Source organism: Sceloporus occidentalis, unplaced genomic scaffold, assembly GCF_023333645.1.
Source record: "Sceloporus occidentalis isolate IW3139 unplaced genomic scaffold, rSceOcc1.0.p SCAF_5, whole genome shotgun sequence".
Taxonomy (NCBI): Eukaryota; Metazoa; Chordata; class Lepidosauria; order Squamata; family Phrynosomatidae; genus Sceloporus; species Sceloporus occidentalis.
Window position 1 is genome coordinate 14,510,857 of NW_028316985.1, and position 144,179 is coordinate 14,655,035.

Sequence of the window (144,179 nt, forward strand, 5' to 3'; positions counted from 1 at the left end):
GATGAAAAGGAAATGGAATGGAGGAAGCCTGTGCATCAATCATCCTTTGTTTAGGTACCAGATGTCATTTTTTGTAAATAAATAAATATAAATTTTTATATATTAATAAATACATTTTATACACACACACACACTATATATATATATATATATATATATAATTATTACCCCACCCTTCCATCTGGAGCTAGGCAGCTCATAGCCATGGTAATACATACAATGCAATACAAAATAAACCTCTACATCCCCTCCCTCCCTCTTCTTCAACAAATAATATCAACATAATAATAATTAAAATAACTAAGATACCATACAGACATGAAAACCAATATTTAAGACACATTAGAGACCGAAGTCAGGACAACAGGAATATATATTTATTAATATATAATAATAATAATTATATATATATATATATATATATATATATATATATATATGTATATGTGTATATGTATATATGCAATACAAATAATTTCAAGCATGCATTGATGTTTCAGGCCCTGGCTGGAGCCGGAGATGATGCGTGGGAAGAAGGGGAAGGGTTGCCGGGGCAACCAGGTGCTCTGTGACGTCAGCCGGGATGCAGGGGCTCTCTGTTGGCCCAGAGGGGAGTCCCCGCCCCAGGGGCGATTGTGACGTCAGGGAGACCCCAGTCCCGGGGCGCCACCGGCGGGAAGGCCCTGGGAGGCCCTGGCCTCTCGCCCCGCGGACCTTGGGGAGGGCGGGCGCATCAGAGGGCAGGGCAGGGCAGGGGAGGGAGGGAGGGAAGCTGGGGGGCGGGAGGGCCGGGGGCCATGCCGCTGTGGGAGCTGCTGAGACCATCGCAGTGAGGAACACGCGGAGGAGACCACCAGGGCAAGATGGAGAATAAATATCCTTTCCCCCAAAGGAAGGGGGGACCTATACCCACACACCCCTTTCATGCATCCCTGCCCAAAAGACCCTCCAACCCACCCCCGTCCCTGCCCAAAGCATCCTCTTCTGATCCCACCCCCATCCATGCCCAAGGACCCTCATAAAAATGTCTTAGACATGAAGCCCCATCCCTGCCAAAAAAATAAATAAATAAGAACCAGCTAAAAAGGTTACATGATGACCCCCACCGACCCACCCCCATCCCTGCCCAAAGCATCCTGCTAAAAATGGGTTGCATGATCATCCAACCCACCCCCATCCCAGGCTAAAAGGTTTTATTAAAAAGGGGTTATATGACCCCCCAACTCACCCCCATCCCTTCCTAAAAGATCCTGGTAAAAATAGGTTGCATGATCCCACCCCCAATCCCTGGCCAAAAGACCTTGTTAAAAATGGGTTTCATGACCCCCAGCCACCTCCCATTCCTTGGGGGGAAAAACACCTGTTAAAAATGGAGCCCACAATCCCCCACCCACCCCTGCCCAAAACAGTTAAAAATCAGTGGCATGACTCCCCCCCCCCCCCCCCGCAACCCATTCCCATCCCTGCCCAAAAGGTCCCTTTTTAAATGGGTTGCAGGAGGAGAAGGGGTGGCATTTCCTCACCAGATTCAAATCCTGGACAGGAGGATGAGCATCACTGTTGTTGTGGGCCTTCAAGTCATTTCATGGGGTTTTCTCAGCAAGGTTTCTTCAGAAGGCCATTGCCATTGCCATTGCTCTGAGAGGCTGAGAGTGTGTAACCTACTCAATGAGTTTACGTGGCTGAGCCAGGATTCGAACCCTACTCTCCAGAGTCCAGTACTCAAACCACTATGCCAACCTGGCTCCCTGGGCATCAGTATCCACACCCAAGAATGGTCTCTTGCTTCCTGTGTGTCCTAGAGGTGTATCAAGAGCAAAATGCAATTCTTCATTTTAAAAAACAAAAGTCAATCAGTGTAAAAGTCCCATTGGGCTGCATCCACACTGCAGAAATAATCCAGTTTGATGCCTATTTAACTGCCAGGGCTCAGTGGTATAGTGGGACCTTTAGCTTTCTCAGTCAGAGAGCTCTGTTGCCACAACAAAGTATAATTCGCAGGATCCCATAACAATGAGCCATGGCAGTTAAAGTAGTATGAAAAATGGATTATTCCTGCTGTGTAGAAGCAGTCTTTATTTTTAACAGGTAACCTTAGAGGTAGCCGGTTAGAAGTAGCCCTTTGAGGGGTAGAAGTAAGCTTACCTCTCACCCCCTAAAAAAAACATACTTTGGGTTTAAAGCTTAGAGAATGGGACTCATCCCCCCCCATCACCACCACTGAAGGAGACTGGCAGTTTATTTGGCCATGTGCCAGTGTATCATAGTAGTTTGAATGTTGGATATAACTCTGGAGACCAGAGTTTGATTCCCAACTCAGCCATGAAACCCACTAGGTGAACTTGGGCAAATCACACTCTCTCAGCCCCAGGAGAAGGCAATGGCAAACCTCTGAACAAATCTTGCCAAGAAAACCCCATGATAGGTTCGCGTTAGGATCATCATAAGTTGGAAAGGATTTGAAGGCACACAACAACAACAACAGAAAGGAAGGCCATTGTCAAAATGTAGCTGCCCATCATCATTTCTGCCTCCCCTCCATCTTGAACCCGTAGAACACAACTTAATTCTGTCTGCGATAATTAGAAAAGCTTATGTAGGTATATAAGGAGCAAAAAGGCAATATGAAATGAAGAACCTTATCAGTTTCTGTCATCACCTTGCTTCCATGGCAATTTTCCTTCTTTTGCAAAAAAAGGAAATTATCCAAATCTAAAGAAATGTGCCCTTTTCAGTCCAGGGAACAGTTCTTCTAGTGTACTTCCAATTTTGTTTAAATGCAGGACAACTGCTATTGCATCTAGAAATGATCATACTGGGAGAAAAAATAATAAAACAGCACTCATTTCTCCATGTGAAAAAATAATTTCTTTTGCACTGTCTCTATGGGCTGCATCTGCAAAAACAATCCAGTTTGACACTACTTTAACTGCTATGGCTCAATGCTATCGGATGCTGGGAATTGTAGTTTGTTGTGGCACCAGAGCTATCCGACAGAGAAGGCTAAATATCTCACAGAACTACCGTTCCCAGAATTCCATAGCACTGAGCCAGAGCAGTTAAAGTGGGGTCAAACTGGGTTATTTCTGCAGTGCAGATGCAGCCACAGAGAGACTTTTGTTTCTAACAAGATTTCAAAACAATATGGCTGCGATGAAAAAAACAACACCTTCAGTCATTAGATCACCTTTTATGGCCAATACTTTTTGAATGAAGAAAACTGCCACGCTGCCTTGAGAGTTTCCTTAATTTGCTTTTCTTTACGTGGTTCATGGACATCATCTTTGATGAATTTAGGGATGGCAAGATTAACATAGATAAGACCTTGAAACTGTTCAATAAGATGGAAGTCAGCTACGACTACGTTCATGTGAAAAAAGTGTTTAAGGTGAGGAAAAAAGTACTTTTATTCCTACTAAAGATGGAGTAGATTTGAAATCAAGATAAAATATATTGCATATCAAATATATAGGGCCTCTGGAATAATCCTTTTCATTTCTTTCAGTGTGGAGGCTTGTCCCTCAGAGCAAAAATGCATAAGCAAAAAAGAGGAAGACAAAAATACAAAACACACATTTATGGGTTCCAGATGCCATAACTTTAATTTTTGATCCTAGGAATTTTGCCTTCACATGGGGCACAGATCCAAATCATTGACTGACCCATTTGCCAACCATTTTACTGTCTAGTTTTCCCTTCTTACAGGGTGACCAGATGTGATTACCACAACGGAGGACAAGGGGCCTCTAAATGTAGGACATTCAAGAAAAATGCAGGACATTACAACATATAAAAGCTAAAAACCCTAATATAAATATAAATTCATTTCATATTGTTTATGTACAGCTATATTTTGTATATTTTATTATGTAAGCTGAATTTTCTGATGAACTCATCTTCATTAAAACGCCTGGTTGGCTTGCAAGATACTTATAGAACTCTGAGAAAGACAAATGCTTAAAATTGTACTTTACCAGCGACAAACACTTGACAGAATCTCCTGTGAAATTATTCCTCTCATTGATCCGTTGTGCTGAAATTAAGGGAGGTGGGGAAACCCCTTTCAACATTTGCATTGCGCTTCTTAGTCATGCTCCAAATGGGGGACATTTTGGAATTCCTCCTAGACAGAAGGTTGAAATGTAGGACATGTCCTGGAAAAGAGGGGAACATCTGGTCCCCTTGCCTTTTCAGGAACTTCTGTGTGGTTTCCCAACACTATCTGGGAATGTGAATTGTGGCAACACCTCAAGGGCCCTTAAGGGGAGCCTCCATAACTGGAAACAAGTAAATCCTGCTCCACAACAAAGAGATCTGACTTGTCAAACACTGTAACAAATAAAGTTGCAAACAGGACATGCACATGCACCTCACAGTCACAACAGCTTGCAATTTATTTCTTAATGAAAGCTATGCTGCTGAGCAGCTCTGTTGAAGTGTTACTATAAATGATCATATAGCCTTTATCTAGACTCATTGCAAATTCTTTCTTTCCATCTAGAAAAATGACAAACAGAAGTCGGGATTCATCACCATGGAAGATTTTAGGGCAATTTACCGAACGATTTTGCACAGGCCTGAACTTAGCGAACTCTTCAGCAGCTACGCACCAAACAAAAAAGTTCTGACAGCAGCAAATCTCGCTGACTTTCTGAGAAAGGAACAGTTTGAACTTAATGCCGATGACCGAAGAGCTATTTCTCTCATTAATAGATACGAACCCATTGAAGAAGGTACACTGATGCTTTAAGAGTATAAGTAATTTAATTTGGTACCATGGCTTTGTATTTTCATCGAAATAATGAGTAATGAATTGTGAATAGTTCTGAATCTATAGGTTGTGGTAATATAATGGGTATTTGAAAGAAAAATGCTATACTGTGTAAAACGCGATTACAGTGATCCCATAGTATCTGGTGGAATTTGGTTCAAGCGTCAAAATCTGTAAGTGCTCAAGTCCTGTTAAATAGAATAACATAGTAAAATGGGGTCCCTTATATAAATGGAATTCATATATATATATATATATATATATCCCTGCAATATAGAATTCATGGATAAATAATCTGTGGATACGGAGAGCTGACTGCATAAATTTTCTCAATTTCTAAATGTGCAGTTGGTTAGCAACTTGATCTAGCGAGGATGAAAGCAAAGAAATATTTTTTTTAAAAAAAATGCCTTGCGTTCTGTATCCAGATTTGTATGTCTTGTTATCATGTAAACACATCTAATAGAATATCAGCACTATAATAAAAATGCATTGCAGTGATAACTTTATTAGACTTTATTATTCTGCAGTCGGTCTCCTATGGTGGGAGGAAAATGGGCAGCAGTTGCTGGTCTTGTAGACCCTTCTCACCCCCAGTTAAGTGGCCTGTGCTGTTTTGTATTGGTTACATCATAAATGAAACTGGTGCGGACTTCATGAGCACTACTTGCTATGCCTTTGATTCTATGGGTTGTGGCTACTCTATGTAAAGATTGTAAAACATTTTTGTAATTTTGAAGCAGCACCTGCTCTGTAGCATTTACTCTGCATGTCTGTATAAAATCAAATTGTGTGCATTTGTCAAATTATTGTTATTTTTAACATTAAAGGAATGCACTGCCTACAGAAATAAATAAGAAAAGACATTTTATATTTCTTTGTTGAAAGATTATTGCAATTTGTACTGGATAAGATGGAAATGTGCTCTCTCTTTGAATGTATTAAGATGTGGATTTGTTGGTTTGTGCTTACATTATATTATCACTATTATGATACAGAAAATGAATTATAAATTGTATAAACAACTAATGTGTGGCCAAATAATAATTTGTATGGATCATGTAAGTAAATGTTCAACATAGATAACAAATGCAACCATGTATGTTTCAAATAATAATAAATGATGGCAATCTTATTTGGACTGTATTTCTGTATAAAACTGCTGAATGCTGACTGTAATGTTACTGTCTGGAGTAATGAATTTATACAACATTGTAAGCAATAGGACAAAGCACCTACATGTTGATTAACAGCAGTTGTTAATCCCAGTCTGTTGAACTCAGTGGGATTTAACACTGAGTGAACATGTAGAGGATTGTACTATATATTAAAATGAGTATCATTGTTATCCTGTATGAAGTACAATGTAGGTCTTAACTAAGAAAGGGTATGTTAAATGTAGTAATGATCATCATTTTCATCCTGATGTTTAGTTAAAGCGTAATAAGGTATTCTCATTGTTTAAAAAACATACTGTACATGAAGATAGAATGTTTTAATGCTCTGATATTCCCATAAACAATAACTTTTTTGTAGCAGCCTCATTCATTTGAATGACATTTGTGTTTTTTCAGCACTTTGAGAAATCAAAGGCTTTCATGGCCGGAATCCATAGTTTTTTTGTGGGTTTTTTGGGCTATGTGGCCCTGTTCTAGAAGAGTTACTTCCTGACGTTTCACCAGCATCTGTGGCTGGCATCTTCAGAGAAGGCTGACAAAACGTCAGGAAGAAACTCTTCTAGAACATGGACACATAGCCCGAAAAACCCACAAAAAACTTTGAGAAATGGTGGCCATGTTTATTTTTGCAAAACAGCCCTAAGAAATATTGCACTGAGTGCTACTCTGAGAAAACCTTTCCTTTTTTAAAAAAAAAGCCTTATTCCTCATTCCCAATTTGAGACATGAAATTCCATTTTTAAACTAATCATACATCAGCACCACTAATAAACACTCTATCGGCCTTGTGATTTAGCACATGCACAGCGTCACTACCTTCCAGGACTACTTTAACTCAAAACTGTTCAAGAGTAGTAAGAACATGGTGTATTTCTCTGAAGCCCACTATAATTAGAATTGGGATGGAGTATCTTTGACTTTGAGCTTTGGAGAATTATAGGCCACTATTTTATGACATTTGCTTTAGTCTAATAAAGATACTATCCTAATATGGATTCTGGGATTTTTATAATGGGAAAGCACAGTTGTCTTTGCTTTTAAAAGGGTATGCCATGTGGTTTTTCATGTGACATATAAATATATAGGTATCAATTAAAATCACCATCAAATAACATTATTTTGAATATGGACACCCTGAACTTTGTGACTTGAACTCACTGAATCCCCTATACTTTTTTGTAGGTTCTTGTAATATCAGACATTTAGTAACTAAAAGGTTGTGCCTATTTCATTCTGAATTATCCTGTTCCTTACACAAGTTACAGTGTACAAAATATCTTAATTATGTTTTATTTCTATTCTCTTCTAAATTAGCAAATTTCTTTATTTCTTTCTGTTATAATGGGCCTGGTGGTGGTGGTGGTGGTGGTGGTTGCTTTTAAATTCTGTCTTTATGTTTTTAAATTATTGCTACCCTGTTTTCTCTGCCCAATTTTTCTTGTTACACTGAGTGTTATATTAGAGATCTCCATGCTCAGTCATGGTTTCTCAATTCAAGAGCTAACTTGAAAGAAAACAGTAAGGCAAAGTAGGAAAGAAAACTGAAGGACAACATGATTTTCAAATTGTGGCCCAGATTGCTGTAAGTGTTTGGTTTCCGACCATTGTGATAACACTGGGATGTGACTTTCTTTTTTTAACAATAGTTTTATTACTACATAAAATGTTTTTAAAAAGCAAATACCAAATATTCAAAACACAACATCCATTATAACCAGAAAAAAGGGGAAAATACATTTGTACATATACCACATAGAATATAAACTAATGACTCTCCTTTTCCATCAAAAATAGGTTGTTCCTTTAATCTTCTTTGGTTCTTCTGTAAACTTATTTCTTATCTCCAATTCAATACCTCTGCCCCTTTCCATTATCTTATGATGAGTGATCTGGTAATCTACATCTTCAAATCATTGTTAATATATCTTACTTCACCTAGTCTTATTCGAATTTATTTCTTATACCTACAGTGCAATTTATTATTTGAAACGTATTCTTGCAATTTTCTCACATTTCCCTTCCCAAAGGGATAAAACAGTTCCAATCCTCTCTATGTTGTTTTGTTGTCTTAACACTGAGCAAAGTTCTTAGTTTCGGATGTGAGAGGTAAATTTCAGATGTACTATAGATTGTCACAGGAACAGCTTTGCAACCAGATGGTTTGTGATAAAATCTGTTTTCTCACATAGTTAGCTCTGACTATACTTTAGTGTTGTTGTTGCTGTTGTTGTTGTTGTTGTGTGCCTTCAAGTTATTTGTGACTTGTGGTGGCCCTAAGGCAAACCAATTATAGCCGTTTTCTTGGGAGGTTTCTTCAGAAGGGGCTTGCCATTGCTATCATCTGAGGCTGAGAGGATGTGACCTAACCAGGGTCATTCTGGGATTTTAGGCTGAAGCAGGGATTCAAGCCCTGGTCTCCAGAGCTGTAGTCCCCACTGGCTCAGTGACCAGCTTTCCAGCTTTCAATTCACAAACTGTCTGCTACTCAAATGAGCAGCTTTCTGTATGAATTAAATATTATACCACCACAATCCAGTCAGTTAAAAAAAAAAAACCAAAGGCCAAGTACTTGCTACTTTCATAGCTCAATGTTATTTGAGATATACAGTGGAGCCTCGGGTTACGAAATTAATTCGTTCCGCGGCCGCTTTCGTAACCCGAACGGCTTTCGCAAGCCGAATCCCCATAGCCGCTAATGGGGAAAAGCCGCGATTTGGTGTAAAATCGCGCCGAAAAGCACCAAAAGTTTTTTCGGGACCCGAAAAAACTTTCGTAACCCGGATCAATAATTTCCTATGGGTTTTTTTCGGGTCCCGAAAAATTCGTAACCCGGGTATTTCGTATCCCGAGGTTCCACTGTATATCATAAAATTAGTTAACCTTATTGTTGTTCTTATGTGTCTTGAAGTCATTTTTTGACTTACAGTGACCCAAAGGCAAACCTATCACAGGGTTTTCTAGGGCTGAGGGTGTATGACTCACCCAAGGTTTCCATGGCCAAGCAAGGAATCAAACCTTGGTCTCCAGAGTTGTAGTGACACCACTAGTATATTGTGGGGACTCAGACCACCTAATACAAAGTGTTTAAAGGCATGTTACAGAGCGTCGAAAAGTGGTGCTCTGCCTGCGCTGTCATTAGCTGCGCCGAGAAGCCCCAGCGGCCAAACCGCGAGGCTTCCCGGCACAGCTAAAAAGAAGCTTGGCGCTTCTCTTTCCGTCGTGGCTATGACACCACAAGGCGCCAATGGCGCACTCGCAGCGTCATATGTGCCGTGTGATGTGTGGACGCAGTGCGTCTGCTACATCAAGATGTTGCTCCCCGTTTGTATAGGGCGCCACCATTTTCTATGCGCAGAGCGCGTATTAGGGTTGGGGACATCTGGAAAGGATGCCCCTTTCTAACCCTAGTATGCGCTCATCGTGTACTAGGGTGCCCATTTGTAATGGGCCATTGCCAAGTTTAGAGCTACACCAGAAATTTTAGAGTTATACATTGCATCCTATAACTTAGAGGATTGCTATTTTTCCTCCCTTGCATTTACACTTTGGGTAGTGCTCCAGGTAGCAGGCAGCAATCACAGTGTACAGATGATGTACAGCTGCTAAAATAAATACTCTCCCAATGATTATGGAGTATATTGCAATTACATTTGATGTTACTCACTGGTCTGTAACTGCAGTCTGCAACTAACTGTGGACTGGATGAAGACGAACAAATTGATGCCTAATCCAGACAAGCTGGGTGTGTTCCTAGTGGGTCAAAAACGGAGAGAAGGGAATAGGGACTCAGCCTGTGTTGGATTGTTTTATACTCACCTTTACTGCTCAGGGGATCTGATGTCTAATAGTTAGCAGTAATGAATTTTTCATCAGTGTCTAACACTGGATACATAATGTTTTGTGCCTTCAAGTGGTTTCTAATTTATGGCGACCCTAAGAGGGACCTATCATGGGGTTTTCTGGGGCAGAGTGTGTCTGCCACACCCAAGGTCAGGGTTTCCTTGGTTGAGCAGGGAACTGAATCTTGTTCTCCAGAGTCATAGTCTGACTCTCAAACCATTACACCATACTAGCTTTCTGGATACAGTAGGCCCTTGGTATCCACTTGGTTCCAGGACCTCCAAGGATACCAAAATCCATGGATGCTCAAGTCCCATTATATACAATGGCATAGTAAAATGGTGCCCCTTATACAAATCAAGGTTTGCTTTTTGGACTTTATATATATATTCAAACATTTTCACTCTGTGGATGCTTGATTTCATGGATAAAGAATCTGTGGATACAGAGGACTGACTCTATGTAAGTATTAAATACTATTAAATACATATAGTCATTTGCAAGAAAATAGATGTTATTAGCTCCCCTGCCCCCAAACAGCAGTCCCATTTCTATAGAATGCTGATTCCTGTCAGACATATTCACCCAATATACCATGTTTAGTCTATAATAATAATAATAAAGATTTATTTATAGCCCGCCCAATCACGAAGAATCCGGGTGGGTTACAACAATAAAATACATCAATTACAATAGAGTTAAAAATCAAACCCTAGACCTACTGCTCCCCCATACCCAGTACTAAAACAGAATTAAACAATAATAGTATAAAAAACATTAAAAGCATTTTAAAAAAGGCAGAAACATAGGTGGGGAAGAATAGACAAATGAGGGGACAATATCTCTGTATCTGGGGAGGGTAACTAAGTTGGAAAGGCCTGCCGGAAGAGATCCGTCTTGAGTGCTTTCTTAAAAGCTGTCAGAGTGGAAATGTGACGGATCTCCTCTGACAGGTCGTTCCATAGTTTAGGAGCAGTAGTAGAGAAGGTCCTCTGGGAAACTGATGTTAACCTAGATTTTTTTGGCTGTAGTAGATTTCTTCCAGAGGACCTTAGTGTGCGGGGTGGACAATAGGGAAGAAGGCATTCCCTCAAGTACTCTGGGGGCCCATGTCATGTAGGGCTTTAAAGGTAATCACCAACACCTTGTACTTTGCCCAGAAACTAATAGGCAGCCAGTGCAGGGACTTCAAGACCGGTGTTATATGGTCATTCCTAGAAGTTCCTGTGATCAATCTGGCTGCCATAATGTAAGTCTTACTATGGCGTGGGACACACTGCGGTGTCCTAGCGGCGATAGTAGGGCTTGGGAGTGCACACCAACTACAGGTTCCTGAGCCCTATGACGTGCAGGTGGTGGCATTATTGAGTGGCACTGCCCACACAGGCATGTAGATGACGTGTGGGCATCTGAGTGCCCACACATCTCTTACAGGAAGCAGCACCATAGGACTGCATTGCAGCCCTTAGGATGGCACAAAAAAGAAGCCACTCTAGGCGGATTCTTTTTTGCTGTGCAGCTTTGTCCCATGGTTTGGTTGCTGTGGCAATGCTGCGTAGCAAAGAGGGCCGACGTTTTGTTGCCAGAGTGTACCAGCCCTATATACCAGAGGGTTTGGACTGTCCAGTCCAGAGGTATTTGACTTCAGCCTAAAATAAGATTGACAGCACAATCCTAAACATATTGTATATACTTGACTATACGTTAAGCTTATGTATAAGTCAAGAGCAGGTTTTGAGGCCAACATTTATGGATTTGGATATGACCCATGGATGAATCCAGGGCAAAATTTAGAGGCATGTAACAAAGGAGCTAAAGGATGAGATGGAGCTTTTACACTATTTGTTAAATAACCAAGAGCTAAAGGATGAAACAAAGGAAAACTATGCCGAAGAACTTACAAAATTCTAATAGGCACAACTTTTGTGTTCACCCTAAATGCTGGATGGATGAGAAACTAGAGAGTCAATGCTTCCAGGACAGATTACCTTTCACCGGGGATGGTTCCTTTTTAAAATAAGAATTAAAGTATAGTACTTATATTGACCCATGGATAAGTTGACTTAGATTTTTGGGGTCAAATTTTTTGACCAAAATTTCTAGACTAACACATGAATATATACAGTAATTACTTTGAAACCCATCCTATGATGTTCAACAGGGGCTATTTCCAGAAATCGCATACAGCACTATCCTTAGTAGTTTTATTCAGCAATTAATCTCACTGAATATAACAAAGTTTATGGTAAATTGAGTATATGTTGGAGTTTCCTTAGGTTTCAATTGTATGCCTATTTACAGGGAATAATTTCCACTAAATGTAGAATTGGGCTGTAAGAGGCTTGTACACCATCACAGACTCTGAGCTTAAAACTTTGTTCACTTGGCACATTTGATGTTTCTGTCAAAATATGTAAGGTCTAAACCACTCTGTGGGGTTCAAGTGCACGATTATGTTCTCCTCCTCTAAAGCAGGTAGGGAAGGAATGTTATTTACCAATATGACTGGCTGGTAATATTACTGATCTAATTTAATAAAGGGAAAAACAATAACGTTCCTAAAAAGGGAAGCAGAAGTATTTGGTGTAATGTCCCATCTATATCATACTAGCACAATATTAACTGTTTCTTTTTAGCAAGAAGAATCATCCATGTGCAGGAAGGTTGCATGAGTGATAGTGCAGGTTCAGAGGTCAGAATCATTATTACCTCAGGGTTTAAGAGACAGCTACTTTTCACCTTATATTAAAAAGGTAGTTATTTCTCCTATCTCCAGATCAGCTGGATAACTGCAACACACCAAAGGGTAAGAATGTCTCTAAAGTGCAAAGAAGCCTATGTGGAATTCATAGGTTGCTGACCTTAAATGTTCAAAAAGCCTAATGAGACTGACTTGGAAAGTCTTTTTTCTTTCCTTTAAAAGAATATCTTTTGGGCCTTTGTAATATTGGATACCTTCTGGTGAGCTGCACTGATGTTTTCAAGATTTCTCAGCATGTAGGGTAATAAAGGGCCATAGTGTTTACTACTGCTTGTCATAAAAGCGGTGCAACTTTTATTATCTTCCATGCTGAGCAAACTTGAAATTGTCCTTCAAGAACAAAGTCTTCTTTTTCTTCCGCCCCTTTCCATTTTTCTCTTCTTTTCCCTCCCTCCTTCCATCAGTGTACATTGCATTTTAAGAGAATGAGAGGACAGATCCAGGCTCCACACAGTTTACAGAATAAAGCAAGAGAAGTGAGTGAGGATTACTAGGAAAATATGTAATTGTTTCAGTTGCTTATGCATAGACAGATACGGTGGGTGGGTGGTGGTAAAATCATGCTCTCGTCTCCACTCCCACATCCTCTACAACTGGAATGCAGGACCATCAATATCCCTCCTCACACTGTTCAAGAGATGTAGGATAAGAAAAAAAGCAAACAACCCAATCCAGTATGTTTCTGTTCATTTAAATAACATAAATTCAGCAAGACTGAAGTTTTTTTTATGAAGTCCCAAGAGAAGGGAGTCTTGAGCCCTTCATAACATTTTGAACTGCACTTCTTATCAACAGTAGACTAGAGAATGGTAAGAGATACTGTGAATTACAATCTATCCACATGTGGAGGGCCCCACATGTCTGATCCTTGATGCACACAATACAGTTCTATAGCAGTTTTAAATAGCCAGGAGCAAGGTGGATCCAAAACACTGGGAGTTGGGTTCTAACATACTTTATTTTACTGTGTTTCTATGTGGTTTTATTCATTTGTTTAAAGTTTTTGGAGCGTGTTCACACTGTAAAGCAATAGCAATAATAACAATAACACATTAGTAGGTTTCAATACTTTAAAATCTTTTCTCTCTCTTTGTCTCCAATTCTGCTGTCCCCCAGAAGTGCCACATTTATAATCCAAACTTTTTTCTTCTCAACCACAGTTATGTCTGATACATTAAATTCCAATTGTTTATCAGTTTGAAATCACAGAGTCTCATAAAAATTTTACTTCAACATTTCCAACTATTTTTTCAGGCTTATGTTCCTACTTGTTCTTTGCAGATGGCAAATCATATTTTTGCATAAATTCCAATGTATTACTGGAGCCACCTTATCATGGCATTTCTTATAGCCAGTCTGTGAAACCTTCCCGCATGAACGAATTCCAAATAAACTGACAAAACATGTAAACTGAAATTGCTACAGCACAACAGCGCAATCACAAAAAGAGACATAGTTTATGCATATATATACCACAAATCCCCAAAACTGGGACTCAATAAAGCTTATGAAAATTAAAACAGAGAATAAAATACACACAAAGCCAGATCAAGGGGTGGGTTCAAGCAGGGACTTAGCCAGGATTTTAGGAAGGGGGGAGGGGGTCCAGACTAAGTGCCACCATTATATTGGGGCTTGGGTGTGGCGGCGCAGCAGCACGCACCATTCATTTTTCTAACAGAAGGGGAGGTCCTGACCCCAAGACCCCCCCTTGGCTATGTTCCTGGTTCAAGTTTTTTTAATCTCTGTTGACACAGCCTTATACTACAGCAAAAGTTTGAGCCATCCTGTCTCTGAGGGGGTCAGCAATAGGAAAGTGGTAGTGTTTCAAGGCAATACCTTCTCCCCAGTCCAATTGCTGGCCACCAGCAAGAAGTATTATACTCTATGAATGGACAAATTTTTAGGTTTGTATTTCCCCTGGATGAAAATTATTTTAAACCTCCATAGTTGTTCTGTTACAAATATGAAATGATCTGTAAATTACAGTTAATTCTTCCACTGAACGGAACTGCAAATGAAATTCTTTTCCACTTGTGCTGGCCATTTGTATTTGTTTGGCTTTTTCCAGCATGGAGTGAACCTTCCTGCACTTGCCTGTGGTTTAAAGGATTTAAAGATCAGTCTTTCACAGAAAAAAGAAAATAAAAGTAGCAACACTAATTCAGCACGATGGCTGAATATGTAGAGAGTCAAAGCCAGACTTTCAAGAGTTACTCACTTAAAGCTCTGAACCTTGATGAATACATCTGTTAGTTATTGTTTCTCTCACAACTGATTTTTACATTTAAAAAAAAAAATCACATGGTTTCTCATCTCATTCTGAGTATGAAGTAAATTGTCAGTTGTGATCAATTCTTTTCAGTGATGAGTTGAAATGAAATGTTCTCTCATTCTCATTTTCCAGTAGCAGAATATCTCTGGACATAGAAGATTCTTTTAGATGTAATAGCTAGTAACCTATGTGGTTCTAATATATAATGAGTATGTTGAATATACAGTAGTTCCTTTTCAAATCAGTCTAACGCTGGTGAGAAACAGGAAGGTGGATGAAATTCCAGATCATGGAAATGTTGCTTTGTTGAAGAATCTTTTGCCCATTATGGCCACAGGCGGGATAATTTCTGTGAGTTGCCTGCTTGCTCAGGCCTATGGCCTCCCTGATTAAGTCTACCAGAGGTTTGTTGTTGTTGTTGGTTGCTGTCAAGTCATTGATAACTTAAAGCAACCCTGAGGCAAACCTCTCCTGGGGTTTTCTCGGCAAGATTTGTTCAGAGAAGGTTTGCCATTGCCATCCTCTGAGGCTGAAAATGTGTATTTTGCCCACAGTTACCCAGTGGGTTTCATGGCCAAGCTGGGAATTAAACCCTAGCCTCTCACTGGAATTTTGGGCCATCAGTGATTTGGATTCTATCCAAGAAGTTAGGAATTCCAGGTAGTGTTATTGTGCTATTGTGATCTATCGAGATTTCATTCAGATGTTTTGTCCCTCTGTTTGGAATTCCTACAAGAGTATCTATAATTGCTAGAGCCACAGTTGTTTTCCCAAAGGCACTGAATCTCCATTTGTGGGTTTCAATATTTCATTATCTTTTCCCACTCTTTGTCCTCAGTTCTGCTATCCCAGGGATTTTCACATCTATTATTTAAACTTTCTTTTTCTCAACCACAGTTATGTTCTAATTTAAAAAAAAAAAAACCCTTGAATTTTAAAGTTCCATAACATTTTTACTTTTCCCCTTTCAACATTTTTTCAGGCTTATGTTTCCACCAGTTCTTTGCAGATGGTAAATTATACTTTTTGTATAGATTCCAAGATATAATTGCAACCACTTTACCATGGCATTTCTTTTATTCAGTTTGTGTGATCTTGTTGCATGAACTTATGGTATGATTAAAAAAAATTTTTTTTTGTATTGGTGACACTACCCTAAGTTATTTTTTCAATATTTGTCTTAATGTTATTTGTCCAAAGAGCCTATTTTTGAGCCTCAAATACAAATCCTTCAATTTGTCTTTTCATTTTTTCAACTCCCCTCCCCATTTTCTTTTCAATTCTGTAACGATGTCTAGATGTTCCCCTTTTCAGTTTTTCCTTCTGTGCTTTTAGTGGGCTGACTATGTCATGGTTTATTTTACCAGGTGATTTTTCATAATTTTCATAGTCATACAGGCATTTTATGCGTCTGGTGTTCAGTAGATTCTCTTTGTGTACATTTATTGGCATTTCATCTTTGCATTCTTTGATATATTTTCTCATATTTATTTTCTTCCACAGTTAGTTTCACTTGTAATAATCCCTGGCCACCAATATTATGTGGTTGATACAGCCAATCAATATCACTTTAGAGATGTAAAGCATGGTTTGCTGTCATAATGTTCTGGTCCTCCCCCCTTTCTTTCTAGTGCATCAAGTTTTGCTTTAGTCCAACCAACAGTTCCAGTAGTATACTGAACAACTGGCACAGCCCAGGAATTTTTAGCACAGATTATAACAGCTAATTCAATGAGAATGGTGCAAAACCAAATAAGAATAGCTTTACTTTTGCACCATTCTTTTTGATTCATTCTGTATTTCTGCCTTTAAGTTTTCAATTTAAAAGTCTGAGTACTCTTTATATACGCAATACTAATATTCTCTTTTACTCTCATATATTGAATATCCTCAATTTACACGATTCCCAAATAATGGTAATTTCCATCCTGGTTAAGAGTGCTAACTAGGGCTAGTTACAGGGATCTTGCAACCACTAACTCCACTGGTTGCTGAGTTATTTCTAGATGCAATTAAAAATGCTGATCATGACCTATAAAGCCCTTTATGAGATAGGTCTAGGCTATCTGGTGGACTATATCTCCCCATATGCAATGGTTTCATTCATCTGGTTTGCCAGTTGTTAAAACCATTAAAAGAGACAGAGGCTGGACAGGTTAAAAGGGGAGCCAAGTGAAGTGAAATCAGTTTTCAAAAAGCCCTGTCAAAACATAAATGTTTTCAGCTATGTATGGCAAGAAAGTAGATACCTCTCTGGGAATGGTATTCTATAGCCTTGGGTCAGCCACTGAGAAGGCCCTCTCCTGTGTTCCCAGCAGAGTGTGGTGAGGCAGTGGCATCATTAGGGGTGTGTGGGGGATGCGATCACACTGTGGGGTGGTACACCCAGCATGACTGCACTGTGAGGAGAAAGGATGTTGCATCCGTTTCTTGCTTGTCCAGAAACCATGACAGTCCCCTCTGTTTGGGCTTCTGCATGGCTGCAGCCATGTCATACCCCAAACGGACCTCTGGGGGCCTGGCACAGCCCACTCCAGTAGCAGTGGCTGCTTGAGGGGCATTTGGTTCTGTTTGGGCTTTGGCGTGGTTGCAGCCACACCAGGGCCCAATCAGACTCCAGGGCTGAGACAGTCTGCCCTCCCACTGCTCTCCCACACGGGGTGACACCAACTCCTGGTATGTCACTATGGTTAGAGTGGCAGGGCAAAGAGGAGATTCTTCTCAGCAGATCTCAAAACATGGCCAAGTTCATAAGAGAAACTGTGGTTATATCAACATGTACTGTAGAAGAATATCACCCATGTATACTCCTTGAACATCACTCACCATCCATAAGAGAGCTCTATTTGATACATAACGGGGATCAGTAGATATGCTCTCTGAAGGGAAAAAAGTCTCATTTTATACACCTTGGTACAGCTACATCAACTTTTTATATCCAGACCTTAGTGTGCCTTCCAAGCTGTAGGTATTACTTTCCAAGTGGCTAATGGTATTAGAAACAATTCTGCTTTCTCAGTGCTTGAACGATATGTATAGATTAAACAAATCATCACAATAGGTATAATGGGTGGAACCCTGGATAACAGTCTTGAATGGCTGAGTGTTTAATATGACATATGGTATTTTTTTATTACTGCGTACTTATACAGCACCAGAAATATACTAAGCTCTTTACAAAAGGGTCAGAGAAGCATGTTTCTCTCTAAAGCAGCTTAAATAGGCATGAGGAAAGGAATTGCCAGTGGGGGTGTAGTGGAAAATCATGGAAATAATATTACACTTAGATTTAAAATGGGAGGGACACATTTTGGTTTACAGAAAGTAGTCTGATGAAGCTTCACAATAAAAGCAAGCAACAAAAAGTAATATAGGAAAATATACACAGGTAAACTTGCCAATCCAAGTTGTATTTACATGGAGTACAGTGGGTCTTAAAAATATGTTTGGCACTTCAGACTTAGGTAGCAAGGTTTTGAATGTTAGCATACACCATATATACAGACCTATATGGGAATTACAGCACTGGAATAGCAAATACATTTCTATACCACTTATTAGTGATTTAATACTCTCTAAGCAGTTTACAATGTGTAAGCCAATTGCCCCCAACAAGCTGAGTATAGTGGACCCTTGTTATACGCTGGGGTTTGGTTCCAAGATCCCCCGTGTATAACAAAACCTGCGTATGCTCAAGTCCCATTACATATAATGACATAGCAAAATGGTGTCCCTTATAAAAAATGGAAAATCAAGGTAAATTTATACTTTTTTGGAACATTTTCAAACCATGTATACTTAAATCCGTGTATAAAAAATCCGTGTATAAGAAGGGCCAACTGTACTCATTTTACTGATCTACGAAAGGATGGAGGGCTGAGTGGACCCTGGAGCCCTGTCTGGGATTGTACTCACAACCTTGTGGCTGTGAGTGGCTGTAGTACTGGCATTTAACCACTGTGCCACTCGGGCTCCTGAAAGTTAATCCCAATTAAGCAGAATCTATGGACTACGGCTGTTACAAATAAATAAATGCATATTTCAGTTACCAGAACTTCTGATGAAGTTTTTAAAATATACTTTTTCATCTTCCCAGCCCTTTCCTCCTCATTCTCTCTCTAGCTGGATGCTTTTAGCAAAATCAGCTTTAGGAAGATGGTGAGGGAAAGCTGGAGAAACAACAAGTTTTCAGTGTCCGGTTCAGCTGTGTAGCTGCAGTAAACAGTGCAATAAAATGTGATGTCGAAGGCTTTCATGGCTGGCATCCATAGTTTTTTGTGGGTTTTTTGGGCTATGTGGCCATGTTCTGGAAGACTTTTCCTGATGTTTCGCCAGCATCTGTGGATGGCATCTTCAGAGAAGACGCCAGCCACAGATGCTGGCGAAATATCAGGAATAACTCTTCCTGAACACATAGGCCAACACCCCCCCCCCCCAAAAAAAACAACAATGCAATAAAAATGTCAGCTGGAAAAAAGTAAGATTCTGTTTTGTCCAATTTACGGTAAATTAGCCTTGAACAAGCAAAGTCAATAGCAGCTATCTGTAGAAAACCTTTTTGGGCATGTATGATTAACAGAAGGGGAAGGCAAATACGCCTGCCTCACCAGCTACCTCTGACATGATTGAAAAATATATATGTAAGTCAGGACACCAACATGGAAATCATAAGAAAAGTGGAGACAGGTGAGAGAAAACAAAAAATAAGGTTTGGAAGGTTCAAAGCACTTTTTGTTTTTCGTCGTGGTCTCTGTGAATCACACAAATGGGTTTTCTTTGAAAAGGAGTTCTGGTCTCAGAGAGCCGTACATGCCAATCCTAATCAGATTTATATGGGAATCAGGATGCAAAAGAATAAATTCTGAACACATGTCAATAAAGGAAGAAGTGCCAAATAGTTTAGAAACAGGTAGTTTTAGCACACCCCACACAGTATTTTGACCCATATTTTCATATCTCATATCATGTTTTTGAGAGATCAGTGACCTTTCAGGAACACTGGGTCAGGATACCAAGAGAAAAGAAGCATGTCCTGAGACATATGCACATCTAAGTAAAAATGACAATCAAATTCAGCTGGGTATATTAAGTGCTTCTTCCTTCCCCCAAGTCATATGCATTTCCTATTTCAACTTGAGACAAAGGATCTCCTTGCACCCAAAGCAGTAAGCCAGTTTCTCTGCCTACTCCTTGTTGTGTTCTCAGCCCAACCTCCCTGTCCATCCATCTTGGGGATATCCTGATCCAATCACTGTTTTTGTCACACTAAAATTAAGGTCATCAACAAGTCCAGAATCCCACTGTCAATTCCTGGGAAGGTACATCCAGTTTTTGTTACCTGACAAAATAGCCCACCACTTGAGGCTATATTTTAGGTATAAGCATTGGTTCTGAAACTTCGCCTCTACGCACACATCTGGCACACAGATGCTATACACCTGCACACTCTGTGTATGTTCTGTGTCACCTTAAGGTCACCAGTCTGAACCACTCTAGCTTTCCAAGGTCTACTCATTGGACAGGTAATTATCACTCACCTAAATCCCCAAAACTCAATTATCACCTCTCTGTATTTCCATTTCAGTTAGCTCTGAATGCTGTGTCTTTGTGAATTGCTGTCTTATGTGTGTGATTTCACTTTGCATATTTTCTGAACAAAACTCTCTTAATTCAACCCAAACCTGGAGTTCTCCTCAGCTAGTACTGGTATAAACAGGTACAAATGGTCCTGAAGGTTACCCAGCCTCTTGCAAAGTTAATTTCCCCAACAATTAAAGTAACATTATCATAATTGGTGGATACTCCCCCAGTAACAGTAGATACAGGTCAAATAAAGGAAAGACTGGAACTTAACAAGATATCACCTGTAACATAAAAGAAAGAGCCAGAAATATGGAGACACTTAAAAGTAAGTGTGGAAAAAAATTAATGTGGACTAAACTGAAATTTTGGATAGAGAATTTTACAGAAAAGAAACTCAACTGTAATGATTAGCATGATATCTAGCAGTAGAGTTATTATCCAGATAGATAAAAGAACTTTACAATTATATTGTAAAGTTCTTGCTATTATGTCACTCATTCATAGTGGCATTCTTTTAAGGGGGGGAATCAGGGAGGCCTAAGACCAAATATTAATAAGTAAATAATCTTTTTGTGTGCTGGAAATTAAATAGAAATGGGGAGAGAACAGTAATATCTGATAAGGAGAACAGAACAATGTTAAAGCAACAAAAATGATCTTGTGGGGACCCAAAATTTTTACATTACAATAGCAGTGGTTTTCAAATATTCTACTGTATAAATTTTGTCACATTTGGTTTGTGGCAATATGCCACAAGGCCAGGCCTGTATGGACTTTCTCATAATAGAGGTTAGAAAATTGGTTTTTCTGAAGTGTAACTTCCAGAATCCCTCCCCCAGAATAGCCAGTACTAGACATGCAATTTTAATTCAGCAAAAAATAAGTCAGTAAGATGGTGGGGGCAAGAGATTTTATTGTTGTTCCTGTTCTTATACAAACAAACAAACAAAATCAAAAGTCTTTGCTAATCCTCTGCAATTGGCCCAGTGATCTAACTGTAGCTTCCAAACAAATATCCCATCTGTCTCCAAGAACACAAGGGATGGAAAAAATATTCAAAAATATTTTTTTAAATGGTCAAAAACATGTTTTTCAAGTATGAAGAAATCCTGTTGAGAAGAATCCTAGACTGACAGGAATCTTTGTAGTTTAGGTTTTGCTCAGAAAAAAAGCATTTTTCTGCACAGAAAGCATTCTGCATTGAAACATTATTTTCCATACTGAAAATGTTTCCTGCACAGAAAATGCTGCTTTCTGCATGAAACAATCACATGTAAATTTTGTGAAAAATTAACCCCAAACTGCAAATAGCCTATAAAAATTGTGTTGTTTTTGAAGACTTTTTTTGCAGTGAGGGAATAAAATTTCCTGAAATTACTTACTGTTACCTTCAAGAAGAAGCTTAAGGAAGAATTACATCCCTGTAGAACATACTGCAACACTTGGCTCGACATTGCAGAGGAATGTTGACCACTGGTGGAAAAGCGAGGTTATCCACTGCTGACCTTGTCACTTGATGAATCTAGTAACAAGGTCCTGAGGAACCCCAGAATGAAAACCACTGCTTTTGTTGTGTGCCTTCAAGTCATTCCCAACTTATGCTGACCCTAAGGCAAATCTATCATGGGGTTCTCGTGGCAAGTTTTGTTCAGAGGTTTGCCACTGCTTTCCGCTGGGGCTGAGAGCGTGTGATTTGCTCAAAGTCACACAGTGGGTTTCATGGCCGAGCTGGGAATCAAACTCTGGTCTCCAGAGTCATAGTCCAACACACAAACCACTACGCCATACTGGCTCTCCATTTGAGATGTCTAGTCAATGAAATATGTCCAGTTGACAAATATAGGCCAAACTCAAAGTGAATTTAATGACACACATCTGTAGTGGAATATTTCAAAAGTCTTTAATTACAGCCCTCTCCCCAAAGAAAGAAAGTGGTTTATCTCAAATGTAGAGTGTTATAAGTCCTTTTAAAAATTTCTCTGTTTTAGCAAAAAAACAAAAGCAGATGACCTTTGAAGGCTTCATACGATACATGCTTTCAGAAGAGTGCAACATCTTCAAAGTACAGAACAAGGCTATTTACCAAGATATGAGCTATCCACTGTGTGATTATTTCATATCATCGTCACACAATACCTACCTGATACAAGACCAGCTAATAGGGCCAAGTCACCTTTGGGGCTATGCCAAGTATGTATATCTCTTTGGGATGTGGGATGGTCAGACAGTGCCAAGTGGCTTCTGTTGTTTGAAATATTAAAAGAAAATGAGTATTTGCTCAAAACCAATAGATAAACCAGACCTGGAATATGAATGTCAGTGGTAGGATTCCTTCCCTACATCTCATTAAATGTATACTGTTATACTTTTCTTGATTGCCAACAAAGGTGGGCAAAATTAATTTTGGAGGGCATTAATAGCACCTAGATGTCCCCAGCCACTATGGCCAGTGGGCACTTTGATTGAGAGATTGTAAGACTTGAAATCCAAAATAGTAACATTGGCCTGGTACAGACTGCCTGAAAGCAGCAGTCTGGGGTCGATTTTAGGGCTTGGGAATACGGAGTGTCCGCATGCTCCCGAACCCTGGTGGTACCATCATAGCATGTCCTTGTCCCCATCATTTGTATCATATCCTCCAACTGTCCTAATCTGGCAGGGGCAGCCCTAATTAATCCCCTGTTGTCCCACTTTTTAAACTTCTTTTTAAAAGGCCCAGTTTCTCTCGCCTCCTCTATTTTCCACCTTTGTCCTCAGATTGCTTGAGTTGCTGCAAACTGAGTTCAAAATGCAAAGGTAGTTTGCCCATATGGCCACTTTACAAAAAGCTCTAGTGCTAATAGAGAAAACACAGACTCTTTACATTAAAGTAGTAGTAGTAACGGTAATGGTAATAGTAGTCGTAGTACTAAATTCCTTTATTATTTTTTTTATAAATGTAATATTTATTTTATGGAATGTTTGGGATATCTATTTATCTATCTATCCATCTTATACTAAATAATTAATACAAAACCATTAGTGCTAACATATAGCTATCAGGTTAACTAACCCAATAACCTATATATTAACGTTCCTTCTACTATAACATTTCCCTCCCTCCCACTCTCACCCCTCTAGTGAACAAAGTTATCATTTATTCAAAATCCCTTTCCTTTGATGTGGAGAATCATATTAATTGTATCTTTTATAATTTTGTACCTCTCCTCTTCTTTAGCCATGTCTATTGGTTTATTCCAGTTCCTCATCTATTCACTTGCTTTTAATTTGCCCATCTACCTCATTCTTGTTTCTAATTTTGAAATATAATATTTCTTTCTTTCCACCTTCCATTTTTGTTCAGCCTACAACAGCATGAGCTGCCTTCAACATTTGTTTCAGCAAATACTCATCTCTATCCAATCCCAGATTCTTTCCATCAGAAATCATACATTTTTCTTTATTTAATTGCAAAGTGTCCACTATAATTCAATTTATTTCATTAATTATTTGCTGCCAAAATTTCTGCACCTCACAACATTCCCAACATAACTCCCATTCCCACATGCATGCCAACACGTCAACAGCATATCTTTTATTATATAAGATAACTGCTGTGGTGCTCTACTAATTAATTTTAAAAGCAAATTCCCTTTTTTCCCCTTTAAAAGTTCCCTGAAGAGGGGATGCCGCTGTGTAGAAATTGACTGCTGGGATGGGCCGGATGGTGAGCCTGTTGTTTATCATGGGCATACTTTGACAAGCAAAATCACCTTCCAGAATGTCATCAACGTGGTCCACAAGCATGCCTTCGAGGTAGGTGTGAGCACTTTGAGGTCTTTTTGTAAGGGCAGGTTGTACATCTTCATCACCACTTCCACCATTGTGAAATAGGTGCTTGCAATTGTTAAAAGCTGAGGACAATGTTTGTATGACACAACGCGTTGCAGTCACCTAGGTGCTTACTTGGCATACAGAAACATCAGGTAGCCATCTGTCCAACAATATCATTATAGAATGGACTTGGCTAACCTACATAACTGTCAAGCAGTTATATTATGTATATGATCATAGCACATCTACCAACTGTTCTGATTTGGAAGAGACAGTCCAGATTAATTCTCTGCTGCCCCACTATTACAGCTACTTTAAAAATATCTTACTTTTCCCTCTTCCTCCATTAGTACATTTGCTGCAAACTGAGTTCAAAGGGGGAGAGAAGACAAGAGGAAGTAGAAATTTACCCTTTTCTGCAGGCAAAGGCAAACTGCTGCATCCTCTCCTAATTTTTGCCATCTTGATCACACTCTGATATCACTTGTCCACACACATCTCAGTTTGATGTGGGAAATATTGGAGGATATGTTATAGAGTAAGGCAGGTCCAGATGAAAAGATTATAGAAAAAAACATGTCTGTTCAAACCCTGTTTTGGTCCTGTCAGCAACGCCAACTCTGGATGTTACATTTAAGTCTTCAGCAGAAGGGTAGAAGCAGAAGCCATTGCTATCTAACCATTCTGAGACTCTGCTATTTAGAAGCTCTGAGGGTCTCCATTGTTCAACAGCCTTAAGAACAGGCAAGGTTACAGTATGTCTGAGAATAATTTAATATATGGCAGAATTCAAAGGCATAGCTGTGTTTGCATCTGAAGCTCAAGTCTATGAACACTCATGCTCCTCTGCTTCACTTAGTCTCAAAGGTGCTACAAGATCCCTTTGCTTAATGTTTGGTGATGAACCTGGCTATACCATCTCACCATTCATGAAACCATGGCCCAGTCTTGCTTTGTCATAACAGAAATTTGAACAAACCACAGTTTCTGGCATCATATATGATAGGAAACCATGATTTGTTCCAAGCCACAAACAGAAATATCAACCTCAATGAAGAACAAAGCAGAGAAGGTTAAAGGAAAGCAAGTGAGCTCCAGTCTTGCCATGGCCCTTTCTTTTCACTGGAAAAGATAGTTCCCTTTCATGTCTGAACTGAGCCTGAGTCTCAAGTCTTGTGGTGATAGTTAACAGTATAAGTTCCCTTTTTATTTGACACTGGGTTAACAGTATACAGTTGCTTTTTTGCTTGACTCTGGGATGTCAGCTGGCTTTTTAAAATCAAAAATTAAAAGTAGGTCTGAAATGGGGGGATGCTGGAAAGTGAATGTATTGTAAATGTTGTAGGATCATGTAATGTAGTAGAGCCACATTAAAGGGAACAGTGTGCTTAGATACAGAAAATGTTATTAAGTTCCCAGTGATTTAAAATTAGGTGAAACATACAGAACATTCTGAGCCATGCTCTAAAACATATTAACATGTTCTGCTGATAAGGTAGCAGCTCGAACACCAGAATAAGATACAGGGAACAAGTCTGATGCACATACTTTGGAAATAGTGCTTGCATCTTATAAGTGAGCTTGTATGTATGTCATAGCCTTTTGTTGCTCAATGCTTCCTTTGCACATTTTCGTAAGAATGCCATATAAAGTTGGTTTCATTACTTGGTGAGCATTCCATTTGGGCTTCCAATCAGAGCCAATCCAGCAGTCTGTTTTTAAATAAGCTTGTGTACTTATTTATTCACACCATTCATTGGTATCTCTATAAAAGATATCATTTTAGTACATGGTATCACACAAGTAAAAATCCAGTGAGAACTGAGCTGTTTTTCAGTTGGTCAGTGTCACATGTATGTATATATGCAGCAGAGTGAATACCAGTGCTCTTTATGTTATATTTTAACTTTCAGGTATCCGATTATCCCATTATTTTATCTTTGGAGAACCACTGCAGTCCTCCCCAGCAGGAGAGAATGGCAGCTCATATGCTAGACATCTTCAGAGATACACTCTGTGTTTCAACACTTGATGATTCTATGCCATCTCAGCTACCCTCCCCAGAGGTACTTTCTCTCTGCCTTTTTCTTGGGACAAATGGTCCCTGTGTATAGCTGTATGGGGCAAATTCTTAGGAAATTTTATGGGTAATGATAAGAATTTGGGACATCTTTGTTCTACAAACTGAGGTGGTGGAAAGGGTAAGGGAACATGACATTCATTTCCCTTCCTTCTTATATATGCATGGTCAATGCCTGGTGACATAAAAACAGCCAGTGGCTTAGATACTGATACCTGAATGGTCTTTGGAATGTGAAAGAGTAGGCCTAAATCCTATACTCAGTCCTTATTTGAGCAGACCCAATTAATTAACTGGATTTATTTGTGTCTTGACTCACCATTCAACAATTGATTCAGTGGCTGTATCTGCACTGCAGAAATAATGCAGTTTCACACCACTTTAACTGGCATGGATCAAAGCTACGGAATTCTGGGATTTGTAATTTTGTGAGATATTTAGTCTTCCCTGTCAAAGAGTTCTGGAGCTACAACAAACTACAAATCCCATAATTCCATAGCATTGATGGAGCCATGGCAATTAAAGTGATGTCAAACTGCATTATCTCTGCACTGCAGATGCAGCCAGCATGTCTTCCCTGTGACTAACCAACAAAATTCAAGGTGCAATATTCTTTGTCTCCTTGTCATGAAGTATACTGGTATAATTTGCATGTAAAATATTTGCGGGGGTGGAAGTTGAATACAATGACCTTGAGGGGAAGAGAGAGGTCTTGCCCTGTGGTTCACCATGCTGAATGCTCCCACATTTCCTTATCTCTGCAGGAACTGAAATATAAGATATTGATAAAGAACAAGAAAGTTGGCAGCCTAGAAGACACCCTTCGAAGGAGAGGTGAGAGATGCCGGGGTCAGATCGGAGAAACGGAAGAAACTGAAGTATCAGACGAGGAGGAGGAGGATGCTACTGGACATTTGCTGAAGAAAATTCCTCATAGGACACCATCCAAAAAGGGCAAGAAGGAAAAGGTAAGCAGAGCTCCAAAGCATCTGCTGTTTGTGAGGGCAAGACCTGTGCCACTCTATATTGTTTTCTGTTGAATGCAATGTGCTATGTCAAAAAACAGAATAGTAAGTCTTTCCAACACTTGTTGTTATTTGATTTGTATCCCACATTTTTGTCAGCTCTGGGATTTGAGATGGCTTCCAACCCCAACCCCCCCCCACCCAAAAAAACAAAAAGCAAAAACCCAGATACACAAAAATGATCACAGTACTAAAAAGTTTGTCATTGTTGTTGTTCTTATTGTTGTTATTGTTGTGTGCCTTCAAGTTATTTCTGACTTATGACAACCCTAAGGTGAACCTATCATGGGATTTTCTTGGCAAGATTTGTTCAGAGGAGGTTTGCCATTGGTTTCCCCTGAGGTTGAGAGCATGTGACTTGCCCAAGGTCAACCTGTGGATCTCATGGCTAAGCTGGGAATTGAATCCTGGTCTCCAGAGTTATACTCAAACACTAAAACCACTGTGTCACTCTGGCTCTCCACTAAAAAGATACAAATGATAAAATATAATTGAGCTATCAATTTAAAAAAAATCCCTAAAAGCAAAACCATTAAAAAGCATGAGATACAGATAATGCAACACATTATTAAAATTCCTGTCCAAACCATCAGTTCCCAAAGGCCTGTCAAGGCAAATAAAGTCTTCAACGGCTGCCAAAAGGACACCATGCAAGAGGGAACGGTCTAGCTTTTCTAGGAAGGAGATTGTATAGCATGGGAGCAGCCACCAAAACAGCCCTCTCTTATGTTTCCAGCAGTTGTACTTGTGAAGCTGGTGGGGTGGGGAGAAGGGCCTCCTCTAAAAATCTCAATTTATTTTAAAACTCTCAATGCAGAGGCGGGGAATTCTTTGGCTAGTGTCCCACAAACAAAGATCTTTAGCTTATTCTTTTGTATAAAATGCTGGGGGAAAGTCCCCTTGCCTTTTTCATTTTGCAAGGCTGTAACTTCCTCACCTTTCTTTGCAGGGCCATAAGGTTAAGGTAGCCATGTTGCTGTCAGAACTTGTCATTTACACTGCTTCTCGGAAGTTTGCCAGCTTTGAAGACTCAAGGGAGAAACAAAAGTTTTACCAAAATAATTCCATCGGAGAGGTGAAAGGCCAAAAGCTCATTAAAAGGAAAGGTAATTTAAACAATTTCATATCTTTAGATGTACAGTTGCAGTTTTTATTGTGTATCAGAAAACTTGACCATTTGAACCTGGCCCCCAACATCTGCAGGAGAGCTAAGCTCTCATTGGCCATAATCTCAACACATATCACACTTATTTTCAATCTGTGCATGTACATATTGCCCTTGCCCAAGATATTTTACTACCTGAATCAAAGGTAGGGTTGCCAGGTCAGAATTATGCAAGGCTCTGAAATTCCAAGACCCAAACCTGAGACCTTGTGATGAATGCCCCCTGTTGATCCCACAGGGCTGGCCCTGATGAGGTCACTGAGCATGATACCTTAAGGATTGGCCACAACTGCACAGAGCATGCAATTCAAACCAAAGCAGAAACAGAGCAGAAGAGTAGTAGCTTTCTCCTTGCCTCTCCACATGTTGCTGAGCACTGCCATTCTCTTCCTGAGGGTGATGATCATAAAAGTGTGCCTTTTGCCAAATTTATTTTTCCAGCATGACAAATGATATGCTTTTATGACCTTCTCCCTATGGAAAAGAATGGAAGTGCTATGATGGTGTGTGGAGAGGCACAGAAGAAGTCACTACTCTCCTGCTTCATTTTGGCTTTCTTTTCTCATGGGCTAAGATTTTTTGTTCCACCTCCCAGTCCATAAACAAAGCCTACTGAACACGCAGTAGAATCCACTAAAACTGAGGGCAGCAGGTTACCTTAGGGGGAACAGGGCAGTACACAGGGCACACAGTTGTCTCCTTCAATTACTTGGACCACCTTCCATTATCTTCTGCTTGAGGCAGCTGCCTCGTTGCCTGATGGCCATGGCAGCCCTTTGTTCATCTTCATCCATAGACTGGTTATAAAACTGAGGGAAAGAGAACTCTGTAGTTATTCCTGGTAAGCTATCTGTTTGTATTGTTCAACCACAAATTTGTATGTCTACTCTATGGCAGACATTGCAAAGCCTGGCTGTAAAAGTGGTGTCAAATTGCATTATTTCCACAGTGCAGCTGCACCCTCTGAGTCACAGTGAGGCTGGCCCTCTCATGAATGCATATGAAATTATCTCATTTTTAGAAAATATTAACAACTTAATGTTGGGAAAAGCATAATATGCAGCATTACCATGCCGCCCTCACAGATATGATTTTGAAAATGTCCCTTTTCAGCCCCTGATTTTGTCTCGCACACCGTCCGCTTCCTCACACGAATCTACCCCAAAGGAACCAGGACAGACTCTTCAAATTACGACCCACAAGAATTCTGGAATGTTGGATGCCAACTGGGTAAGCTTCCTTTGTATCATATTGTATCCTGTGTTTGCATATATGGAGCAGTAAGACTTAAATGTAATAAATCCTCATATGGGATCAATGGATAAAAATGAGTGTCAGAAAGTCAGTGTATATGCTGAGCAGAGGATTTGTCTCATGATATCCTTGGATGTCAATTTTACTTTGATGCCATAAGATAGTACAGTCATACCTCAATTAACAAGCCTCTGACAAAGAAGCTCCTTCTGTCATTTTTGACCCCCACTTTCCTCCTCATCCTTAAACCATGTTCTACAGGATATTAGATCTAGAATCATAAAATTGGCCACCAACATTATTATGGAAATCATAATAAAAGTGGAGGATGGTGGAGGAAAAAAATCATCCTTGGATGCATTTTAGAAGCTTTCAGGTGGTCTGTAGAAGACTCAAAATGTTTTTGTTTCCTTATCCCAGGCTTACCTGACTTTAATTTTGCATATGCTATCTTTGGATTTTTTTTTTAAATCCTGAAACATGTTTAAGTGCTCTTCTTTTTGTGGTATAGGAACCTATTGCTATTTTTCCATGTTATTTTCCATGTTATTTCTGCCTCTGGTACCAAGGTTTCTATTAAAGAAGTTGTGCATCTATTTTGTTAACTGAGGTATACCCGTAAGGCACTTACGAAGGAAAAAATCCATTCAGTAAAAGACGTACTTTGATGACCCTCTCCCTTCAGGAAGAAAGTGGAAGTGTTACAACATCATGCGGAGCCACACAGGAAAAGCCACTACTCTCCCGATCCATTTCACCTTTCTTTTCTCATGCGAAAAAATCCCAAGATGCCGAATCATTTTGGGGTTCAGCACCTTTAAAGATCACAGAAGAACCTGGTGCAGATTCACTGCTCCCAAGAGTGGTCAGCTGCCATTGAATATATTGCTGCTTATCTTTCTGAAAACAAATGTGCAACAAAGTTAAATTTTACTTTGACGCTAGAAGACAGTACAGGCATACCTCAGTTAACAAAGCCTCTGACAAAGAAGCTCCTTTTGACATTTTTGACCCCCACTTTCCTCCTTGTCCTTAAACCATATATTTTATTGCTTCCACATACCTTACCAAAGCATAAGGCAATGTTTTAGCTGGTTCCCTCTGGTTCAGGGTGGGCAAAGTTCACCCTGTGGGCCAGATGAAGTCCCTAGACTCCACTTTTAAGGTGGTCTGAAGCTACAAAAACCTCTTCCCCCTTATTCAAAGGAAAAAAACCAGCATGAATTTTATATAATATGTGACCCTAAACCATGCAGAGTCTCCAAAATGCAGAAAAATACACAGAAATACTCCACTCACACAATGATCCCGTAAAACCTGAACTACCTCCCATTAGCTCCATTTTCATTGTCAACATTTTGGAAGAGAGTGCAGTGGAAAATACAGGCATTTAGCCTTGGTGTGTGTGTGTGTGGGTGTGTCTGGAGGGAATATCATACAGGGAAAAACTAGCCCCTGCCCCACGTTTATGGGGTGGGGTAGCATCCCAATAGATTTCTGTTCCTCTTTCTTTCACACATCATCTAATAGTCCCTTCCTGTGTTGGTACTAATGGCAATAGGAAAAATAGTAACAGGTACAGGTACATGGAATTGTGTAATTTCAGAATCATAGAATCATAGAATCGTAGAGTTGGAAGAGACCACTAGGGCCATCCAGTCCAACCCCCTGCCATGTAGGAAATCCAAATCAAAGCACCCCTGACAGATGGCCATCCAGCCTCTGTTTAAAGACCTCCAAGGAAGGAGACTCTATCACCTTCCGAGGAAGTGCATTCCACTGTCGAACAGCCCTTACTGTCAGGAAGTTCCTCCTAATGTTCAGGTGGAATCTCTTTTCCTGTAGCTTGCATCCATTGTTCCGGGTCCTGTTCTCTGGAGCAGCAGAAAACAAGCTTGCTCCCTCCTCAATATGACATCCTTTCAAATATTTAAACAGGGCTATCATATCACCTCTTAACCTTCTTTTCTCCAGGCTAAACATCCCCAGCTCCCTAAGTCGTTCCTCATAGGGCATGGTTTCCAGACCCTTCACCATTTTTGTCGCCCTCCTTTGGACACGCTCCAGTTTCTCAATGTCCTTTCTGAATTGTGGCGCCCAGAACTGGACACAATATTCTAGGTGGGGCCTGACCAAAGCAGAATACAGTGGCACTATTACTTCTCTTGATCTAGACACTATACTTCTATTGATGCAGCCTAAAATAGCATTGGCCTTTTTAGCTGCCGCATCACACTGTTCACTCATGCTCAACTTGTGGTCTACTTGGACTCCTAGATCCCTTTCACACGTAGTTTCATTCACCCATCCTATATCTGTGCATTTTATTTTTCCGCCCTAAGTGCAATACCTTACATTTCTCTGTGTTGAAGTTCATTTTGTTAGCTGTGGCCCAGCTTTCTAGTCTATTCAGGTCATTTTGAATCTTGATCCTGTCCTCTGGAGTATTAGCTATTCCCCCTAATTTGGTGTCATCTGCAAATTTGATAAGTATGCTCCCAATTCTGTCATCCAGGTCATTGATAAAGATGTTGAATAGCACTGGGCCCAGGACAGAGCCCTGTGGGACCCCACTGGTCACTTCTCTCCAGGATGAAAAGGAGCCATTGTTGAGCACCCTTTGGGTTCGGCCGGTCAACCAATTACAGATCCATTTAACAGTTCCTTTGTCTAGCCCACATTTTACAAGCTTGTTTGCAAGAATGTCATGAGAAACCTTGTCAAAGGCCTTACTGAAATCAAGATATACTATATCCACAGCATTCCCTTCATCTACCAAGCTGGTAATTTTATCAAAGAAAGAGATTAGATTTGTCTGGCATGACTTGTTTCTCTGAAACCCATGTTGACTTTTTGTGATTATGGCATTGCCTTCTAGATGTTCACAGACTCTCTGTTTAATGATCTGCTCCAGAATCTTTCCTAGAACTGATGTCAGACTAACTGGACGATAATTGTTGGGATCCTCTTTTTTCCCCTTTTTGAAGATGGGGACAACGTTTGCCCTTCGCCAGTCTGCTGGGATCTCTCCTGTTCGCCAGGAGTTTTCAAATATGATTGCCAATGGCTCCGATATTACTTTTGCCAGTTCTTTTAATACCCTTGGATGGAGTTCATCTGGTCCCGGAGACTTAAATTCATTTAGATTAACAAGGTGTTCCTCTACTATCTCTTTACTTATTCTGTGCTGAATTTGTTTCATCTTCCAGGAGCAAGGCTGATGGTATGCTGAAAGGGGTGAAAAAGAAGAAAAACAATTGTGTTCTCTTCCTACTGTGTGCAACAGTCACTGTTTTTATATCCTGTCTTCCATAAAAGCATCTGCATAATGTGTAACAAAAGACAAATTGATCTATTTTATGATATTAACTCACTGGCACCACCAAGTTTTGTCTGGATGTGTCGTCGTTGGCACTGGACATCTCCCTAGAATGAAAGGTTCATTAATTGAGTGCCACTCTGGGCTCGCACAGCCTTCATGGCAGAAAATTGGATGCTTTATAAATGTCACTACAGGAGCCAGAATTGAATAGGTGACGTGTGGAAGCAGTAACTTTATTTCTATGTTTTTTTTTCTCCTTTTAAAAATGGTTCTCAGCCAGAGCCTCTTTCCTTTTGAGATATAAATAGCTAAATCACTATACATGTTGTCAGTCCCTGAACTTGTCTTAGAGGAGCTACAAGAAAGCCACTTCTTCAATGTGATTAAAGATATCTCATCCCTCATTAAACTCAGTGGCACCTGGTGGCTTCCATGAATTTAGGATGGTGAATCCATCAGGGTTTTAGTTTGAACTTGCAAGGAACCATCCTAGACTGCTGCCACACTGCAGAATTAATACAGTTTGACACCACTTTAACTGTCGGTGGAAGCTTGGGACATGTAGTTTGTTGTGGCACCAGAGCTGTCAGAAAGAGAAGGCTAAATATCTCACAGAGCGACAAATTCCAGAATTCCATAGCACTGAGCCATGGCAGTTAAAGCAGTGTAAAACTGCATTAATTCTGCAGTGTAGATGAAGCCCGAATTGAACCCTGTGCTCCAATAGGTTTGATAGCTTGGATAGTTCCTTTACAGTTTAGACCAGGGGTAGGCAACCTTTTTGAGCCAGGGGCCGGGTTGCTGTCCCTCAGACAACTGGTGGGCCGAAACCAAAAAATAAATAATTAAATGAGGGAGGAGGCCACTGGTGATCGCGGCGATCGCTGGCGGCCCCGCACACTCCTTCTCGGCCTCTGCGGAGGCTTTGACCTCCACAGAGGCCGAGACGGAGGGAGGAGGCCGCCGGCAGTGGTCCCCCGTGCTCCTTCTTGGCTTCTGCGGAGGCTTTGGCCTCCGCAGAGGCCGAGAGGGAGGGGGGAGGCTGCCGGCGGTGGCCCCGCGGGCCCCTTCTCAGCCTCTGCGGAGGCTTCGGCCTCCACAGAGGCCAAGAGGGAGGGGGAGGCCGCGGGGAGGCGGGGAGGGTGGCGTGACTGAGAGAAGCACCTCCCTTGAAAACCTTAAAGCCTGAGCAGGGTTGTATATGCATATCCTATATGCAGCATATTTTACTCTGAGGTACTCTGCACTGATTTCAGTGTAACGTAGCCCCAGGTAAGGCTGAACAGGTGTCCAGTCTGTGTGCTTCTTTACCAAGCCATCAGCTATATTTCTTTTAAATCTCTCTTCCATTTAATATCTCTGAGGGAGCCCTGGTGGTGCAGTGGTTAAATGCTGGTACTGCACCCACAACAATGCGAGTTTGATCACAGGGCTCCAAGGTTTACTCAGCCTTCCATCCTTTCATAGGTCAGTAACATGAGTACCCAGCTTGTTGGGAGCAATTGGCTTACAGATTGTAAACCGCTTAGAGAGTGCTATTAAGCAGTATAGAAATGTAAACTCTATTGCTATTGCTATTGGATTAGTGCCTTAGGATGCAGGGCCAAATTTATTGGGTGGGGGTCCCTTTTAATGTCTTTTTCAAGGAAAATGGCAGCTGGCAGCTTCTATGTCAGTTGGGTAGTTAATTTGCACAAAGCGTTACTTTGAACCTTAGAGAAACTGTCCAAGGGGCTGAATCTATCTGGATAATAGGGTTCGGCACCTTGGAAAGTACCACTGAAGTCTGGACTAAACACAATGAGGATTTGTAGATTTTTGTGGAGTTTTCAGCCTATGTGGCCATGTTCTAGAAGAGTTCATTCCTGACAATAAGGATTTGCTGCCCTACTGATAAGGGAGCCACTGGCTGCCTTTATTATTTATTTATTTATTGCACTTACATCCCATATTTCTCCCAAAATGTGATCCAAGGTAGCTTACAATAGTTTTAAAAGGATCCCACTAAAACATTAATTTACAAAAGCTGAAACAAACATCAACATAATCAAAAACACGATTAAAACAGCTAAAACACTAAACATACTTGAAACATATTTAAAACAGAGTTTCAATAAAAGATACACACAGAGAGAGAAGCACATCACTTCACACACTGCAACTCCATAGCTAAAATGTAAAAACCTACCTAACCAACAATGTCTTTACGTGCTGGTGGAAGACAGAAGGAAAGGAACCAATCAGACCACCTAGGAGCAGCTGTGGAGAAGGCTTTCTCCGACTTCTCACCCACTGTGTCTGTGAGGATGGTGGGACTGTGAGAAATCCCTCCCCTTCAGATATCAATGCATGCCCTGTTTCAAGCCTATTAGCACCTTGCTGGGTCAAGGCCCCAAATTTGTCAGGCAGCTGTCTCCGCAATCTAGGAACCTCTTATGAAAATGCCCTCTTTGCAGTACTCGCCAGTCAACAGATGATGGAACCAATCAGAAGCTTTGCAGATGAGATTTTAAGAATTTTAGATATAGTTTAGGAACATAACTCAGGAATATCAACACAGAGAAGATTTCAAACAAGAGACCACTTGTTTTTAAGGAATCATCTTAAGTCAAAAGAGAGAGTTCAGATGATGCCACTGCACACTGAAAGAATGCATGGGAGATGAAAGGGCTGCAAGCGTCAAGCTGACACCTTCCCTTGCTTAGTAGCTATGGAGTTTATCTGACAAGGGAAATTGGAAGTATAATCCAATGGCAATCTGAACACAATCATGGTTCGGGCAATGGGAAGTCAGTCCAAGCGCAATCATGGGCTTTCACGTTATTGCGTGATAATAAACTACCACACGCAAATTCGGGCAATGGCAAGCTATTTTCAGGCAATGGGAAGCCAGTTCGAAAGTAATTCACATTCACGTTTGCTGAACTAGCAAATTTATGTAAATGCATTCTGGCCTCACTTTCTTTTCATTCGAAATTAAGAGAAATTTCTCACATGTGATAAACTCCTATGCCTCTATTGCCCACATATTTGGCTGGAGTGTAAAGGTGGGATATACCTACACTGATGTGTGCATGTGGAGCTCTTCCGAACTACCATGTGAAGGGTTCTGAGTTGGACTTTTTCAAAATACGATATGAATATGGATACTATAAGCTTGGGAGGGTTACTTTTTCAAACTAGAAGTCCCTGAGTTCTGGAAGCTGTTATGCCAAAGTAAGATTTCCAGGCTTTGGGGTGGTAGCACTGCTCCTTTCAGTGGTGGTGGGTCATAACTGCTGTATCCACCCCTATCTTTGCTCTTCCAACACATGGGTCAGGTGGAATTTGAAGTATCCATGGTGAGGAGAGAGTTCTGAAACCAATATTTGGTTTACATCTATGTATTTATTAGCTGAATTTTAGTTTCTGAATTTCGGAAACTTAATCTTTTCCCTAAAGGCTCACATTGATCCAAGAATGCTATGGCTCTTGTCCAGATATACAAACCAAAGAGCCCAAAAAGATCTACAAGGAAAAAGAGATGGAGTGGGTTGGGGCAGAGAAAACCAGCCATTATTTCTGTTGCCGGATGCTTCCCCTGCCCATGTAAAATACTTCTCTTCAAACTGAAAATGTGTTGTTTTTTCCCCCCACACCTTCCAGTGGCCTTGAATTTCCAGACACCTGGAGTACAGATGGACCTGCTAATTGGAAAGTTTTTGGACAATGGTGGCACTGGTTATATCTTAAAGCCAGAATTCTTGAGAAGGAGAGACACAGGTTATGATCCATTCAATGTTGCTGGGAAATACAATCCAATTTCACTGTCAATAAAGGTAAAATGGTTTTGTTAAAAATTTTACTGGTTATTTATGGAACGATTATTATGAATTGTTGTTTTGTTACATGCCTTCAAGTTGTCATCAACCTATGAAAACTCTATTGTGGAGTTTTCTTGGCAAAATTTATTCAGAACAGATTTGCCATTGCATTCCTCTGAGGCTGGGAGAGTATGACTTGCCCTAAGGAGTTGTGGGCCTAAATCCTATTGTTAATCCTGACTATAGCCATAGAATGAATTGCATTTCTCCTTATGTTGACTCACCTTTAAATAAGTGATTCAATGGGACTACTTTGGTTGGGAGTAACTATCAGGATTCCAGCCTTTGTTGGTCTGTTTGGCCAGTTTATTAAATTGGAATCTTTTTAAACAGTTCAGGGAAAGAATTTTAGGTTTAGATCCAGATTACTGGGAGGACTGTATCTCCATACATGAGCTTGCCTGTATCATGAGATCTTCTGAGGGGCCCTTCTCTCTGTAGGAATACAGGAGAAGGCCTTTTCAGTGGTTGCCCCGAGGTTTTGGAATTCCCTTCTTAGAGGGGTTAGACTAGTGCCTTTCTTGTTATCTTTATGTTTTAGCAGGCTCTGAGGGTCAACTACTGAGGAGGAAAGTGCCTTTCATGGGAGTGTTCCAGTTGTCATTCCAGGAATGGTGCCACCATTCCTTCCCACTTCACCTTCACCTAGCTTGATCACTTCTGTCCAAGATGGTGCCACTCTTGCCAGGACAACATCTTGGCCTGAAGAAACGGATTGGGGGGGGGGGGGGGATTTCATCAGCACTGTTCTTGAATTTTCTCCTGACCTTTTTACTGCATTCCTAGCAGATGAATGACAAAAGCAGGCTCTTGACAATGCCTCATAAGGAAGGTTTCACAAGAAATTTATTTTGCTCATTCAATTAAGAAAGACTCTTCATTTGTTATGAATGTATTGGAAAGATCATATTTGTTTAGTTGCAGTTCATTAGACCCACATTTATTTCAATATTTCCATTCATCCTCATGTGGAGGGCGAGGAAGGTCACCTTTCTCCAATAACAGCAACAGCTATTTTGTTTGTTCTCCTCATACTTTTGCCAGTCATTTGTGGTTGTTGGGTCAAGGCAAGACATTTTGTTGCCTGAGGCCGAGTGGCAAATGGTGCTCTCCCCTCTCTCTCACGTCAAGAGGCATAGTACTGAACCAGCCACATTATTTTTGGCACAGAGTGCACAACATCCCACAAGTGCCTATTCTCATCCTGAGCAGTAAAATAAAATAAAACAACAAAAAATGTGTGTTCTTTCGTGATACAAAATCTGCTGCCTGAGATGATCAGTTCACTCTGCCTAGCAGTAGGGTCAGCATTCCCTGCTGGTTTCCATTTCTTTTCCCCCCAATAAAGAAGAGTTCCAGTGGCTCCTCATTTGTTTTGTGCCATTTTTAGAAAAACATAAAAAGGAACTTCCACTGCTGAATGACATCAATGGTTGGTGCCCAGTGTTTTCCTCAGCATACCTTGGAAAACAAAATGGTGGCTTCCAGGAGAAGATGAATCAGCTGCACACCCACTACTTCGTATGTGGTGTGTGTGAATGTGTGAATGAAATGGTTCTTCTGTACATTAGAAGAAAATGTATGTGTGTGGGACCTCAGCCTGCAAGGGGCTAATTACAAGTTCTATGCAGTGCTGCAGAGTTTAGAATATAGACTATAGGGTGGATTTACAATTCTACTGATCCAGAATTAAGTTTTTTTTATATATTTTTAAATTTCATAAACATGCCAAATCATTCAGTTTTATACAGTATATATAGATTGCTGAATAGAGATTCAAACTTGGTCTCCAGGACCCTAATCTAATGCCCAAACCATTACACTATGTTGGGATGAACACTCATATAAAATGTCTAAGAGCTAACCCAAATTTCCCAGAGTTGTCATGTACAAAACAGCTAATGCTGCTATTAATGTGGATTTCATTCTCAGCACACCTAGGTCATTCTTCAGCTACAATTTGGAACATTTACAGTGAGTGTGTAAAAAAAAATGGCAAATTGAATTAAACCTTTCAGGGCAAGCTTGATGTTCATGTATAGAGATGGTCCTGGAAAATTGCCTGTTAGAACAAAAATAAATCATACAGCTTTGATTTATTATCTGTAATATTTCCTGGTTGTTTCCGATGCTTGCTGTTGAAAAATACCTTGAATACTATAAATTCTATGGCCAGCTAGCTGCAAATAGTTATCAAAGACATTTGACAGGTTATTAAATAGGAGTTCTATACAATGAGGCTTTTGGGATTTTTTTTTTCCTATTCTGCTCCTTTTCATTTTGGTGTAGTCACAAAATCTCTCCCAATGTGTGTATCAACCTTTTAGCTAATAGTTTGCTCACCATTTTGCGGATTTGGTTCCACCCCTCCCTCCAATGGATAACAAAATCCATGGATGCTCAAGACCAATTAAATACTATGCATAGTAAAATGGTGTCCCTTATATAAAATTATCCATATAAGGTTTGCTTTTTGGAATATATATATATTAATATTTTCAAGCTGTGGATGGTTGAAATGTGGATAAAGAATCTGTGGGTGTGCAGGGCTGACTGTTGTCTTGCAATGCCTGCATTCACCTAGCTGCCCCCATGACATTATAATATACAGACAGCCATTGCACAATGATAGCCAGTTAGTGAGTAATGCACCATGGCTCTGATATCCAATTGGTACTGAGGTGCATTGTGGCATTCTTGATGTATATCCAGAAACTAGCTAGGAAGTGCTAGAGTGCAACAGGAGTGCCCACTATGCATCAGGAGTGCCAATGCACAACAGAAGTGCTTAATGTACCTGATGCTCATCAGGAACATCTCATGAACATTGGAAGCACCCAGTGTTCATCAGAACACTCTTGGTGGTGCCCGGATGTGTATCTTCACAATTCACTAACAGATTTTATTGCACTAGTGCAATGTAATACTCAATTGCAAAATTACAAAACATACATGACGATACAGAATACCACCCATCATTTATAGTTCATCTTTCCTTCTCAAGCATATGACTTTCCTCCCCCACTGCATTTTACTTTCACAAAAACCTTCAGCCTTTGATCACCCCGTAGTTTCATGTTTCAGTGGGAACTAGACTCTTGTTCTCTCAATACGCTGGCTCCCAGTAAACTCAGTGAGACTTCAGTTCCATAAAACATGATGATGTATCATATCTTAGACAGCTTTGAATGTGGATTAGATTAGTTCAAGCAGTATTGTTTCTCTATGGGTATTCCCTACCTGTTTGGAGGTGGTATAATACTTGTGTATGGGACATTGCAGATTAGAAAACTATCATCTTCATGTTGTACTTGTAGGCCTGCCAGATGTCCATTTGACAGTGTTTGGATGCTGCTGTAGTTGGATTCCAGGTTTCATCCACAAGAGGTGTTCTCATCCCCAATGAGCTGGATCTAGATTTAATTAGTATAATGCCATTTAAATTCCTGAGACCTAAATCCTAAATCCTATTGTTAGTTCCAGCTAATACAGATGCACTGAATTAATGGAAACCTGGTAAGTTAACACTGAGTCAGCATGGCAGAGTGGTTTGAGTGTTCAATTGTAACTCTGGAAACCAGGTTTGATTCTCAACTTGGCCATGAAACCCAGTTCAGCCATGAAACCTAGGGCACGTCACACACTCATCCTTAGGGGAAAGCAATGGCAAACTTCCCCTGAACAATTTTTCCCAAGAAAACACCATGATATGACACCAGAAATGACTTGGAAGCACACAATAACAACAACAACAACAACAACAAGAACAAAATTTATGTAAAGCCTATTGATTCAAAAGCTCTGACCTACATTGGACTAACAGTCACCTTGGGTCCTGTACAAGGAGAAAGACAGGATTTAAAATAAAATAAAATATAAGATTCAGACCCATGTTTGTAATGGCTTTACTTGTTGCAATGACTAGTTTGGGTCACTGTAAGTCAGAAACTACTTGTGGGCACACAACAACAACAACAATTTTATTTAGCACAGTTGAAAATGTTCCAGAGGGAGGACTTACTGATGATTGCATCATTTCAACAATAACAAAGAGATCAGAGCTTGGAAAAGCCCCTCCTTTTGTGTGTGTGTCTGTAGTTCACAGAATACCCCAGAAAGAGGATTTTAGTTTTAAAAAAAAGTAACTTTTCCAAGCTCTGGGATATTCTGTTTGGGCAGCAGGTGCCATCCAGTCACTATGGTTTCAAATGCAGTTTCATGTTTATCCATTTTACACCATACATTATTGACCCTAAATGTTTCCATATTGCATCGATTTTATATCATTTCAGTTTTATGGTTGTGGTAAAGTGAGTTCTTTTTAAAAGCATGTATGAATCATATACCATTACAGATGGCTTTCTCCTTTCTATGGCAGTTAGTGGAGAACTCCTGTTGTTGAGATTAAGACTGAACTCTATAGGAGTCAATGTTATAGCAATCTTCTTAGTAAAGCTAATGGTTATAATGCTGAAAGTATTAGGAGATTTAAAGATTACAGTGCCACAGAGCACTGTGTTATATGCAGCATTTAAAAAGAAAAAAAATCTGGGCTCATTTGTCCTGTGGGGGGAAATCATTTGCTGTATTATATGAAACTGGAAATGAGATGTCAAGTTTCATAAATACAAGCAATAAATTCATAGTGATATGTGGTTTTCTATATGCAGATTATTAGTGGTCATCAGCTGCCTCCAAGTAACCTCTCCAAGAGCAATAAGGCTGATCCTGTTGTCAAAATTGAAATTCATGGTGTTCCCGGAGATATGGCCAAACAGCAGACTTCTGTAATAAAGAATAATGGTAAGTTCAACTGGAAAACAGATTCCATAACTCAGTGAACTGGTTGACATGCTCAGTGGTTCACTTTGATAATTTACAAATCCTATCAAAGTTGGTCTCTTGTTGCATGTATGCAGATCTGTATGTATATTTTCAGATGCATGCCCCACAATCCCCCCCCCCCCCCCCAAAGTCTGGATAAGAAAACAATAATCTGTACTACGGAAGTTTCTTTATATTGCCTAGGGATGGCTGAGAAATCCATTCACTTTACACTTCAGTGTGAATGTACACATTTCACACATGCTGAATCTTAGATTGAACCAGAAGACACTTATGGCTTGAAATCTATACTTTTCTGAATTTTGCAATATAGGAAATATGCATCCAGAAAGGCATGCATTTAGGAAGAAATGAGTTCAGAATGTATAGATCCAAAAATGTATACACAAATTAATATCTTGTGATTTTTTTGTATGCCTCTATTATGAACTTTATACAGACCAACCCTTCCTCCCCAACAATTCACAAGCCAGAGAGAAAATGGGACAGAATAATCTTAACAATGGAAAATATTAGAACCAGAGCATTACTGAGTTTGGTAGATTTGCTTTCCCTCACTACTGCAGTTAGGGTCAAAATTATATTTTCACCCCTCTATTTTAAAAAAAATACTCCTCTGGTTCATTCTATGCTGTTTTATATTCCTCCTATATTCTGTTTCACCCAGAATAAATTCTAAACTCAGTTCTTGATGTGTAGCATGCATATGTCGCCTTCTTCCATTCATTTGCATCTCTTTTCAATCAGTGTGTATGTGTTCCATGAAAAAATACAAAGTTCCCCAAAGCAGTTGTATGATTGGCACTGTCCCATATCTTGCAGAAGCTGGAAAAATAGGAGAGAAAAATAATCTTGATACAAGCATAAATGTTGGAACCCAATGTGCTTTTCATTTGGCTGGTGCTTTATCAGTCCACCCAAGTGCATTTGTGCATTGGTACATTAACATAACATTTTGGAAATAAAAAAGAGAACAGAGCAGACTTTCAAATGTGTTGATTCTGCTCGGGAAACTAGTTAAACAGAAGCATCACTGACGATCCCATTATCTGAAATTTTCATTTCTATAAACTTCCTCCTTGCTTGTGTTCACTCAGTTGAGTTTAGGAAGGTGCTGTTCTGTACAATCCACATTGGAACACATGAGAGTTGTACATGAGAACTTCTTGCTGGATTGTGCACACTGTATATGAACATATCAAAAAGGCTTCTGCCCTTTTTGAATCACATTTTTAAAGAGCAAGATGTGGTTGAAGAAACACTCTATCAAAATTCATAGTAACCATTTTTTGCATGTTCTCATTTAGTAATCAGGGGTGTAAATCATCATAAATTTCACTCTCACAGACAAGCATGAATAATTTCACATTTTGCTCCTTGTTGTGAGAGAGTAATTGAAAATGGCACAGATTTTAAAGATTATTTGCATTTTGAGATTTATTCTGCTCACAGAAATGCCTGCGGCTGTTTTGCTTGGACATTGATGCTCTTCCTAGCATCGCTGCTCAGAAAACAGCATTTTCAGTGCAGAAATAGGTGTTTTCCGTGCTAGAAACTTGTTTTCTATACAGAAATTCTATTTTCTGTGTAGAAAATGCCATCTTCTGTACAAAAAGTATGCATTTTTTCATACAGAATGGCTTCCAAATTGCAAATATTCTCATCCTTCCAGGATTCTCATCAGAATTTTCTGACACTTGAGAAACTCATTTTTGAGCATTTTCTGAATATTTTTCGATATTCTTTCCATATCTAAGTGAGATTTGGATTCCCATAGATTGAATTGTGATGAAACTCTATTACCACTTGTGATAGATCCACTTTCCAGGCTGGCTTTGCAGTTCTAACCTTTGGGGTCCTGTCATTCACCTTGCCCTCATTCCCCACAAGATCCCTCCCTGGATTGGGTACATGGGTCTCAAGGTGATCCCTACATGGACCAGTGGATGTGTTATGCAGTGGGTGAGCATAACCAGACCCGCTATCAAAACTTAACAAGAATAAATAAGTAGAAGTTTATTAATACACAATTAGATTAAACGTTAACCCTTAATCATTCACAGCTCCCTCAAACCCTATTGAGTTCTTCCTCCTGGACGACTCTCTTAACTCTACTACAGCTTTTTTTTATTGTATACCATAGCATAGTAGTTCTGAGTATGTAATTATATTAAAGCCATTCACTGACCCTCATCCTTCTGTAGAGTCTCTGTAGTAATCCTCTTCATTCTGTTCCTGGTGGCAGTAGTGAGGATTGGAGAAGCATTTGGCTATGTCCCAGTAACTAGACAGAAAATAATTACAACCTCTGCTGAATTTCATTGTGGTCTTCCAGAGGTCTTAGCAGACGATGTAATAATTTTGCATCTGGCTACAGGACATAGCTAGATGCTTCTCTGATGCCCAATGCTCTCAGTAGGCACAGAATGGCCAGCAGCTACAGTAGGTCTAGGCAGAGACTTTGGTCAGCAGCATGGAGGGAAGAAGGAAAACCATCTTCTGCATCAATTAAAAAGAGACAGACACGGGGCGAATTTTAGGTGGATTTACTGTTGACAGGCAACTTGAAGGCACACATATATGTCCCTACACATTCCACTAATAGGTGCCATCCCCAGTGTGTGTGTGTGTGTTTAAAAATGAAATTCTGACATTTGCAGCCTCTTAACCTGCAGTGACAACAGGACATTTCTTTCCAGAAAAGCACATTTTGACTTGGAAAAGTATTCTTTGTCTTCCTTACATGTAACTCATGGTTACATGGAAAACTGCTAAAAATATACATCAGACAAGAATTTCTCCCCTTTCTATTTCAGCTTTGAATCCTAGATGGAATGAATCATTCACATTTAACGTCCAGGTTCCAGATCTTGCCTTGATACGCTTTGTTGTAGAAGATCAGATGGCATTAACTGCCAATGACTTCCTTGGTCAATATACTTTGCCAGTTCTTAGCATGAATAAAGGTAAGAGCAACATTGCAGCAACCATGTACAGCAGGAATTGGTAACTGTAGGACACAAGTCCAGATATCTCACTCCACTATGGTTGACACTGAAAAAACAGAAGGAACGTGGAGGATTAGTATCTATAACACCAAAATTTGGTAGCTGGTGGTACATGAATAGTGGACTTCCCATCCACTCCTCCTTCATGTCTATTTATATTTTCCTACTAAAAATATTAATTGCTGCTCAAAGATGCATGTTATACACACATATATTTGAAGCCTCTTAACCTGAAGTGACTTCTTTTTGGGTAAAAATGACCTGGAAAAACCTTCTTTGTATTCCTTATCTTATTCATTTCTAAGTGTCTTTCAAGCAAACACAGGCTTTATTCTCACTGCACACTTCTAGCAGTCTGATACCACTTTAACTGTCATGGCTTAATCTTTTGGAATCCTGGGATTTATAGTTGGGCAAGGTACTTAGCATTCTCTCTGCTAGAGAGCTCACTTCTTTGTAAACTACTGACCTGGAGATTTCTAATAGGGAATTCTAAATACCTCACAAAGTCTCAGGATTCCATAGGATGGAGCCATGGCAGTTAAATTGGCACCAGACTGCGATAAATTGTGCATGGTGAATATAGCCACAAATTCTAGAAACTGGATGTTTCTGAGGACATCCTGGTGTGAACCTAATACTAGTGAGCGGCACTTTGGAACTGTGTATGCCTAGGCCTAGAATTCCTGGCTCACAGACAGGAAAATAGCAGAGGTGAGCAAGGATAAAACCAAGAGGGCACAGGATCGCCAGTTCTCTAGTCTCTACATCCTGACAAGGGAATTCTTCCATATATAGTTTCTCTGTCACCACACCATTGTAACATGGCAGGACAAAGGGAGGAAGTGAGAGGAGGGGAGAGAACCTAAGAGCTGCTGAAAAAGTGGGATGAAAGAGGATTAATTCAAATTGTCCTTGCCAAATTGGAGGGTATGCTCCTCATGTAGAATTCAGGCTTCCTTGCTTGCAGAGAGGAATGTCCTATGCCCTGCAGTACATTTAGAAATATACTGTTCTGAAAGAATTTATTCCTGATGTTTTGCCTGTATCTGTGGCTGGCATCTTCAGCAAATAAATCAGTCCAGAGTTTGTTTATTTGCATGTGGATTGGCTGATTTCCACTGTTACGTTTAATGTGCACTTTCGATCTGTTTGCAGTTTAGATCATCTAATTAAGCAGACTGATATAAATAAGTGCCCAGATGGTATACCTCTTGGTATCTCAACAGGAATGAAGCAGGAAATAGGCATGTAGGAAATTCTATAAATTACGAGTGATCAATAAGGTATATGGGGGAAAACAGATTGCACTACAACCTACAGTTTGGAAGACAATATGGCTATGCATTTAACTCCCAATTCATCTGTATGAACAGCGCAGGAAAGCCTCTTCCAACATCTTTTAAGGGTGTTGAGGGAACATGCATAGTAGAAGTTGTTTTAATAATTTTACTATGTACAGCACTTTGATCACTGCGGAAAAGCAGTATAGAAATAATAATAATAATAATAATAATAATAATAATAATAATAATTTACATGTATACTCAACTAGGTGTCTATAAGGAGCGTATAAAATAATTCAACTATACATTTTTGGCTTTGTACAGCTATTCCATTGAATTGTGAAGGGAGGCCTGTGAAGCTAAGAGCCTGTTCTTGCCCCGTCATACATTCACTCATCATACAATTGTCATCAAAAGAGTGCTGTATTTAGGTGTATGCTTTCGATATGATCAGACCTATTCATATAACCACATTCACACTACAGAAATATCACTGAATGATTCCAATTTAACTGTCATGGATACATCCCATGGACTCCTGGAATTTGCAGCTTAGGGAGGGATACTTTCTGCCACAGGGTTCTAGTGCCTCACCAAACTACAAATCCCAGGATTACATAGCTGGTGCATGGTAGCTAAATTGGAATCATAGTGCAGTAACCATGCAGCATAAAATGATTCCATAAACCCACAACATAAATGCACATACAGTATGGGTTTTGCTAAGAACTATTGACTGATTGTTTGCCATTCTGTGAATTAGGTAGCACCGTCATGTCCCAAATATACAGTAAATAAAAGGGTGTTAGATGCTCTCTAAGGCAGCTATTATTCCAGTTCAACACTTCTCAGCATTTGACCCACAGATGTTTGGGACGTCAGCTCCCTAAATCCCTGACTATTGACCATGTTGGTTGAGGTTCCAGGAGATGAGGCACAGAACATCTGCAGGGCAAATAACTGTCGACCACTGCTAAATATATTTCTCTTTGGAACAATGGAAGAGGAAGCTTTTCTGAGTGACAATCATGACTCCAATCCTTAGAATGGCACACATACTGAAGGTACTTGATGAAGTGACATACTGTATGTCTGAACTGAGGCAGTGACTAGTGGTGGTTGGTACCCTATATATTTGTAGGGTAGACAGATTTCAGCCAAGGTGTTAAAATTTTCATAGAGGAAGAGTTCAGCACCATGGATAGCTGTCACCATCCATGCCTTGCAACCCCATATAAGCTCTCTTGAGTTCAGTACTGGAGACTAGCGTTTGAATTCCAATTTGGGTATGTAAATCCATTGGGTGACCTTGGGGCAGTCACACTCTCTTAACCTTAGAGGATGACAATGGGAAACCCTCTCTGAAGCAACTTGTCAAGAAAACTCCATGATAGGTTAGCCTTAGGATCACCATAAATTGGAAACAACTTGAAGGCACACAACAACAACAACAATAACAACAACAACATGAAATATATTTTATAAACTGTATATGTGCAAATGTTTTGATGAGCCAAAAGATTTCTTCTGCATTTATTCACTATTCACACTGGAGTGGAAGACAAAGTTTTGTACATTTATTCAGGTACTGCCTGTGTACACAGAAAGCTGCCTTTCAGTTGCAATGGATGCTCATTTGGAGATCACTGGAGGAGCTGCCATTCTATGAATAGGGCTAAATCAGAGCCTGGAAAGGTCCCCATTTTGGACTAAAACTTCCAGAATCCTCTAGTCAACATAGTTACTGGCCATGCTGTGTGAGAAATTCCAGAAGCTATAGAAGTCGCATAGCCCTGGGACGGACATTAACTAGATGCCACCATACCATTGTGAATCCACTACACCTTGTCTGCTTTTAAAAGCTTAGTAGGTTTTGGCTGGGTTAGTACTTGGATATATATCTAGATGCATATCTAGGGAGGGCAAGGAAATAACTTTCCTTGGAACTCCGGAAATCCACTGCCAGGCAGATCTGGCAATATTTGGTTACATTTGAATTCAATGGCTAATATGCTATATTGTCAAGTGTAGCATAAGAGTTCCACACGTGGCACTAAGGCATGGCTCTAGTGTCATCAGCCCCAGGACTCATTGTTTTGCCTACTTCCATGGCCATTCCATTGGTGGAGAGCAGGGTGGGATTGGAGAAGCAGCTGGCTATGTTACTGAGGTGGGCACCCTAAGATTTTAGCAGGTGGTATCATCGATTTGCATCTGGTTGTGGGAACATAGTCAGTCCATGGTCCATTGGTCCTTTCGTCTCCTACTCTCCACCAGTAATGAAATGCCCATGGGAAGGAGGCTATCACAGTGAAATGTTGAGTCCTAGGGGCTTTTTGGGTTGCAGAATGAAAAAGAGAATACCAACCCCTACAAATACCCTTCCTCAAACAAATGAACCATGGTCAAGTATTTGTGGTCATAATCCAACTAGCCAGTAAATTGTAGCTTTCCCATGTCCTTGAACAAATACCTTTATTGTTCTGAGGAATTAGGATAGCAAAAAAGTTAAATTAGACAAAATCAAGATTTTAATTAATAAGAGTCATTCTGAGAGACTGCAATAGCTTATGTGAAATAAATGATTCAAGTTGTGTATGCGGGTATTTTTGTGTGCATGGTTATAAACTTATAAAAGCATAAAACTCAGCTTATAAAATATTACTACGAGTTTAATATTACATACACAACACAATAAAATATCCATAGAATTTATTAAGTTGTATTTCACACCACATGAACCACTATGAAATATTTAGAAATAGAAATATTTAGCCCATAATGAGACAGGAAAGCCTATGTATTGTCATGCTACATCTGACAATATTATTATGAAAGGGAAAGCTCTCTATTCATCAATATCTGTACAGCTGCAAATAAAAATACATTCAGATTTAGCAGTAGGAAGTTAGCAATCCAACTAAATGGCAGGCAAGCATGATTTCCCAGAAGGGCTAAATCAAATTAATCTCTCCTCTGTTTGTCAAAGCACTAAAAGAAGTTTCATCTCGTTATGCACATCTAAATCAAACTTTGCTCCTATGAACAGTCATCTGTTGCCTTATCAGTGAAATGTATTGTGAACTTAAGTAGAATTACTCAAGCTGCTGAACCATATTCCCTAGACTGGGTCCATATAGGCTCTTTTAAAGTTTGGATTAAAACCCAGAATGGATTCATGGATTCACCAGGCTGACCATCACCACTGCCACTGCTTCTATAGAATACCTCATGTGTATTGTGGGCTGTAATGTTCACATATACCAGAATCCAACTGACATTTGAGTATTCTTTCAGTTCATCAATTGCAACTGTCTTAAACATTCTCACATTCTGTTGGACTATGACCACAGAATTTCTGCTTGTACAAATAACCCATTCACTCAAGCAGAGAGGCAGCCTAATGCTTGCCAAAAATAAATAAATAAATAAAAAATACCCATCAGATACACCAGGAGTAGGCAACTTTGTGGTGGCTGGGGGCAATTGTTCTACCCAAGATTTCACTAATGTTGCATCCCTCACAGCTAAACCAAATACCTCTGTTTTCCTCTATAGACCCTCTCAGAATGGACTGTCATTGTTTAGAGAAGATTTGTAGAGGAAAACAGAGGTATTAGGAATGATGCGGGATCCTAGAGTGCTTGTGGGGTGAGGGGGTTGCTGTGTGTGTGTTTGTGTTTTCACGTATTTTTTTTTTTTAGTTTTCTTGGGGCAAATACTGTCCCAAAGTTGTGACATCTTTTAAAACAAAATTTGGTGAATTGGGAAACTTTCAAAGACTGGTGGAGAGCTTCTCAATATCTCTCCCTAAACTGCAAATCCCAGGATTCCATAGGATGAGACAAGTTAAAGAGAATGCATAGTGCTATAACTGTGCAGTGTGAAAGGGCCTCTAAAGATCTACTATACAGTATTGCAGTAGTTAAGAACACAACTTTGTTGTTTGTTTGTTGATTGGCAAATTTCTTCAGAGGGGGTTTGAGGCTCTGAGGTGGAGAGAGTATGACTTGCCCAAGGTCACTGAGTGAGTTTCCATAGAATCATAGAGTTGGAAGAGACCACAAGGACCATCCAGTCCAACCCCCTGCCATGCACGAACTCATAATCAAAGCATCCCCGACAGATGGCCATCCAGACATGTTTCCGTGGAACATGACTGCAGTTCCAAAGAACAGGAACTACGGGGTCAAAAATTCCCCTTGAAGCTTACTTGCAAAGCAGTTATTGAAAATGAACATAGTATGCACAGTTCTGTCTCAGAATTTGGAAAAGTTACTTTTTTTGGATTACATATCTTGAAATCCACTGGCCAATCTGACCAGTGGCCAGGTTGACAGGAAGAGTCTAGGGACTATAGCCGCCCAAAGTAACTATTTCAAGCCTAGATCTGTTTTGAAAAACCAAAACCCCACAGAACCATAGAAGAGAAGGACAGGGCATAGCAGCAGCTTTGATTTGGAACAAGGAACAAGAGGGTGGATGAAGGGTTAAGACCTCCCTTTCCCTTCACTTCTCTGCTCTCACTTGCTTCCAAATGAAGCACCTTCTCCTCATTTACAGAGGTTTGATGGGTGACTGTTCCATGCAATTATGTGCAAGGTTTAGTTGGGGCCTTTAAAGGCATCTCATTCCGCTTCTATGAGAATGAGCCATTTTCTAAGGCACAATTTGTAATAGGTGTTCTGAACACCATGACTTGTTAATGCATGAAGAATACCTCCACAGCTAATCTAAATTAGAATCACCACTCCATTCTAAGGGTGCTTTGTGAAGATTGTCAACTTACTGTCCCTTTGCATCCCTGACTTTTTGTTCAGAGAATCATAATGAGCTAAGCAGTATCACAGCAATTTTCTCTGCATTTCAGGTATTCTTGCCACTCTCAGTGGATCTGTCTGTCCCCAGTTTATTGCTGTGGAATTTTCTCAGAGTGACTTCTGTGAATTTGCACATTTTGGATGCACATTATCTACAGCCACAGCTTGGAATAAATGGTTCCTCTCCTTCTCTATAGCTCCCAAATGCCCCTTCTCCATGCCCACTTGTTAAATTGACATAGAAAGTTTGGGAATTGTAGTAAAAGAACCCCATAAATTTCTCTAGCATACAATGATCTGAAGTCTATTGGTTAGAGTAGATCTATTAATAGTTGAATTGTCAGGTATATACCACTGATTCATTGGGTATGCCCTAGCTGGGAGCCAGCATGGTGTAGTGGTTTGAGTATTGGGAAGGACTCCAGGAAACTGGAGTTTGAATCCTTGCTCAGCTGTGGAAGCCTATTGGATGACTTTAGTCAAGTCAGCCTTTGATAGAAGGGAATGACAAACTCCTTTGAAGATATCTTCTCAAGAATATCTCAAGAGAAGTCTACCATAAGTTGAACGTAGTTTGAAAGCACATAGCAACAACGACAACAACCTTAGCTGGGACTAACAATAAAAGTTAGGTTACTAAAAATACACTCTACTAATGTTCTTTATTCCTTCCTACCTTGGTATAATAATTATGGGACAAGTTCCTGAAAAAAGATAGGACTGTGGCAGACAGGAACCACTTTATGTTCATGGCATACCCTCCAACTGTCCTGATTTGTTAGGGACAGTCCCAATTAATCCTCTGTCATCCCACTTTTTCAGCTGCTTTTAAAACGTCCCAGTTTCTCTCCCCTGTTGCCACTTTCCCCCTTTATCCCCAGTTTGATTTATTTGTTACAAACTGAATTCAAAGTGCAAAAGTAGTTTCCTCTCAGTTAATTCAGCAACGGGGAGAGGAGAGAAGAGGGCAGAATCTTCCCCTTCCCAGTAGGCACAGACAACAGCAATCTGTGGTAGCCTCTCCTAGCTCTTGTGTTCGTCCACAATAATTTTCCTAGCTTAACCACACTGTGATATTCCTTTCATATGCCACATGTGTCCTGTTGTTCATTTGTAAAATGTTAGACTGTAGCATGTATGCCAAAGGTCTGCTGTAGCATGTATGCCAAAGGATGATTCTGTTGACAAAAATGGTTCTCCCAGTGGAACTGGGATGGAGTTATCTTCCTGTATTCCTTGCAGCTGTATTTCACTCCTTCTGCTCAGAGAAACTTTTTATTGAGAGCTTTAGCAAAGTCAAGAAGAGGAGAAGAAAGTTGTGCAGTGTTAGTGAAGGGTGGACAAAATGTGGCCCGTGAAACCTATATGACTCCCTCCCCCAAGTCCCTGCAGGGGTGAAATATGTTTTGGGGAAAAAAGTATGTGTGTGTGTACATGCACTGCAAAGGGAGTTGTAAAGGGCATTTCCACCACAATTGGAGCCCCTCCTGGATCTCCCATGGATCAATATGAAATTTTGCAAAAAATTCCAATTTTTTAAAAAAACAAAACCTAACAACCTGTATTAATGGTTGGATGTCAGTATGATGGCTATGTTTGGCCTATGAAGTCTACTTTTATATCAGTGTATCATCTCTAATTTTACACCACTGGTTTCACTTTGTTTTCTTTAAATGGGCTTTTGACTTTTATTTGGCTGGGGGAGAAGGATGGTTAATGTGTGTGCTTCATCTTTTACTATGTTTTGAATGTGCTGGTAATTCTTCTCAATTAATGTTTAAATTGGATTAGCTGTTAAATGAATTTTAAACTGTTGTACAATCTATACTTTTAGCATTTTTTAAAAAAAAAAACGATTGTAAGTTGCTTTCGGTCCCACAGTGGGAAAAAGTTGGGATATGAAGGAATGAATGAAAGAAATTTCATTATTTGGTGTTTAGGATGTTTTCATTCCCATATCCAGAAAACGTGGTTATGGAAATGTAGAAAACAGAATGTCTCATTGGAAAGAGTACTTGCTGGTAAATTAGCTGGCTATAAAAGCGGAAAAAAAGCTTAGTAAATAGCAGTAGAAATAATCACCCATCATCATCTCCAGCATTTTCACTTAATGGGGGATAATTATTGGAGCAATATAAAGGACTGAATGCTATTAGTTCCAACTAGAGTATACCCATTGAATCAACTGAATTTGTTCTTATTTTTGTGTGCCTTCAAGTGAGTGTGACTTGCCCAAGGTCACCCAGTGGGTTTTCATGGTGGGGATTCAACCCCTGATCTCCAGAATTATAGTCCAATGCCCAAACCAGTACACTTGCTGGCTCTCTCTTGGTTGGATTCACCTATGTGTTAGCTCAACAATTGATTGAATGGGTCTACTTTAGTTAGGACTGTCCTATCAGATTCAGGTCAAAAGCTTCAGAATCCTTTAGTTTCCAGTAGAAAAATGTATATTGGAGCCCAAGCCTGAATTACAAAAACTATTTTCAGTTCTTACCTTTGCAACCCATTGGAGTCTGCTAAAAGAAAGTCACGAGGAAGCTCCCATAGGAATGCATACATATCTTCTCATTACTTAGTACCTGAAACCCCAAGGAATTTGCAATTCAAAAAACCCAAGCAGAGCCCTCAGATCAACCTCAAATTCACCAAGCTGAAATAAATTACAAAACTATTTCCAAGTTTAAGGATGGAAAGCAATGTTGTTGGACTCAACAGTTGTGTTGAAAGTTTCATTACCACAGTTCCCATGAACTGTTATGACAAAATGTGTACCTTGCCTTTAGAATCATAGAATTGTAGAGTTGGAAGAGACCTCAAGAGCCATCCAGTCCAATCCCCTGCCATGCAGGAACTCTCAATCAAAGCATCCCCAACAGATGGCCATCCAGCCTCTGCTTAAAGATCTCTAAGGAAGGAGACTCCACCATTCTCTGAGGGAGTTTGTTCCACTGTCGAACAGCCCTTACTGTCAGGAAGTTCTTCCTAATGTTGAGGTGGAATCTCTGTTCCTGGAGCTTGCATCCATTGCTCGGAGTCCTAGTCTCTGGAGCAGCTGAAAACAAGCTTGCTCCCTCCTCAATATGACATCCCTTCAAATATTTAAGCAAGACTATTATATCACCTCTTAACCTTCTCTTCTCCAGGCTAAACATCCCCAGCTCCCTAAGGTATTCCACACATTTGCAAGTTTTAATGGCATTTTTGAGAAATAAAGTATACACAGAGTAAAGTGTGTATTTCAAAATACAACCAGTTTAAATGTGCAGGAATAAAACTTCAGTTAATGGGTGGGAAGTTGGATCGATTAGGTAAACTGAGTAAATAAATGTGCAAGTAAAATGGAAAGTATTTTTCCCCAAAATTTTATTAATTTCAGTGCATGAAGATAACATACACAAATAACCCACAAATTACTTTATCAGGCATCAGATGCATGGTGAAAAGGAGGTCTAGTCTACCAGTGATTGGAAATTGGGTGATATGGGATTCTGGCCTATATTTTTTTAAAACAAGAACTATTATTACTTCTACCATCTATTACTTGTGAAAAGATGGTTTCTTGAATGTTGTCACACTCCGCCATTATAGTAGTTTTATAGTCCCTTGAGCTGTATGGCTCCATCCTATGACATCCTGGCATTTGGGGTTTGGTGGAGTACTTAGTAGTTAGTATTCACTTCTAGAGACTTCTTCTGGTGTGCACTTTTAGTATCCTAGGGTTTTGTTTAAAGGGAAACAAAAATATGCAAGTTTGAAAGTTAAACTTGTTAGAGTTCAGCTTTCATCAGCAGTACAATGGAAATGTGGGTCAGACTATCATTTTAAAACTGTCTTTCTAAAGAATAAAGATTTACTCCAATAATAATAATAATTATGACTTTAATAAATAATTACATAACAAAAACTAAATACTAATCTAACTAAAGACAGTATGTATATAAAAGAAAGATTGAGAGAAATATATAAGACTAGCAGCCACGCTAGAGACACATACTAACTGTAAGATTAACAGTTTATAATCTAGAGATAAGAGACTGTCTTGAACACAGAGGGAACTAAATAGGAAACCCTATCTATTTAATGAGAGGAAAGAGAATGCATAAGTTTCTTCCAACAGTTCTACTCTGCTTCCTTTTAACTCCACTACTAGCACTCACTAGCAGAGAATTTTAATGAACTCATCAAAATACAAATGCTAGAACTCCTTGAGGGGAGTCATGAGACTTAAATTCGAATCAAATTGCTGTAGGTATGTTGTGGAAGGTGGCTTCACACACAGTTTGTTGTCTGGATCAAAGATTAGCTACAAATCTGCAAATCACTCCAGAAATCTCTCTGTAAATATAAATGCTGGAATTTTTTTTATTTACTATAACTCCCAGTGATCATACTGACTGGGGAATTCTGGTAGTTGCTTTCACCCAAATAAAACTTTTTAATGCTCTGATTCTGATCCACATTCTGCCTACCCCTGGTTTATGCTGTTACATTCAATTCATTTTAACTTTTTCTCTCCTGTTGATTTGCTTTCAGGTTATCGCCATGTTCCACTAGTCTCCAAACTTGGGGTCTCCCTCAAGCCCGCATCACTCTTTGTGTACATCTGGTATTTTCAACAACAGTAATGTCACAACCGCTGCCCCCAGCTGCATTTTTCAATAAAGCAACCATCATCAAAATGGAAGAGAGACTGGAGGGCTTCTCCTTTGAAGGGCTAAATGTTTGCATTGTTTCACAGATATTTATGGGACAAGCTGCATGAGTTACTGAAGCATATATAGGGATCCAGTATAGTGTGGTGGTTTGAGTTTTGGGACTAGGACTGTGGGAGATCGGGGTTCAAATCTCTCTTCAGTCACGGAAACCCCTTAGGTGACCTTGGGCAGGTCATATTCAGCCTCAGAGGAAGACAAGGGAAGTTTTATTCTGATAAAATCTTGCAAGTAAGTCCTCAGACAGGCTTGCTATAAGATGGAGCTGACTTGAATATACATGACAATAACAATGTGTGAGCCAATCCTTTTTCTTAGGTAATCATAAGTAAATATTGTGAAAGAAGAAGGAAAATTTTGCAGGGCACTGTGCTCACCCCTTTCCACTGGCTACTTCCATATTCCATTCTCTTGCATTTGCAAGATTCCATTCTATATCCCAAGGAAATGTCTTTTCTGGTTCTCAAAATAATGACATGTTAAAAGACTTGGAACAATTAAAGAAGGCCAAAGAAGAAAGTACAAAGGCAGGCTTAATCCTGAACATAAAATAATGACCACAGAGGACCTACATACTTTCAACCTAGATGACGAGGAAATCAAAGTAGTAAAAGAGTTCCTGTACCTTGGATCAAACATCAGTCAGAATGGAGACTGCAGTCAAGAAATTAGAAGATGACTAGGAATGGGAAGGGAAGCCACAAAAGATTCTAAAGTACGTATATAAGGATATACAACTGAGTCCTAAACTTAGAATAGTCCAACCCATTGTTTCCTCATCACCATGTATGGATGTGAGAGATGGACAGCAAAAGGAAAAAAAAGTAGTGAAGAAAAAAATCAGCTTATTTGGTGAAGAGTGCTGAGGATACTGTGGATGCCCAAGAAGACAATCAAATGAGTCCTTGAACAGATTAAACCTGAACTCTTCCTGGAAGCCAAGATGAGGCTGTCATACTTTGGCAACATCATATGAAGCCATGATGACTCATTAGAAAATACAATAATGCAAGGAAAAGTGGAGGGACGCAGAAAAAGAGCAAGGCTGTAAGTTAGATGGATAGACTCAATTGAAGAGGTCACAAGTATGAATTTACAGGACCTAAGCAGAGCAGTAGGAGACAAGGGGTCTTGAAGATGTTTTATCCACAGGGTCACCATGAATTGAGGTTTGTTTGAGGGCAGTTAACAACAACAACAAATGCAGTGACTGCTGCTCTGTATTTCTTTTTGACAAAAAGAGCTAGTGAGAATAACTAGTTGCAGGATATATTCACACTCTATAATGTGAGTGCTCCAGTTCCAGGTACCAGGTTCCAGCCAGCCAGCCAGCCAGCCATAACTTTCAGTGTACTAAAGGCCAAGAGTGGGGGACTCTCTTTCAGCCAAGGGCCAAACTCAGTTGAAGAGAGGAGCCACATTTAATGGAAGTAGAGCCAATGGCAAAAGGGTGGGACCAAAACTGCCAGCATATTTTAGCTTAGAGCACTTCCTTCCAATGAATTAGAAAAAAATAAATCGGTTTTTGGAATGGTACTCCTCTAAAAAAACAAAAACAAAAACCAACCCCAAACCACATAGAAAAGTTCAGAAACATTCAAACACTGATGTAATAAGAAAGGGGAGAAAGCCGCCTAGTGAAACACAGTAGTTTACATTTGGCTTCAGGCTGTAAAATAACAAATCTCTTACAGATTTATAACAAATCTGGCTGAGGGGAAAAAACACCATGAGATCATATAGCTTTAAAAGGCCTAAAAATGTGAAAGAATTTTTTTTCCTGTTATGAAAATGACATCAAAGTAGGTAACAGGCAACCCTCCCTGGAGACCGGAGCTTGAAATGTTACCATTATATTAACTACAAACCCAAAATTTTCTCAGCCAGCATGGTCACCCTTCTGGTAAAGCAGAAAAATGAGGCTGTGCTTCTACAGCTAGAAGATGGAACGCAGGTAGATGATGGAACAGTAGTTGTGTGACAGTACTTTGTTCGTGAACTGAAACGTTGCACAATTAAACATGCAATACAATGCTTATTGCATCTCAATAAACAATGCTAAATGGCTGCATCTAAACTGTAGAATTGATGCAGTTTGACACTACTTTAACTGCAATGGCTCAATCCTATGGAATTCTGGAATGTGTAGTTTTGTGAGATATTTGGCCTTCTCTGTTGGACACCACTGGTGTCACAACAAATTACACATCCCAGGATTCCATTGGATGTGTATGGGACTATCTTCTTCTGTACAATCCACCCCATGCATTCAGGTCCTCTGGGAAGAATCTACTATGGCTTTTAAAAACTGGTTGACTGCAACTACCCAGAGGACCTTCTCTTCTACTGCTCCTAGATTATGGAATGGCCTGCCGGAGGAGATCCGTCATATTACCAGCTTGGACAGCTAAAAAAAAAAAAGGCTGTCCAGACAGATCTCTTCTGGCAGGCCTTTCCTGAATAGTAAACCCAGCCACCAATTGAATCCACCATCTTATTGAGCATTCTGTAGCCCCATTTGCCAATCTCTGATCATTTTAATGGATTATTTTAATTGTTAATGTGTTTTAGGGGAGGGAGGGAATAATTGGAATGTTACGTATTGCATGCATTCTTTGAAATGTAAGCCACCACGATTGTCTTTTTGAAAGAGAGGTGGGGTAAAAATAAAGCTATTATTATTATTATTATTATTATTATTATTATTATTGAGCCATGGCAATTAAAATGGTGTCAAACTGCATTAATTCTACAGTGTGGCAGTAGCCAATGATGCACAGGGTGTAAGAATGCACACTGGACACATGCTTTTTATGCACAATGTTTGACCATGTACAATGACACGACACATGCAATACCACTTCTACAACCTTGAAGTGAATATGGGCATTCCATATTGGATAAAAATACCCAACCACTTACATAGGTGAACGAAGGCATGTGTAAGATGCCACTGGGATTTTGGCCTAATTCCTGTCTTCAAACAAGCTTTATCCTTGAAAAGGTTCTTCAGTGGAAGCTGGTAGAATTGATGATAGTGAGCTGGTGAATTCACTCTAGGTTTTAATCCATGTGGTGCTATCTAAGGCGGGGTACAGAATGCCCAAAAAGGGCGGTCTGCCTATGCCTTGTTTTGCTGCGCGAAGAAGCTGCAGTGGACAAACTGCGCGGCTTCTTCACGCAGCAAAAAGAACCCGCAAAAAGTGGGTTCTTTTTGCAGCACCATAATGACGCACTCATGATGTCATTATGGAGACGTGACATGCGGACGCTAAGTGTCTGTTGCTTCAAAATGGCAGTGCCCATTTGTACAGGGTGCTGCCATTTTGACACTCTCGTCACGTGCAAGGGGTGAGGAGCATCTGGAAGTGTTGCCCCTCGCATGTGATGAGGGTGCCCTATAGTGCCCATCTGTCCCGCGCCTTTGGTAGTAAATGTAGTCCTCCAACTAGATTCAGCACCTCAGACACATCCTTTAAAGTTCAGACTGGATTCATCACTGAGTCACCCATCCATATCAACCCACTGTTCCTTAGATACTTCTAGAATGTATCTATAAAGCTTTGATGTGCTTCACATGGAGTATAATTAATTTATGGATTGGTGAGTTAATTTAACATGAAAGGAAACCTTAAAACTTAGTTCATGGTCCCTTGCTGTAGAGGAAAAACTGACACAAGAGGTTGGCAACTCAAGAAATGAACTTCCTGACGATTCCTTTATTATGGATTAGTTCAATTTATTTCTTTTATTAATGGAAACAGTGATCATCTTGACCTACCTGGTTCTCCTGTCAGTCTTTGGAAGGACATCATAATCTGAAGGCTCAAAAAACAAATATGTGTATTTATACATGTTTTGCTAAGGAATGCTGTCAGTTTGTACATTTATTTTGTTCTGTTGAATTGTGTAAATGTATATTACTTTTAATAATAATAATTCATAAATAAAGGAAACCATGGCTTGAATCCTATTGCAACTCCAAATTAGACACACTGACTTAATGGGATTTACTTATGTGTTGACTCACAATTGAACTGTTGATTGAATGGGTCTATTCTCATTGGGGAGGGTCTAAATACCTCAAGGGCACCCGATCCTGTCTTATTTTGGAAGCTAAGCAAGCCAGCCCTAGTTAGTACTTGGATGGGAAACCACATACACATGCACTCTTTTTGAGACTAGCAAATAGGATTTATGATACCAATTCAACATTATAGAGATGGGTTGCATGCAGTATGGTATGTTTGATACCATTTGTATTTTTCTTTTGATAGTTAAAACATCGACTTAAAGCCAAATTTAGTTTTTCTTACTGTTGATCCATAGAAATCAAAGTGACTTAAGTTAGGCCAGCTTATAAAGTAGATAGAGATGGTAATTCAGATAGCTTTTAAGCTATTATTGGAAAGGAAAGAGGAGTGATTTACCATATATATAACAGACTCTTTACAAGGGCAATATATTTGAGCACTTTACCTCCTTACCTCATAGAAATAAAATTGCTGCTTTTTATTTATTTGGTTATTTTATTTTTGGTTTGGAATGGCTATTCAGTTTCACCAGAGCAGTAACACCACAAAACTGTGATGGGTCACAGCGCTATTAGAAAGCAAATGTCTACATCTATCTCCAGTAAACATTAAGGCAACAATTTAAAGAGAAAAAACACTGAGTATACAGAGAAGCATCCAAAATCAATATTTATTGAGCGTTAAGGACAGGAGGTTTGAAAAACAGCCAAAGTGGGATGCCAAGAGCACTTTATTTTTAAGAGGGGAAAGTAATTTGCTTTTTTCATTCTCCCAAACCCATAATCAACATTTTGGCCCTGATGATCTTATTCTACAGCCAAGATCTTTTTTAAAAAAATTAAAATCACAAAGATGGCATGGTGTTCTCAGAACTCTGGAGGAATATGAAGGCTTTTGCTCAAGTAGATTCTTATTACTTCTGTCGCTAACTGAGAGGTTAATTTCCCCTGGCTGTATGGCAACTTTGCCTTCTGAGCCAAGGAGGTAGAGAATGCCAGTAATTCTGTTAGTGCAAAGACCTCAGCTTGATCTGAGCTCTGTTTCTTTTCTAAACCATGTTTTATTTCATAGTGCCACCAACTTTGCACAATACAAACCAGCAGAGCTTTGCTTATGTGTCTTAAGACATCAGCCTTTTAGAAATTCTTTAGATAGTCCCAAAAAGTCAGCCAACTCATAGCAAACATAATGGTCTGGGATTGACAGTAGAGGGACATCCAGAGGTCAGGTAAGACTTCTGCAGGTGCAGGCAGGGCTAAGAAAACATGCACATGTCAAAAAAGGATATAAAGGCAAGAGTTGAAGTACAGTATTAACTCTTATCAAAAAGGGAACTATCCCCTTCTCTGAGAAAAGTGGTGAAAGGCCAGAGTCTGTCTTGGGAGAACCTAAAAGAAGCACCAACCCTCTCTCTACTCTCTTGTCGCTCCTTTGAAGGAAAGCACCAAAGAACCACCACGTCCATTTTTCCAACCAGGCATAAAAAAAAAAAGCCAGAACACCACCACAGCAGATAGAGTAGAGGGGGTTGGTGCATCTTTTAGATTCTCCCAGCATGGATTAAGCTCTCATCTTTCATGACTCTACTCAGAAAAGGCTGTGTGTGTGTGTGTGTATGTATATATATATATATGTATGGATAAGTCGATCCAGGTTTCTTGGGCTTATTTTTTTCCACTAAAATTTCTAGATGTACACATGAGTATACACAATAAATAGTGCATGCAGAATTTGGCCCCAAAATTTGTAATCTGTGTGTGGCCCTTCATTTCTGCTTCAATTGCATACTGCAAAATATATACATAACCTAGGCCTTTTGTGCAATCATGCTAATGGGAACATTGTGCAAATGGAGGGTAGTAATTCCATGAAGATGACTAAATGGCAATGGACCATGAAAAAAATCATTACAATTTCTTTGTGATTAGCAGCTTATTATATGCAGTTACCACCCTCCTTTATGCTTATATTCTCCAACAAAAATGCTCCAGTTAATGTGGTAGAAGAGCTCATGAGGAAAAAAAAGAGGAGAAAGATGTTCTAATGGACAAATAATTCAATTGCCTATGACAATGTTCAAATCACAGTATTCCCCAGTGGGCAGCCTTTCATGCATTTAACTGGACAGTGTTTAGTTGAATGATAATAGCATCACCACCACCATTCAGATTTTTTTGATTTTCATAATCAAAGGAAGAACAGATCCCTGGAGCTTATGGACTAGAAGCACATACATCTGCTAAATGTGATCTGTAATACATGGTGAAAAGCACAAAAAGAAGTCCAGTCCTGCTAATAAAAGGTTTCATCTTTCTAATAGTAATAATATATTTATTTATTTATTTGTACCCAACCGCTCCCTTTTGAGGATCTTTGTACACCAAGTGCATACATGATAGAGTTTCTCAAGTACAGCTGTTGCTTATGTAGTATCTCTTGATTTGGATCAGGGCTAAGTTTCTGGCTCTTGTGGAATTGGGGAGAAATTGGGGCACAAATGGCAAAAGTCTTCAAAAACTAGAAGGGCTATGCATTTTGATATGGAAGCAAAAGATTTCTACTGTCCATTTGTATCTATCTGTGATCATGATCCCATAAAACAGGGTATTATCCTGCTTTTATGCTGCAACAGAATGCAGAGTGCAAAAAGTGCAGTAGATGAAGGAACACGCAGTGTCTGGGATCAGGAGTTGTAGATCAAAGCAGAGCCCATATAGGAGTTGCAAGATATCTGGGTCAAGAAACAGTCCAGGGTCATAAATCACAGGGTCATATCTCACAGTAGATGCAGGTTGAGATAGAAACCAAATTTGTGTCCAGCAACCTAAATAGTGAAAGGCCTCTGACTTATAAAACTACCCAACTAAGCCCCACTGAACCTGCAGACCATATTTCCATAGTGCATTTCTCCCCCACATGTGCACAGCAACTCACTTTGCCTCTGGAGAAAAGAATGGGGTTTTGCCAAATGCTGAAGCCTTCCCCTTTCCCACAGGCTTGGAGCTTTCTCTCCTACTTTCTGCTCTTCAGGAGAACTCAAGTGGCTATCACACTGAGCTGGAGGAGGACATAGCTGTGGCAGGTCTGTTTCATCTTCTGAAGCATGACAAATTTCATATAAATGTTCCACAGGTAAAACTATGCTACAGGTTTCCTATCACCTTTCAATTAACCCTTTAGTTGCCTTAGCCCCCACCCCAACCATTCAATGGCTGGAGGAAAGCATGAGGGCACTGAAGAAGCATCTGGCTACATCCCCATAGATAGACCCAGGTGGATTACATCTTCTGGTCAGATCCACCAGTGTCCTCTGGAAGTCTCAGAAAATGAAGGAATATTTCTGGATGTGGTTATTGGGACATAGTCAGATGCTTCCCTCTACCAGCCACTGAATGGCTATGGAGGGGGTTGAAGCAGCCAAACAATGAGTTGAGGGGACAGGTTTTTGTTTGTTGCAGAAGGAGGAAGAGAATACCAATTTCTGCAACAACCCCACTCAAAAGACATACACATGCATACACTGGAATTAAACATGCCAATATCATGGATAGCATGTAAGCTAAAACCCACATGTGTCTTTGGAAATAGTTTTATGTACAAAAACCCATGGCTGGAAATAGTTTTATGTGCAAAAACCCATGGCTTGAATACTGTTGGTTAATTCCAACCAGAGAAGACCTATTGAAACAGTTGTTGAATGGTGAGTAAGCACATAAGTAAGTTCAGTTAATTCAATGGCACTACTCTAGTCTAGACAAACAATAGGATTTAGGCCACTGTGAAATGGTTACACTTATGAAATAAAAGTGACTATTAATTGAATATGTCTGTTGAGCAAAGGACAAGAAAGTACAACCAAATAATAATAATAATAATAATAATAATAATAATAAATTTTATTTGTATACCGCTTTTCCAAAGATCAAAGCGGTTTACAGTCAATAAAACCAAGTACATAAAACCAAGTACAACATATCTCATAAAAATCCATATTACAAATATACAATATATAACACTAAAAACTCCAACACAATCATTCAAAGGGTAAAGCAGAGAATCAATGGCAACAGAATACACAGCTTCATTCTTCAGGGGGGAAGGTTTGACAAAAGAGAAGGGTTTTCAATCTCTTTTTAAATGTTTCTAGGGGGGGTCGTCAGATGGAGCTCCTCAGGAATATTATTCCACATTTGCAGGGCCGCCACTGAAAAGGCCCTTTGGGAAGTGGAGACATATTTGGATGAAGGGACTTCCAACAGATTCTTCCCGGATGTTCTGAGTGTGCGGGGCGGATTATACGGGGGGGATGTGGCCGCTCAAGTAACTCAGGCCCAAGCCACATAGGGCTTTATAGGTAATAACCAACACCTTGTATTGCGCTCGGAAGGAAATGGGCAGCCAATGGGTGTTATATGATCAAACCTAGATGCCCCAGTGACCAGTCTGGCTGCCATATTTTGTACTAATTGTAGTTTCTGAGCTTGGTACAAGGGTAGCCCCATGTAGAGCGCATTACAGAAATCTAAGCGAGAGGTTACCAGAGCATGTACCACAGTTTCAAGGTCCCTTTGGCCCAGGTAGGGTCGCAGTTGGCGTATCAACCGAAGCTGATAGCAAGCACTTCTGACCGTCATATCTACCTGAGATGTCAACTGCAGGGACGAGTCCAGAAGTACTCCTAAACTGCGAACTTCATCCATCAGGGGAAGTGTGACCCCATTCAGGACAGGTGGATAAATTTCCTTCCCCGGGCCTGGGGAACCTATCACCAGTACTTCCGTTTTTTCTGGATTTAGACTGAGTTTGTTTTCCCTCATCCAGCCCATTACCAACTCCAGGCAGGCATTCAGAGGAGAGATGCCATCCTTAGTCACTGCGTTAGTCAGAGACACAGAGAAACATATTTAGGTGTCATCAGTGTACTGATAACACTGCGCCCCATGTCTCCAGATGATCTCTCCCAGCGGTTTCATGTAAATGTTAAACAAAATGGGGGACAGAATCACTCCCTGAGGGATACCAGATGTCAGTTCCCTCTTAGAGGAGCAAGTGTCCCCCAGCTGCACCATCTGGAATCTGCCAGAGATGTAGGAACGGAACCACTGGAGCGCAGTTCCCCCGATGTCCAACTCTCTCAGGCGTTCCAGGAGGATACCGTGGTCAATGGTATCGAAAGCTGCTGAGATGTCCAAAAGCACCAACAAGGTCACACTTCCCCTGTCGATGCCCAGACGGAGATCATCAACTAAGGCAACCATGGCAGTCTCAACTCCATATCCCGCTCTGAAGCCAGTTTGAAATGGGTCCAGATAATCGGTTTCATCCAAAACTGCTTGGAGTTGGAAGGCGACCGCCCTCTCGATCACCTTACCTAAAAATGGCAACAATGAGACCGGTCTGTAGTTATTCCTTACCAGGGGGTCCAGGGAGGGTTTTTTGAGCAATGGTTTAACTGTTACTAGTTTTAAACTTGATGGAAATTTTCCCTCCCTGAATGATGCATTGATTATACATTGTAATAATGATGTTACTGCATCACCACTCTGGGTGGTCAGCCAAGAAGGACAGGCATCGAGAGAGCATGTCATCTTCCTAACACTTCCAAGAAGCTTGTCCACTTCATCGGTATGAACAAACTCAAAGTGATCCAGTTTAATAGAGTCCATGGAAGCTCTGGACACCTCTTCTATTGTTTCTGTTGAAATGCCAGCGTCGAGATCAGCCCTTATCCAAGAGATTTTATATGGAAAGAAGTTGTTGAAATCATCACAGCAGGCCTTGGTTGGTTCTAAAATAGGGTTCAGAGTGGGAGGAAGCTGAGTCAGCTCCCTGACCACCCTGAACAGCTCTGCTGGACGTGACTCTGCAGATGCAATATGTGCAGCATAGCAGGGATGTAGCTAGGATTTTAGGAAGGGGGGGGGGGGTCCAGATTAAGTGCCACCATTATAATGTGGCTTGGGTGCGGCGGCGCAGCAGCACACACCATTCATTTTTCTAATGGAAGGGGGGGGGATCAGGACCCCAAGAACCCCCCCTTGGCTATGTCCTTGAGCATAGAAAGAGTTCTTTGCTGTGCCTATTGCCACTCCATAAGACTTCAAAAGAGCCTGATGGAGTATCTTGTCAGATAAGCTCTGGTGTCTCCACCAGCTGCGCTCTAGTTGTTGCATGGCCCACTTCATTTCCTGGAGCTCTTCTGTATACCAGGGTTTCTTATTGGAAGCGGGCTGGAAAGGACGCTTAGGAGCGATACTGTATGTAGCCCTGGAAAGGTCATTATCCCAGATGTTGGTCAGGGCATCAACAGAGTCGCCGTCAGATCCAACCATAAACCCCTTTAAGGCTTCTTGGAACCTTTTGGGTTCCATCAGCCTTCGAGGGTGGACCATCCTAATAGGTCCTCCACCCCCGGGGGGGGATTTGGGTAGTTGCCTTAAGTCGGACCTCAACCAGGAAATGATCTGTCCATGACAGAGCAGAGGTACTACATACCTCTGCCCACAGATTATCCAAATCCGTACTAAAGATGACATAGAGCGTATTACCTGTGCAATACGTTGGACCTGAGACTAGTTGCGACAGGCCCATGGCCATCACGGAAGCCATGAACTCCCGAGCTGCACCTGTCAGGTCTTGTGTGCCGGCCTCGAAAGGGATGTTGAGGTCCCCCAGAACAAGAAGTCTGGGAGACTCCAGCACCAGTTCCGAGACCAGCTGTGTCAGCTTGGCTAGGGAGTCTGTTAGCCCACGGGGTGGACGATAGACATGGCATTAACAGGATTCTGACCACCGTGATTATTTGGGGATGGGGGGATTATCCTGACTATGTTGGATACTCATATATGAAGAACCTTCTAGCTTTGGGGTCATGGCTTGGACTCCAGCCCAACTGAAATGTGCTATTATAATTTCATAGAAATGTAAAGTGTCCATATTTTGTTAATCAGGAAGGAATAGTATCCTCACTATTCTTTCCATTGTACAAGAATAAGGAAGATTTTGTATAGCCTTTGAATCTTCTTCTGGAACATAGAGTTACCCATGATGGTCGAAACACTAGAGATGTAAATCCTGGGCTCTTTCATTCTCATTTGAGAATATGAATAATCATGGTACTTTTCTCCCTGCTATGGGAGAAAATGAATATTCCTCTTCAATGTTCACCTTTTTTAAAATGTCCTGAACTGTTGTTGAGGAATTATTCTCTGGAGAAAATAGTTGCTTGCACAAAAAACAGTGCACAAAGCAGTATTGTTTTACATAAAAACCTCATATGGGATGCTGAATTTTTTTTTGGCTGGCATGCATTCATTCCAATGGGGTTTCCCAATTGTCAACAAACCCAATTTTTGACCCAGGAACAAATAATTATGAATGTTATTTTTAGTCCTAGGAAACACAATGTTTCTTGCCCAGAAAGTCAATAAAATATGAATATGCTTTCCAATCTGTGATTTAATGATCTGGACCATTACCCAATTCTTCCTAGCAAAAAATAACAGTGACAGAATAAAATGCGTACTGGTTTATAACAAAGTGTCATTCTTACTCCTTTCACTCCTGTTATCTTTATATATTTATATACACATATTATGTTAGATACTATGGGATCAGCAAAAGACAAAGAAGCAGTAGCCTGACCAGACATCTCCTAAGATAAGGGATTTTTTAAAAAATCACATTCTTTCAACTCTCCTCCATTCCTGTAAAGTCATAGGATGCTAAAGATGGGTTCAGCACATTGGGTTTCATCTAGTTTCAGTTCTGGGTCAAGTCCATCTGACCCAGCCTCAACTCTAGATCAGTTACATTTACCAAGTGCATCTCCTTCTCCCCATAGGTCAGCCCTGGGGCTTAACAGGAAAAAGTTAAGAAGTACTGGCCTGAATTTCAAATACTGAAGAGTTGTGGTCCAGAAGGAGAATTGTAATACTCTTTCTGAGAAGGTCAGAGCAGGGTGATAGAGAAAAAGAATGCAGACAATCTTGTGGATGTCTGTGAGTTTGTTGACATAACAGCATTGTTTTTGATGGCCAGCAAGTGGGGAAAATATGGCTCTGAGTTTGACGATGCAAAGCTTACACATTCCTCTTCCCTCCACACCTTTCTTCAAATCTTTAATTTGAACATCCAACAACTTCAGTCAGATGGTTGAAAAGGAAAACTGAGCTCCATCCAACTTTGGCTTTCTTGTGATTTTGAATTCCAAATTAGAGACTTCTTGGGGATCATGGGAGCTGTAGTCCAAAAATCTGAAGGGTTTGGCCATTTGCTGTTGTTGCTCCTCCCCCTCCTTTCGCTTCTTGCTCCACCATCACCACCAATGCCACTGCCACTGCCATAAGCTTGTGTTTCTACTGATGTTCTGTCAGGGATGGGCAGTCGCCTGAGATGACCAGCATCCAGGTACCAGGAGCAAAGTGGCAAACTGAGGAGCCAGGGCTTCAGTCAAAAGTAAAGGATAAATGATGAGGCAAGGTCAAAGAATGAGTCACAGGTCAGGACAGAAGAACAGGTAGAGGGTACAGGAATAAACGTGAGCCCAAGAAGACTGTGTTACTCAAGCACAGTGTATGTTTAACTGAAAGCTCTCTAATAGTCCATCTTGTCTAAGAGGATCCAATTGGGGAGGGGGTGTCTCTATGAAAAACTGCCACTTTTTGGTGTAGTGGTTAAATGCCTATACTGCAGCCACTCACTCACAAACTAATTTGTGAGTTCAAATTTGCTGCCTAAATACAGCCTGGATCTATCCCTGCTTCCAGGAGTGCTCCAGTGGCCATTTTGCTCATTCAGAAAACTCCCAAATCTGAAAAGTGCTGGGAGGAGCAGCTCTGGAAGTGGGAATGGCTCTGGAAGTGGGCTGTATTCGGGTGGCAAATTTGGTGGCAAAAATCTTCTGATAACATTGGGAACATTAGTAAGCCATGAAATAAGTTCCTAATATTGGGACTCAAGACAGCATACAAAAACAACCATGCTCAGTGGAATCATAGAATCTTAGAATCATAGAATCGTAGAGTTGGAAGAGAACACAAGGGCCATCCAGTCCAACCCCCTGCCATGCGGGAAATCCAAATCAAAGCATCCCCGACAGATGGCCATCCAGCCTCTGTTTATAGACCTGCAAGGAAAGAGACACCACTATTCTCCAAGGCAACTTATTGCACTGTTGAACAGCCCTTACTGTCAGGAAGTTCCTCCTAATGTTGAGGTGGAATCTCTTTTCCTGGATCTTGCATCCATTGTTCCTGGTCCTATTCTCTGGAGCAGCAGAAAACAAGCTTGTTCCCTCCTCACCCCTTCAAATATTTAAACAGGGCTATCATATCACCTCGTAACCTTCTTTTCTTCAGGCTAAACATCTCCAGCTCCCTAAGGCGTTCCTCATAGGGCATGGTTTCCAGACCCTTCACCATTTTAGTTGCCCTCCTTTGGACACACTCCAGTTTCTCAATGTCCTTTTTGAATGGTGGTGCCCAGAACTGGACACAATATTCCAGGTGGGGAAGATACTGGCTTAGATTCTGTAGAAAGCAGATGGAGTGCAATACTCTACTGACATGGCTCCATGTCTTCTCCCCACTCCAGAAAGTGCCAAGCCCCTGGAGAGGCCACTACTAGTCATGAATTGGTAATTCAGATGAAGCAGCAGCAGGTCTCAGCCTGGAGGGAGAAAGAAATTAGAATGCATTCACAGATGGGATGAATCCTACTTTTTATGCTGCTTTGAGCCCAGAGCAGCTGCATTTTCATCATCTGAATCCCTCCTCCCTCCATCTTCTCCTGCTGTTAAGCAGAAGCACCAGAAGCCCCTCTGGAGGTTTGATATCTGTGGGGCAAATTTTTGGATGGGGCACAAAAGGTGAGCAATAGCCTCCTGTGCCCTGGCCAGAAAGAGACATGCATGCACTATGCCACACTTAGAGGTTTGTATGTCACTAGTAGTACACCATCCTGTGGGAGCTGTAGTCCAAAGGAGCAACTTTTTAAAGCTGCGGGTACGTGCTTCTCACAGTTAACAGCTTCCATATGACAGTCTATTTTCCCTCTATGGAGCCCTAGTAATAGCTGTCCTGGGAAAAGTTGCCTAGCTTATCAATTTTACTGACAATTTTCTGTAGGAATATCCTCATTAGGAACACTCTAAAAAAATAATTCTCAGATTGCCAGGTTCTTTCAGGACAAGCCCTTAGAGCTGGGAGAGATTGATAGCTTTTTCAGAAAAAGAGTTTTAAAAACCTTCCAATATTTGGATACCAGACATTTTACATAATAAATTTAAATGAATTCTGAATTTAGGATCTAAGACTTAGTGACAAATGTGATGTAAAATATTGATGTCCCATCCCTACTGTATTTCTCCCTTGTTATAAGCAGGAAAAAGAGAAAGACTGATTATGAATTCAGTGCATCCCTGACCATGCTGTCGTACTCTTCTTAGCTCTCTACAGATTTTTAAATTTGGGAATACAGAGCTAACATTTCATAATTAACCGTAGTTATGTTCTTCAAGCATCAAAAGTTATTTCAAGGAGAGAGCAAAAACTGCCAGTTAGCAGATTTTGTGATTGCATTGGGTTAAAGAGGCAGTTTCCCTGCTAGGAGTGTTCAACACCTGTACATAAAAGTGCATACACATGCATGCATACACACACTCTCTTTCACACACCCCCACACACCCCTACCAAGTTGATTCTACTTGAAACTTGAACTATTCCGTCACCTCACCTCATCCCACCCCATCATTTAGCAATTGAATACCATGTCCTGATTTGGCAGGGAGAGTCTCAGTTAATCCTCTATCATCTCATCTTTTCAGCTACAATAAAAACTTCCCTCTTTCTCCTCTTTTCATTTTCCCTTTTGTCTTCAGCTTTTTTAAACTACTGCACATTGAGTTGAAAGTGAAAAAGTAGTTTGCTCTCAATTAATCCAGCAGGGAGAAGAAGAAAGAAGGAGCCGTAATCTTGCTTTTCCTAACAGGCTTGGGCAAAAGGGAACTGCTGCAGCGTCTCCTATCTTGTCCATTCTTCTCAATTAACAATTTCTGCAGTCTTGATCACACTCTGATGCTACTTGGCCATATATAACCCAGTTTCACTTGTGAAATATTGGAGGATTTGCTGTTGTGTGCTTTCAAGTCATTTTTAACTTATGGTGACTCAAGAGAAACCTGTCATGGGGTTGTCTTGGCAAGATTTGTTCAGAGGAGGTTTGCCATCACCTTCCCCAGAGGCTGAGAGTGTGTGCCATGCCCAAGGTCATCCAGTGTGTTTCCTTGGCCAAGCAGGGAATTGAACTTGATCTCCAGAGTCTCAGTCCAACACTTAAACCATTATGCCATGTTGACTCACATTGGAGGGTATGGTAGTATTTTCAGTAGAACCATTAAAACAACAGAGATGTGGTTAGCTCTTTGGAACTCTTACTGAAAAGGCTTTATCTTGGGTCTTCACCAAGCCAAGACTGTGATGGTGGTGGGACCAACAGAAAGCCTCCCCCAGTAGGTCTTAGGCCTCTGGCAGATTTGTATGGGGAGATACAATCTTTCAGAAAGTCGGGAGCTAAGCTGTATAGGGCTTTATAGGTAATCATGACCAGCACTTTGAAATCTGCCCAGAAATGAACTAGTATCCAGTGAAACTATTTTTTCAAGGAATTATGTAAGTAACACTACAGCATCTCCTAGTATGTCTGTTACTTCAGTTGCTGCAAAATGAGTTCAGAGTGCAACTCAGATAAGTTTGTTCCCAACTCTGAAGAATGGAAAGGAAATATGTGGGTGGAATCTTGTCCTTCCCAGTAAACTCAAGCAAAAACAAACTGCTGTAGCATCCCCTAGTTTGTCTGTTTTTCCTCATTAATAAATTTGCCATCTTATCTATACTCTGGTGTTTCTTGGTCACATGTGTCCTGCTTTTCATTTGTGAACTATTGGATGGTATGCAACCTATCTCTAACTCTACTACTGTTGCCTGCAGTGCTGTGTACAGTGGGTCCTTGTTATCCACTGGGGTTTGGTTCCAGGACCCCCTGTGCATAACAAAATCCGTAGATGCTTGAATCCCATTGAATACAATGGCATGGCAAAATGGTGTCCCTTATATAAAATGGAAAATCAAGGTTTGCTATTTGGAATTTATACTTTTAAAAAATATATTTTCAAGCCGTGGATGCTTGAATCCATGGATGAAAAATCCGTGGATAAGGAGGGCTAACTGTACATCTGAAGGATGATTGCTTGTTTCTCCATTTTATCATCAACAACAACAACAACAACAAAAACATGACTGGGAGGGGGAGAAAAAAAGAGAGAAAAGGAGAGAGTTCATGCAGGCAGCCTTACAGATGCTGCCATGGTTTCGCTCACAGTGAGCTTTCTCAGCAGGGCAGAGTGTTTTATCTTGGGCTGCTAAGAAAAACAATTAAAGTTGCTCTAGTGCTGGCTTTAGTCAGAAATGGGAAAAGTACTCCACACTTATTTTGCCCCAAGGTTGTGTGATGTGTGGAGGTGAAATACAACACAATAATGTAAAATTGCTTTGCGTGGTTTTAGAGCACCACTATGATGCATTAACACAAGCATAAAACATGAGTGGGAAATGGGAGTAAAATGCTCCTTCAGCAGTTCTTCCCTGTGAATCTTTTCAAATGGAAATGTTGTTTTCATTGCATTAAGATTCTACGATTATTTTGAGTATCATATTGAATTTTTCCTGGATGAGGCAGGGGTTGTGGGTATTCTGTGACCATACAAAACAGTATACTCATTAACACAACCAGAATGCCAACACAAATTCTACAAGCAGAAAATGTGCCTGATTTCTTGCCCATCCAGCTCCAGAAAACCAAAGACAACAGCTCACCGAAGTTGAATTTTTACAGCAGGAAGTGAGGGCATGGGGAGAATCCTTTGGGAAGCCCCACCGGTGATATAATAGTGAATGGGTGGGTAGGTTTATGGGAGATTTTATTGTATTATATTTATATTTTTATGTTGTAAGTCGCCTCATTCTCATCAGAGAGGTGAGGTGGTGATGATGATGATGATGATGATAATAATATATGGGAGCAGAATATTGAACCACTGGCACTTTTTAATTAGGAGGGCTTATCTGTCATCATCTTCCCTGTTCTCTCTAAGCTTAGCTGCAGTACTCACAACTCTGTTCTCTTTCCTGATCTCTCATTTTGTTGGGATATCATATTAACATCTGAAGTGAAGGCATTCTATAGCAAGGAGCCATGACAGTTTGAATTAAACTACACCTTGCTATAGAATCCTGAAATGTGTAGTTTGGTGAGGGACTTTCTCTGCTACAGAGCTCTAGCACTCCCGAGTGTACTGGATTTCCCGGTCCAAGTGCCACAGAAGACTACAGATTGCATAGGATTTGAACAGGATTTGCACAGATTGCACAAGATGGAGCCATGGCAGTCAAAGCGATATCAGACTGCTATATGTCTGCCATGTGATTGTATCTCCAAGTTTGTGTGCATGTGTTTTCTAAAAGAGAAGGTAATTTTGAGAGCAATCTTGTCACAATGAAATGCATGGGGGAGTGGCTTGGCCTTGAATGGGCCATTGAGACCCATTATCTTTAGTGAAGAGCTCCCTGGTTGAAAGTCTAGAATCTGGATCAGTACAGCTGCCCACATTTGGGGTTCTTTGTGGGAGTGTGGCTATCATGGAGGCTGTCGTAATGACCACGTTTACTTCATAATCTATAAGTACTGGAGGACCCTGAATCACAAGAGAACCTCTCTGGGAATACTTTCCACAGGAATAATTCTGTTCACACTCCAGAGACACAGCTGTGTTAGTCTGGACTGTCAGTATACAAAGGAATCTTGTAGCACCTTTGAGGCTGTGTGAAAGAAGTAGCATAAGCTTTTGTACACTTGATCTACTTTTCAAGGAGGTATGCTACAACTTCTTTTACACATTTAGTCTCAAAGATACTACAAGATCTCCAGTCTTTTGCAGTGAGAACAAAAGAGTTGGTGGGAACTTAAAATGCACCAAATGCATTGTACCTTTAGCGCTGAATACCTTGTAGCATGGTAAGTTTGCAAGACCTTAAGGTGGATTTTTAAAAATTGTTTCATATCCTGTTAAGGCAGTTAAAGCCTCTGTGTGACCCTGTGGGCCACTGTCAGAACAGACAATATTGGCTAGATGGACAAATAATCTGATCTGATTTAGGAATTTTTTTTTCTATGCCTCTAATAAATGGGGATAGGAAAACTATCAAAGCAGTTCCAGATAACACCAGAAAAATACCTACAAGCTGCTGAATGTCCACTCCCTGAGAGCACACTGTTTCTGTTCAAACTATAGTCACAAGGACTATGGTCTTGTTCTGTTTTATTGTTCAAAGATTACATCCAATTTTGAGATGGTCAGCCTATGTGACCCATACATGCAAGGATATGGTCAGCTAAGAAGAACAGAGAAGTGAAGAAGACCAGCGAGAAGCTCGATAAAGCCAATGGTTCATCAGGTATCTTGTTTCCTTCTGATGCCAGCCAGAGAAGACAACTGTGGGAAAATAAAAGGTCACACTAGACCCCAAAGAAAACTTGGAGACTGTGCACCTATGGCACCCCCTAAAAAAATGTACCCAAATGCCAACTATGTCTTCTAGGGCATATCAGAGGCCTTGTCACCATGTTTTGGGGGCCCTTGGGACCATTTTAGGTTCATAAAAGCCCCTTTTTTTACCAACAGGAAGTGACTGGAGGTAAATTCCTCTTTTACAGTGTTTGAGTTTTTGAAAAGTAACCCTTTGCTTCCCTATTATTCAAAAGTAACATGCCAGTCAATCCTAATTCAAAGTTGCATCAGTTGTAGGGGTTAGGATTAGGCACAAGGTTCTTCAGATATAGAGCTCTCTTCTGATGGCTGATCTGAGACATTTGTCAACATTCTGCAAGTAGATTTACTCTGACATACCAGATCCAATCTTCCTTCAGGCCAAGACTATAGCCACAACAGTGATGCAAAGTTATGCCAGGCATGAGTAGTTCTGAATAATTTCCCACATGCCTAGTGTGGGTTTTTAATGTTTAATGTTTTAACTTTAAATGTTGTTGGATCACTTTTTAAATAATGTCTGTATTTATACTTATGTTAATGATTTTGAATAGTTTTAAACTGTTATTGTTTATAAATATTAGCCATCTTGAGTCCTATTACTGGGAGAAAGCTGGGAAATAAACAACAACAACAACAATGTTGCTATTATTTTTATATTACTTATGATGAGAAGATGCCGGATAATCTCCTGCTGTTTCATTTTCAATCCTAACATGAAGTTCTTTGATGTCAAAGAGGAAAAGGAAAAGAAAAGAAAAATTAAAAGAAAGAAACCAGAGGCCAAGCCAACAGAAACTTTCTACTATAACTATAACTCTGAGTGCCAGGATTTTCTCCAGTGTAGCTATTCCCCTTCCTGCAATCTTCAATCTCACTACTGAAAGAGAAGACAAAGTAAAAGAAAAATTAAAATGCTGCTATTTCTTTCTTTTGCTTCCATTTGGTTCGGTGAGGATAAGGCTTATTTGCTTCAGGCAGTTACAGAAAGCAAAGAGTGTAAGAGTAAACCCCCAAATACCCAGGGGAAGCAAATTTCTGCAGTTTTTCTCAGGTTCGGCTACTGAGAACTAAATTAAAAAATAAATAGCTTCCCGCTAGCATTGCCTTTGTGTCCCCCCAAAAAAGATCAGAAAAGAACAAAAACATAAGCAATTAACTCTTATAGTAAGAGCTATACCATGGTGGAGTGGGAAAGTGTCTGCTTTTCAGAAGTAATAAGTTTATGGTGCCAATTTATATATGAGTACTGGTTTAGTCTCACTCAGTCCAGTGGGGATTACCCTGGTAAATGGGTTCATGACTGCAGTCTTAGACTGAAGTCCCCTCAGGTAGGATAGGAGCTCTCTGGACTGTAATTCTCAACATTCTGCACTACTGGCTATGATAGTTAAGGCTGCTGGGAGTTACAATTCACCAACTTCTGGAAGGCTTCCATCCCAACCCTGATCAACTTACTTACCTAGGAGTTACTCCAACTGAAGAAAAAGGATAGATATGGAGAGGATGGCACTGTTAATGGAAAGGACACCTTCTACTTGCTTTCCTCCATTTCTATGCAGTTTACATCAATGTCACCATACTCAAGTACTAAAAATGTCATACACGGGTACTGAAAATGCACACTAAGGAGCTCTGGTGGTGCAGTGGTTAAATGATGATACTGCAGCTACAATGTTGTAAGTTTGATCCTAGGGGAGGGCCCCAAGGTTCACACAGACTTCCATCCTTTCATTGGTTGATAAAATGAGTACCCAGCTTGTTGGGGGTAATTGGCTTACACACTGTAAAATGCTTAGGGTGTGCTAGTTCACTGATACGTGGTATAGACATGTACTTGCTATTGCTATTAATTAATCTGCTTGAGTAGTAGAGAGATGTGATGGACCTCTGGATCCAGATCTGATCTATGGAACTTCCCTATCCAACTTGTGGAGGGTTCTTGGAAGAACCTTCCCCAATAGCAGGAAACAAAGGAGGATCTAAAAACAAACAAACAAAAACAGGTCACAAACAAGGAACTGTGTGGGGGATGACTCCAAATAGATAATTAAAAAAGTGTTACTATGACAGTAAATAATACCACAAGAAACAGAAAGAGTACAGAAGTCTATAGGGAATACAATACAGCTAAATGTCAATACAATAAAAAAAATCCAACCTGATATAAATGTATATATAAAACAAGGGCAGCTTCAATATTGATAAACTGTTTGAAATATAGAGTTCCATAATGAAAGATGGAGTCGTATAAATAGCCAGGTCCATTGAAGCCTGTGTGGGAACAGGACAATAAAATACAGTCCAAGAGCTGTGTACTATTGAAAAACTGTAATGAAGAGCGTTGAATGACTACTCCCAGGGGATGTAGAGCCATTGCAATGAGTCTTCTTCAGTAATTTGATCTGAATGAAGTTTTCAAAAATAATCCCAATGACCATAAATGGAATATGTTGGTCTCCATGGATACACCTCACAAAACCAGACCATAGATGATTGTATCACCTTCCAGTGCTGCTGCCCTATTATGAACATGACAAAATGGTCTAATGCGAACAGCAGTTAAATTGTAGTAGAGTGACTGGATGGAAGAACAAAAGGTCCTTTTGCTAGAAGTGGCATTTTCTGGGAGCTGGGGCAGAGGCACATTGCCAAAACCAGACCATTGATGATTGTACCACCTTCCAGTGCTGCAGCCCTGTTTTATTATGGCAGCCTAACAGTGAAATCTCCCATTAAAAGCAAGGACCTCTGCTTCAAAGCAAGGTGTGTGATAAGGATATGCTTGGTTTCGGAGCCAATTGGTCTTCTTCCATCATATTTAGAGCAAGTGGAGTTCTGTTTTGGCCACCACTGCCATGGTTCAGTGGTGATGACCTCTGGAAGATACAAAAATATCCAACAGGTGGCTGCACATGGAACATAGGAAGGGACTTTTAACCTATGGGATTGGTATGCCAACACTTGACCTGCCCCAGCAGCAAAATGTGACACAAGTTTGATGGTATGCCAAGAGTAAAGCAAGAATCAGCACTCCATAAACTCAATTTCAGAACTCTCCCTAATGCTAAACTTAAATCCCTTCTAAAAAATACCCACACACTTTGGATTTTCCAAGGCAAACAGAAAGCAAAACTTCAATAAAAGCTATTTATTCAAGCAGCTTAAAGAGCTAGGAGTTGATTCTGTTATCTTTGGCACCAGAAGCTAATGGGAACCAGCTAGGCTTTCTATGTTTATTTCAACACTTTTAGAAATTAAAATTATGGCAGAATTACAGTAACCAAAACTGACCTTTTGAGATGTGTCTTTGTGTAATAAAATAAAAAAAGCAAAAGCATATTCATCTCACTTGCAAAATTTGTCTTTCATTTTAACAGGATCTCCTGACATGACACATCTTCAGAAAAATGCATTAAAAATGTTCCCTTTTGTGGGAATGGGGAGGCAGGGTAAAGACTGTTCACTGCAGTTAAGACTCAAGAAAATGAGTACAGCTCTAAAACAGTAATTACTCATGTAGTATTTCTGGTGTCTCTTCTTTTCTCTTTTTCTAATTTTGTCCCTATAGCAATATTTGGTATTAATACTGGTAGAGTGCGGTATTTTTTTTGTTTTTGCATTTTTACATATTTTTTTTTACATTCACTGCTGTAAGAAACCTTTTCAAAATGGTTTCTACTTGGGTTAAAAATATCCTTCAGATTTTTTTTCCTACTGAGGAAGCCACCATTGACACTCCATGTGCTGCTTCCCCCCCCCCCCCCCCCAAGGGCTGCATCTGCACTGCAGAAATAATCCAGTCTGACACCACATAATTGCCAATGCTATGGAATTCTTGGATTTGTAGTTTGTTATGGCACCAAGGCTCTCTGATAATATCTCATAAAACTACAAGTCCCATAGCCTTGAGCTATGACAGTTAAAGTGGTGGATTATTTTGAGCTGGATTATTTTGCAGTTCAGATACAGCCTAAGAAGAACTAGTTTCAGAAAAGGAGGAAGGAAGACAGGAACATAGCTCTGGGGGTTGGAATGAAGGCAAAGAATAGCCCAACGGCCTTGTCTACATGAATGATTTACACCAAATTCTCTCCAAGGATTGCTGTGTCTTGTTTACATGATGCAGGGCCAAAGCCCCGAATCAAGTCTCGATTGTCTTCACAATGTCTGCACCTGATTTGGGGCTTCCCCCAACCTGGAGGGCATGGACAACTAGAGATCTTCAGGTAGGGCTAGGAAAGAGACCTGCCTGAAACCCAAGAGAGCTATTGTTGGTCAGAATTGGCATCAGTGAGCTAGATTTTATAACTCAATATAAGGCAGCTTTCTATGTTCCTCCAAGGCTTTTAGTTTGATTTTCATACTTGCTTGGATTTTGTAAACTGCCCTAGAATCTCTGATCAAAGGTGGTAGGTGAATCTATAAATAAAAATGAAACAAATTTCTTTCTTTCTCTCTCTTTTTTAAAAGCCAATTGAAAGATACACTACAGTGAAGCATCTTAAATAGGAAGGTAGAATAGGATCAATATATATATATATATATATATATATATATATATATATATGATAGATAGATAGATAGATAGATAGATAGATAGATAGATAGACAGACAGGCTGGTTAAGGCATGTTTCCCTTCCTGTCTTGCTTCAGGCATATTGATTCCAGATTCACAAGGATGTGTGAGCTGGAATCACATTTTACATTATTGGTATGGAGGCACTAGCTGATGTCAGTTTTATGCACCAAGCTCAAGAACTTGGAAATGGTACCTTTTTGTATTACAACTCCCAGGGACCCCCAACCAGGCATGCCCACTGAGGTTTTAATTTTTTTAAAAAAACAACATGTCCAAACATATCTTCCAACATTTCACAGATGAAAACTGGGACACGTGTGGCCAAGCAATATCAGAATGTGATCAAGATGCCAAAAGTTTTTAACGAGGAAGAACAGCCAAGGCAGAAGAGGATGGAGCAGTTTGCTTTTGTCTGAGGCTGCTGGGAAGGGCAAGCCTCTATCCTGCTGAGTTCCTTGAGTGCAGATTGCTTTTGCACTTTGAACTCAACTTGCAGCAATTTAAGTATGTTGGGGACAAAAGGAGAAAATGGGAGGAAGTACAGTGCTGTCACTAGGATTGGTGTCACCCAGTGTGGTAACTTATGATGTTATACCCCCATTGATGTTATTCCCCCATTCCTCCCATACAACACCATACAGAATCCTTAGTCATGTTTTTTGTACTAAAATTACTCATAAATTGTAATTCTCATATATCACTGATTGTAATGGTAATAGTTGTGACATAAACAACTAGCAAAATTACAATTATAGCTTTAAATTACAATATCATACAGACATCCTAAATGTATTTACACATACATAGTTTCATGTACAGAGAGATCTTGTAGCACCTTTGAGACTAACTAAAGAAAGAAGTTGGCTGCATGAGCTTTCATAGACTTAAGTCTACTTCGTCAGATGCATTTGGAGCGTCTTAAGTAGACTTAGGTCTATGAAAGCTTGTACTGCCTTCTGTCTTTAGTTAGTCTCAAAGGTGTTACAAGATCTCTTTACATACGTATTGTACAGACTAACACAGATACATATTTGAACAGTTTCATGTGGTTGAAATGAGAATCTGGTAAAAGGTGATGTTATATATATATATATATATATATATATATATATGAATGTTTTTCAAAAAATAAATTTTTAAATGTTTCCATAATTTGATATTTTTTAAATTTAAAAAATTATTTAAAAAAAAAATCTGGGGACTCTCCTTTCTGCCCCTACAGAGCCTCAACCCATTCACTTCATCTTTTCAGCATTTTAAGGGGACACAGGCAGAAGCCACAGTCCATTTCTGACAAAAGGCAGATGTTTGAAAAGCACTGGTGTCACTGCCCTTAGCGTGTCACCTGGTGTGGTTTGTACCCCCTGGACCCCTCTAGTGAAGCCACTCATGAAGATAGAGAAACTGGGACATTTGAAAAGCTGCTGAAAAGGTGAGGTGACAGAGGATTAACCAGGGCTGTTCCTGTCAAATCAGGACATTTGGAGGGTATGGACCCAGTTCTGCTGACTCCTTTCTTTCACAGGCTATGATTTGTTTGTGAGTTATGGCAGGCCCAGCTTGGAACAGGCAGACCTTCACAAAGAGGCCAAAGCTTTTCTTACTCTTGTGCAGACTCAACTCTTTGTTGTCATCTTTCCAAGGGAAAACCAGGACAAGAGAAGAGGGAAATCAAGAATAATGGCCATCCTCCTTCCTGCCAGTCAAGTCAGCAATGGCTCAATGTTTGTGCTCTTGCTTCAAGCCAAAAAAGAAGAAAAAGAAAACAGAGGAGGTAGTCTGCTTTAAAGGCAAAAATAATGGGCAACATTTAACTCAACAGTTCTGGAAGCTTGAGAATGGCTTGGCTGAGTGGATGAGAGTAATGGCACATGTTAGGAGAAGACAGGCCAACTCCTAACAGATTAGCTTGAAAAGAAAAAAGAGAAAGAAAAGGGGTAGGTTGCTTCCAGTGCCAAAACTATACCTCATAGTTGGGAAGCCATCTATATACAAGAGGTCACATTCCCTTGAGTGAAAAGCTGTAAGGGGCAGCATGCCAGAAGTAGATGGGAATGGAACCACCCCATACTCACTCGTTTTCACATACTCAAATATGTTCTCTTCTCCCCCTCTATAATTATTCTTGGCAGGTCAAGACTATCTCAGACCCTGATATTTCACGGCCAAAACCTGAGACCTAGGGACAACCCCTTGTGATGCTATAGGAGGCAGGCCTTGTGATGATAGAAGATGCATCCCCTAGTGATGTCAAGTAAGCACGAAGCATTTAAGCATCGATCACAGTTGAACTGAGTATGTTGTTCAAACAGAAATAACCTGGGATCCTTTCACACTGCTCAGTTATAGCACTTTGGATTCCATTTTAAGCACATATCCTATGGGATCCTGGGATTTGCAGTTCAGGAAGGAGTACCATGGTCCCCCAGTATCTAATGGTGTTTAGTTTCAGGACTCCACACAGATACCAAAATCCATGGACACTCACATCCTGTTATATACAATGGCATAGTAAAAGTGCAAACCCTCATATAAAGTGGCAAAATCTAGGTTTGCTTTTCATTTGTCTTTTTAAAAAATGTATTTTCAAGCTGTGGATAGTGGAATCTGTGAGTGAAGAATCTGTGGATACAGAAGGCTAACTGTATTTAAAATTTTCTGCCAAGGATCTCTAGTTTCTCACTGAAATAGAAACTCAGGATTCCCTGACATACTGCCACAGCGGTTACAGCCTTGGTCCACTTTGGGAGAAAGGTGGGATACAAATTCTATAAATCAAATTAAATTACACTGGAATTGTATGCAAATATGTAAATATGTCTGTTTGTGAATAGTATTTTATGTGAAAATGAATTTTTTTCCCTGTGAAAATGAGTTAACCAGCCTCCCATTGAATGTTTTGAGGCATTACATAATTATCATGGGTGCTGTGTGGATTGTCCCCATTTTGTCACATAAATCTTTATCTTACTCTGATGTTGTGTGCCTTCAAGTCACATGTGACTTATGGTGACCCTACAATTGTAAGGATAATTCCTCAAGTTTGGGGAATATTAATTAGCTCAACTCATCAATAACGGGATCCTTACAAGTACTCTATTTGGACCGAATCCCAATGATGTATACTGATAGACAGGAGATTCCAGGAACTGCGCAGAGACAGACTCTTTCAATTAAAAGCTAGTTTATTAATGGGAAGGAGATACACTCATATAAACACACATACTTTCGCACCCTGACTCAAGGCTAAAAGAAGAAAAAGTGAGAAAAGTGGACAGAGGACATAAGGCAGATCTAATGGTGATATTCACCTGATGTCTCCTCAGAACCAACGTAAAGCAGCAACAAGGGAAGGGAGAGGGAAGGGGAGTGGAACTACATCAAGAAAACAGACTGACAGAGTGCCTGCCTGTTTACCAACGCAAAACAAAGAAAAGGGAAGAGGAAAGGCGGGTTGGAACTGCATTGAAACTCAGACAACAAGAAGTCCATCTGGATTCCAAGTCAGTACAGAGAACAAAGAAATGTCAGGGTTTTTTTAATAGGGTTTTTGCCCTATCTTGAGTGGAGGATGTTTTCCTACTTCAAAGCAAAATCGAATTTACACATTGCTTGATCTATAGTCAGTCTCTTCGATGGGAAAGGCTATCGATACCGGAATAGCTGGTGCCTACAAAGTATCTCAGAGTCATAAATCTGTCCCAAAGGTTTGAAACATTCTTCCTGTTTTACAACTCCTAACTAAGGCTTTGGAATTTATCAGACAAAGGAAATTGGAAGTATAATCCAATGGCAAACCGAATGCAATCGTGGGGTTTCACGTTATTGCGTGATAGACTACCACATGCAATTTTGGGCAACGGCAAGCTATTTTCAGGCAATGTGAAGTCAGTTCGAATGCAATTCGAATTCACGTAAATTCGCTGAACCAGTGAATTCATGTGAATGCATTCTGGCCCCACTTTCTTTTCATTTGAAATTAAGAGAAATTCCTCTTGTGTGATAAACTCCTTCATTGCCTACATGGAGTGCTTGCTTCACTGCCATGGAAGACAGGGATCATCTCCCATCATGCCCTCCATTAGGGTCATCAAGGGAAATGCCAGCACACTAAGGACGTTAGGTCTCATCTAGAGGCTTCTATGCCCAAGCAATGCCAAAGAGAACAGCCAGTTACCTCTGCCAAATGCATTTTGAATGTGGGGGAATTTAGGGGTGTTTTTATAAAATTCCATATTCGCTAACACAATGGCCCTGTTAACAGAACTTTCTAGGGGTTAGAGTGTGTGACTCACCTAAGGTCACCCCACGGTTTTCCATGGTGGAACAGGGGAGGATCCTGGTCTCTGGAGTCATAGTCCAACACTGGCTGTATTTTACTATGGAAATCATACAATAGGATGATGTTTTGATGAGCTTTTGTTGGCTTTAGTTATATGTATTAGAATTGCTTGTAGCAGACACTGATAAAAGAGATAAACCATTGGACAAAATTCTACCTGTCCTATTTTGTTATGTAACTGACCTAGTTGCATAGCTACATAGTGTTTCCTGGCCCAACTCCACAAAATCTACTTTAACGGGCATCAGCTACAAGGAAAGAAGAGGCTACATTCTGCTGGTGATAGAGATGAAAGACAAATGATATTTCCATCACTCTTGTGCCAGCCAGCACAGCTGCAACAAGGAGGTGCAACAGGATCCTGCTTCTGATTGTTGGACACAAGTGGACACATTATCTGCCCATGTCCTGATCAACAACTGAATAGACCCCCTTCCTTCTGTGTGACTGCTGCTCATTAATGTAGGTTTGGGGAGCAGTTACAATCATGGCAATAGTGCCATGATCATTATTACTGATCCACTAAGGATGTGTAACCTCAAGGTTACACATCTGTAAGTCTGATCCTGAATTCCAGCAAGTATTTCTGTAAGTATTTCTTTCATTAATTCTACTGCTCTGGGTATGTCCATGGATTAGGGATGCAATCCTTCACTAATTTTATTCTTGAAGGAAGTAATGAGTAATTTTAGCAACTTTATTCTTGCTGTAAGAAAGGCTTCAAAAATGCTGCCGTTTCCAAAGGTTATTCACCATTTCAGGTTTATTCTGTGCAAAATTCACACATGGGGTGCATCTACACTGTAGACATAATGCAACTTGACACCACCTTAAGTATTGTAGCTCCATTCTAGGGAATCCAAGGATTTTTATTTTTACAAGGTCTTTAAGCCTTCTCGGCCAAAGAGTACTAGTGCTGCAGCCCAGAATATCCTTTCCCCGGAACTGCCCTGATCTCTGCTTTGTGCCCTACATTCTGATGCTCGACATCTGTCTGCATGTGTGTCCTGCTGTGCTGTGGTGAGAAGTCACTTGCTCTGAGATCAGAACAAGGCGTTCAGCTGGGCACCTTGTTCTGACCTCAGAGTGAGTGATTTGCTGTGATTTTTAAACAGTCACTCTTGGATTGGAATGGAGGGCTCCTGATCTTCTAGAAAGATCCTGAGCAAAGGGTTATACAGTAAAATTTGTTAAAAGGCGAATATACATTGGGTTTTGCAGTAGTCTTGAGGATTGGGCCCCCTGCTGAGAGAATACGGGTGGGGGGAGGCAATTTTATTTGACCTGTGTAAACATGGCCACAGATATACCAATGTCATTTTGTGCAGAAAACAGCACTTCCTCTGCAGGAAACAACATTGGGAAATACTTTTTTAAATGTCATTTTTCAATTTTTTTTAAAAAAATTCTTCCATCCCTTCGATAGAATAAGATTTGTTACAATATATATACATATCATATCAAATACAACATATTCAAATCTGTGTTGCTGTTCACAGACAAGTCACTTGAATTAGTTGAAAAGACCAAATGCAATTCTTTGATCCAAGGCTTTCAAACTGGGGTATTAAGAGAAGATTAGTAATTAGATTTGATTCATAGACACTTTTCATGTCAGCCCTAAATAGAAATAGCTTTCAAAACAATGTTCCACCAGTTGCTAAAAGATATCCTTGCTGCAATTGATTGCTTTTATTTCCCTTTTTCTTTTGTTTATGTAACTTATGTTGTTCTTTCAAATCGTTTAATAATAACTGGTTACAAATGGAAATTAATAAGGATATTGTTATCAAAATCATCAATTGTCTAAAGAGCTGTGATAATGTTAGGAGTCAAGCAGAGAGAGAGGAAGGAAGAGAGAAAGAGGGAGAGAAAAGTCTGTTCCATTACAATAATTTCAGAACCCGCAATATTGTGTGAGCTATTGCAAGAGGTGAATTACCATGTAGGAGGACTGTGGTACAAAAATAATTTACTATAAATTATGAAAAAGGAGATGGCAAAATAGTTTCTGCCAAGATGGATCTCTAAAAAATTATTTTAATTAGGATATGCTGACAGTGACTGAATGTACCTGAAATGGCTGTAATATGTCATGAATAAGATATTGCCTTGGTATAATTTCCAATGTGCGCTCATCTTTTTTTTTTAAAGTGCACCAACAGTGAAAGTTGGCATTTCTTCTTTCTTTCATTTAATGCAAAACACCTGGCATAGGTGGGTCATGGTAGGTAAATTGATTCTCTGTAGCTGGTCATGGTGAAGGAACATTAGGATTTTGAGTCATCCAATTAAGGCGATCAGAAAATCCTTTGTCACACAATGCACAACAAACCGACAAAATTAGATATGGTAGATGGTCACGGTGGTGATGGGCACTAGTGCTGAAGGATTTAAGAAAGGATTATACAGATTCATAGAAGATATGCTGTTCAACATATTAGCTCACTGTAAGCATGGTGTAGTACTTTGAATAGACCAGAGTACAAAACTCCACTCAGCCATGAAAACCCACTGGGTGACCCTGGGCAAGTCACTCTTTGTCATCCTAAGAGGAAGGCAAAGGCTAACCCCCTTTAAACAAATCCTAAGACAGGGTCGCTATAAGCTAGAGTTCACTTGAAGGCATATAACAACATTACGCCAGCTCTTGGGAAAAGACAGCATTACATTTTACTAGGTATGTACCTTTTGGAGAAATGCTGAATAAATTTATCACCTCTTTTTCTTCCAACAGGTTCCTCATGTGTTACCAGCTATAGGTAGAACTGGATTATTAGTGGTTTAATTGGTATTCTCAAGACCTTTCACTGGCTAGGGGCCAGTCGCTGGAGGAAAATGTGTAGTGATTCCTCCTCTTCTTCCCCAGTTACTTCCTAAATTTCCCAATGTTTCTGTTATCGTTAGAGATAGACAGTATGTTTGCTGTTGTACATTTCCTTGCATAATAATAGGTTTTTGGCTGCTCAAGAAACCCCATTTAAGAAAAATAAAGCAGTGGCAAAGATTTGTCACTATTTGCAAGGTGTTTAGGGAAAATACAGTGAGTTCTTGGTATCCACTAGGGTTTGGGTGCAGAATTCCCCATGGATACCAAAATCCATGGATGCTCAAGTCCTATTATATACAATGGTATAGTAAAATGATGTCCTTTATATAAAATGGCAAAGTGAAGCTTTGATTTCTGGAATTTATATATTTTAAAAACATTTTCAAGTCATGGATGGATGGATGAATCCATGCATAAAGAATCTGTGGATACAAAGGGCCATCCTGTAAAATGCTTGCACTACCACACTGCAGCAGCAACAAGAAGAGGTGTGAGTGACCAAGTGGTGTGAACGGATCCCCCATGTAAGAGAGGGGCCCACTGTATATGCAGAAAGGGAGGTCTGGTTTGGGAACCTAATCCAGGCTTGCCTGTAGAGTAGGCAATCATGACCTGGTCCATTGTATGTGAAAAATAGCTGTCCCCCTAAATTTGGCCAATTGAGTTTGGCAGACTTTAGGTCCAGGATGGAAAGGATATCAGGTTTTAAAAAAATCACATGTGAAGAAAAAAGGGAAACTGGCAGATTATTTTCCTATCCCTAGTCTGAAAAATACAGGAAAAAGATAGCTAGAACAAGCCTCCTGAACTGCATGGATAATTTTGTATAGCATCCCTTGACAGGAGCAGAAGAAGCTTCTGAGCTAGGTTTACAAATGGACCACGAACTCCAAAAGTAAGAAATATATTAAAAATGTAGTGGATAGAAGTCAACTCCCAAAGTAGGATCTGTCAGCTGGCACATCCCAAATGATCTCAGCTGTCAGGATGATGTATCAGGAAAGAAAGATTAGTCTCTCACCAGAACTAATCATATTACCTGGCATCGTAGATCAAAATGCATACATTAAATTGCAAATTGGAAGCACTCATAGACCCTGGAGAATGGGGAATGTGGAAGCCACACATGTCAGAGAAAGACTTGTTCTGATGCTTTTCTTTTGGTTTCCCTCCCAGTTGGTCTATTTAGAAGAGATCACATCCCACTTTGATGCTCAAGATGATAGTCCATGACTGCAGTAAGCTGTAGTGATTTGTGTTTCTTGGCCTCTGAGGGAGGACATGTCAGGAATACTGAGAATCAAATGTTTGTTTTCTTTCTTTTGTTATTTTTAAAAACTCACATTTGAGCTGAACTCAATAGATAAGAGTATAAACCAAGTGATAGGGTTATAAACTCAGATGAAACATCACAGCCATCCATTAAAGATGCAAGGTGCAGGTTTCATTGAAGCATGGAGCCATGTTGCCTCATTGGGTCCATGGTTATTTGCACGGACAGCTGCTGAAGTGGTAAATCTGTATATGGACTGTACCACTTCAGTCTATTTGGGGTGGGGATTATAGAATATGTCTTTCTACAAAATGATGCCCTGCATGTAGAAAACCAGATTAGCCTTCTGTCTGACATACTAGTTTTCTACAGGTAGGGAAGTTTCATGTGGAGAAACAATCATGTGAAGCCTTATCTGAAATATGAAAAATAACTTTACCTTTCCATCTGTGGCTTGTGAGAAGAGTAAGTTCTAATAATAAAGACAGGCTCAGAATACCCCTGGATTTGTACACTACACAGAACAAGTTCACATGCATTGGCATATATTAGAGGCAGAGCAGTTCAGTCATTTAATGGTGAAAGGCTGCTGATCTCTCTTTCACTACATATTAAAAGCTTTTCTCCTGCATGAGTTTTAAATTTCCACTCTTCATCAGACTCAGTGTCAACAGGAAAGTTATGATTAAGTTGTCAACAATCTAAATATAGCAGCTAGTTAGGGCAGAGATATTTTGCTCTCTGTGTCTAAGAATTAAAATGTTGATGCCAGAATGTGAAGAATCACAGTGTGATAGCAATGCAAAGATTATCACAACAGGATTTCTTGGTCTTGGTCTTTCCATGACCAGATTTCTCCATAGAGTTCTGACCAAGACCAGCTCCTATGTTGCAGGGCCCCTTGAGAGAAGCATGGTTCCCCACTCATATCTCTTTAGACAGAGGAACTGAGGGTTCTTTGCCATTTGTTAGTTAATCTGTATCTGTTTGTAGGTCCCTTTTATAAGTGTCTAGTCACCTGGGCTTTCAACTCATGACCAGTGTCCAAGCAGGAAGACTTAGCACCAACACTCCACTTACACACCCTCAAGTCTTAGATTTCACCCCATGAGGAGTGCATGGGAGAATTACTTTTTTAGGCTACTTTATTTAAAAAGACAAAGTAATAAATGTAGCTTATCTGCAGCTTGTGAGAAGAGCAAGTGCTAGTAATGGACTTGCTACCCTCCTCTTGGGGAGAAACAAAGCAAAATGCTATGCAAAATGCTCTCTCTCATGCTGCCTCCTATGTTGATGGGCTTCTCCAGTCATGCATTAGCTGGTGGTAGCAGAAGCCACAGCTTTCCCTCTACCTTTTTTGGTGAAGTGTTCCCCTTCTCAATCTATGAACTATCACTGCCCCAGGAAGCTGGGAAATCACAATTTTAAATTTCCCACAATGTCCCTAAATGAGTCTATGTCAGAAGCTATGGGGCAGGGGTCGGCAACCCCTGGCCCGCAGGCTGGATGCGGCCCGCAGAGGCGGCAGGACCGGCCCCAGCCCGGTCCTGCCGCCGCCACCGCTGCCGCCGCCTCCTCCTCCTCCTCCACCTCCTCCTCCTCCACCGTGCGGAGGAGGAAGAGGAGGGCCGCGCAGCCTGGGGCAGAGGAGGCAAAGGGGGAAGCCCCGCGCCGCCCTCCCTGCCTTCCCGCGTGGGCCCACGCCGACCACCTCCTTCTCCTCTGCCTCCTCCGCCCTCCCCCCAGGCCACGTGGTGCATGGAGGAGGGGGGAGGAGGAAGAGGAGGAGGGGGAGGAGGAGAAGAAAGAAGAGGGGGAGCAGAAGGAGGAGGAGGAAGAGGAGGAGGGGGGAGCAGAAGGAGCAGAAGGAAGAGGAGGAAGAGGAGGAGGAGGGGGAGCAGAAGGAGGAGGAGGAAGAGGAGGAAGGAAGAGGTGGTGAGTGGCCAGAGGCCTCAAGGTTTTTTAAATTTTTATTTTGGGTGCTTTTAATGCTAACAAGTCTCTTTGGTTTGACAGGGATAGTGTGGCGGTGGTGGTGGTGGTGATGATGATGATGATGATATGAGTCAGCTTGAGAGGCATGCACGCACTCTTTCTGAAGCCAAGAGAGTGTGACTTTCCAAAGTGCCTTTTCTGTGTGTTTTTGGTTCTTTAATGGTGATATTGATATCAGAAAGCCTCTGAGGCAAGGGCAATGTAAATTGCTGTGATTGTTACAAACTCATGCGCAGTGAAGAAAAACCAAAGTCCCTTGACCAAGTACACACGTCTGAGAAGTACACTTGGTGCAAGAACTGTGAAACCACCTTGACATGTTCAATATGCATAGCCATATGAACCCATGTTCAATGGTTATGCAATAAGCTTCTGAAATATGCAAGAGGCCATCTTAAGTAAAGCCATGTTCAATGCCCAAATGTGCTGTTTGGAATGGGGGGAGGGAGGATTGGCCAGAAAGGGAAGTACATTTCTGCCATCTGTCTAGGAATAATGCCCAAATGTCCTCCATTTTGATCATGCCTAAGAAACATGCATTTATATTAACATTTTTAAAAAAATCACCAAATTTTTTCGCATGTCCTCCATTTTTAAAAATGTGTCCTACATTTGAAAATTTTGTCCTATATTATTTAATTATTTAATTATTTATTTTTTGGCTTTACCCCCCCCCCCCCCCCCGGGTTGTCTAGGGGACACCAACCCGGCCCCTGGCTCAAAAAGGTTGCCTACCCCTGCTATGGGGCATTGTGGGAAATGTTGTTTTTTCAGGTGTCATCCCTGGTGGGTCTTGCAGGTGAACTGAGGTCCTGACAGTGGCAAAAAAAAAGAGACTGATGATGATTGTGCAATTGTGTCTTACACATAGTGTACAATTATATGGGAGACAATGGAAATTGGTACTTTACTGAGTCCTGAATACTATTGTTAGTTCCAACTAACTAGAATAGATCCAGTGGGTCAGTGGGATTTACCTACATGCTGACTCAACATTGAACAATTGGGTCAGTGGGCGCACTTTAGTTGGAACTAACCAAAAGATTCATCCACAGAACTGTTTTCACACTTTGTAAACCTGCAAAGGGAGAAAATTGAAAGTTAACACTGACCGTTCTCTGTTCTGACTTCTCTGTGTTCAGCTGATGTTCTGGACAAAGCCTACCATTTTCTATGCATTGGCAACCCCATGTGGGCATGTGTGTCTTTAAGTTGCCTATTGACTTCTGACCATAAATTTCATAGGGTTTTCTTCGGCAAGGGGTAGTTTTGCCATTTTCTTCCTCTGAGAAATAGCCTACAGCCCCTTGTATTTATTGGTGGTCTGCTATTGAACAACTGACCAGGGCTGACTTTGCTTAGTTTCCAAGATCAGATTGGATTTGGTGCCTTTAGGGCATATGGGTCCTAATCGTTGTTGTTTTTGTTGTGTACCTTCAAGCCATTTCTGTTTTACAATGAACCTGAAGTGAACTATTTTCTGGAGCTGCAAGTGTGTGACTCACCCAAGGTCGCCCAGTGGATTTCCATGGTAAGTGGGGAACCAAACCCTGATCTCCACAGTCATAGTTCAATGCACAAACCATTACACCACTCTCGCTATCTAGGTTTGATTTAAACCAGGGATGGAGAATATGTGGTATTCTAGGTGTTGTTGGACTGCATTTCCCATCATTCCTCTCATCATTTGAAGTAAGGCTTAGAGCTGTGGCCTAACAAAAACTGAAGGGCCACATGGGCCCCTTTTGTGCTACACTTATAGCATTTCCATGCCATTTTAGCTGCCGTGGCTGCTCTAGAATCCTGGGACTTATTATTTCATTACTGTCAGGGTGCCCCTTTTCAGGTTCCCTTTGGTACTGATTTATTATTTTATGTTGATTATTTTTTCCATTCTTTCTTTGCCATGGATTTATTATACTGATTGTTGTTATTAATTTAGAAGTAGTTTCATTTTTAAAGTTTGCATTTGGTACTCGGCATTCTGTGGCAGTGTAAGAACAGGGCAACAGATGAGGAATATGGCAGCATCAAACCAGTTTTAATACTGCCAGAGTCAGGATGGCCCACCAGCTCCTTTGTCTTCTCTAGCTAGCAACACATTACATGTGTATTATATGCCCTGGTGCTTCCAATAGCTTCTGTCATTGTGGCACTAGTGATGTCAATGTAAGTGGATAGTTAAAATGTCAGTGGATAGTTAAAACCACTCTTTTATTTAGAATGTTAAGAGAACTATCCCACATGGTGAACCTCTTTGGTGGATAGGCTTCTACGTCTTGGAAATCTCCTTTAATGTTTGGACTAAAATTCAGCACAGATTCACCCTCTCACAGACCCTGGAACTACCAGCTGCTCTTGGTCTGGATTTGCTAAAACCTTTTTTTCTGTTCCACTTAAAGGAAAGAGAGCTCTGTCCCATATTGATGGCTAAATTTAGGTATATTGATTTCAAGTGTTAAGTACAAAAGCAGCCTAAGCTGCTGATAAAGGGATATAGTATGTTCAGAATAGCTGGAATTGCAAGGAGACTGTACTTTTCTTGCTGCAATAATTTGCATAGTCATCTCTTTTTCCAAAAAAGACCTTTCGTTAAAAATAGAAAAAAAATCTGCCTGCATATTCTACTGAACCCATGACTGCTATATAAGCTTCCTCTTGGCCTATTTCCGTCATGCAACAGCTGGCTGTCAAATTATTACTTTTGGAAAACTTATTTAAATCTAATCAGAGTGGAGTTAGAGTGGAAATATGTATTCCTCCAAGTATCCATACACAGTGGGTTTTCCCCTCCCATGCTGAAAAGACGTTGATTGAATCTGCATAGAGATTTAGGCCTGAACATTTTGAAAAGGCTCAATGCAGGGATGGAATAGGCTTATCTTGCCTATTCGTTGTCTGCCTCTGTCAGTCTTGATGTGTGCCATTCCCAATTTCTCCAAAAGTCCTACCACCTTGCTTCAATACTCACATTTCAGAGCTTTCAAAAGAATAGATTTCCATAACACTGCAACAGCCATTATGAATACTTCTCTTTGCATCCTTTTCAGAAGCATTTGGCTCCTGGGCAGAATAATAAAACAGGTAGTAACTGTCAATCTCAGAGAGTATTCTTTGGTTTGGCTCCTCCTTTCCACTGTCTAACTCTACCTCTGTCCCAGGTTCACCTGACTTTTGAAGTCTTAGAAATGGCTTGAATGATATGCAGAAGCTGCTGTGCTTTTTATCTGGTGGCTTAAAAAAGAAAATATAACCAGGTGCCCAATGCATATATATGTGCATATTTGCATTTGAGTCTGTTTATCAAACCGAAGGTGGAGCTGATGTAGCACTATATAAATCAAATGGAGTGAAATCACGATTTAATTTGCTTTTCTTGTTGTAATGACTGAAATCACAGCTTAAAATGCTAGTGAGAATTTCTTTGCTTATAATTTTTTAGTAGAGGTACATTGTTGTTGCTGAGTGCCTTCAAGTTGTTTCCGACTTATGGCAACCTTAAAGAGAACCTAGCATGGTGGGTTTTTTGTGGGGGAGCAAGATTTATTCAGAGGACATTTGCCATTGACATCCTCTGAGGCTGAGAGCATGTGACATGCCAAAAATCACCCAGTGAGAGTCGAAGGCTTTCATGGCTGGCATCCATAGTTTTTTGTGGGTTTTTCAGCCTATGTGGCAATGTTCTAGAAGAGTTTATTCCTGATGTTTCACCAGCATCTGTAGCTGGCATCCTCAGCAAAAGATGAAGTGGGTCACCCAGGGAGTTTCAAGGCTGAGCTGGGAACTGAACCCTAGTCTCCAGAGTTATCGTCCAACATTCAAACCATTACATCATGCTGGCTCTAGAAGTACTTTACTGTTTGTTTATTTATATTTATTTATTTAGAGTGTTTATACTCTACTCTTCAGCCAAAGAGGTTTCCAGAGCAGCTTACAAGTTGTTCATTTGACACTTCCCTGCCCTTAGGCTTACAAACTAAATAAAACACAACACTTGAGGGAAAGGGGTCAGCAGTCAGGGAGAAGATTAGGTCCAGCAGATACTGTCTGTCCTTCTCTCCCTTAAAGGCCACAACAAAGGCAGCTGGGATGGAAAGAGGGCATTTAAACAACCTCTGCACCAAGACATGATGAAACTGTGCACACGTCTTCTTCTCATTCTCCAGTTTAACACACTGCTAATACATAATCGGAGAGAGAGGTTTCATAGAAGGTAGGTATGTACTAAGCAATTTCAGGTTAACTTTCAGTTCAACTGAATGGGATTCCTTGTATCCACTTTTCCTCCTCCTCCTTGTTCAGATTCTCTCCAGCTCCTGAAATTTTCTGTTCATTGATGTTCTTTATATTTGCACTTAGAGAGAAGCAAAGCTCAGGGAGATGAGTGAGAAAGACACAAAGAAAGAGACTGCTTTGTCACTTGCAGAATAGGATTGATCAGGTTATTTCTTATGTCTATAAGCTGCTGTTAACATAAGTATAAAAACAATTAGCATTTGTTATGTGTTTGACCATTGTTTAAAGAAAATATTAGACTTTGATGTAAATTAAAGAACATAACTTGGAAAATAATTCTTATTATTTTAAATATTGGATGGAATTCAAGATTACTGTTATGAATGCGTAATTTAGAATTAGGAATTCATAATGGATTCATGCTTATGATCCTCTACATATTCTCCACTTGTAGGAGGTGGGTGGGAATGTCAGTCAGCTATATTCTGATTGAAAGGAGAGCAGACCTCTGTCACTCACAGTGACTGCTGCTTGATAAGTGAGAAGCTACTTAACTACATAACTAAGGTAGTTATGTAGCTAAGTAGCTGATACAGAAGCTAGCCATAGATTTTTATCAACTCTTGAATCTCAGGGCAGAGACGAATCCTGAATAGCATGTAGCATCAAGATCCCTTTTGCCAATGTATTTTAATGAACTCACATACATTAGTAATTTACAGGAACCTCTGATTGGAGGGAATAGATACTACTACTACTATTATTATTATTATTATTATTATTATTATTTATTTATTTATTTATTTATAAAGCACTATAAATTTACACAGTGCTGTGCATACAATCTTTTGAATTGGACGGTTCCCTGCCCTCAGGCTTACAATCTAAAAAGACATGACACAAAAGGAGAAGGGAAAGGTGGTGGGGAAGGGGCCTCTCTAGTAGGATAATACATATAAAATACATAGCAATACAGGAAATGATTCAATAAAACAGACAACAAAAGAACAACAAAAAGCAAGTGACAATTATGCAATGCCTGGGAATGCTTCTCTGAACAGGATGGTCTTCAACTCCTTTTTGAAGCTGGTTAAAGAAGTGATGGCTCTTGTTTGCAGGGGAAGAAGGTTAAAGGAGTGAGGGGCAGCGAGTGAAAAGGGGAGAATCCGAGATGGGGCAGAGGAAATCCTGGGATGGGACAGCAGACCTTGACTACCAGAACGGAGGGCCCTAGTGGGAAGGTGAGGGGAAATAAGGTCTGATAAGTAAGGAGGGGCCAGTCCATGGAGGGCTTTAAACGTCGACAGCAGGAGCTTATACTGAATGCAGAAAATTTCATACAAAATGAAAACATAGTGTATATAGCATGCACAGTGGCTTGCAGAAATTTGGAAATATTAAATGGAAGAATACTATCATATGGATGCTATTCTGCAAAGAAGAGCAGCTAATGTGGAATCCTCAAATCTAGGAAGATGATAGGATGAAGAAAATTTAAGAAACTTCAGGAGCAGAAAAAGTAGCAGAAAAAGCAGGGTGTTACACTCATAACCACTTGCCTAGGAAGGATCGGTGGAGTGGTTTTTGTCAGTCCTCAGATTTGAGGGGGAGGGATTATTTATTTATTTATTTATTTATTTATGAAAACATTTATATTCTGCCCTCTGTTCTGAGACCCAGAGTGATGTACCATAAAACCGATCTGACAAATTTAAAACAGTGTAAATAATATATATTTTTAAAAAACATACACTGGGCCCTACTGTGGTTTGGTTCCAAAACTCTTGGATAATCCAACTGAATAGCAAAATAGAGTCCCTTATATAAAACAGCAAAATCATTTTTTGGAGCTGTGGATGGTTGAATCCATGGATCGATGCAGAATCCATGAATATAGAGGCCAACTGTACCAAACAATTTAAAAAGCCAAAAGACAGATTAAAATCAGTTTTAAATTATTTAAAACTATGTTATGTACAACCAGTTAGGCCCCAAACTCTTTAGTGAATAACCATGTTTTCACCTGGCATTGTAAAGTTGGCATCACTCAGTCCTTCAAAGGGTGGGTCTTCTGTAACTAGGCTGCCACAGCAGAGAAGGGTTCACTTCTCTGTCCCTCCCCACATTTTGTTTGTCAATTTGTAAAAAAAATGATGCATAACACAGTGATGTAGTCACTATACAAAGCTGCATTGTTTTAGAAGGATAGGTGTATGATCTATGTGCATGTGATAGTTAATTTCCAGGTAAAAGCTTTTGAAAATATTAGTGAAAAGTAGTGGTGTTGGAAGAATATCAGCATTTTATGGACATATTCTGTCCTAACTGTCATGTTTTATCCATAGCTCTGCATGGCAATAGTAGACTTGTGATGGGAAAATTAATTACAAGTATTATGGCTCTGATGGTTTCTATCATCTTACTATCTCTCTCCCAGGAGCAGTGGTTTCTAATCTTTTTCTTTTTTGGTGTGTGTGTGTGTGTGGGGGGGGGGGGGGGTCACAGTCCTCTGAAAATCCGATAAAAGGTATGGATGCTCCTCCTCAGAAAAATACATTTAAGCCCAGTTTTCAACATAACAGGCAGGAAATGCAAAGCAGAAAGGGTGTTTTTGCATCCAGCTCCTGGATCCTCTGAAACCTACCCATATAACTCCAGGAGTTCATGGAAGACAAGTTGAGAAGCTCGGCTTTCGACTATCAAGAGCAGAGGTTCTGAACCTTTGATCCTCCAGCTGTTTTGGACTTCAGCACTTTTCCAGCATGGCCAATGATGAGGAAATCTGGAGATAAAGTCAAAAACATCTGGAGGACCAGAGGTTGAGAACCACTGCTCAAGAGGGGAAAAAAGTGAAAGTAAGGTTTTTTTTTTTTTTAAATCAAAGTCACATCCCCAGTCCCTTCTCAAAGTAAAGCTGTCATACAGCCCTGAGTATCATGTGCTCTGGGATTTGAAGTTAATTTGGAATGATTTAGAGGGTAAAGGTGTAGCAGTTTGAGCATTGGACTATGACTCTGAACATCCCCCTCTTGGCCATGGAAACCCACTGGGTGACCTTGAGTGAGTTACACACTCTCATACCCAGAATACACTGCTTTTTGGTTATCCATAAGTTGGAAAAGGCCTGAAAGCACACAACAACAATATTAATATTGCTAATAATGTGAATACACAAAACCACACCAAACACACACACACACACACACACACACACACACACACAAACTACAAAATACATCTGAAAAGAGGAACAGCAGAATTGTAATATATCCATAAACTGTAGTCCATTAGCAATGGGCTGAACAGAGACAATGGTTTCCTGGTACACTACACACATGCTATAAAAATACCTAGCCCACCAGCTTCATGAGGGCTCTCTTGGCGAGTCCATCACTTCTTCTTTTTGGTTCCCACACTACATCCCAATACTCATTCATATGGCTATCTATTCACCTTGGCTTTAGGCAACATCCTTCTTCCTGCCTTACCCCCAATGACCATTGTTAAAACTGAACTAGTCACCTCATCTCCACACCCACAAAGTTTTACATTCCTATGGAATTTCCACATACAGACTGCTTATATAGGTTTGTCCCTAGACTTTCCGTTTCCACTATTATGGCAGAGAACCATAATAGGAATGCAGGTGGAATGTTAATCTTCCAACACCATTACTACAGTGTGCTTCCACAGACAATTGTGCAATGCAGCGCGATGGTGTTGGGTGCATCCTCTTGGCCAATACGGGGCTGAGGGAATGGGGTGATAGCTGGGCACCATCTCACTGTATACACAGAAAAGGAAAAGCTGCCCCCTGACCTCTGACATTACATTGCATACATTACATGGAAGAACCAGAAGGGTGATGTCTGCTCCTTTTTTCTCCTGGTTGCATGAGGGCAGTCAGATAATGCCTAAGCAACTCCCTGAACCTCCCAGGTAGTATTAGACCATAGGGTTGCTGAGTACCATTGCACTGGGGAGGGGAAGGAGACATTGTGCAAGGAGATAGTAGATACCTCCCTGAGCAACATCTTAACATCTAGCATCGAAATTCTGGCCATTATATATTGTTGGTTTTAGGGAAATATCTTTTAGTTCTTTCCACTGAGTGAAGCCTATACATCTCTCCTGAAGTATTGATGCTACTTCTGTCCTTTTTTATTATCCATAGTTTTAGCTGGCATTGTTTGAGTATTTAAGCCATTTGGTAACACAGTGAAGGTGCTGGTAATGGAGGAAGGCTAGTACATTGAACATGTTAAGTTGTTACTGAGTGGACAGCGGTTGTCCATTCTTTATACTGTTCCTTTGTTGTTGCTCTGTCTCCATAAACTGGAATCACAGTTGAGAGAACAGATTATGCTGTGCAAGGATTAAAGAAAGAAGAAACGTAAGAAGAGAGGGAAGGCATATGTGTGGGTAAAAAATGGGGAAGCCACCTGTGTGGGTTTAAGACAAACAGAAGAAAATCTTACAGAAATTAATGAGAAATGCTGGAGGATAAATGAAAGAAAGATTTCTTTTTAAAAAAACTACTGAGGAAGAATAACCAGTTTAGCAGATGTTTTCATGGACTGCAACATATCTCTTCAGATGCAAGAAAAATGAAGTTTTCTCCCTCTCTTTTTGGTACAGGGAAGCAGGGTGTAGAAAGATTGAATGAAAATTGTTGGGCCATGGATATTTGGAGCAGAATAAGAAATTAATTATTGGAAAAGTAAATGTGTAGGGATTTGGTGTTTTGGGGCTCTGGCCATGAGCAGATCTATCAGGTTGACTAGTTTGCCTTCTTTAAAATTAACCTTGCAAAGTTAATGAATATAATGACTAATTAATGCAGAGATACATGGAAATGTTTCAGTTGTAATTTTGTAGCTCTGTTGCTAGGCATGTGTCTTCCTTTCTCATCCTATGACAGAGCCACAGCAACTTGATTTAATATAAAAATATTTGGGAAGAGGGAGCCCAAACTGATTTTGCCTCAGATTGGGTCCAGAAACAGCTTATGAAAAAATCATTCCTGAGCACGGCTTCTCAGTCTTATAACATCCCAACCCACAATGCAAGATACTGACAATCTTCTGCATATTTCAGAATTCATCCCAATGGGAGACCAGGATGACTGCTCATGTCAAACTTAATTTGGCACTGGTAGCAATTTTGTTAAACCTTTTACAACTAGGAGCAAAATTCATGCATTTTAATTTTAAATTTAGTTGCTTTAATAAGTGTAATTACCTGTAATGCTGGAAAATTAAAAATGGAAATAATTAGAAAATACTGTATTAACCAAGAACCAGAAGATGCTTTCCATTGGGTTCCGGATTTGTGCTATACTCACCCCAAAGAAGGATGTATATCCATGATTAAGGGCTAATAGAGAAATTGTCAAGTCACTGTTCTGCAGAAAATATTTTAAATGCTATTAGAACTAAGCTTGAATACAGGAAAATTAAGGAACATATATAGCTTCCTTCAAAGAGGGGAAAAAAGAGGATCCCAACAATTATCATCCAGTTAGTCTAACATCCATACCAGGAAAGACTCTAGAGCAGATCATTAAACAGAGAGTCTGTGATAATCTAGAAGGCAATTCCATAATCACAAAAAGTCAACATGGGTTTCAGAGAAACAAGTCATGCCAGACAAACGTGATCTCTCTCTCTCTTTTTTTTTTAAAATAAAATTACCAGCTTGGTAGATGAAAGGAATGCTGTGGATATAGTATATCTTGATTTCAGTAAGGCCTTTGACAAAGTTCCCCGTGACATTCTTGCAAACAAGTTTGTGAAATGTGGGCTAGACAAGGCAACTGTTACATGGATTTGGTTGACTGGCCGAACCCAAAGGGTACTCAACAATGGCTGATTTTCATCCTGGAGAGAAGTGACCAGTGGGGTCCCACGGGGGTCTGTCCTGGGCCCAGTGCTATTCAACATCTTTAGCAATGATTTGGATGACAAAATTGGGGGCATACTTATCAAATTTGCAGATGGCACCAAATTAGGGGTTGTAGCTAATAGCCCGAGGACAGGATCAAAATTCAAAATGACCTGAATAGACTAGAAAGCTGGGCCAAAGCTAACAAAATGAAATTCAACACAGAGAAATGTAAGGTACTGCACTTAGGGTGGAAAAATGAAATGCACAGATATAGGATGGGGGACACCTGCCTGAATGAGACTACATGTGAAAGGGATCTAGGAGTCCAAGTAGACCACAAGTTGAACATGAGTCAAGAGTGTGATGTGGCAGCTAAAAAGGCCAATGCAATTTTAGGCTGCATCAGTAGAAGTATAGTGTCTATATCAAAGGAAGTAATTGTGCCAATCTATTCTGCTCTGGTCAGGCCTCACCTGGAATACTATGTCCAGATCTGGGCACCACAATTCAAAAAGGATGTGGAGAAACTGGAGCATGTCCAAAGGAGGGCAACTAAGATAGTGAAGGGTCTGGAAACCCTGCCCTATGAGGAACACCTTAGGGAGCCGGGTATGTTTAGCCTGGAGAAGAGAAGGTTAAGAGGTGATAGGATAGCCCTGTTTAAATATTTGAAGGTATGTCATATTGAGGAGGGAGCAAGCTTGTTTTCTGCTACTTCAGAGACTAGAACATGGAGCAATGGATGCAAATGGCAGGAAAAGAGATTCCACCTTAACATTAGGAGGAACTTCCTGACAGTAAGGGCTGTTTGACAGCGGAACACACTCTTTTGGAATGTGGTGGAATCTTCTTCCTTAGAGGTCTGTAAACAGAAGCTGGATGGCCATCTGTCGGGAATGCTTTGCTTGAGAGTTCCTGCATGGGAGGGGGTTGGACTGGATGGCCCTTGTGGTCTCTTCCAACTCTATGATTCTATGGTTGTTGTTGCAAAGAATGTCTGCAGCTGGAGGTCTTTTAAAAGGCCTCAGCGTCTTTCAGCTGAACGTATTAGCTCTCCTCTTAGGTGCTAGTCTGGAAGATCACTTCTCAGACTCCTTGACCTGTCTTTTCTCCACTGGTCCTAGCTCCTGCAGCCTAGGTCCATAGACTCTATTTCTTCTTCTGCAGCTTCCTGAGCAATAGTTTCTTGAGCCTCCTCTGAGACTGCTGAAGCAGGCAGCCCCAGATGTGCCCCTTCCTCAGTCTCCTCCATTTCTTCAGAGTCAGAGTCTTCTGACTGTTTCTCTAAGTTAGGCCCAGGGAAGTCCATGACACAGAGAGTCATAAATAAAGCATGCATGGTAGCCTAGCCAGGTTGAGAGGTGAACTGAATCTTTGCTCCTGGTAATTCCACTGAAGAAAGCTTTCAGTTTATAAAGACAGCCAACCCAGCCATGCCCATAGTTCAGACTGCACATCTCACAGTTGTGTGTATGTAGCCTTTTGCTCCTTTTGTGCTCCGTACCCAGGGGCTTGGAGTTATTTTGTCCAACTCCTCTTCATGCTAAGAATCCTGTGTACTTGGAGTAGGACTTGGCTGGCTATCAGGCATCAGCCTCCTGCTGTGGTTTGTCTGCTTTATCTTCCAAGGATGATGAACTTTTAATGGGGTGGGCATGACAATGCCTCTCAAAGTGTGTCTCACTAAAGTCAAATAGCTGGATAGGTCACTGTTGATCTCCCTGCTTTTCAACAGCATGGAAATAGCAGGGCAGGGAACACATTGCTCACAAGGCAGGTTTGGGGAGGTAGCATTGGGAGACGTAGCAACAGAGTTACAGCTACATGATACACAACCCATGTTCCAGTGTAGAATCTTGGCCTATGTGTGTTTTTATTTCTCTTTCTTTTAATCTTGTAAACTGCCTTCAACTCTGGAGAAAATTGGGGCATAAGTAAAATTCTAAAGTACAAAATAACTTGTTTTGACTAACCTCTCACCAGCTGCTAGCTTAATCCCTAGTATTAGCTAAAAGCTAACCTCAGAGAAAGAGTGGTTAAAAGTTATCTAAAAAACCTCCACCAACAACATACACATGCACTCACACAGAGCAGAGCACTATAATTTTGTTGTGTGTAGACAACTGGTTCCACTACAGGTGAAGGTATTATCCCTTGCTGTATCCACTTCTAGTTTAGTAGTGAAAAGGTGTGATTCACCTCTGTTCCTGAGTCATCTGAGCATTGCAAAGATGTAAGATTAGTCAGTGGCTCTGCCTTTAACCATTGACATTCACTGTTCCTTCATCCAACCTGCCTTTGCACATAGCAAAGCTAAACATTTGCTCCCACCCTGTCTCTAGGATGTTTGAGTGAAAGCCCTACTCGGTCCTCAATTTGCCCTCTCAAAAAGTTCATGGAAAACAAAGCAACTGCCATGACGTCTGGAGATTGCAACAGTGTTACTTCTTTAAATTGTATGCTTTTTGTTGGTGGGGGATTAGGCACATTCAAACTAATGGAAGCTTTCCTGTCTTGTTTCTTGGGTGAAGAGAAGAGGGGAAAAATCAGTGCATGACAAAACAAACACACAGGATTGAGGAATCAGCAATACATCTTCCATTGTTCTGTACCATTGGTCATGCTGGCTGAGGCTTCTGGGAGTTGAGGTCTAAATTCCTTGAGGGCCAAAGGTTCCCTATCCCCTACATAACAAGGGTTGTTCCCATTGGACGGTAACCTAGAGTTAAGACCTAGTAAATTTTGCTATTCACATTTACAGTCATTGCATCATTGCCACACTTGCAAATGCTCCCTAAAACCTACCTTAAAAGTTAGGCAGACATACCAGCCAAAGGAAATGTGAGTGGGGCACTGTAGGATAGCAATAGCAGTAGCAATAGCAATAGCAAGTACATTTCTATACTGCTAATCAGTGCACTTAAGCACTCCCTAAGTTGTTTACAATATGTAAACTAATTGCCCCCAACAAACTGGGTACTTATTTTGGTGACCTATGAAAGGATACTAGGCTGAATGGACTCTGGAGCCCTGCTTGGGATTGAACTCACAACCTTGTGGCTGTGAATTGCTACAGTACCGGCATTTAACCACTGCACCACCAGGGCTTCCTCTGAAGGATGATGTTTCCAGCCTCCTCTCACCAACAAGCCAGTTGGTGTGACAAGCAGCAGGAGGATCCCTTGTGGGGTCCTTTCAGAAATCCTTGTTGCACTGTGGCTCGCTGGTGGGAGGGCCTGGCTGTGTCATCCTTCATGAGTGCTCCAAAACTCCTTTGGCTGGTGCTGTTGACTGGCTTTTAAGTTGGATTTTAGAAGGTTGGATCAGGGGATGGATCATAGCAACATCTCCCATGCAGGATCTGAAACATAAGTAAGGGGATAAGGTTAATACAATCTTTATTATGCCTAAGCAGTAGCCAGTATTAACAAATTGAATTTTTGATGTTTGGTCCGTAGATGTGAAATCAAACTGTCTATCCACATATCTTGACTACAAGATTATTAGATTTCTCTTCTTTTAACTCCTGGGAATTGGGTTGTGGGGAATTATATTTCAATGAAATATTTTTATATATCAGCTAGAAATACTAGCTGGTGCCTCTCTCTCCTCCCAGCCAATTTTCAGAATTACTTGGAAGAGTGAATTGCTAGTCACCTAGCTATACTGTGAATATGCCCTAAATATATCACACAGATCTATCTATTAGTGAGATAGATTAGATAGATGAACAGATAGATAGATAGCTAACAGACTGATAGAATCCCAATCAGGGAGAAAGGTGGGGTATAAATAAAGGTGATGATGACAATGATAATAATAAGTATATTAATTTGTATAGCTCCTTTAAAATTCAAAGTCATAGGATCATAGAATTATAGAGTTGAAAAAGACTTCAAGGGCCATCACATCCAATCCCCTGCCATGAAGGAATACACAATCAAATGTCCTCTGACAGATGACCAGCCATCCTCTCCTTAAAAACCTCCAAAGAAGGAGATCCCACCACACTTCCAAGACAGCATATTCCACTGTCAAATAACTCTTACTGTCAGGATTTAAATAAGTAAGTAAGGCGGGTTACAAACCGCCACTTACGATGCGCTACGTGCATGCTAGGGTTAGGAAGGGGTGTGTTAGGGTTAGGAAGAGTCGCCCCTTCCTAACCGGCCCTGGCCCCAACACGTGCGGAGTGCATCGTAAATGGCGGCGCCCATCCACATGGGCGGTGCCATTTTGACATCTTGGATGCATAGCGTCTAGACGTGTCGCGGCGGAAGTGATGCCGCGAGGGCGTGCTTCGCCCCTCGCGGTGCCACTTCCGCATTTTGAAAAGGAGTGCCATTTCGGCACTCCTTTTTCGCTGCGCTGGGAAACCTCGCGGTCTGGCTGCTGGAGCTTTCCTCCGCAGTGAATGGCGGTGGTGGGAGAACGGCTGCTTGAGGGCGGTCTGTAACCTGCCCAAGTAAGTAAGTAAAGTACTGTCAGGATGTTCTTCCTAATGATGAGGTGAAATCTCTTTTCCTGTAGTTTGAATCTGTTGCACCAGGTCCTATTCTCTGGAGCTGCAAAAACAAACTTGTTCCATCCTTTCAAAAATTTAAACAGGGCTATCATATCACCTCTTAACCTTCTCCTCTCTGGGCTAAACACACCCAACTCCCTAAGCCACTCCTCATAGGGTATGGTTTCCAAATCTTTCACCATTTTGGTCACCCTCTTCTGGACACACTTTTCGACATCCATTTTGAACTATGGTCACAGTTGTCCAGGTGAGGTCTGACCAAAATCATAATGCAAACCACAAACAATCACTGTGTTAGGTAAATGGGTGTGATTAGAACAGCAGTCAGAAAGTAGAGACGTACAGGCTGTGTATGTATGATTCTGCAATTCTTGCATCCATCATGGGAACAATAGTATCCTGCAAGGTCAGATGAAGGTGATTGGGACCCTGGAGCAATTCTAAAAATAGAGACCCTTTTGTGCACATTCTGTGTACAAAGTACCTACCCCCCCCACCTCAAGCAACAACCCAGAAACAAAACAAAACAAATCAACCCAGCAGCCCAAAAATCTTCCTCTGAAAACCCATGTTCAGCTTTGCACCTTCAGGGAGACTTAGGGGTTTGACAGTCCACCCCTAAGGGGTGGCCTGTAGCCACCCCTTTTAGTGCCAGATCAGGACCGTGGCAACTACATGCTGCAGCCCCAACCTCTCCTTTCAGTGCCGCAAAAAGGAGCCACAAAAAGCAACTCCTTTTTGTGCCCTAGAAAGTGTGCCATAGCCACTCCACCCCCAGGCTGGCCTTAATGGCCAGTCTGTTGAGCCCTTTAGGTCCAAAACACACTGCAGAAATAATCCAGTTTGAAATTGTTTTAACTGCCCTGGCTCAATGCTAGGGAATTCTGGGAACTGTAGTTTTGTGAGACATTTAGCCTTTTCTGTCAGAGAGGTCTAGTGCACCAATAAACTACAGTTCCCAGAATTCCCTAGCACTGAGCCAGGGTAATTAGAGTGGTCTCAAACAAAGGGGATGTTCCCATTAGGTGAAACCCCGCGTTCTGAATCGAATCCAAGGAGTGGCATTCCTATTAGGATCCGATTTAAACCTAGAACGGTTCTAGAGCAACCCGCAATCGTCCCCACTACAAATCGAATCGTAGAGCGGTTTAAAATTTTGAATCGATTTTTCATCATTTAACGCGCGTTAAAAAAGACGAAGGGTCTGACCTTCGTTTTTCCCTTGATTCGAGTTAGGAACCAGAGCATTTAAATAGGAACGACAACCTTTGAAATCAGGTTAGATGGATGGGAGGAGCCGAGTGCGATGGGGCTGGCCTTGGGGGAGTTGCCCTTTCTGTCCCCATCCGTCATGGCTGTCGCCATTTTTGCTTCCCTCACCCCTTTGTCCGCTGTGGTCTTTCAATAAGAGATAAGGATTATTTTTATTTTTTATTTTAATAGTTTACAGGCGCTTAATCTCTTCAGCGCTTTAAGCGCCTGAAGTCCCGACTGCTCAAGCGCCTGCATCTGCCGGTGGATTGCAACCTCCCCTCTGTCTGGGGAGAGCCCATTTCTAACGGAGGAGAGGCAGGAAGGGAAGGCTCCTCTTGAAGAGGCATTCCCTGCCCGCTTGGGCTCTGATCTCGCCCAGACAGGGAAGGGAAGGCTCCTCACGAGGAGGCATCTGATCTCACCCAGGCAAGGAAAGGCTCTGATCAATGGGGGGGGGGGGGAATAGAGCCTTTCTCCCTCTCTTTCTCAAATGTAATCTGCCTTCTCCTCCAACCCTGGAAAGAGAATCTTTGGGAAGAGTGCTCCCTCCCTGCTTTTCCAGCAGCCTCCTTCATTGATCTCTGTGCTCTCTGAAGGGATTCTCCCTGGCTGTCTTGGGAGACATGAAGAGGGGATGCTGTCATGCAAAACCTATCCCATAGTTCCTCTGGAAACAGCTTGAGTTTCCTAAATTCGCTTTGCCAGAAGCCTCCCCCATTGATCTCTGTGCTCTCTGAAGGGATTCTCCCTGGCTGTCTTGGGAGACATGAAGAGGGCATGCTGTCATGCAAAACCTATCCCATAGTTCCTCTGGAAAGAGCTTGGGTTTCCTAAATTCGCTTTTCCAGAAGCCTCCCCCATTGATCTCTGTGCTCTCTGAAGGGATTCTCCCTGGCTGTCTTGGGAGACATGAAGAGGGGATGCTGTCATGAAAAACCTATCCCATAGTTCCTCTGGAAAGAGCTTGGGTTTCCTAAATTCGCTTTCCTAAATTCGCTAAATTCACAAACAGTCAATGAAATGGAAACGATGCCAAAAGATAAATCGCTTCCAAATATTCCGGATTAACGTTACGTCATTCTGACGTACTATTGATGGACAGCTCCAAATAAGGTATGGAGGAGAAGAATCGCTTTATTTAAACACCGATTTCATGCCAAGTAGGAACGCTTGCAGGTAAAAACTTCGATTTAAAAAACCAGATGGGAACGAAGAATAAAAGCGATTCGGAACGCGGGATAAGACCAGGGTTATTTTGAATCGGATCTATTAAAAACGTTATATTTTAAATCGTTTCAAATCTTAAGTGGGAACATCCCCTAGATCATTTTTGCAGTGTGTTTTGGACCCTAGAGCCTGATCCCATGCATTTTTATTCTGTTACTCAAATAACATTCTAAATGCTGGTGATTAGAGAAATGTCAGGGGAGTCAAGAAATGGCTAGAGTAGAAGAGGAAGTAAGCTACACCTTTTTCTCTTTAGCACTGGAACCCTAGATATTAAGATATTAAGATCATCATTGATAATCTGGCCCTGAATATAGACATCTGTTCCTGCTCCTTGCTCCTGGCTAGGGAGTTGGGGGAAATATCAGTGGCACAGTTTTGGTTGCAAAAGGCTAGCATGACATGGCAGGACACCCTGTCAAAGGTTCTCTGCTTCCTTTGAGGAACGTCTCCTTTAGAACAAGAGGCACCAAGGCCTTCCTCCCACATCAAGGCTGGAATCCTAGTAATGAGTTACAATCGTATAATGCCACTTACATTGTAGTACCTACATTTTTGGTTGTTGCAGCCCTGGAGGTCACTGCAGATGAGTGTTGCAGTGTGTCCAGCCACAAGAAAATAGCTGGGCACATTTCTACCAATCTACCCACTCTCCAACAACACAGAAATAGCCATTTTGGGAGTGTATATGCCGTGGCACTTAAAAGGTTTTTGCCCTTGACAGATCAGAATCTGAACAGAATGGGGTCCCTCAGCTCAGTTACCCTTAGCATCCTAAAGGTTGTCAGGGTAACTTGAAATCCAAGCAACATTACTAGCAGATATTTTCATTAACTTTCCAGGCCAGGTGTTTAAATTACAGATTCTTTGCATGTAAACAAACCAGACTCCATTTCTTTCTACCAGAAAGTCCGTAACATTTTATGTGTCAGAGGGAACAAGATATTCTGGGTGTACCTTCTGTCTTGCCAGCCAGTTTTATTGGGGTGAAAGTACTGGAATCCAAGGCACACAATACTATGGAGATCCAAGCAATTTTCTAAGTTAGCTAAAGCAAAACCATACTAGCCTTCTCTTTTTTTGCCTAAAAGGTTTCTGATATTTCACAACAAAATGGCAATCAGTAAAATGTTGTCTTTACATGACAGAAATAGCTGTACACATTGAATTTGGCTGGTACAGGTGGAGAAGAATTGGGTTCGTTTTCCTTTGTATTTATTTCAAAGTCCAAGGATGGCTAAGCTAATTTCTTAATTGTAGGCAATAGGGCTGTTTTGTATTAAATCTGCATTTAAACAAATTTGAGTATGTACAAATTTCCAATTTTCTTTCAAATGACATAAATAAACAAGTATAAAAGAATTTTCACCCTTCTATCACAAAACAATAATAATACGGTTATATTATGGTCTGTGGACTAAAGCATCAATAATATAAAAGCAACAGATTGGTTCTTCCCTCTGCAATTTTTGAGGAAGATTGGAAAATGTGTATGTGTTACTTGACCCATGTTGTCCTGGCAAAAGTATGTAATGGGCTGTTGGATTTATAGTTAAAGAATTTCAGAATAAGGCAAATCCCCCTGGTTTGAAAATGGCAAAAATGTGTGTGTATGTGTGAGAGAGTTTCTTTCTTCTTTTTAAACTGGATTGGCACAAACATGCTGAATTCAAGGTGAGATGTAATTGCCTTTTATTAGCCTTTTCATAAAGTTTTCCCCATCACAATATCCTTTCTCTAATGTGGTTAACACTGTCCCACTCATATTGCATTTGTTAAGACTAACAAGGGAAAAGAAAGAACAGGTTGTCGCTAAAGAACTTTTTTGAAATTTTTCATTCTGAGCTGGTGGCATTTGAATGTCAGACACATTTAAAAAAACAAAAAGCAGAAAAATGCATCTGAAAAGTGCACATACCCATGGCTTTGTTGTTAACTGCCTTTGAGTTGGCCCCATCTCATGGCGATCCTGTGGAAGAGACATTTCCAAGAGCCCTTGTCCTCCACTGCTCTGCTTAGGGCCTACAAATTCATGCCTGCAATCTCCCTGACTGAGTCTGTCCATCTGGCATGTGGTCTTCCTCTCTTACTACTAACCTTTACCTTTCCTAGCATTGTTGTCTTTTCTAATGATCCATGCCTTCTCATTATGTGACTAAAGTATGACAGTCTCAATTTGATCATCTTCCAAAGAGATTTCAGGCTTGATCTGTTCAAGGACCCATTTGTTTGCCTTTTTGGCTGTCCATGGTATCCTCAGAACTCTTCTCCATCACCACATCTCAGATGAGTTAATTTTCTTTCTGTCTGCTTTCTTTACAGTTCAGCCCTTGCATCCATGCATGGTGATGGGGAATGAAATGGCTTGGATGATTCTAACTTTATTTGTATATATTTTTATTCTTTAGGATATTTTCTAGTTTTTTCATAGCTGTCCTTCCCATTCCTAGTCTTCTTTTGATTTCTTGGCTACAGTCACCATTTTGATAGATGTTTGACCCTAGGTATGGGGACTCCTTAATTATTTTGATTTCCTCATTGTCTAGATTGAATTTATATTCAGATCATGTTATTCAAAACATCTAGTGGGCCAAAGGTTTGATACCTGTTTTATACTTTAGGTTTGATTAGTGGGGTACACAGCTTTGAAATAAAAGTGCTTGATAAATATTTGTAAATAATAAGACTTCATAATGGTCAAGCAGAGAAGAGAGAGAGAGAGAGAAATGGAAGGAGCAGAGATCACTTATTACACAGTATGGAAATCCAGACACTGAGCTGTCCTTATTTGCTTTGTTAGCCTAAGCTCCCTTTAAGGTGGGTAACGGAAAGCTGAAGGGGTTTGAAGGAGCATGTTTCTAGCAGCTTCGACTTCATTTCACAGCATGAAAGCATACAAAGAAATAAAAAAATAATCACTCCACTTCTAAGAGTATGAAAGGAAACCCAGGGATACACAACACAGAGCAGGTTAGAAGAGAGAGCTACCTGGAGTGTTTTACTTGAAAAGGAAGGAAGTGTATTTTACAACAAGCGATCCTGGTTTCTCCACTTCCCCCCTTTTGAGTTGCTCAGTAATAGGCAGGTTGGTTGAAATCCACTTAATGGGGGGTTAGCTTAGGTTACCATGGCTGCAACTTCTGCTGAATTGTTTGCAGGGGAAATGTCTTCCAGAAATCTCCACAGAGCCACTTGGTGAGATGTCTTTCTGTAATATTGTACAGCAAGATTTTAAAAACATCAATAAGAAGAGGGGGAAATGGACACAGTCCTCTTTGAACTGCCCCTGTTGATAATAGTGGCAGAAACATTTTGTTTCCCTCTGCATTTTAAAAGGTTTTATAAATAGCAGTTGTAGAAACAAATGAACGTATTCAACCTGGTTCATTATAGCAGCACAAACAGTTTTCTTCTCTGTGTTTGTGGATCGTTTGTTGTAAACCACCTATGGAACCACAAATACTGTTTGAAGAAGGATAAGAAAGAAAAGTCAAACCATCCCCTTCCAACAGCCAAAAAGAAACAGTTTGTCTTCAGCTCTTCCAAGAAATCAACTCTGAACTTTTCTAGTTCAGAAGCACATACTGGTGTCCCACCCACACATCTAGGTCTAGATTTGTAACAACTAGACATGCACGCACATTGATGTGTTGTGGGAGGAAAGCATTGCATCCTAGGTTTTATTGGATTCTTGAAAAGGAACCATTGAATTATTGTCTTGTGTGTAATATGTACATAAATGTCATAGGTACCTCAGAAGCTCCAACTGTTCTCCTTGCTATCTTTCTACTGGCAGATAAAAGCTCCTTTTGTGATCCTTTGTCACATTTGCATAGTGTAAAGCTACGCTCATATAGTTACAAGGTAGTTGTGTTACATCACTCTTGTGATTAATACCAACAATGTACAACTGATTGTGTATCTGCTGTGCCTCTTTTTGTTTATTGTCCCATTGTGTGAATGCACAGTGGTTGTCTTGACCATCCCAGTGAATAAAGTGGTGCATTGAAGACACTGATGAATAATTATGCACCATCCAGTAATGTGCAACTGTATGGCTAGAATCCGTTGATCTATCTCAACTAGAGTAGACTCATTCAGTCAATTGGTAGGCAGATCCAATTGATTCAATGGCTCTGCTCTAGTTGAGACTGAAAATAGGATTTATCCTCACATAAAATGGTTACATTTGCAGAAGTCATCCATGAACTTAATGTGTCCTCTGCACAATGGACAAAAAGTATAACCACACTGGAACTGAATTTCAGTCTATGTCTCTAGTGCAGAAGTAGTTGATATCCATCCCTTCTGCACCATCATTAAAAGGATTCTGTGACTGGACCATAGAAAGTCCAATGTATCTGAATAAGCTGGGTCCTAGATTCAGACCTTTACATTTCTAATCCCTGCCAAATGCCTTTTTATAATACAGTCAATCCTCTCCTTAAATGGGGGATCCGTTCTGTACCTCCCTGTATAAGGAGAAAACTGTGTATGCTCGAGCCCCATTGAAAACAATGGGGTGTATGCATGTGGTGAGGCGTGGTGCATGTGCCATTCATTTAATTCTCCTGCAGCTTCAGTGTAAACTGAAAGCCATGTAAGAGAAGCCCACTTATAGTGCAAGCTGACTGTATGATCTTAAACTATGGGGATCATTCGATTAGGAAATTACAGTGTTGTAAGAGCCAGCATGGCCTAGTGATTTAAGTGTTGGACTACAACTCTGGAGACCAAGGTTAAGTTCCCTGCTGAGCCATGAAACTCATTGGGTGACGTTGGGCAAGTCACATGTTCTCAGCTTCAGTGTCTGGCAATGGCAAATCTCATCTGTACAAATCTTGCTAAGAAAACTCTATTGCCTTAGAGTTGCCATAAGTTGGAAATGACTTGAAGGCATACAGGAACAATAAAGCTAATCTAACAAACTTGTAAATGTTTGGTATTCCATTTACAATTGTGGTACCATTGCAGTGGCTTAGTGGTTCTGATGGTTGGAATATCAGAAGGTTGGCAGTTTGATGCCTGAGTGTTGCATGATGGGGTGAGCTCTTGTCACTAGTCCCAGCTTCTACCAACCTAGCAGTTTAAAAGCATGCAAATGCAATTAGATAAATAGGTACCACTTCTCAGTGGAAAGGTAACAGTGTTTGGTGCAGTCATGCTGGCCACATGACCACCAGAGCAGTCCTCAGACAACGCTGGCTCTTTGGCTTAGAAAAGGAAATGAGCACCTCCCCCTACAGCCAGTTACAACTAGATGTTCATGTCAAGGGACTACCTTTACCTTTTTACCATTTGCTATGGCCACAAATTCTCCCAAACTCAACTTAAAATTTAAGCAGCCCTATAGAGTGACAGAGGTCTGTGGTGCTGGCGACTGGGTTTCTGAAGGATAATGCATTCAGTCCCCTTTTTTTCAGCAAGCTGTAGAGCTATGAGGAATTGTGACAGGACCCCATGGAGGTCTCTGTTTCTGCTTGGTGGCTCACCAGTGGTAGGGGTTTAAGTTAGGATATATCCTCCTTCAGTGCCCTGCTCATAAATGCCTCAGAATGCCATTCTTGGATAAGTGGGATTCTATCTCCAAGATAGGTTCAGCACCTTGGACAGTTCACATGAAATCTGGACTGAAGTCCCTACATTGCAGATATGGGTGCCTAGGCTATGAACCAGAGGCCAATATCTGTGACAGCTAAACAATGGTAACAATGAGTTAAAACAATGTGGTTACCTATAATTGTTTTTTTTTTTTAAAAACAACAGTAATAAGGACTTAATGAAGTGAAATCATAAAAGGACTATAATAGGTGTGAATGGCACTTCATTTTGATGCCACACAGGTAACATATGCTAGACACTTTTAAAAGGTGTTTTGAGAGACATTTTGATTGGAATTATGGTTTTGTGCCATTCTCTCATTCATGCTCTTTACTGTTTTTAAAGTGAGTGAACAGCAAACATGTTGCCAGGGGTGGAAAGAAAGATGCAGCAGACAAGTAGCAAGGCTGGATTGAATCGGTTGTTGGAAATCATATTTTTCATCTGTGACATGTTCAAAAGTACATAGTCTTAATCCCTGGTGTACTAGAAAATAATGAATTCTTTACCAGGCCTAATGATTTCATCTTGCATAGTTTAGCAGGTTCTTATAGGTTCTGTTTCTACTATTACCAAACTTGAACTAATAGTGCTAGAAAAATAAGATTGGGTTTCAGTAAGACAGTGCTTCTTCTTTTTCTTCGTCTAAGCTGAGGATTTGATTTACACTGTGATAATGTGTAATTTTATCAGTCTTCGTTTCCAGACCTTCAATTTATTGTTCCTCCGCTTTCCATCTGTGATTTGGATTGCTTTGCCACAATGTGACACCACTCAGTTCTTTTTTCATTTAATGAAGCAACACTATAGGAGTCCAAAGCTTTCCTAATGTGTTATTGGAGCTTATCCCTGGTTGCAGGCTGATATGAACAACTCCATTACAGAATCATAGCTTCCTCAATCATGATGTAAACAATGCAAAGTGACAGGCCCTATCACACATGTGATAACTGATTTCACAGAAGCAAAGTTCTCCCTCCAGCTCCAGTCATTCCTCTTTGTACCAAACTTTTAAAAAGAACTAGTGCTTTGTCACTTCACACCCAAAGTACACATAATGTACAAGCATTCGTTTACAGATGATCATCTTGTTTTACCCTACAAGAACTGAAGGCAGTGATGGTCTAATATGCTGGTTTCAGAAAGTTGTTTAAAGAAATTATTCTGTGAAGCTGGGAAGTCTTATTGACTGGGAAAATAAGATGCCACTTTATACTGGGGCAGTCTATCTGTCCATCTAGGTGACTAAAGTACAATGCGCCCTCAGCTTATGCAGGTGATCCGTTCCGGACCCCCCACGTAAGCCGAATTCCGCGCATGCTCAAGCCCCATTCATATGAATGGGATGTGCCGCCCCTTGCGCCCCTTGTGCTCCCTCCTGGCTTTGAGCGTATGCTCAAAGTCGCGTATAGCATGCCAGCGTATGACGCGGGTGCACTGTACCATTCTCCAGGGACTCAAGCAAATCTTTTCTATCACTCTCTCCCTGACATTTTAAAAAAGTTTTTTGCATTGGATAAAAACACTTAAATTTCATATCCCAATGAGATTTCCCAAGTATTGTGGGGTCTAAAATGGACCATGTCCAAAAAAGCATTCAACTGTGCAGAAGTAAGTATGACAGAGAAAACAGGTCAGATAAAATAATAAAATAAAATGTACACTTCTGAAACTGGGGAGTATTTCTTGACCCCTTGTGGCAGTAGTCTTTGTACATGCAATGTTGTTGCTCATGGAAATGCTCATTTCATTTGATGCATATTGGTTGGCTGAAAGTGATGGTTGTTACTTCAGTTCTACATTCAGACTGTACAATATTGTCATTCAACACAAATGTCACACTGCACATTCAATGGATACATGTTCATGAAGAGTTTTATGAACCCCAACTCTGATTTAGGATTCTGGGTTGTTGTTTTGTCCCAGGCAAAGGGCAGAATCTATATGTGGCAAGTGGCTGAAATCTGAGGGCACTATTTACAGTTATGGAGGTAACAATATTATAGGCTGCATTCTTTGTGAGTCTAATTCTGTGGGGATTGTGCAAGAAAACACAGCTCCAGGGATCTGAACTGGTTCACTGTAGTTCAAGATGATTCAAACTGGAGACTTCAAGCATTGCGTTTTCAGCTCTCCAATAAACACACTGATTTGTGGCCCCTATGCTAAAACTAGAGCTAGAAACATTTCAAATTTTTAGATTACAACTTCCAGAAACCCCCAGCCAGCATGACTACTGGTGATGCTGCATGGGGGATTCTGAGAGAGAAATCCAAAACAACCGATTTTTTCCAACTTTGCCTGAAACAAAACAAATTTATTAATGAGGCATAAGCAGTAGATGGCTGGAAGCAATATCTCATGTGCACAACATCTCATGTGCAAAGACTATTTCACCACAGAGGAAGAGTAGCAGTGAGAGGGAAGAATCCTTGGCTGCATTCCCACTATGATTTAAAGCGAATCAGTTTGAATTTGGCTTTAATTTCTCAGATTTTTGGATAGATGTCTCTTGTTCTTCCCTTTTTGCTGTTTTCTTCTATTTCTCTGCATTGGTCTTTGTAGTATTTCTCCTTATCCCTGCATGCCAGACATTAGACAGTTGTGTTCATGTTTCTGGCTTTGTTCCTATATACCTTTGCTTTTGCTTTTCTTCTTTTTTTTATTGCATGAAGTGTTTAACCTGTCACCCATCTTTCTTTTTGGCCACTGTTAGTATTTTCTTGCATTCATCTTTAATTATGTCTTTGACTTTTATCCACAGTTCTTCAGGTTCCCAGTTGATTGAACTACTAAACAGTTCAGATTGGTTTCTTACATTCATCTGAAATCTTATTCAGTTCATATTTTGTTATAATGATGGTTTTTGCTTTCTTCTTCAATTTAACTCTGATTTTTGTTATGAGCAGTTTGTGGTCTGTGTCACAATCAGCTCCTGGTCTGGTTTTGGCCACAAGGACAGAGCTTCTCCATCTTCTACTTCCAATTATGTAGTCTATCTGGTTTTTGTGTTTACCATCTGGTAGTGTCCAGGTATATAGTCTTCTATCTGGTTGTATGAAGCAATTATTTGCAATGAATAGATTGTTGGCCTCACAGAATTCTGAGTTGCTCTCCTGCTTTATTTCTTGATCCTAATCCAAATCTTCCTACTTTTTAAAAATTATTCTTTCTTGCCAGCTTTAGCATTCAAGTCTGCGATGATTAGTTTGAAATCTTGTGATGGTTTGTTGCCAGTCTCCGTAGACTACTATAAACTTTACATTTGGGGGTGTTGGGGTCAGCCTCACCTTTTACTAAGTTTCTAGGAGCCTTCCTTTGTTCTTCAAACCAATTAACTGGACATCCTGCTCAAACTATTTCCTATATTTAGAAAAAAAAAGCTTGTAGAGGCTGAAGGGAGACCTCTAATGGCTCCCAAATACTCCATAATGTGCTAAAACGGTGTCATCCTCTTCCCCAAAGGTTTTGGGGTGCTATTGGCTTTTTTTTTTGAGGGAGGGAAAGACCTTTTTGCTCCTCACAGATTTGTGGGTGGAAGTGCAGCCCCCAATCCCTAGCAATTGCTCACTTGGTACAAACAGGTCATGGAAACAGTTTCCATGGTCTTTGGAAGCTACAAGTTTAGGTGATGACATGCCCATTCCCTCCAACAGGAGGGAGGCGCGGCTGTGTCAACAGGAGTTCCTATTGGAGTAGTGTGGGGCAAGGGGAGATATAGTGGTACAAGTGTGGAATCGTATCGTAAGGGAAGGCGGGATCGATGTGTAATATCTATCCCACCTTCCATCCACTCTCCTAGCCAAAGAGGTCTGAGGGTCAGTCCAACTGTACCACAAACCCTGTCTCTTGTGCAATGCCAGGTCGGTTAAGAACAAGTCCCACATAATATATGACCTTGTGGAGGATAAGAACTGCAACCTGGCTTGCATTACTGAGACCTGGCTTGGGCCTGAGAGTGAAGCGGTGTGGGCACAGGCCCTCCCTGCCGGGTACTCAGTGAAGGACCAGATCAGGGTGAGTGGGCGGGGGGGGGGGGAGTTGCCTTGATCTATAAGAACACTCTTTCCTTAACCAGGAACCATGTCCGCCAGACAGATTATATCGAGTGTATATACCTGACCCTAAAGGCCAGGGACAGTATAGGGATTCTGTTGGTCTACAGGCCACCCCGTGCACTAACAGACTCCCTAGCCGAGCTGACACAGCTGGTCTCGGAGCTGGTGCTGGAGTCCCCCAGGCTTCTTGTCCTGGGGGACCTCAACATCCCCTTTGAGGCCAGTCAGGTTCCAACTAGTGCGGCTCGGGAGTTCATGGCTACCATGACTGCCATGGGCCTGTCCCAATTGGTCACAGGGCCCACGCATTTTGCCGGTAATACACTCGATGTTGTCTTTTGTACGGACACGGAGTCTCCGTGGGCAGAGGTAACTAATATCTCTGCCCTGTCATGGACGGACCATTTCCTGGTTGAGGCTAGTATCAAGGCTACTGTCCAGATCCCCCCCGGGGGTGGCGGACCTATTAGGATGGTCCACCCTCAAAGACTGATGGAACCTGTAAGGTTCCAGGAAGCCCTAGAGGGCTATTTGGTTGGAACTGACGGCGACTCTGTTGATGCCCTGACCAACATCTGGGATGTTGATCTTTCCAGGGCTATACACAGCATCGCTCCCAAGTGTCCTTTCCGGCCTGCTTCCAATAAAAAGCCCTGGTACACGGAAGATCTCAGGGCAAGGAAGCGGGCTGCGCAACGACTAGAGCGCAAATGGCGGAGACATTGGGACTTAGCCGACAAGACACTCCTAGAGTCTCTTTTGAAGGCCTACAGAGTGGCAATAGGTGCAGCTAAGAATTCGTTCTATGCTGCACGTATTGCGTCCGCGGAGTCACGTCCAGCAGAGCTGTTCAGGGTGGTGAGAGAGCTCACTCAACTGGCTCCCCCCCGAACCCATTATTGGAGCCATCTAAAGCCTGCTGTGACGAGTTTAACAACTTCTTCGCGGATAAAATCTCTCGGCTAAGCGCCGATCTTGACGCTGTTATTTGTTCAGAATCAGGAGTAGAGGCGTCCAGTGCTTCCGTGGACTCAGTTATACTAGATCAGTTTGAGTCTGTTAGTACCGAGGATGTGGACAGGATCCTCAGCAGCGTTAGGAAGACGACCTGCTCTCTCGATCCCTGTCCTTCATGGCTGGCAGTTCAAGGGGGAATGGCGACAACAGAAATGCTGTGTCGCATTATTAACACATCATTCAGGGAGGTCCTTTTTCCATCGAACTTAAAAACGGCCATCGTAAAACCTTTATTAAAGAAGCCCTCCCTTGACCCCCTAATTCGAAACAATTATCGGCCTGTGTCACTGCTGCCATTCTTAGGGAAGGTGATCGAGAGGGCGGTTGCCTCCCAGCTGCAGAGGGTCTTGGAGGATACGGATTATCTAGATCCATTTCAAACCGGCTTCCGAGCGGGCTATGGGGTTGAGACTGCCATGGTCGCCTTAGTCGATAATCTCCATCTGGGCATGGACAGGGGTAGCGTGTCCCTGTTAGTGCTCTTGGACATCTCCACGGCCTTCGATACCATCGACCATGGTATCTTTCTGGATCACCTGGGAGAGTTGGGTATTGGGGGCACTGCTCTGCAGTGGTTCCGTTCCTACCTCTCGGGTAGATTCCAGATGGTGGAGCTGGGGGACTGTCGCTCCGATAAGAGGGCCCTTACATCTGGGGTCCCTCAGGGAGCGATCTTGTCCCCTATGCTATTTAACATTTACATGAAGCCGCTGGGAGAGATCATCCGGAGACACGGGGCGCAGTGTTATCAGTACGCTGATGACACCCAAATAGTCTTCTCTGTATCTCCGACTGATGCAGTGACTAGGGATGGCATCTCTCTGCTCAATGCCTGTCTGGAGTCGGTAATGGACTGGATGAGGGAAAACAGACTCAGCCTGAATCCAGAGAAAACTGAAGTACTTGTGATAGGTTCTCCTGGTCCTGGGAAGGAGGTTTGTCCACCAGTCCTGAACGGGGTCACGCTCCCCGTAAAGGACTCAGTTCGCAGTTTGGGGGTGCTCCTTGACTCGTCGCTTCACCTGACTTCTCAGGTGGATGCGACAGTTAGGAGCACCTGTTATCAGCTTCGGCTGATACACCAGCTGCGTCCCTACCTTGACCGGGGGGACCTTGAAACAGTGGTGCATGCACTGGTAACCTCTCGACTTGATTTCTGTAACGCGCTCTACATGGGGCAACCCTTGTACCAAGCTCGGAAGCTGCAGTTGGTTCAAAATATGGCTGCTAGGCTGGTCACTGGTAGCTCCAGGGCCAGCCACATAACACCGATATTGAAAGATCTGCATTGGCTGCCAATCCACTTCCGGGCCCAATACAAGGTGTTGGTCGTTACCTATAAAGCCCTAAATGGCTTGGGCCCAGAGGACTTGGAGGACCGCGTCTCCCCATACAATCCGCCCCGCACACTCAGGTCAGGGGGGGAAAATCTTTTGAGTGTTCCCAAGACAAAATATGTACTAACGGCGCAAAGGGCATTTTCTGTGGCAGCCCCACAATCTTGGAACGCCCTCTCTGAAGAGCTCCGCTCAGCCCCCTCCCTGGAGTCGTTCAAGAAGAACCTGAAGACTCATTTATTCCGTCAAGCTTTCTCCCACATGTCCTGACTGTTTCCCCCATGTACTGTGTGTAGTATTGTTGTATTGTATTGCATTGGATTTTTTAACTCTCTAGTAATTTTGATTGATTCTATATGGATTTTAATAGTTATGCTGGTTTTAATCAGGGTGTTTTATTGGGATGTTTGTTTTTAATCTGTATTGTATTATATTTGTATTGCCTGTAAACCGCCGTGATCGTAGGAACGGCGGTATAGAAATAAAATTTCAATCAATCAATCAAAACATTGCACCAAGGAAATCCAGGAGACATTTGACCAAGCAGCATCACAGTGAGATTAAGATGGCAAATGTAATGAAATGATGACCAAGGCGGGGTACAGACCGTCAGAAAGAGGTGCCAGGGAGGCGCCTCTCTTTGCTGTGCAGAAGCGCCATAGCATACAAAAAGTGGCTCCCTTTTGTGGTGCCGCAAAGCACCAGAGATGGCACGGTTACGTCGCAGCTGCACAGCACTGTTTGGAGGCAGTGCAGCTGCAACATCATCATTACGCACGCCGTCTGTATGGTGCCGTGTAATGGCGGTGCATGCACAACGTGCTAGGGTTGCAAGGCATGTGCACACACCACCCCATGGCAACCCTAGCACGTCGTGGATACGCTGCAAAGGGCCCATCAGTACAGGGCCAAAGATAGGAAAGGCTGTAGCAATTTGTTTTTGTCTGAGCCCACTGGGAAGGGCAAGACTCTGCCTCCTCCTGTCCTTTGCCCTTGCTAAATTAACTGAATACAAACTACTTTTGTACTTTGAACTCAATTTGTAGTCACTGATGTAAACTTAGGACAAAAGAGGGTGGGTGGGAGGAGAACAGAGAAACTGGAATTTAAAAAAACAGCTGACAAGTGGGATGTAGATTAATAACTGGCTCTGTCCCCGTCAATTTGGAAGGTATACATACAATTATTTCTCATGATATTTTTCAAATCTAGCTTATATATGGTATGTCACGGACATTGTTTTCTAGCCTCTTTTTGCAACACAGAACAGGCAACCATCTACCTCTACAAAGTCCATAAGCATATGTGCCTCTATAACTAGTGCTCAGGGTCAAATTCCCTCAGGTAATGAGGGAATATCTACTCATCCTGACTAGTGAGGACCTTTTCCTCCCTGAAACTATGTTGTCACATTCTAAAACTATCCAAGGATGAATCTATGGTTTAATCTGTATACTTGACACTGTATTCTTTTTAATTCTTTTGAAAAAGCAAGCTAAAACATAGCCTTCATCTATACTGCAGAAATAATGCAGTTTGATACCACTTTAACTGCCATGGCTCAATGCTATGGAATTTGTAGTTTGGTGAAACAGGCTTCCCTGTCAGAGGGCCCTGGTGACATAACAAGCTAAAAATTACAGGATTAATAGGACAGAGCCATGATAGTTAAAGCAATGTCAAACTGCATTGTTTCTGCAATGTAGATTAGACCTCCTACTGTAGAAATAATGCAGTTTTACACCATTGTTAGTGCTGTAGCCTATGGAATCCTGGCATTTGTAGTTATAAAAGGTTTTTAGCTTTCTGTACCAAAGAGTGCTGGTGACTAAAATAACTACAAATCTCAGGATTCTGTAGGATGGACCTACAAAATGTAAAATGGTGCCAAACTGCATTATTTCTCCAAAGTAGATGCACCCCAAGTTGCCAGTTCACACTACATCATGTGGCAGTGAATTACATAGTTCAGCACTGTAGCGTGAAAAAATACTTCATTTTATCTGTTCTACCTTCAATGAAAGAGGCCAGTAATGTGGGTTTTCTGGAATGTTTTGGTGTACTAAAGAAAGTTATCCCCTTTCACACACTTATTTTAAATGTTATATTGAAGCGTATTAAAAATGAGGGAATGATTTTATTAGAATATCATCCCTTATATATAACACACAAAAAAAACTATGCCTGAAAGAATGATGTTTTTTTGAGGACACAGACCTAAAGAGATATGTACTTAATATATCTTACATCAACAATTTAATCTTCTTTTGCTGAGGTTTAATTTCAGCGTCTCTCACTCACTCTCTGCACTACTTACCAGTTTCATTTCAAGTTGAGAAAAATCTGATTCCTTACAAAGCGCTGAAGATTCTATTACACTAAAGGATGGATGTGAATCTGCTGGACACAGGCAACTTATCATCACATTTTGCCTTGACTTGTAGTTGCAACTGATTGAGAAGGAAGAGAAATAGAAAGAAGCTTAACAGTGCATTAATTTGTAAGTCTGTTTCTCTTAGCACTAGGATTTGTCAATGCTTGTCTCCTTAGAAGAATAACTAGATATTCGTATCCTATATTTAGCCCTTCTAACCTGATTTAGTGCAATATAATTTCTCAAAAAACTATGGAGATACACACGCACACACACACATACACACATACACAGAGTAAATATTCACTAAATTTCTTCTTAAAGCAACAAAGAAGCAATTTTATCTATTTTCCTCCTGCTATGAAAAAGTCTGAAAAAACACAGGTTTTTAAAGCCTTTTTTGAAATTTGGAATTTATTCTGTGAAATATTCACACATTGTTGATGTGCACAACAACAGCATTTTATGCAGGGGGAGCAGCATTTTCTGCTCAGGAACATGCAGTTCTGCACTAATGCAGAAATATTATTTCCTGTGCAGAAAATGCTCTTTCCCCCCACAAATTAACCACATGCAAATTTTGTCCAGAATAAATGCCGAATCATAGCATTTTCTGTGCAAGAAACATCATATGTCTGTGCAGGAAATGATATTTATTAGGCAGAACTATTATTTTCTGCAAACAATTATGTGTGAACTTTGTGCAGAGTAGGTCCTGACCTGTGCACCCTCCTATAGGCCCAGGATTCTTCTTTTCAGAGTTTTTCAATTCCCAGAAATCATATTTTTAAAACCATCTTGCAAATATTTTCAAATATTCTTTTCATTCTTAGACACACACAGACACACACTCTGTACCAAATATTTTCTTGAAGATGCTCACTGCTAAAAAAAAAGGATGAAGGGTCTGGAAATCATGTCCTACGAGGAACGACTTAGGGAGCTGGGAATGTTAAGCCTGGAGAAGAGAAGGTTAAGAGGTGATATGATAGCCCTGTTTAAATATTTGAAGGGATATCATGTTGAGGAGGGAGCAAGTTTGTTTTCTGCTGCTCCAGAGACTAGGACCCGGAGCAATGGATTCAAGCTGCAGGAAAAGAGATTCCACCTCAACATTAGGAAGAACTTCCTGATAGTAAGGGCTGTTCAACAGTGGAACACACTCCCTCGGAGGGTGATAGAGTCTCCTTCTTTGGAGGTCTTTAAGCAGAGGCTGGATAGCCATCTGTCAGGGATGCTTTGATTTGGATTTCCTGCATGACAGGGGTTGGACTGGATGGCCCTTGTGGTCTCTTCCAACTCTCCGATTCTATGATTCTATGATTGCCTGGCTGTAAGGAACTATCTCCCAAGGCCAGTGTGATGAAGTCCTTGGGCAAACTTGATTTCCCAACATCCCATCCAGATTCAGGCTGGCTGTAGAAGAGGGGCTGCTATGGGAGCAGTGGATATAAAAGGGAGGAGTGTGTGATGGTTAATAGTCAGTTGAGCTTTAGTTGAAGTTGACTGCAGAGTTCTCTTGGTGTAATTCAGAGTTCCATTGAAGGAGTAGAAAGTTCAGAGACAGAAGAGAATAGTTTAGAGGCAGAAGGGAACCGTTTAGTTTTAGGTCCATTCCCACTTACAAATAAATTGGTGTGCAATCCGAATTAATGGATCAATTCAACAGTCAAGCATGGTTCCCACTACGTTTGCCCCGATCACATTTTCTCCCACTACATTAGCTCCAATCACATTTTTTCTGTCCACTTGTGGTTCCCATTCAGGAATGAATCGATTCAAAATTATTCACTTCCAGCTGGCCAAAGGGGAAATTTAAATCGATTCCGATCCACATGTGGTTCTCATTTGCGCAGATTCGATTTATTGAAAAAGAAGTGGGGGAAATGATTGTCAAAAAGACACTGGTTAAATGGGTCTAGCATATGCCCCCCCCCCCCCCCGAGTCGCTTCAGAAATTCTTTAAGGTCTTTAAGCAGAGGCTGGAAGGCCATCTCCTGGGGATGCTTTGATTGAGATTTCCTGCATGGCAATGGGTTGGACTGGATGGCCCTTGTGGTCTCTTCCAACTCTACAATTCTATGATTCTATGGCGCGTTACACCTGTTTGGGTGGCCTGTACCCGCCTCTTTCCCCAACGGATTGGGGCCTCAGCTGCCATGCCTGTTTGGGTGGCCTGTACCTGCCCCTTTCCCCAACGGATTGGGGCCTCAGCTGCCTCAGCTGAGGACCCGATCTGCCACTTTTCTAGGCCATGGGAAGCGGCAAAAGGCCACTTCCCGCAGCCTGGAAAGGGGGTGTCCTTGGGACTTCAAGCCCCAAGGACACCTCAACAGCGGAAGGGAAAAGAGAAAGGGGACACTCGGCCCCTTTCTCTTTTGTGTCGCTGGCGCAGCCATGTAAACGCTGCACCAGCAACACAAATGAAAGAAGGAGCTCCGTTTCGGAGCTCCTTCCTGCGACTTGGAAAGGGTGCCACAGGCGCCCTTCCACGGCGACAGGACGTCATGTCCATGCCACCCCGTTTGGAGGCGGTGCAGTCGTGACGTCGTAATGGCGGTGTCCATGTAGAATGGGCGCCGCCATTTTGTATGTACTGTGTACATACTAAGGTTGGGGGTGTCGGAAAGAGACGCCCCCAGGCAACCCTAGTACATACACAGTACGTACTAAAAGGCCCTTCTGGAAAGGGCCTATTATTCTAAGGATAAATGCTTCTCCCCACCCAATACCATGCATAAATTTATACCACTTTATCATGTCTCACCTTACTCACCCCTAACCTAAACTACAGTAAACATTGTGACCTTTCCCATTGCTCCATTCCCTTAATAATTTAAGTTGCCCTTTTCAGAGCCTTTTCCAGCTCTGCTCTTTTGTTCAGACCACTTTGTGTTGTTTTATGTTGGATAAAGAAATTCCCACATACAAAGTTCCCCTCCAAGGCAACATTGTTTCTCTGCCTGCTCATCTTTGGGATTTGTTTTTCTCTTCCCGACTCACCTGTGACCTTGCCAGAAAGTACTGCTGTGGGGATGTTTTGATCAACTGTTCCATTAACCTTGGCAGTAGTAGCTTTGCTTTCAAGATGGGGTAGTGCCATGTATGTGTTTGTGTGATGTTCTCTAGGGACAGACTTGTGTATGATATGACTGGGTGTAAGGTTTACTAATATCACAGCAAGCTGGTTGCATTAATGACATATTTTGTGTCTCTTTGTTGAAAGGATTTGGTTTCCAATTTGGTTCCATTTGGTTTCTTTGTAGCACTCTGGGGGCCTAGAGACAAAGATTCATTTGCATTCTATTTCATTTCAGTGCAGCCCTGTTTATCTAAAGGCCTCCAAAGGCTCCAGCTGAGCTGGAAACCAATGCAGCTGACTATGGATGTGGGAAAGCCAGCCAGCTGTTTAATGCACTCAGAAGCCACCTGGATGACCTTTGGAAATATTGATGGTCACATCCCGTTTCTTCGCACAGATTGTTCCCACTTCCAGAGCTGAGTCAGGAGCATCTGTTTTAACAGCTAATTGAAAGCTGGGCTCAGCTCAAAGCTGGCAGGGTGGAGGAAAGCAACATGGATTATCTTTGCAGATATGGCTGCAGCTGGGGATGAGGGGCAATGTGCTGGAGGGCAGAGGTGTGTAGGGGTGCTAGGGAGGTAAAGAATGCATGCTTGAGGGAAAGCCCCCCCCCCCCAAACCCTCAAGAAGGAGAATCCTCCTTAAGATTGTTTCTTGGTGTTCCCCTCAGTCCTTCAAATAAACTTGAGAAATAATTTTTATTTATTTATTTTATTTTTATCCTGCCTTTCTCCCTAAGTGGGACCCAAGGCAGCTAACATACATAAATAATCCCAAACAACAAGGAGGATTATCATTGCAGGCTCTCATGGTATACAGTGTCAATGTTTGCATCATTGTGAGCCAGCTAACAGAACATAGTGTGAGCCTATAGTTTTACATCCTTCTCTGGCTCCTCATCATGTTCTTCATACCCTGTGGAAGCAGGAATGGAACAGCAAAGATTAGATCTGGGAAGGCTGTAATCTCAAGATCCTTGTATGGCTCCCCCCCCCCCACAACTTTCCAATGTCTCAAGAGGACAGGTGTGTGAGGAGCCAGAAAAGGATCCAGAAAGGTTATAGCCTTGCAGTTTTCTCTTGGCTCCACTTCATTCTCTTGATTTTCCATGGAGGTGTGCTGAGAGGGATTTCCCCCTATCTTGCTGCTGGAAACTTTCTATCCCAATGACACTTTTTCAAAAACTATGCCAAGACACTTTGCAGTAGGGAGAAAAACTGATTAAATTGTTTGTTCTCCCTTGCAAAACTGAACAATTCAACACAGCAAATTTCTAGTGAGTGAAACATAGCCTGGGTTGTGCCCTCAAATCTAGCCTGTTGGCCTCAGGTGTGAAAGAAAGCAAGGCTGAAATAAGATTCAGCCACCTTCTGTACACTAAATGGGAGTGGGCATCTTTATCTCAAAGCCAGGATGGTTTATGGACTGAGTACTGGACACTCCCCAGATTGTAGGGGGACCCCCCCCCCCCAGTTGGTCTATGAGCTGTTTTTACTTTTGCTTTGTTTTGCTTTGGAATCTCCTGGCTAGCCTTGACAGACCCTTCTCTGCTCTGTTTTGGTGCACAAGATTATAATTTGACAATGGCCGTCTGTTAGGATGCTTTGATTGAGATTTTCTGCATGGCAGGGGGTTGGACTGCATGGTCCTTGTGGTCTCTTCCAACTCTATGATTCTATGAGAGTCAGTGGAGATTACCACATGATACTCTGGAAGCAATATTCCGCTTTGATAGTATTGTTTTAACTGTAAATATAAAATTTTTATATTTTACTGTACTACATCATTGCTTTTATTGTTGCGAATTGTACTTGTATATTGCATATTGATATTGGGTTGTAATCCCGCCTCGATCCACCTGGGAGAGGTGGGAAAATATAAATAATATTTTTTTTTAAAAAAAAATATTGAACCACAATTGCAACAACTCCTTCTGCCCCTTAACACACAGTGTCATCATTGATCCATTATAATAAATGAATGAATGAATAAATACATAAATACTTGTTAACCCATTGTTCTTTTGTTTTTATAGTGCAACTTCTCATTCACAAGAAATGACTGCCAATCTTGCTTCATTTACACAATTATACATGTGAGGATCTTTTTAGTGTTGCAGTATTGAGAATGTACAGTGTGCCCACACCATACAGAGGCACTCCTTATGTGGCTTTCAGTTTACACTGAAAGCCATGAGACCGAAATAACGATGGTGTGAACACTTGTGCCACAAGCGCCACACTGTGTAACATGCATGAGCCTTATTATTTTCAATGGGGCTCGAGCATACGTGCTATTTGCCTCGCACCGGGGGAGGGTCCAGAATGAATCCCCAGTGTAAGGCAAGGGCGCACTGTATTTTCCACACTTTAAGATAGTAGGTGTGACTTCAACTATTCGCCCCAGTTCAATTATGTCATGCCACTCCCATTCTTTGTTCTCTGGGTCCAAGGAAAGGCACATATATTATTTCATCGATGAGATTTTCATTTTACACCTATAAATAATATGTTATGTAGTTTTAATCTTGTGCATGTGAGTTTACAGAGAATTTAAAAAAACCCGCATGCACACTGCATGGGAAAAAGGAGTGGGATTTGGTGTAGCAAGGGGCACATGAAAAACAGATGAGGAATATATTCATCCAAAACCAAGGACAATCCTGGAATTAGCAGATACTGCTGAAAAAAACTGTTTCTGTAACTTTATTGAAAACATTGCAATCACAAGAAAACTATTCCACAAATGCAATGCAAAAGTACCTTCATGCAGTAATCTCCAGTGTCTTTATTTCACCACTCACTAAATGCAGTTAGCTTCTTGGTTGGAACGATTGCTCCTATGCTGGCTTGAGGCCCAGTACCTCATTCTGCTTAGAATTAACCAATGCTGGCAACACAGAAGATAAGAGAGTTCAAACACTGGCTGGAGTGTAGAATAGCCACCCCGAACCTAGTACTCTCCAGATGCTTTGGGTTACAACATCCATTTGCCCCAAGCAGCATGGTTCATGGGAAATGTCATCCAAAGCATCTGAGGAGCACCAGACAGGAGGCTGATGGCACATAAACACATCAGATTCTATTATGGTAAAGCACAATAGACACCTAGACTTCCTCATATTATGTTGTACTTTGTTTTGGACACTTTAATGACTTGATTATTTATTTTACCATGATCAGGCAGCGACTGTCTTTTCAATGGTGGCCTGCAAATAGCTTGGCTGGGTATTCCATCTGAAGAGAGATGTGGCTCATGGCATCCCTGCAGATAAAAAAACACCTTGTCAATGTGATAGAAGGGCATTTCAAGCAGCAGAGAAAGTATGCAAGTTGAGAACACAGTGATTTAAATTTAAGCAAAAAGAGATTTGAAGGCAGAACTTAATATGCATAGAGCCATCCTCCCTTCCTCCCCACATCATCACCCATCCTGCAAGCACCTGTGAAATAATAAGATAACATTTCAAAAAGCACACCTATTAAGTTTTTATAGGGGAAAGGAAATTCTTCCCTCTCACACAGTAGTCTTCATTAATGGATTCACCACTTCACGAGAGCCTCTAAGTGGGGATTAGGGAGATCTGTGCTTGTAGAGATGTCTGTCAAAAGTAGGGTTGTGAGTCTCATTCACAAACCTAATCATCTCATTATGGAGAAACAGTTTCTGTGACCATTTAGCTATTCCCTTGAGATAGTTTCTCTCTGGTGCAAGACTGAGATACCATTGCTAAATGGGGGTGGGATATTTTGCAAAAATATAATTTGCATAAAACTGCCATTTATATACCAAGCAAATGTCTTTTCTCTTTGTGAAGCTAAGCATACATGCACACACACAACCACATAGGAGTAGTGGAGCCAGAGCTTGCAGGATCTCATCCTTGGTTGGGGAGTTTCTCAGTGGTTGCCCCTAAGGTCCAAAGCTCTTTTCCAGGGAAGCTGCTATGGCTCCCGCCTTCCTCTCCTTCTGTTCTCAGGCAAAGACTTTTTTCTTTCTTCTGACAGGCTTTTGAGAACTGAAATTGTTTAAACAGAAGGCTTTAAAGATCATGCTGAATGGTTTCAATTGCATTTTTAAAATTGCTTTAAAATATTTTAAATTGTATATTTCAAACTGTTTTTGGAATTGTTGAATTCCATTTTAATGTTGCACCTTTGTATATTTTAACTATATTGTAACTATTTTAATTTCTGAGCTTTGTTGAGGCTTTGTATTGGGAAAAAGAAAGATATAAATAAAAATGATGATTATGATGATGGTATCAGCAATAGCAGCAGCAGAATGGTGGATAATGGACTGAATCACAAAATTCCAAAAGAAAATCTACATGTGTTTTATTGCCTACAGCAAAGCCTTTGACTGCATATGGAATACTCTCAAAGAAATGGGAGTGCCACTACATTTGATTGCCCTGAGACATGACCTGTACTCAGGACAAGAGGTAGCTGTCAGTACTGAATACAGAGAAACAGAATGGTTTCCAACTGGCAAAGGGGTCAGGCAAGGCTGCATTCTATCACCTTATTTATTTAAACTATATGCAGAAAATATCATACACAGAGTAGGCTTAGACTCAGAGCCAGGAAATGTGAAGGCTGGAGGAAGGAACATTAACAACCTAAGATATGCAAATGACTCCATAGTACTAGCAGAAACCAAGAAAGACTTGGAGCAATTACTGAATAAGCACAAGGATGAAAGTGTTTAATGTTGAACATCAAGAAAATAAAAATTAATGGTCATGGAAGATCTACAAGAATTAATCCTGGATAATTGACATAGTAAAAGTGTTCCTATAACTTGGATCAAATATTGACTGGAATGGTGACTGCACTCAAGAATTTAGAAAAAGGCTTGGATTGGGAAGGGCAGCAATGAAAGAACTGGAGAAGATCCTAAAGTGAAAAGTTATAAATCTGTACAGGATCATCCAAGCCATCGTATTCCCCCTCACTACGTATGGATGCGAGAGCTGGACAGTGAAAAAAGCCAATAGAAAGAAAATAAACTCATTTGAGATGTGGAGCTGGAAAATAGTGCTGAGGATATAGTGGGTGGCGAAGAAGACAAACAATTGATTTCTAGAACAGATCAAGCCCAAACTCTCCCTGGAAGCCAGGATGAAGGCATAAATCATTAGAAATGACAACGATGCTAGGAAAGGTAGAGGGTAGCAGAAAGAGAGGAAGTCCATATGCTAGATGGTTAGACTCACTCAAAGAGGTCACAAGCCTGAGTCTGCAGGACCTTAGTAGATTAGTGGAGGACAGGAGATCCTGGAGACATCTCATCCACAGGGTAGCTGTGAGTAGAGGTTGACTTGAGAGCAATTAACAAAAGCAACAAGAACAAAGCAGCAGCTGTGGGGCAGGGTTGGACTTGTAGTCTCTTCTAAGTCTATGAACCTATGTTTCTGTGACAAAGTGAAACTGGTAGTATCCTTCGTCTTCCCTACTTTCTTTCATTGGCTTCATTGTTTTTCGATACTCCCTTTTGTTCTCTCTTTTTCTCACTGTAGAGGCTTTTGAGAGAAAAGAAGATTGCCCCTGTCAGAGGCCTGAATGGATTTTTTGGAGGGCTTTTGAAATTTGGCTGAGGGCTGTATGAAATTGGGAGGGCTGAATGCAGCTGTGGGGCCACAGATTGCTGACTCTTGGAGTAAAGGAAAGGATAGATGAAACAAGGGAATGTTTCAGCACCCTCTTCACCATTGCTAGCAGAACATATATTGATCAGGCTGGAAAGAGAGCATATCTCAGCTGTCATCCAATCCAAGCAAGTAATACAGAAACACTCAAGACATGAAGAATTTCCATGAGTGATTTCCCCAACTTTATCATTGTAAATGTTAGTCTGCCTGGCTGAAGCCATAGATTTTTTTTCCCAGTCCCTCAAGAACATCAACAAAATGTTCATTTTTTAAAACTGTACTGTAACTGAAGGGAACGTAGCTGCCTTTCAGGCAAACATATCTACCCACTCTGAAATCCCATCTTAATAAGTTTCCCTGAAATTGGAAAATTGCAAGAAAGGCAACTACAGTCTACCAACTCCATAGCTGGTTACTGTAATGTTGGTGTAAAATAAATCTCAGTCTCTCAATCCATGCAAAGTTGATTGGTAGAAACATAATATAGTTATGCTCTGCAGTTGTTTTTAAATGGCAAACCTGGTGGAGAGAGTGCATAGTTTATAGTAAAATTCTACCATGGTTCATGAGATGTGATCTTCATCCAGTTTTGACAGAAGTTCCTTCTAAACAGATGTATTTGGTGCTGGTGCTTTTTTGAGCAATTCATCCTCCTCCTCTCTAAAGAAAGAGAGCTTCCAGTACAATAAACAATACGGGTTGCTTTCAGGACTGGATTTAAATGAATGGACGGTGCTTCCAATTCAACAAGATGAGGCATCTCATCTCTCATGATCTTGTTTTCGTCCTATAACCACCTTTATTTTCCATAAATCAGATGTGGGTAATTGTGACAGGTCCTGAGATCTCACTTCTGCTCTGGACCTTCTGTTCCTAAGAATCAGGTATTCCCTGAGCCCATTCTTATTCATACGTTTTCAGAAGTAAGACCTAGCATGTTCCATGTAAGTATGTAGATGATGAAATCCTTACCATATCAACTGTCCTAATTTGACAGGGACTATCCCAATTAATCCTTGGTTGTCCCACTTTTCCAACTGCTTTTAAAAATGTCCCAATTTCTCTCTCCTCTAACTTTCCCCCTTTCTTCTCAGCTTACTTTATTAGCTGCAAATTGAGTTCATATTTCAAAACTAATTTGTGCTCAGTTAACAGCAGGGGGAAAGAGAGGACAGGAAGAAACAGAATCTTCTGCTTTCCAGTAGGCTCAGCATCTTTTAGTTTGTGTATTTTTCCACATTAATAACCTTTGGCCTCTTGACATACTCTGATGTAGCTTGGCCACATGTGTCCTGGTTTTAATCTCTGAAATGTTGGAAAGTATGCCTTAGAGTTAGGGTACATACACTTTCACTCATTGCATCATTGTCAGCAAAAGCATTATCATCGTCATGATCTAAATTTTTATTTCTAAATGAGTGAGATTACAAGAATTTTCACAATTAGCAATAAAATTTAATTTCTTAGGGATTTTCTCCCAAAATGTGTTTGTGTGTTTCTGGGGGGAAAGGGTTTTTTTGTGCATAAATATGTGACCTAAACTGTCATCCTCCAGCCTGCAAGGGATTTGACCAGGCAGGCCCAGTTCCATCAGGGCTAGCCTGGAAGAAGAGACTCCTCCCTCCATAACTGTCGTTCTCCGGCCTGCGGGGGAGTTGACCAGGCAGGCCCAGCTCCACCAGGGCTAGCCTGGAAGAAGAGACTCCTCCCTCCATAACTGTCGTTCTCCGGCCTGCGGGGGAGTTGACCAGGCAGGCCCAGCTCCACCAGGGCTAGCCTGAAGAAGAAGAGCCCTCCCTCCAGTCCATCTGCCTTGGTCCAGGCCTCAGAGAGAGAGAAGAATGCTGGACCTGATCCCCTCCCCCCTTCACCATTCCCTTCTCCTTTTGTGTCATGTCTTTTTAGATTGTAAGCCTGAGGGCCGGGAATCATCTATTAACCCCTCTGTTGTAAGCTGCCCGGATTCCCAGTGATTGGGCAGCATAAAAATAAATCCTGTTGTTGTTGTTGTTGTTGTTGTTGTCAGTCCCAACTAGAATTGAGCTATTGAACCAATTGACTCACCAATCAGTGATTAAACTGATCTGTTCTAGTTGGATGAATCAACAGTTTCTGTTTCTCACTAAATACTATTTTGCCCATGAAAGCATATTTGTGCAAAATATTTTTTGTGCAATCCCCTCATCCAATTTTTGAAAAATTGTCCTGCAATGTGAAAAATCTTACAGCAGTTCACAGTTCTCTTCACAGATGTCTCAATTTGTTGAAAAGACCTGCTTAAAAATCAAGGATGAGACAATTATGAGTATTCTTTGCACCCATATTTACAGTGCAACCCTGAGATGCAGGTGCAAATAAATTCAGTGGGGCTTATGCAAGTGGGTATGTGATTACAGCCAAAATGAATAAATTTTAAAGGAAACACACAAATAGTTCTGCTTTTTGTGTTAGCCCAGGCAGCTCTTAACTCTGCCTTTTTGGCTGATACCCAGGTCTCATAAATGTCAAAAATTTATCTCTTTAACTAATGGCTTGTTGTTCTTTCAATGGGTCCATTAAATCTCTCCAGTGTTCCTAACCTTCTAAAGAAGGTTACTATATCGCTTATGCCTATAACAGCTGCAGGACAGGCAGGAATTTACCTAGACAGGGATAGGAAAAGGAAGCAGTTTTAAAATTACAGCAAGGTAGTGGTGATTTTTTCTTTTAACCATTAAGAGAATCATCATGATCATAACAGAAAGCTCAGTGCTGGAAATCCAGGCAAGATAATCTAGGAGAAGCTGTTTTATACTGTGTATTGCATGAATCAGACCTTTGGTCAATCTACTTCACTACTGTCAACACTTGTTGGCAGCGGTTCTTTAGGATTTTAGCTGGGAAATTTTCTCAGTCCTAAGTAGAGATGCTCAGGATTGAGCCTGGGACCTTTTGGTCTACCATTGAGCTATAATCTCTGTCAAAAATGATTGAACAGAGATGCTTGATGGAATGGGGTCCCTTACATATCATACAGTTATAGCACTATGATTGCACTTTAGCTGTCATGGAAACACCCTATGGAATCCTAGGATTTGTAGTTTGGTGAACTACTATGTCTCTTTGGCTGAGGATTTTCAATTCACCTTCCCTAAACTGCAAATTCTAGGATTCCATAGGAAGAAACCATGGCCATTAGAGTGGAATCACAGTGCTATAATTGTGTGGTATGAAAGTTCCCTAAGATATTCCATCAAGGCAAACATGAATAAATATAGTGCACCCTCCCAAAACCCATTCAAATGCCACGGTGGCTCAGAATTCTGATCCTCCCAAAAAGTGATCTGAAAAACATGCGGCTAGCTATAATTATAATATCAGTGAAGCACAGCTGGGGTGTGTGTGTGTGGAAACATGCTGGAAAGAAAAAGACATGACAAGTAGATGGAACTGATACTTTCAGCCTTGTGGTATTAAGTCAAGCACCAAAGCTATATCAGTTCCTTCAAAGGTTAGAACACCCAGATCATTTTTTCCATTAGCCAGGAACAGGCCAAGCCAAAGGAAACAGCAGAACAAAGGGAGATGTTATTGCCAATTAATCTGTCTCCTAAAGAACAAATGTTAGAGTCAACGAGAGAAGGGCCTTCCTTGGTTGTTCAGTTTAACCCTCACTTTTCATAATCAATGGGGGAAATGAAGAATCCAACCCCAGATCTTCTGCTGTGATGTGTACCATCTGTCAGGTAGCGAAAACCAACAAATAGGACAAAGCAGCCACAAAAGCACATGGATGCAGCATTAGCCAAAGGAGACAGGAGGTAAATGTTGTGTAAATTATATTTTGTGTATGTGTCTGGTTAGGGACAGATAACAAGAGATGAGTCAAATAATTTCCTAGTGAGACATGTTGTTTCAGTCAATAGCTGAGCATGGTCATGTTTCAGGATTAGCATGTCAGAATCCTCAATAGCTCAATTCAGGATCCCTCAGTGGTGGCAGCTTGAATTACCACAACTCCCAGAATCCCCATCCTTTCTGGAGGGTGGTGGGCTCTGGGAGTTATCCCCCCTAGTGAGTTTCCAGGCTCTGGTGGTGACAATGTTCCTTTATGATGGAAACAGTGATCAGGTCCTCCAGTACAAAATGGGTAAGGATGGTGTGCCTACTTAGTTGATGATGTCCGTCTGAGCATGGACAGGGGAAGCGTGTCCCTGTTAGTGCTCTTGGACATCTCAGCGGCTTTCGATACCATCGACCATGGTATCCTTCTGGAGCGGCTGAGGGAGTTGGGTATCGGGGGCACTGCCCTGCAGTGGTTCCGGTCCTACCTCTCGGGCAGATTCCAGATGGTGGAGCTGGGGGACTGTTGCTCTGATAGGAGGGCCCTTACATCTGGTGTCCCTCAGGGAGCGATTTTGTCCCCTATGCTATTCAACATTTACATGAAACCGCTGGGAGAGATCATCCGGAGACAAGGGGCGCGGTGTTATCAGTATGCTGATGACACACAAATAGTTTTACCTGTGTCTCCGACTGATGCAGTAACTAAGGATGGCATCTCTCCTCTAGATGCCTGTTTGGCATCGGTAATGGGCTGGATGAGGGAGAACAAACTCAATGGGAATCCAGGGAAAACGGAAGTACTGGTGATAGGTTCCCCAGTTCCGGGTGGTGAGATCTGTCACCCGGTCCTGAATGGGGTCACATTCCCCTTGAAGGACTCGGTGCGCAGCTTGGGAGTGCTCCTTGATTTGTCGCTCTAGCTAACATCTCAAATGGATGCGACGGTCAGGAGTGCTTGTTATCAGCTTCGGCTGATACGCCAGTTGCGTCCCTACCTGGACCGTGGGGACCTTGAAACTGTTGTACATGCTTTAGTAACCTCTCGATTGGACTTCTGCAATGCACTCTACATGGGGCAACCCTTGTACCAAACCCGGAAGCTGCAAATGGTGCAGAATATGGCAGCTAGATTGGTCGCTGGTAGCTCCAGGTCGGACCATATTACACCCATCTTAAAAGACCTTCACTGGCTGCCTATTCGCTTCCGAGCTCAATACAAGGTGTTGGTTTTGACCTATAAAGCCCTAAATGGCTTGGGCCCAGGGTACTTGGAGGACCGCCTCTCCCCATATAATCCGCCCCGCACACTCAGAACATCTGGGACAAATCTGTTGGAGGTCCCTAGGTCACATTTCGTGAGGACCTCACAGAGGGCTTTTGCCATCGTCGCCCCCTCTCTTTGGAATAAGCTCCCCGTGGAACTCCGCTCCGCCACATCGTTACTCTTTTAAGAAAAACTTAAAAACGTATTTATTTTGGCTGGCATTCCCACCTTAGTTAATTATTTTTTTCCTCTGCCCCTTGTTTTTTCCTTTTGACCCCGGACCATTGTAAATCGATTTTTCCATTTCCTGCCCTTGACATACGTGTTTTATACTGACTCCTGTTCCCTTTCTTGTAGCAATGTTTTTAACTTTTATTGTATTGTTTTTATCTTGTATTGTAATCTTCTTAGCCCTTGTAAGCCGCCTTGATCATCTTTTTGGAAAGGTGGGGTAAAAATAAAAATTATTATTATTATTATTATTACTCTAATGCTGACAGAGATGGCAGAGTGAGCCAACCCCCTTTGTTCAGTGGTGGTGAATGAGACACTGTATATCCCTTTCCAAGTGGAGGCAGCCCTGCTCACCCCTTCTCTCTTTGCATTATCTCATGTCCCTCACCTTTGAGACAGGGCATCCTGAGGTCTGAGCAGAGGATTGTGTCTTTCCTTGACTTAGTTGCAGCGCAGGGAGCAGAAGGAGAAGATCAGCCTTGGAGGTGATGAAGTGATATAGCAGGGATCAGAAGGCATTAGAGAATCAGAGTAGGCATACAGGTCAAGATAGAAGGGGAGTGCAGAGTGAGAGCCAGGAGAATTCAGGATCCAGTTCTGGAAAAAAAAATACAGCCAAGAGTTGTGGGACAGGAGAACCTTGGTAAGAATGAAATGAATTATCCAGGATAAGAAGGCATTGGGAAATCAGAGTAGGCATCAATTCCTGTACTCTTTAGTCCTTCTTTCTCAAAAAGTTATGCAAAATGAAATAGTCATGGCCAGAGGCAGACCTGCAAGTGTACAGTTGTTCTTCAGAATGCTTTGCAGTTCTGAATAAAACTAAATTTTTGAAAATGCTCAAATTTTAAACATGATGCTGTGGGTTTTCCATCATTTACAAGAACAAAAACAACAACAAAATTCCCAAAAGTTTCAACACTATGGAAAGAAACACCACTACCTTTTCCTTGACATCTATCAGGAAGTGGGAAATTGAGAATTTCCACTGTTGGTGTTAAATCGGTCATGCTTATTGAAAACACCAGGGTCCTCCCGCCTTGTGATATCACTATAGGCCACCACTTGTATCATCACTGAGGATGACACCTTCTGTGATGCCACCAGCGGATATCCTCGGATCTCAAATTTTCCCCCTGAAAGTTTAGGGCTTTGGATAGGACTAACTTGGCAATCCTATGTGTAGTCCAACAGCAGGTAGTGGGTCCTGTAGTAGTCCATTCCTGAACTAGATGGTGATCTTGATGAATAGAATTCACCCTTGGGGCTGAAATGCAGCTCTAGAAATGTAAGAGGTAAGGTGTTTTTTACACATGGCCTTTATGAGTGCCAATTGGAGCCTCCTACCTTTGGCAATCTTTAGTAACAGAACCTATAGATATTAATCAGTCCCAGACAGATGGTCTCTTGAAGCCATTTGTGCATATAGGCCAATTTTTATCTATCAAATGTTCCACAGAAAATGCTTGCAACTTTTCTTTCCTCATGTATTATGCTCTCTGTAGCCAACGAAGCCAAATTTCCGATAGCAAATCTGCCAATGAGTTTAACGGTGTGAGTTATTTGGACAATTGGAATTGTTTTTGAGGAGTAACTCAACTTAGATGTTAGTATTTTTAACAGAGCAGGAGCTAGATCCTCCCCCCCCCCCCCCCCCCGGTTTGTCAGCAGCTACCCACTAAAATTATATTTGAGATGTCACTGTGTTTCCTTAGGCTTGGAACAGAAAGTGGCCATGTGCAATTCCCTGGCAAAGGATGAATGTCATCATGCCAGTTGAATCATCTGCTATAGGGATTTTTAAAAAAATGTACAGTAGTTCATCCAATTTATATTTCACATACTTAGTATAGCTGTTGTATGTATGGACAAAACCTGGTAACTAACATTGATGAGTGGCCAGAGATAAATCAATTGGTTCACACTCATATTCAGTGAAAGGCGACATGGTGAGTGAATCTGATGGCATAAAGATAAGCCTTCATTTTTCCAGTGTAGGAATCACTGTCTAGAATTAATGTTGTCCTACACATTTAAACCAGGAATGGGCATCTGTCATGGGGGTAAGGGGGCTGCATTACCTCCCAGGATACCTTGGTTGGCTACACCTCTTCAAAATAATTCAAAAAATTTGCATCTAGATGCAATGTTTTGCACTGAAATGCCCCCCAAACACCCTTTGCTGTTTGGCTCTCTGGGCTGTTATAAGCTCATGCAAGGCATTTTTACAATGTGAAGTCACCCACAGGTTATGTCAGTTCGCTTTCTGTTGTTTTTTTAAAAAATCCTTTCCTGTGCCTAGAATGGCTCGGGAGGCTTCAAAACATGGTAAAATTGACCCCTTTGGTTGTTTGGAGATTGTTTGGAGGACAAACATATGGGGGGCACATCAACCCATGGTTGTGCTTTGCCTACTCATGGTGTAGTGATTTGAGTGTTGGACTATGACTGGAGAACAGGGGTTGAACCTCTGCTCAGCCATGTAAACCCATTGAGTGATCTTGGGCAAGTCGTACCCTCTCAGCCTCAGAGGATGGCAATGGTAAACCCTCTCTGAAGAAACTTGCCAAGGAAACCCCATGAAAGGTCCACATTACGATCACCAGAAGTTGGAAATGATTTGAAGGCACACAACAACAACAACAACAACAACAACAACAACAACAACAATTAAGAAATATATGCCTCCCTCAAATACCTTTATTCAGAGCTTCAAAAACCTACTTTTTGAACTACAGTTCTGAGAGTTGTAGGACCTGCTGGCTGGAGGATTTGGGGGACTTCATTCCAAAAAAGTAGCTTTCTCAAACTTGGCACTTGTTTTAAACCCTAATCTACTCCAGTCGTTTTAAGCCTCCTGGAGATAGGAAGTGAAAGAATGATAGCATAGACAAAGGGATATAAAAGAAACTGGAGTTTTCCCTTGGCTCCACACACTGACCTGCAGGTCAATCATATTCACCTCCTGGATTGAATGTGGTCACACAGTTGGATACAACTTTGTTGTTGTTTTTGTTTGAATATTAAGGACTGTGCCCTCATGTCCCCATAGGGATTCCAAGAGTGATTTACAAAGGAGCTTTGAAAACAGAGTAAACAAATAAAGCATGCACAATAAACACAGAGGAAACAAAACTGGGCAGCAGCAGCAAATTCAGATTTTTAAAACGAAGGTTTACAAATAGCAGACTGGAAAATTACAAAGCCTTTGGCAAGTGAGGGGGGAAATGGCTTTGGTACAATGTGTACAGCCCTGGAAGAGTTTCACACTAATCTTAATCCTAACCCAAAAGGAGGCTGCTACAACTTTCCTTGGCATTACCCTCCTCACTCTCAAAGTGTGATTTGAAGCTTTGAGGAGAATGTTAATATTCAGGCAAGTTTATTGATTGAAGACAATCCTTCATTTAGCCAAGTTCTAAACTCTTTTCAGCTTTAGTGGTTTAATACTGGTTCCTTGAATTGTGTTTAGTGACTATGAATAAGGATGAATAATTTTAATGTGTGAAGAGGATAATAGAGGGAGCATCAGTGAACATCAGTGAACCAAACAGTTAAACAGTTTCCTATTCTGGATAGGGTCACCCACCTTCTTGAGGAACAGTTTCTCAGTCAGTCCTTGATAAACCACTCATGTTGGTGCTGGAGGAATGATCCTAACAAGAACCTAGAAGAGACCAAGGGTCAAACTAGATGAAACATTTAGTTTATTTTCTATTTGCAAAGGTGCATGCAGATGTACAAGAACCAAGACAACCTTAAGAATTATACAAGGCTATTGGAAAGAAAGGTGTGAAAGGCTGGATAGAAAGAAGTCAGGGTTAAAAAGGATTATAATTACTCATCTTGAAGAGAGATCTATGGAAAAGGTAGAATAATTCAGACCACATCTGAGTGTTACATAGTGGGGTCCCTGGTCTGTGAATGGTGCCTTGGTGAGTGAACAAATTGGTTAGAGCTGGGGTGGATGTTTATACCTCATTTCAAGAGGTATGTTATGAGATATTCAGCATGACAAAGGCCTTAATGGCTTTTCCAGGGGAGTGACAAAAGAGTCTGAAACAGCTGGTGGTTTTGTGTCCAGAGTGACAATACACTGATTAGATTTGAGACAATCCCTTAAAGATCAGACAGAAAGGGCTTTTGGGAACATGTAAAGGTGGGGTAAAGGATATGGTTACTCATTATCTTTCCATGGGACTCTCATTGTTTCCACCGTTAAGTGACCAGGGGGAGCAAGGTGATCAGCAAACCCATTTCTTAGTTTTATCTAAGTTTCCATATGTTCTCCAATCAGTGTAACTCCTACATGTGTATAATTTATAGATTCTGCAGGTCATTACAACCTTGAAACACGCCCAACTCTGGATATTAATTATGAAACCGCATATCCAGTGGGAGATTGTAGGGTATGCTAACTACCATCAGGGATGAAGGGAAGCAGGCAGGATACTTTAGAGAGGTAGCATTTCAAGCTGATTGAAGACTATCCTGGGTTCTTTCAGGTCTCCATTTTGCTTGGGAAGGTGATTTTAAAGAGGCCTCTTCCCCAGAGGAGGCTTTCTAGGTGTTCTGATGAGGTGAGATCTTGAAAGAGACTGTGAATGCTTTTGGATCAAGTATTGCTCCTAGATGATCAGCTAGCCATTACCACTCAGAATATCTTTTGCCAGCTTGACTTGGAAGATAGCCCCATCCTCTCAAGAATGAATGACATGGCTTCAGATGGAGATAAACTGGCTATTACATAGTTTCTGCAGGAGTTCAAAGCACTAATGTAAGTTGCTAACTTCCTACATGCTTCAGCCTCAGGGTAGTACAGAGAGGTTATATCCTTTATAAAGTTCACTGTCTATTTATTTATGACAAACTTAATGACCTCTTCCCCCTGAATTTAGAGATATGTAATACTACAAATACACTAGTGAAAAATTATGAATCGCACATGCTGCATAAGCTTGGTCCTTGGTGGTGGTGGTGGTGTGTGTATGTGTGAAAACTGATTAAGTCATGCCGGTAACTCAGGGCCTTTCTTAGCCCAAAGTCAGGCTTTGAACTTGTATTTATTTTATTGGATGTAATCCTGCCTCAATCCTCAGGGAGAGGTGGGAAATAATAATAATAATAATAATAATAATAATAATAATAATAATAATTTATTGAATGAAGGGGCAGAGTTAGAATCATAGAGTTGGAAGAGACCACAATATGACCTCCTCAATATGACATCCCTTCAAGTATTTAAACAGGGCTATCATATCACCTCTTAACCTTCTCTTCTCCAGGCTAAACATTTCCAGCTCCCTAAATTGTTCCTCATAGGACATGGTTTCCAGACCCTTCACCATTTTGGTCGCCTTCCTTTGGACACGCTCCAGTTTTTCAACATCCTTTTCAAATTGTGGTCCCCAGAATTGGACACAATATTCCAGGTGGGACCGGACCAGAGCAGAATAGAGTGGGACTATTACTTCCCTTGATCTAGACACTATACTTCTATTGATGCAACCTAAAATCACATTGGCCTTGTTAGCTGCCGCATCACACTGTCATAAAGTTATGTTTTAGGGAAGGTGGAATGACAAGGCATAGTATTCTGTGCATCCAAGGTTCCCAGAGTTCAGAAAGCTGCTTTTAAGTCATATTTATCAATCCAAGGAGCCCAAAAGTTACTAATAGTTACTATTACAGCTCAGAAAAAGTACTTTTGTGACTATGAATCCCAGAATCCACTAATCAGCATGGCTGCCACTGTCCAGAAAGTAATGTTTCCAAACTCTGTTTAAATTTACTAGCTGTACTTTTTTAAAAGGCAAAGGTTATACACAAGAAAGAACACACAACATAAGAGAAGCTGCAAGAGTTTGCTTTTACCAGAGTTTACAGGGGAGGGCAACATCTTGCCCCCTCATCTCCTCTCCTCCCATGCTGAGTTCATTGAGTACGAGCAACTTTTGCACTTTGATTTTAGTTTGCAGCAGTTGATTTAAGCTTCAGGACAAAGGAATTAGGAGGAATGTGAGAAGAGGAGAGAAAAATTGGGACATTTTAAAAACAGCTAAGAAAGTGGGACAAAAGAGGATTAATCAGGGACTGTCTCTGCCAAATTAAGACTGCTGGAGGGTATGCAACAGTGCAACTATGGTGGATCCAATTGTTCTGTGGGTGCCATACCCATTGTTCAGTGGTTGATTCTCCACCCACCAAATCAACTGTGAGAGAGAAGGTTATCATGTGCGCTTATGGAATGACTGATTGTAGCAATGCAACCACTATGTAATCTGTGAAAAAGTGTGCACAACAATTTTTATGCTAGCATGGTGCTTGTAGATAATTCCAGCCATACTAGCAAATTCTAGTAGCAGAGAATTTTAGAGTTGGAAGAGACTTTGGGGAAGGATGGAGAATTATATCCCCAGGCTGGATGACCTTAGGGTATGCAGCCACACCTCTTTTATTGTCAGATCTCTGAATGAAGTGCCTGGTGGACATTTGCCACCCAGTGCTTTGACAAGGAACTTGTCTTTGCTCATGCCACTGCTTCCTTTGATTTGCCTGGCTTTTTTCTTTGCAAAACATGAGCCACACTTCCTTCCAAGTCCATTTATCATGCCAGTTCATAATCAACAGACAGGATGGCTAGGTAGCTTACCTGTTCTTGCCCCCCTTATAGAATACTTGATTTTTTTTAATGACTGCCAACTTCCCAGAATGATTTTGGTGGGGTTTTCAGGCTATGTTGCCATGTTCTAGAAGGATTTATTCCTGATGTTTCACCTGCATCTGTGGCTGGCATTTTCAGATAAAATTTCCTAAAATGTCTTTCAGTTTCTACTACAGTCAATGGCAGCATGTAAAGAATCCATTCAGCCACACACACCTCACTGAGAATAACCTCTTGTCTCTTGTAAATCTCAGTTAGCAATGTAAGTAGAGGCAGTTTCCTTTCTTTTCCAAAATGTGTAAACATTGAAAACTTCTTCCACTTTCTATTGCTGTAATATCTTACATTTCAGAATGAAGGGAATGTAAGCCTCACAGTGTTGTTTACATCACATCTCTGCAATAATGTAAAAACAAAAATGTCAATGTCCAAATATGCATTGAAATTGTGACTGTGGGTGAATAAGAGATTTATTCAGGCACTTTCAAAAAGGGACCAGATCTTGTCTAATTTTGGAAGCTAGTTGGGGTCAGCCATGGTTAGTACTTGGATAGGAGAACACCAACAAATGCCAAATGCTGTAGGTTATATTTCAGAGGAAGAAACTGGCAAAACCAGTGCTGCATATTCCTTGCCTAAGAAAAGCTTATGGAATTCATGGGGTCACCATAAGTTGACAGGCAACTTAAAGATGCATGTACTCACACATACAAACACATTGCAGATCCTATCAGAAGCAGCAGCAGTGCTTGCTCCCTCTGTCTTATGGTATTTTGCTATGTGCTTCTCACCAGATGCTCCTACTTCCAGCGTGTGCATGAAAACCTCTGAGACTTGTAGCTCTTGATATGATAGAACATGTCATATCACAAAGGCAGACAAATTTCTCTGTCTCTGAGCCTCACACAGTACTCCTTTAACTACACAAAGCACACTCTCTCTGTTCTAGAAAAGAACCTTAAGCAGGGGTTAAGCCAGGAGGCCTGGAAGCTTAAAATGTTGCTTTCATTGTGTGTGTGTGTGGAGGGACTTGAAGACTCTATCATAGGATCCTCATAAATCAGTGGCTATCTGAAGGTATGTATATTGTGTGCCTTCGTTTCTGTCCTATGGTAACACTCAGACAAATCTATCATGGGGATTTCTTGGCATGATTTGTTGAGAGCAGGTTTGCCATTGTCTTCTCCTGAGGCTGAGAGCATGTGACTTGCTCAAGGTCACCAGTGGGTTTCATGGATGAATGGGGAATCCTGTTCTCCAGAGTCATAGTCCAACACTCAAACCACTATGCCATGTTGGCTCTCTACCTGAAAGTACATAACAACAACAGTGCCTGTGATTATAAACTAAGAGTTGCTGCAATTTTGCTTGCTTGCTTGCCTGCTTCACCCTCCACTCCCCACTTTTAACACTCTCTACAGTTAATATTTTTTTGCCTTGGTAAGGAGCACAGTGTTTTCACATATCAACAATGGTGGCGTTTGCTTCTGGGAGTACAGGAAGAAATAATCCATGAAGTTTGTATCACTCTGTAAAGCAGCAACATCTGTGGGAGACCCTAGAGCATTGATAGCAGAGTTCAACAGTATAAAGCCCTGCAGTTTGTAAGCTGCATTCTCATTAAAGAATCAATGTGAACTATTATCAAAGCTTTTTAAGGGACACACATAAAGCATTCAGCTCTGTAAGGGGAGGGGGGTGGGTGGGAATTGTATAATCCATTTCAGACTTAAAGATTTTCTTCCAAATTGACGTTCCATCACAGAATACTGCAACAGCTATGTGGAAATGATTTTAATACTCCAGGGCGGAGGAAGTTAGGAGCTGCTGAATTAAAGAGTGTGCTGGATTAAAATAAACCACAGTAACCCAGCATTCAGATTCCCAGATTACACCTCATCAGGAACTTTTGAATAAAGATGTTTGCGTACTAAAAGACATGTTCGATTACTTCAGATTTTCTTTTAGTCCAAGCCAGAGGAAGGATCTGTTTACCTGGAGGGATGCAGAAAAGACAAATACTCTGTAACTTGCAGGATCATTTAGTAAGGTGACAACCCGACTTTCTCAATATACAGAGAGCATGTAGCCAAATGACACCTTATAGCATTTAGCAATACATAGCCCAGCACTCTCATGTGATCTATGGTTTACTTTCTTAGGTTGCTTCCCGTTTCCTAAAATACACCCTCCTTTTTGAAGCTTAAACATGTGTGGAGATAAATTATATTTAAATAGCAAAATGCCCCCCCCCCCTTCGAGGCTTGTGATTTGTGGGATTTTTTAAAAATGGAGAGCACACAGGTGCACTGGGAGGAATGCATACTGCCAAAGTCTGAGAGATGGCAGATGGACTCTCAGATGTTGCTAGAGTTGCCAGGTCAGGATCCTCCCAGGACCTGAAGTTCTTGAGCCAAAACCCAAGAGTTAGGAGCAGCCCCTGGTGATCAATCTCAGTTGCTCACAGCCTGTTATTCAAACATACACAGAGCTAGAGCGAGAGCAAGAGAGAGAGTTTATGTTATTGTTTGGAAATTAACAAGAAATGTTTAATAATAATAATTATAATAATACTTATTTGTATTCTACTTTTTCACAAAGGAATCAAAACAGTGATCTCTTCAATAATAACTATAAGAAGAATTGGCAAGAAATAAAGAAAAATTTAGAAAAATGGAC

General features: G+C 41.0%; 1 protein-coding gene across 1 annotated transcript; it reads left to right on the plus strand.

Moving 5' to 3' along the window:
• Positions 1-863: 863 nt before the first annotated feature.
• Positions 864-55,517, plus strand: LOC149311680 (1-phosphatidylinositol 4,5-bisphosphate phosphodiesterase zeta-1-like). Its single transcript, XM_089526597.1, has 13 exons — positions 864-874; positions 3,265-3,388; positions 4,502-4,733; positions 22,397-22,598; positions 24,059-24,203; positions 26,135-26,287; positions 27,066-27,269; positions 28,276-28,432; positions 29,605-29,721; positions 36,713-36,885; positions 41,601-41,733; positions 44,592-44,741; positions 55,426-55,517. The coding sequence occupies exons 1-13, from the start codon at positions 864-866 to the stop codon at positions 55,515-55,517; spliced, it is 1,893 nt and encodes a 630-aa protein (XP_089382723.1).
• Positions 55,518-144,179: the final 88,662 nt, after the last annotated feature.

Bases quoted from the DNA above. Each gene is read 5' to 3' on its own strand.
- LOC149311680 (XM_089526597.1), top strand. The intron at 4,734-22,396 runs GTACACTGATGC...TCTCTGTTTTAG, and splicing joins ATACGAACCCATTGAAGAAG to CAAAAAAACAAAAGCAGATG. The intron at 22,599-24,058 runs GTATGTATATCT...CCCCTTTAAAAG, and splicing joins CACCTTTGGGGCTATGCCAA to TTCCCTGAAGAGGGGATGCC.